We start from the raw sequence: 108,494 nt of genomic DNA on the forward strand, positions 1-108,494 counted from the left end.
AATTTTCTTCCAAATTAAATCTTATTATTGTACAATTACTAATTACTATACCGATTAGTAATTAGGAAAGTAACTGTAATCAGTTACTAAATATTACGAAATTAAAGCGATTATTCACAACAAATAATCAAGTAATATTCGTCGAATTATTCTAAATATACAATATTGGATGATAAAGTAATACAGGCATTCGAAAATGTGAATGCCTGTTGCCTATCATAAATTACATTTCTCATAGCTCAGATAGTTGTAAGAAAGAATATGATTGCTTAAAATTGGATCTCGCCTTCTATATATATATCTATATATATAAACGCCTGATCCTATCAGTTTCCCACATGGCTTTCTTATTCAGCAAAGATGAAACAATTTCAAGGCAATCATTAAAAGGTATGTTCCACCATTTATGATTATAACAATCGAAACTGCGTTGTAGATAGGTTAGAATTTTTAACATACAAATATAATTTCGTTGATGTGATTTAATGCAAACTGCAGTACTTAGTTATTTTACAAAGCATCGCTAAAAACTTACAGGGTAGTGATTGATTTATTCATAATGAGGAAATCTGTGAAATTAATAGTTTTTTCCGTATGGATTTAACGCCCTTCAAAACTTTTTAAAGAGTCATAAAAGGTGCTAAATTACAATTACATTGTGATTATAGATACCAATTTAATATTACCATGGAAAAGAGTCTGCATTCTAGACTAGAGAGAGAGAGATCGAAGGAAGCTAAGGACAAGAATGATATTACCCAGGAAACTGCAGTTCACTGGTCACGTGACAAAAGTGGTGGACAACAGAAATAACTGGTAAGTTAAGGAGGATAAAAATCCCTTATTGTTTTTCAGCCAGTAAGCGAAACTACGATCTGAACGTTTCATGCCGACGAACTGTCGGCGGAACCAAGCGTAAGTGACCACTTGGTAGTGCCACACCAAGGCAACTCGTTGCAAAGGTGGAGCAAGATCCCTCACTATTCTTGATATTTTCTCATAATGTAAAAACACACAGCTCCTAGGAGATGTAGTAATATAGTGACAGTGACACACCTTTCTGGCAATCGTATAGCAAAAGTATGTAAGTTCTTTTCACTTAAACTCTGATATTCTAGGTCTAGCTACTCACTGATGAGACCTCAAAAAAGGTTGAAACCGGTCTGGGTAGTGACCTCTCCTCATAATGTAAAACAGTACTACATCTCCTAAGAGCTGTGTGTTTTTACATTATGAGAAAGTATCAAGAATAGTGAGGGATCTTGCTCCACCTTTGCAACGAGTTGCCTTGGTGTGGCACTACCAAGTGGTCACTTACGCTTGGTTCCGCCGACAGTTCGTCGGCATGAAACGTTCAGATCGTAGTTTTCGATCGTAGTTTCGCTTACTGGCTGAAAAACAATAAGGGATTTTTATCCCCCTTAACTTATCAACCTCGCCAGAAAAAAATAACCGTTTGGCTTTTCATCTTAGAAATAACTGGTATTTTGGGGATCACGCTGAGGAGTAGGAAGAGAGAAGTCGTTATTCTTATTATTAAGGAATATGAACTGACAAAAATCTTAACAACCGTTCTCTCGATAAAGTTCTGATTTGAGGAATGTGCCACAATCTTTTTTCAATTCCATTCCACTGAAATGTGCCAAGATTTTTTATTGCAGTGTGAGGATCCCTCAAAATGTGACGTATTCGTGCAGTGGGACCAGCCAAGTTTTTTGCAGGTATTAGGGCTTAGGCGGTGGTTTAAGCTTATAAGGTTTAAGCAGTAGCGTCGACAGGGTGTAGCATAGAGGCAGCCTGCCTCGCGGCATGGCTTAATAATGGCGTTCGTTCAGCCATATTGCGGTAGGCGGCGTCGCTACGCTAACAATTCCTGTTAGCTTAGCAAGTGCGGAAAGAAGTTTTTCCAAGCTTAAACTGATTAAAAATTATTTGCGAACAGCAGTGACCCAAGAAAGATTGGTTGGTTGGTCTAGCAACTATGTCGATAGAAGCGGAGATAGCTAATAGTTTAAATTTAGAAGTGCTTATAAACAGTTTTATTGTGCGATATCCCCGTAGAGCAAACATTTAATTAATATTATTATGTAATCGTTTTGTATCAATGTTTCTCTTGTAATAAAGCACAAAATAGCAATTGGAGATTTTCTTATATTTTTGTCTTATAATCCATCAGGGGCAATATTTAATTGTTTGCCTCAGGGCGCGATCTAATCTGGCGACGGCCCTGGGTTTAAGGGAATGAATGCGGCAAAAAATTAATTAAAAACAGATTTAATCGTTCTGATAACCAACCTAATCTAAATAAATATGATTGTGTTAAACTTTCCAAGAATGGGGAAACACTAATAGACCTCCCACCCAACAGCCAAGACTGTGAAACAACATCATACTAGACAGTTTTTGTATTGTATTCTAGATGACTTTGTAACAGAGACGAAATATCGGAACTGTTTTGCATGCGGTCTTCATTCCATTAAACCTAATTATGTTTTTTGCTTTCAGTTATCGACACAGATCTCGATCCACCTATTAGAACTTTGCATTTGAAGTTTATTTTATACACCACATATTTTCCAGGCGTTTTATAATATTAAAATCATTTTATAGCAACAGGCTCTGTTTTTGTAAACATTTTCTATAACCGATTCTAAAATTGCTTCAAAATTTAATAATCGGTTCAGAACCTGTTGCAGCTCATCGCTGGTTTCATGGAGATGTGGAAACAGCGCAGAGACAGATAACTAAGACGATATTAGGACTACGAAATTTTCAATACGAAGATAGGTTAAGGAATTATGGATTACACTTTGGGGGAAAAAAAAAAAGGTAGAAAAGTGGGATAATGATAGAAACATGTAACTTAGTAAAAAGAATTTACCGAATAGACAGATTGATCGGTGATTTTTTTTTTTTTTTTTTTGTTAATCATGGCAAGAGAGGAAAGAACCAGCAATGATCCATAGCAGGTTGAATAGGAGCGTAGTATGAAGAGCATAAGAAGCAAATTTTTCTCACAGTAAGTGCAAGATATTGTCTGAGACAATGATATGCATTGCATGAAATAGAATGATCTTACTTCGATGAATCATAGAACTCTATGGAGATAAAGAATTATTATTTTTTTTTAATGAAACTTGTTTTACAAAACAAAACTCTTATAATCTCAGTCATATGAATATTACTCGAATCTAATCCGACTCCTTTAAATGTAGAATATACGATTATAATTATGTTATGCTTTATTTTATAAGGCATATAAACATTTCAGCTTATAATCATGCATAAGTGTTCTACCTTGCAATAAGGATAATTTTCGATTGCACTGGTACCTTCTATTATCGTCCTCTAAATATTCAGAGAGAGAGAATATCTTATTGCATTTTTCTCTGTGAGAGATTCGTGAATATCAGATTGGTGTACACTGGAATATTACAGAAATGGATTGTCATTTGATTCTTCACAAGCTCTTGGTTTCTATGACTCTGAAGTCTGAAGTGAGCTCCTTTTCGAAGTAATTTTTTTTTTTTTTAAATTATACACTATTTAGAAGGAAATTAAACAGAATATATCTCATTTAAATATTACATTGATTCCACTCGTTTTTTTTTTTTTTTTGCAAGTGATATCAATTTGTATATTCTCTCTAAACGTTTCAAACTATTAAAAAAAAAATGAGAATTTATGGACTAATGTCAATGTATTTTTTGTAAGTTGATATTTTTTTTTTTTTTTTTTTTTTCGCTCGTTGTCATTCAATTCATTTCGACATTTTACGAATAAAAGTGAAACACCATCACTCGGCATTTTTACAAATTTCACCAATACACCAAATCAAGAGTAATATATGCAAAGCTCACCAGATCAATTTTCCCTATAATAAAATAATAAAATAAATAATAATAATAATAATAACATGAGGAAAGATCATAATAAGTTCAGCCTTAATTCAATGTATTCCTACTTCCAATATTAGCCCAATTTAGAAACCATTTTTCTATAAAGTGCAACAAGCATGTCTGATAATCAAAATATTTGGGTGTGGCAAAATCCATATTGTTGGAAGGTCCTACAACCTATCACTTTTGCAAAGAATCAACGCTATCACATAGTAATATATAGTAGAGAGAGAGACGGTACAAATATCCTGACAAAATTCCACACTACCTACAAAAATCAATGCGTAACTTTATTCTTTGGGTGGGTGGGGGAAAAATGAGAGCTAAGAAATTGAATGTGTTTTTATTATTAGTTAGTTATTATTTTTTTTTAATCGCATCTCAAAAAAATTGACCGTAGAATTCACATACAGACAACAATACGATTGTTAGCGATGAGAGCAACGTTTGTCTGCAGTGCTCTCTCTCTCTCTCAAAATCCTTATTATGCTGATAGCTTGACCTTACTATCAGTGAACGACTGAGGGATGTATACTGGTTGCCTGTATTCAGTAAGATAGGCAATCAGTTTTTAGTCCTAACTTTAGTCTGCTTTAGTTAGGACTAAATCAGACGAAAGTCTACTAAATATGAAAATCCTCTAACTTTTTTTATTCTTCCCTTTTGGGAATAAAAGGAATTTCGTATTTAAACTTGGTGTATAATTACAATCACTTGGTGGTTTTAACCGAAGGATTTCAAACAGCATTGTGTTTACTGAGGCTTGAAGCAGTTAGAAAAAATTTCCATGTAGATTTGTTTGTACAGTGAGTTTTCAGGATTATCTAACTCTTAATCCACCAATGCAGTTGTAAAGCCTCTGTAACTCAATTAATAACAATGCGGTTTGGTTGTAAAACCTGGATTCGAATCCAGTCTGCAACGAGAAGAGCCTTTATAAGAACTTTCCAACAGAAGGTGAGTTAGCAGGTCTCGTAAGGATATTGCAGACAAACCTTCCCTCACGCACATTTACAGACACTAGAAATATAGCATTGGAATGGCTATTTCCGGCTACTAATATGCCTGTGAGGCTTATAATAACTAGTAGACTCAAATTCCATCCTTGGATATAAAAGATGAAAAGAACAAACCACTGTTACTATTAAAATAAAAATAAACTATAGGTTTTTAGCCATTCTTGGTTGGAAATGACATTAAAAAATTGTATAATAAGTGATACAAATATAAATTCAAAATTTATATTTGTATCACTATTATGAAATATTCCATCAAATTCTTTTATTAGTCTACAAACTCTGCAGAACATCAGCTATATTCTTGGTACTTTTCGAATACATGATTAATACTAAATATGTAGCTTGCGAATGGTAATTTTTTTTTTTCTAAATCCAACTTGAACAATTGATTGATTACAAGTTAATTATTTAAAAAAAATACAGCACCTATGCTTTTTATTCCTCAAAGGAGCCCTTTGTAGCATTGTTTATCCTTAACTTTTGGAAGATGACTGGCCAATGATCTCCATCCTCATCAGGAAATGAGTGCAATGGAGAAATTTAGGATACTGGAAAATGATGACTGCCACAGCGGAAACATATTATTCTGGCTGACAGAAAAGAAGAATTATTATAACTATCTACATACCATTTGACATTTCGCTACCTCCCTTTTGAAAACATAGACCAGGGGTGTCCAACTTGCAGGACGCTTGCGACCCTAGACTGTTAGTAATGGGCCTCATAAGTTCTAAAAACTTTTAACATTATTATGGGATGCGAAAAATATGCTGTCTTTCTTTCCGTTTTGATAGAATTTGAGAATAGGTTTCAAGACTTCAGAAAAAATTATTAATTTTTTTGTATATTTGCGACTCCATTTTCAGTTGACATAAATGCACTAAATGCAAAAAATCAGTGATTTTATTGATTCGAATGTTCAAATGGAATGTATAGAGTTGCAATCAGATCTGCCCTCTTTGCTAATTTTTTATAAGAGCTATCTTCCCAGAGAAAAATATCCTTCGATTCACAGTATCATGCTTTATTCATGTCAGTGCTTTTTGGTAGTGTAAAATCTGGTATAAAAGGATTTTCGTATAAAAATACCTTATATACCGATTTTACTGGAAAACGAAAATCCATACTAAATACCTGTGGTTAATTAGCAAATTTTTTAATGTTAGTAATATGGAAATAATTTTTAGTGAATTGTTAAATAATGTAACCCCCAAAATTTTTGCAGAGAACAAAAAAAGTTAAGTATGAATTAAATTGTGACAAAAGAAAGTTCCAGACAAAGAAATATTCCAGACGGATTAACTTATGCCCTAAGGCAATTACTATGGCGAAGGTCAAATATGTACGGGAGTTTCCCGCCTTGACGCAACGACTGAAAAAGGTGGTGGGTGCAGACCCAAGGGATTAAAAACATAGCAGAATCCAAAGTCAAATGAGCAAGATAAAAGGAGGAAGCATTGGCCAAAATAGGGGACAGATCATCCGAGAGGTGGTTAGTGTGTCCATCTTGATCTTGGAAGGGGACTAGGTGGAAGATCAGATCCGATTACATAGTGTGGAGATCTAGAAGGCCGCCCAGTGATTGAGTTTGTCGTAAAGTTTTTCCAGTGTAGTTTATTTTAAAATGAGTTAAAATTCGGAGTTTACTACTGTACCATAGGTTCGTGCTCGATAAGCAGAGCAGGTAAGACTTTTTAGTTTCTATTTCGTTTTCATAAGCCTAGCCATGGACAAGTCCTTCGACGATCTCAATTTTCAGGAACTTTTGACGCTATTCAGGGATTTAGGCAACTTGCTACATAAAAAATGGCCAGATAAAATCGGAGCACACCAGTAGTAGTATGGAGGTCACTTCTGACAAGATCAAGATAAGATAAGGAATCGTGACGTAATTGGTTGATGACGTCATTGTGTGCATGGCTTCATGGGTGTGGAATGTTTGGAATTTCCGTGTGGGCAAGTGTGTCACTGGCTTCAGCTCTTGTGTTTTGGTTAGCGTATGGGATTATGGGTGATGGTAGAGATAAGGATTCGTATTGTGATTGGTGGTGCAGTTCTGACAAGATGAAGATCAAGATAAGATAAGGAATGGTGACGTGGGTGTGTGTTGTTTTCAGATGTAGATAGTGACGTCATTTGTTATTTGTAAATAAATGTCGTCATTTGTTATTTGTAAATAAGTGACGTTGTTGTTTTGAATGGAAAGGATGATATTAGTGGATAAGAAATCGTGTCGTGATTGGTGCTCACTTCTGACAAGATCAAGATCAAGATAAGATAAGGAATCGTGTCGTGGGTGTGTGTTGTTTTCAGTTGTAGATAAGTGACGTCATTTGTTAGTTGTAAATAAGTGACATTATTGTTTTGAATGGAAAGGGAAATATATTAGTGTATAAGTAATCGTGTTGTCATTGGTGGACACTTCTGACAAGATCTAGATCAAGATAAGATAAGAATCGTGACGTTATCCCCCCCCCCCCACCCCCCCCCCCCCCCACCCCCCCCCCCCCCCACCCCCCCCCCCCCCCACCCCCCCCCCCCCCCACCCCCCCCCCCCCCCACCCCCCCCCCCCCCCACCCCCCCCCCCCCCCACCCCCCCCCCCCCCCACCCCCCCCCCCCCCCACCCCCCCCCCCCCCCACCCCCCCCCCCCCCCACCCCCCCCCCCCCCCACCCCCCCCCCCCCCCACCCCCCCCCCCCCCCACCCCCCCCCCCCCCCACCCCCCCCCCCCCCCACCCCCCCCCCCCCCCACCCCCCCCCCCCCCCACCCCCCCCCCCCCCCACCCCCCCCCCCCCCCACCCCCCCCCCCCCCCACCCCCCCCCCCCCCCACCCCCCCCCCCCCCCACCCCCCCCCCCCCCCACCCCCCCCCCCCCCCACCCCCCCCCCCCCCCACCCCCCCCCCCCCCCACCCCCCCCCCCCCCCACCCCCCCCCCCCCCCACCCCCCCCCCCCCCCACCCCCCAATTAAAAAAAAAAAAACCGTATGTTTGAGTGACACCAGTATATAATTAATTATTCAGAAAAATCTAATCACAACAGCCATCACGACATACTCTAAGAATTCCCACAGACGACAATGACGGATGTGTGTCACCCTGGGAAAATTCAAAGATATCTTATCTCAAAACATAGCCCACAATTCCATAGCCAAACCAAAATACCACATAAAGACATAACGTCACGATTCTTATCTTATCTTGATCTAGATCTTGTCAGAAGTGTCCACCAATGACAACACGATTACTTATACACTAATATATTTCCCTTTCCATTCAAAACAATAACGTCACTTATTTACAACTAACAAATGACGTCACTTATCTACAACTGAAAACAACACACACCCACGACACGATTCCTTATCTTATCTTGATCTTGATCTTGTCAGAAGTGAGCACCAATCACGACACGATTTCTTATCCACTAATATCATCCTTTCCATTCAAAACAACAACGTCACTTATTTACAAATAACAAATGACGACATTTATTTACAAATAACAAATGACGTCACTATCTACATCTGAAAACAACACACACCCACGTCACCATTCCTTATCTTATCTTGATCTTCATCTTGTCAGAACTGCACCACCAATCACAACACGAATCCTTATCTCTACCATCACCCATAATCCCATACGCTAACCAAAACACAAGAGCTGAAGCCAGTGACACACTTGCCCACACGGAAATTCCAAACATTCCACACCCATGAAGCCATGCACACAATGACGTCATCAACCAATTACGTCACAATTCCTTATCTTATCTTGATCTTGATCTTGTCAGAAGTGACCCCCATACTACTCACACCAGATCCTTGAAGTGGTGACAGAGGATACACATCCCTCTGAACTTCCTCACCCTTCACATGACAACGCCTGCGAGCCAGCAATAACAACTGAAGACATCTCTCTTTCAAACTCCAGTGGCTTTCAGGAAGTTAAACAGAAGAAGAGAAAGAAAAAATCCCGTGCAACAGATCCTGAAATAATACCTCAGACGTCGGAAACTACAGCTCCAATGGATACATCAGCGCTAGCTGATGAAAGAACAGGAACATTGACACAGCCCAAAGAGAGGATTCGCCAGTAATCTTGAGAGCTAAAGAAAACTGGTCGTCACTTGCAGAGACGATGAAGAACAATAACATCAAGTTCTCATCAGCTAAAAACACCGATGATGGAGTCCGCATACAGCCCGAAGGAGCAACGGACTACCGCCAGCTCACCAGACTTATGGATGAACAGAAAGTCCCATATCACACATACCAACTGAAAAGTGAAAAAACCTTAAGGTAGTCATCAGAGGTCTGGCAGAAACCATAACAACTGATGAAATAGCTACTGACCTCAGATCACAAGGTCTTGAACCAATTAAGATCTCGCGCATGTACCGCGCAGACAAGCGCCCCATGCCTCTGGTCTTAGTGGAGATCAGTAAAGACCACAGAGCAATATATGACCTTACTATAGTCTGCAACTTAGTCATCAAGACCGAACCACTCAGAAGAAAGGCATCCGCCGTTCAATGCCACCGCTGCCAAAAATTTGGGCATGCACAAAAGTTATGTAAAGCAGATTACAAGTGTGTAAAGTGTGGTGACAACCATCCCTCGCACACTTGCACAAAATCATCGTCTACACCTGCTAAATGTGCGAATTGTGGCGGCCCCCATCCAGCAAATTTTAAAGGCTGCTCAATTCACCCATCTAACCTACGGAAGACAAGAGCGGCGTTGGCTCCGCCCACTCAGATTCAAGCCACGAAACCTTCGCCGGAAGTCACAGTGCGGAGTGTTCCCGCCGAGAAAACAAACGCTTCTGGTTTCTCTCTGCGGATTTTACCCGTAACCTCGACAGCTTACAGCGAAAATTCTGCACAGATTCTTGCTGCCTCACTAGGGGAGATGCTAATAGCCTTTAGCAACATGAACCCCAGCCAAGCCGACGCTAAGAAATTCCTCAGGAATACTCAAGTCATCTTCTCCATGATCACCCATTGACATGCTCTCCTGCATCTTGATGCTGATATCCCATATATTTCCACATTGCTTCGTAACACTACCGCTACTTTTTCACCTAAGCAGCTTTTCATTCCAAGCAACTCATTCAGGAGTTTTCTAAGCGCCCGAAAGCTGCACTACCTTTTGGCTCAGGCGCTTCCGCATTGCCCTAATCAGGGTGAGCCGAGTGCTCGCTAACCTTTAATATAAGTCTTTTTCATACCGATGAAGGGATCAGAATCCACGGGATTGATATCCATCAAGCCAAAGAAGTTATCAGTTATCAGAAATAGGGGACGGCGATACGACGATGTACGTTAGGCAGTTACGGCAACGGGTTAGAGTTTTGCTAATCGTCGTCGGAGATGGTTTGTAATCGTCAACGGGAATTTTTGTAGGCCTTAGCAGACGTGAATCGTTTGCAGGCAGAAAGCCATGCAGAAGGAGAGGTAGTATCGATGTTTGTGGCAGAATAAGTTGGTCTTCGTTCTGTTCTGGATCCAGGTTCGGGAAAGTTGCGCAGATTCAAGGTCGGAGTCCTTCGTTCCTACCATTAGATGTCAGACGTGCGAAATAACTCATTTGAGTTGTTTTTGAAGAAAGTTATTATCAGATTTTCATGCCACCAAGTTTTCTGATGTTTGCAAAGAAAGGAAGTAACCTCATCAATCCCAGAAATAGTTACCCATGTGCATTGCCAAGGTCGGAAAGTAACAGAGGAAGGGTGATTTCAAGAATCTACTAGAGTGGACTAGACGACTATTACAAAGTAAGGTTTATTATATTGTTTTGCTAGAGAAAGAAATTGTGACGGTGATTTGTCTAAAGTTTCTTTTGATTATAGTATACTTGAGGACTAGGAATTAAGCTAATCATTGAACTATCTTGTTCAGTTGTGTGTGAGAAAAATTAGCATCAGTTGAAGGTGAAATATCATGTGCTTAATATTGTGTTTTTAGCTAAGCCTGTCTTTTGTTAGCATGTATAAAATTGCTCTGCATGCAACTAAGTGTTAGCTAAAGTAATACCATAGACACGTTGTTTTTAAGAGAATTGTTTACTTAAGAGGATTAATTGTATTTCCAAACAAGAGTTGTTGTTGAGGTACAGAACCTGAATTAACTTGTGATTTTAGTATTAATCCTTTTGTACATGCATTAAGTATCGATAAATTGATTTCTTTGTCAAATAATTTTCCTGATTCTTGCATACCAATGCACTGCTCATAAAAATCGAATCTGTGTGTCCTAGACACACAGATTCACTGTAGAATAGAAATTGTGCGTTCCTAGAGTCAGTAATAAGTAAGAGAAGAAAGTTCCGTGTCTTGCTGAGTGTTTTTCTTTGGAAGGATACTCAACTCCTATCTACGAATTTTGATGGCGCAGTCGGAAATGAAATAAATTTTCAGAATTCAATTTAGAAAAACACCAGTTCAAAGAGATTGGCTCAGCTAGAGGCAATTTCTTAGTTATGAAGGTTTTGTACACGTGAGAAATTTTATTGAGACTAAATCAGGCAACGTATTTAGATATCGGAGTTATGACTGTATATTAAGTAGAGCGTTTAAGTTTAAGTAAAGAAAAATATTAGTATAGAACTTTTGAACAAGTGCAATAAGAGTAATATAATTTTTACAACGGCGCAGACGACAACAAAGATTTAATGTAATCACTAAAATTTACAGTAGTATGTACATTTGTGAACAATTGTTTTCAAGAATGAAGCATACGAAGAGTAAAGTTGGATCAAAAATTTCTGATAGAACCTTGAGAGCTCACTAAGAATTGCAACCACTTCCATCGAATCAGACATTGATTTCACGTAAACAATGCCAAATATCTCACTAGTTTTGTGTTTATGCTGCCCTCTTTTTTTAATCCTATAATAAAAAAAATTAAAAAATAAAGGAAGCTTTGTTATTTAAATAGATTAACTATATTATACATTTTATATGCGGCCCAAGACAATTCTTCTTCACTTAATGTGGCCCAGGCAAGCCAAAAGGTTGGATACCCATGGCATCATGGATGAAAGTGACAACAAATTTGACAAGATATCATTTCATGTTTTAATTAGTATTATTGTTTGAATTAATCGGCAGTTTTACAATCGCACAGCTAAAACACCGAGTTTTGTTTTTCATGGAAAGAAAAAACATTCTCTGTAACTCGTTAAAGATCTAGAAAAAAAATCTGTAATTAGTGACTAGAACTGAAGATATAATGGCTTCCTTATGTAGGCTGACCATATTTCCTAGAGAGAAAAACGGGATGGGGGTTATGTAACATTCTGTATTTATTCATGAAAAAGTAAGACGATAAAAAGTTTTTATTACATAAACATATTGAGCTTACCATTATTCTTCAGAGACAGAACTCATACAAGAATTTAGGTAGATATAGAGCGGAGCTGTATTTCAGGTAAGGAAATAAAGTCCATAATTTTGTCTTGGACATCACAATTTGGCAAAAAGTGTTGGAAAAAGTTTGCTGTCTTTTTTGTTTGTTTGTTTGTTTGATGCATTTAAACTGACTGTAAGGTTTTTTGTTTTATTCAAATCCTCTATGACTGCTCAATATGTATGGTGATAAAACGTTGCTAACTATTGTTTCTGATTTCGTAAGTGCTGAAGAAAATTTTCGTTCATAAATTTTATTCATCAATGTCGACAAACATTCATTTGCGCGAATACTTTGGCCGTGACGCACAATATGATAAGCAACAAGAGTTTCACTTGCTGCAATTTTATTGCTTTCACTCTCACCATCACGTCTCACCATAAACTGATGATTTTAACTGAAGTCTTTTCAGCATCCTTATGTTTCTGGCTACATAGATGTCGGCTGATGTCGCTTCTGCCTCCATGAGGAAGGAAAAAATAGACATTACAATGCTGGCATACCACTTTTGTTCCATCACCACAGCTTGTCCATTTTAATAAATTTGAATTCTTTCTGGAGATCGTCATTAAAACTGTAGTTTTCGCTTCTTTGACATTGCAAGGATAACCTTAAAGCTTTAAAAAATATGAAATTTAAACAACCGGCATTGTATAACAAAGCGACCGGTTAGCATACAGGCAAAACAAAAAAAAAAAAACTAAAGCTATAGCAAAACAGACGCCGCATTTGAGACGCGCAAGTTTTGCCAATATGCACCCCCCTCCCCTCTGGATAAGTCACTGCAGATATCGATAATTAGTAACGAACAATGCGACTCCATGGTTACAAATTACTGGCATCCATGATATTGATATACGATTATAGGTTATGAATAATAATTTATGATTGACCAATATTAAAGTATATTTATAATTTTTATTAAAAACGGGACAAAATTGATATTTTTATGAAAACGACGGGAAGGCAGGGAAATACCAAAAAAAAAAAAAAAAAACGGTACTGTCCCGTTCAAAACGGTACGTATGGTCAGCCTATCCTTATGCTACGCACGAAGGATATGGAAATTATCACGAGGTTACGCATGCTTCCGGTAAATTTAAAACGTTACCTAGATCTTATTACGCAATACATATAATTAATTTAACTCCCCCTACAGTATTTTCATTCCTGAAAGAGCGATGATAGCTCTATTTTGTCACTGCCACAGTTCGGTGCATTTCTCTTGCATGCTAAGTGCAGGAACGTATTTGTATTTAGCATTAAATAAATTACAGAACTCATACAGCAAGTATTTATTGCTTGTGTTTTGTGAAGGATTTTATGAAACGCATTAAAAAACCGAGTATCTTCAGAGAAAGGAACTAACTTTATTGACGGAAAATGTAAGTAATGGCTAACTCTAGAATTTAAGTTAGTCAAAATCCGAAAAGAGAACCTAGAGAAAGTTCATCTAATTTGAATAGAGGATATATAAATAAATCCGCCAACGCCTTTTATTCCCCTATAGGGAGTATGCGAGGCGATTTTAGATCTATCTAACTTTTGGATCCTGAGAAAGCAGTTCAATCTTCCCTCATAGTCAATCAGAGATATCTGGGCCAAGATTATCCCTAATTTATTTATTCGTATAAAGTTTCCTCCCTTTTTCTCCCTCGTCCCTATTGGGGAGAGTTGAGCCCCTGATGGGGGATTAAGTATTTATGGCTGTAGATCCATGTGTGTTCACGGGGCCAGTTTGCTTGCTTGCGGGATGAAAAACGCCAGATAAACTGACGAAAAAAACCCTACTGCCCGTGCTCAAGACCGGCTAACTTGGCTATGGCTGAGGAAGATCCTCAAATTCCTCACGTCTTCGACGGGAATCGAACCAACCTGGGACACTCCTTCCCCAGTCATATGGTTGCGAAGCGCACAGCCATTAGGCTAACCGCATGGACATCCTAATTATATAGATGGCATCCAGTGAAGAGACGGCTGACAAGTGCTACTACATCGTGGTCCCAAATAGAAAAACTAGGCTCGATTTTCTTGAGTTTTACAGGACGAAAAATCAGTTTCCAGTAGAAAAAAAAACCATTTGCAAGAGATCGACTAACCAGAGAGCTGGTCGAAGAAGAGAAAAATTCCTGTAGTCGAAGATCGAACCTAGGCCCTTCTTCAGGACCTAGTGCTATGGAGTACAAACCCCACTTCCACTTAGCTACACAGGCTCTGAATGTATAAATATAAAATTAAAAATTCAGTACCGTTCCCTAAAGTAGTGTTTTCAAGCAAAAGGTGACAATCTATTAGTAGGTCATAAGCAGCATTTTTAATGAAAACAAAAAATGTTCGCTCTCTCTAACGCAACTGCAAACAATATTTAAATAGCAATAAAATCAGCGCCTGTGTAGCTGAAGTGGCGCGTGCTGTCTACGGCACTTGACCGCCTGAAGGAAGAACGCCGTACTTTTAGTTCTAGTCCCGACTACTGTAACTTTTACTAAGCTTGTTTTCGATCGGTTCCCGAGTTCGTCGATCTCTGGCACAGGAAGAGGGTTTTCTCCGGAAGCTCAGGTTTTTCATCATGTAAACTCCAGAAAATCGAATCTAGATTTCACACTATTTTCAGATAGTAAAATATAGTGTTAGCATTAGGACCATGATATGGCAACCTTTGTCAGCCAGATCTCTTGACTGGTGCTGAGTATAATTTGTGATGGTCTTGGGCTATCTCTAATTGGCCAGCAGCGGAGATTGAACTGTCCCCTCATTCTCCAAAAGTTAGAGATAAAACGTCCTCGCCCTACTCCCTATAAGGAAATAAAAGGGATTAGCTGATTTTCTATAGTAATGAAATCATATATATTTATTTGTTGCATTTTTGTTTTTACTTTATTATACGTAGTTTCGTGAAACGTTTGTTTCAGGATAGTATATGCATGTGTGTGCGTGTAAAGACAGTGTCTTTCGACCATTACTACCAAAGATTTTCATCGACATCTGGGGAGAATACAACAAACAACTGCCACCATCTCGACAACACTATATATTGGGGTCTGAAGTAAAGAGCTGTATGGTTGATTTTCTTGTTTTTTTCCTTACGGAAACTCCCGAAGGGGGGAAAAAATGCCAACTTTATGAAAGAAGTAGTTAAAGTCCTGGAAATATCCATGTAGAAGAGCAACCAAACTGCAATTTATTCCTTATGCTATTCAGATCGGTAAAGTGGTATTTTAACTGGAAATTGATGTGACAGAAATGAATTTATGATTTAACACTTAATTTTTTTTCAGTATGTTATTGCATTTGTTCACAGATATATAAAACAAGTTTTAGCTTAATTGGAATTAATTCATTTCTGAAAATAGACAACTTTGATACTTTTATCTTTAAACGACAACTTATTCTGTTCAAGTAATTTGATTTTAGCCGGAAATTCAGCAGAACTTCTCTTCATGAATATGAATGGCGTGATTCAATTCTGAATCGCAACTGGAATCGGTGACCCATCTCTAACCTATCCGTTCGTTAAGTATTTTGTTCTTCTTGATAAGAAGTAACGTTCTGCTCTATGATGATACGACTAGGTTCAACACCATCCTTTTTGGTTCTGTGAAATTGAAGAAAACTCAGATGCCTCATATTCCCCCTCTCCTCACCTCATTTCTTCTATTACACCTTTCTGTATAATGAATTCTCACTCTCACCACCTCATTGTATCTGATACTTTAAAGCAGTCAATGATTTAGACCTTGCCCTCTCCCGTGGTGTATGATTATCGATGTAAAATTTAAAGGCATATTTAAAAACATCTACACCCCAGTCATTTTAATATATAGATATTAAATTCAACTCCAACGGTGCGTTTACGTTATTTCTAAACTTATGATGTAGAAGTGAATTTAGATCTTAATGCATTGCTATTCAGTTATTTAAAATAACTAATTTGAAGACCATAATTGACTGTAATATCAAAAATAACCATTGAGTGATGAATTACGAGTGACATTTCAAAGTTCTCCACATTGCACAAGTGAGATGATGTAATAGTTTCCACCTTCGAGTCAGTTGTAATGTCACACTGTGAATAAGAATTTCGTGATGGTTTTCTGTTTATGGTGTTCTTGTTTCATCCTGCAAGACTTCAAAATAGAGGAAGAATCTGATTCAGTTTGGATATCGCACATTTTGCATGACATCGAGAGGCCACGTTTCAGGTGATGTATCCAATCTTATGGGGGAAGGAATGAATGGCAAGTGCTTCACTTGTTCTCTATACATTGAAAGAACCATTTCACTGTCATTCACGAGATTTCTGCTTTGATAAACAGATTTGCTGACAGGACAATGTTAACCCAACTTTGGACAGCAGGGAAAAGATGGACGAGATTACACTGAATGCTATAAATATAAACATATATATTGAAACCTTGAAATTATTCACCTATCCCTCGTAAACACTTAAAATTATCGTATTAAAGAAAGTGTCAGCACAGAAATATTTTCCAAAGTTCGTTTAAAAGAAAGTTTTATAATAATCTATCTACATCTACAGAAAGGTAGAAATGCTTGAGGCACAACCGGTATTATATTTCTGCTCAATGAATAGAAACTAATCCAGAACTACAGTAAATGATCACACTGGCAATTTAACCACACTGTACGCATTGCAAAGAGACCTCTTGTTGCCATGCAGATAAAATTAATTCGGGTTTTGTCTTACATTGAGGACTGTGTAGCTCAGTGGAAGTGGCACTTAGTCGCTCGAAGTCAGAATTAAGTTCAAGTCTGGTCGCCGACTGGAGGAACTTTTTCTAATGGGCAAGTTGGTTTTTCCTCCCGTAAACTCAAGGAAATCGACCGTAGTACCTACATTATTTCAGACAGTAGCATATCTTGTTAAGGTTAGGTACTAAGAGATGGCAGCACTTGTTTGCCAGCCTCTTCATCTGTGGCTGCTATAATTAGTTACAGAAATTGGCCAGCTATCTCTGATTAGCTACCGGTGGAGATTGAACTGCCCACTCAGTCTCCAAAAGCTAGATAGGGTATAAAGGCCTCGCCTACTCCCTATAAGGGAATAAAAGGCGTTAGCTGATTTAAAAAAATTATGGAAGTTTCATGCATCAGACTGCTGTCTTTCACAACAGCGATACAATTTCAGCGAAACAATATGAAAAAATTAATTGCCCTTGCACACTGTTCCGATCTCACTGAATAAAAGCCATTTGGAACGAAATAAAAATTGTATGCCCATCCAATGCATTTGAGAAAAGTGTTTATTGGAAATAGCGTTGGAAGAAAAATACAAAATATCCACCTCATCATCTAACTGTTCAACAATACTTGTATAGGATTGAAACATGTGATTAGCATTAAATTATTTCTGATATATTTCATTCTAGTAATATAGCCTAGATACCAATTTGCAAAGTAATAATAATAATAGGTAAAAGAATTTCAGAATGAAAATAAAAATATGTACGAAAGTTTTAAAAAGAAACAAGAAAAGAAAATGAATCGAAATTTCCTGCACAAAAAGTTAGCATGTGATCTGAGAGAATATGGTTAAAGTGTAAGAAATCAAAGTAATGTGGAAAAGTAGCTAAACAAAAAAGGCCAGGTATTCTTTAATAAGAAACTAAATGCTAAATATTATAAATGATAATATTTGATTATTAATGAGAAAAAAAAAATTACCGGCCTGGTTGGCCGAGTGGTTAGCGTATCTGCTGTCCAGCCAAAACGCTGAGGGCTCGAATCCCGCCGTGGGATATATTTGTGATTGTCTGTGAAAATACTAGTGCTGGTAGTGGGTAGTAGATGCCGTTGGTGTAGATGATGTGTTTCGCTGTAGTTGGTGGATTTGAGTGGTGGAGATGGAGTTATAGAGTAGGTGTCCTCCCTCAATGAGCCTTTGGACTCCCTGAAGGTGTCACATAATAATAAATATCACGACTTTGAGAAAATAGCATGGAAGCTATTGAAAATCTTAAAAATGGAGGAAATAGTACTGTAAAAGGAATTAGAGATTATAAAATCTATCTATATAAAACCTGAATATAACGAGATTCTGAATATGTGGCATATTAGTTTGAGAGGTTGTTAATTGAAACAAGAAGTGATAAAGTGCTAAAAATATTCAACAGAAATTCAATCAGGAGTACATATCAACATTTAAGGAAAAAAGCCATCAAAACTTGAAATGTAGAAAGGCAATTGTAATTTATGATTTTCGATCAGAAATGCTAAAATATGTAGCTAGAAAAGTCGTACAGTATGGCATAATTCAGAAAGCCTGCTCAGAATGTCTGATTCCAGATTGGAGCAGAACTTTCATGACCACCATATATATTAAAAAAAAAAACGAAATAAAATTCATTATGAGCATTGCATTCATTTCCAAGCAAGATTTATAAAACCCATATTCGAGAAGAGAATAAGAAAAATTATATTAAAAAAAAAAACCTCGGTGAACTACATAAGACTAAGGATTTTCGCTTCAAGACAAACAGAGAAATCGTGAAAATATGACAAGGATCTCTATTTCAGTTTTGCACACCGAAAAAACATAAGGCTAAATATTTATTCAGAGAAAACAACACTTGCATGACGTCTGTTCTGTTGTAGCGTTAGTTTTTGTTTTTCCTGTATGATAACCGGTAATTTTGTTATTCAATGCCGGTTATTTAAATTTCATATTTTTTAGTTTTAAGTCTTATTTTTTAAAGGTTTAAGTCTATTCTTGCAATGTCAAAGAGGTGAAACTGCAGTTTTAATGACGATCTCCATAAAGTATTCAAATTTATTAAACTGGACAAGATGTGTAGTGATGGAACAAAAGTGATATGCCAAAATTGGATTGTCCATTTTTTCGTTGCTCATGGAGGCAGAAGCGACATCAACCAACATCTACGTAGCTAGAAACATAAAGACGCCGAAAAGACTCTGGATTCTGTTTAAAACATCAGCTCATTTATGGTGAGACGTGACGGTGACAGCGAAAGCAATAAAATTACAGCAAGTGAAGTTCCTGTTGCTTATCATACTGTGCGTCACAGCCAAAGTTTTTGAGCAAATAACTGCTTGTCAACATTGATAAATAAAATTTATGAACCAAAATTTCATCATGTAACAAATCAGGAGCAATAACCACAAAATGATGGCACTATATCATTAAGCTATGTAAATTCCAGGGATTGGGATAGGAGCAATGCTTTGATTTGTTAGCACACAGTGTGCATCATCCAGATGAGGACTGATCCAAAATATGTGAAGGACAGAATTTTTTGTGAGGAAATTAATAACAGTATTGAAGTGGCAGCTACATTTTCTGAATGCCTGTTATGACATTTTGTATTTTCTAGTGGTCTACTACTAAGTTAGTAGCACAGAACTTGATATATATATATATATATATATATATATATATATATATATATATATATATATTCATTCATTCCTTTGGTACATCTGCTATGTGACATTGTTTGCACTTTAGCTGAGCTCATGAATGACTGACTCAAGCTGCCATGTTTTTTGATGGGAACATCTTTTCAGACCACCTATCAGAAAACACAAGGCAGGAGTCAGTCGTGCATGAGCTCAGCTAAAACACAAACAATGTAAAAAGCCAAAGGAATGTGCATACATCAAGTTCTGCTACTAACTTGGTAGATGACCACTAGAAAGCACAAAATGTTACAATAAGAATTCAGAAAATGAGTTGAACTAAGACATTCAATTGTTCAGGAAAAGTAATACAAGGCAGATCAAATATCAAGCCAATACTGATTGCTTTTTGATGTGGGATATCTGGTAGGTTTAGGAATTTCTTCCAAGGACACACCATGAATCTAAACTGTCTATAGAATCAAACTTCACCTTCAAGATACAATTCATTAGAAACAGTTTGCCAAATAACTTTTTAGTCTTGTTTCTGCACCAAGATGTGATGCCATGCAGCCTGAAACAGCCAGGAATTACAAGTCTATGTACCTCTCACCATATTTAGCCTCCTGCAAAACTGATTACAACTAAATACCATATATCATTCACAACATAAGTATGAACAGTAAGATTGTTGCATACAAATGAATCATATTTCGAAGAAAATAAAAGAAACTTTTAGTTACTTTAATTGCCCTACAAAAAATATATTGTCAATATTTCTGAGTTAACACTCAAAGCAATAGAGCACCAGCATTACAGATCAGATTATTACAAATGCTGAGTGACTGTTGAAGGATCATTATAAGATTATGGGAAATGTTTTGCACATAAGTCAAAAAAAAGTTTTGCGTAAAGGGAGGGGAGAAGATATTCTTCTTGAGATAGCATGAGTGCAGTGTCTACAGGCTAAAACTCATCCAAAATACTAATGGAAAAAATGTTCTGGATACATGATGTAGAGTATACCAAATTTCAATGAAATTTGGTTTGGCCTATAGTAACCAAACCTTCTGCTTACACCTTCCACGTTAGAAACCTGGACATATATCTACCAGATAACAGGCATTAAACATGGAAGGAAGCTATCTAGGAAATGAAATAACACAGACACGGGGATCAAATTAAAATGTATACATCTCTGATATGAAAGAACAAGACTGTAGTACTATGCATCTCTTGGTGGCAGATGAGTTTCATTTACTGGTACAATATCAGCACTTTACTTAATGGCAGGGGCGAATTCTCCATGTTTGTTGCGCAAGCTCATTAATTGAGAAAGAAGTAATATTTATTTGTTAATAAATGCATGCATTTATAAGCATTCCATTTAGGCTTTTATTTTTGTAGACAGAAGACGTCTTAAGCTTATGTGGCAATAATTGAGCTTTGTGTTGTGTATCAAAGGACGATGCTTGCTCATCTAGTCAAAGCTACCTTGGCTTGCTTGATTGTAGGAGCTTCCAGGTCCTCGCTGCAGCACTGTGATTTCATGGTCGTGCATAGCCATTTCCGCTCCCTTCATGTCATCTTAAACACAGGCCATTCACAGTCAAAGTAGCTCTAGCCAGTGATTTCAGCCAGCCTTTACAAGTGTGCATATTGCTTGGGAAAATTAAGTTACAACCAACTTTTTATGACGATGTTATTGACCAGTTTATAAAAAAGAACCGTAGGGTAGAATTTGTATTCAAGTAGCTAAATTGAAAAAGATAGAATATCATTTGTAAAATAAATGTTGTATTTGTAAGATTAAATGTGCATAAATTTCTAAATGTATAGTTTTAAATGGTCAGTAATTCATTATTCCGCTAGACTTCAATCAGACCTCTCACTCCCTGAATGATAACAAGAGCAAGATGAATTTCAAGACCAGCATTCGCACCTGCTTAATGGAAGCTGTCATCACTGTTTGGAAGTAAGATATCTAAGTTATAAACAACAAACTAAGACAATTAAGCAACCGAGACAACAAAGTATTATGTCTGTTAAATACATGCGTCTTTCTGACCAGTTTACCTGTTATGTTTCAGAGGATAGAAACCAGTTTCTAAGACAATCCTTCTACCTCTAATATGAATACTACTACTACTTACTAGTAAGGCAGCTGACACAATGAAAAAGGAAAAGCTGGTCCTTGTTGTAGATCTAAACAGCAGAGTAAGAAATGATTACCAGACACAGAGAAATGTTTTGGGAAAATTTGGAGAAAAGAGGAAAGCTAATAATAATGGTAAATACTTGCTAGATTTCTGCTCTTAGGATATGGACTAGTTATTACTAACACCAGGCTCCAACATAAAAATGTTTTCCCACTGATTCAAGACACAAGGTATACAAAGGATTTGGAATTGATCAAGCATTTAGTGTTGAGCAGGATAAAATTCAATATCATATTGTAAAGACGGGTGTGTAAGAAAGTTCTGAAACAAATCAAAGTTGAACAGCTATCAGAGGTGAACTGTAGACTCAAATACACAAACATTATTTTTAAAAAAATGAAATTTTGAAAACAAGAACTGAACCTTGGAGATTTAGTAGCAAACTCTGAAGAATGCATTGAGTGATTCAGTCAGAGAGGCATGTGATGAGATAATCTGCAAGGATAAAAATATCAAAACTCCATGATGAAGGAAGTTACAAATGATATCAAGGAAAACAAGAACACATATTGAAAATTCCTGGCAAGTAAGTCAAAATTCTTAGAGAATACAGAGAAAAATGTAAGAAAGCTAAGAATTATGTAAAGCAAAGCTAGCTAAACAAAAGTCATGGAGGCTATTGAAATTGAGGAAAGATTACTTTATTTCAGACATCTAGAATATCTGAAAATAAAGATATTCTAGATGTCTGAAGTAATTACGTTGAAAGATTGCTAAATGAAACAAGAAGTGACAGCATTGTGAAACACTCAACAGGAATGCTACCAAGAATATATACCAGTACTTGAAATAGAAAAAGTTATCAAAAACCTAAAGTATGAAACAGCAGCTGGAGTAGATGATATACAACCAGAATTGCTAAAATATGGATGTATAAAAGTTTTACTGTATTGCATAATTTGGAAGGCCTGGTCAGAGGGTTGAATTCCAGATAATTGGTTTCCCATCTATAAGAAGGGAAATAAAACTGAATGTGAGAATTAGATTAGAGGAATTTCACAATGGAGTGTTCTTGGTAAGATTTATATGCAAGTATACTTGAAAAATGGCTAACACAAATTGTGGATGGAAAGAGCGTGGAGAAGAACAAGCAGTCAGATTTTCACTTTAAGAGACAAGTAGTTGAGAAATCATGGGAATATAAGCAGGATATGTATTCAAGTTTTGTAAATTTGGAAAAGACATATCACAAGGTGACAACAGAAAGCTCTTCAAAATGTTTCAGTTATATGGTGTAAATGGAATACTATATCAAGCAATACTATGTTTATATTTCAGCTGTAAATTAACAGTTAGAATTAAAGGAGGTACAGGAAGATGATTTGATATTCAATCAGGCACAGACAAAGGTATACATTATCTCCACTCTTATTCATCATCTATATGATAACTAATATTTAAGGAATTGACAGCGTATACTAGAAATATAAATTAAATAAACTTTAATATATACTTTCCGATATTTTGGCAAATGTCACGTTGCCATCTTCTTGGGAACTTACTACAAAGAAACGTGCACACAAGTACTAATAACAGCAAATGAGACTGAAGCTAGGAAGCTAACGTTTTTCTAAAGTCCTGATGGTGCCCCCCTGGCGGGCTATATTGGTAGTTCTTTGGGCTGAATTTCTGATAAAAGTTTCCCAAATTTGGGGCAGTCTCATGCATCCAAATTTGTTGAGGTTTGGCATGTTCCATGGCCGAGGCTGATTCCATGAATAGTCTTTCATACTTGAACTTGCTGCGGTGTATTACTGTGGCTTTCTTCCATCTTATTCTGTGGCGAGTATCCAGAGCGTGATCTGCAAGCCCAGAGTGGCTGTACTGATGAAATCAGATGTAATCCTTGTGTTCTGAGATTCTGATATTTGCTGTCCTGCCTGTTTGGCCAAAGTAGGACAATTTACAGCTGCAAGGGACCTGGTATACACCAGGTAGGTCTAGGGGAAGTGGTTGGTCTTTAGTGGAGCAGATAAGGGATGCCAGTTTTCTATGTGGTCTGTAACAAGTGGTCAAGTCATGTTTTTTTTAAGATTTTATTGATTTTTTTCGAGGTGCCTCGGATGTACGGAATGGTGATGGATTTAGAGTAATCTTTTTTGTGAAGGGGAGGGGGTGGTGGGTTGTGGATAACTGGGTTAAGTATTTTTTGGAGGGGATAGCCACTGAGAAAGTGTCATGGATGTGATTTAGTTCACAGTGGTTAGGGCTTGATCATTTGAACAGATTATTTTTGCCCTGTTGAATAATGTCTTAATAACTCCATATTGTTGTGAGGGGGGGGGGGGTGATGGGATTGTTGGAGAATGTATCTGCCTGTATGGGTGGGTTTTCTATAAACTGAGAAAACCAAGGTTCCATCAGGTTGGTGGGTGACTAGTGTGTCTAGGAAGGGGAGGTTATTGTTTTCCTCTTTTTCCAGGGTGAACTTGATTCTAGGGTGTTGGTTGTTTAAGTGTGTTAGGAAGGAGAGGAGTGAATCCGGGCCATGTGGCCAAATAGCGAAAACATCATCAACGTAGCGAAGCCATATAGTAGATTTTTGTGGGGCTGAGTTTAAGGCATTCTCTTCAAAAGTCTCCATAAAGAAATTGGCCAAGGGTGGGGAAAGTGGTGAACACATGGCTGTCCCCTCTATCTGTTTGTAGAATTTTTCCTGCCAAACGAAATAGCCTGAGTTCATTGTAAACTGAAATACGGCTGAGATATCGGGAGGAAATTTAGCTTGGATTAGCTCTAAGGTTTCTTTGAGGGGGACATTCGTGAATAGGGACGAGACATCAAAACTGACCATTATGTCATTATGTTGGAGTGTAAGGTTTTCTATACTGGCTTTGAAGTGGGCTGAGTTTTTTATGTGTGATGGTGTATTGCCAATATAGTGTGAGAGCGCTTTGGCTAAATGCTTGGCTAGTTTGTAAGTGGGGGAATCAATGCCATCCACTATGGGACGTAATGGCACATTTTTTTTGTGTATTTTTGGGAGCCCATATACGGGGGGGGGGGGGTCTAGAGTTATAGGGTTTTAGTCTGTTGATAATCTCCAAAGGCCAAGAAGTGACCTTCTTAAGGAGCCTATGGAGTTTTCTAATTTACGAGTTGGTGGGATTGTAATCAATGGGGAGGTAAGTGGAACGATCTAATATCTAATCATCTATATGGATCACATTATGAAGGAAAGTGGTATTAAACTTGATATTTAAATTGGAGATGTTAATCTCAGCTCTTTACTTTATGCAGATGGTGTTATACGTCTAAGTAAATCCAGCACAAGTCTTCAGGATTCCCTAACTAAATTGAACAACTGCTGTAATAAATCAGAATCAAAAAGACAAAGACAATGAAAACATCAACTTCATCCTGAATGGAATAAACAACTAAAATATTTCAGTTGTTTAGGCACAATTTTTAGTGAAGATGGTAAATTAAATTTAGAAACAGACACCAGAATTAGCAATGCTGGTTTGATAGGAAGTGGCATGAATAAATTTATATCAGAGAAATTAGTCAAAACACTAAACTAGCTGTATACAAGACAGTGTTCAAACCAATTTAATGTTATGGATCTGAAAGATAAGTTATAAATAAAACTCTTGATCAAAACTGAAGATCACAGATAAGAGTCCTGAGAAAAATTAAGAGACTGAATAGATGGCACCACTGGTGCCATCTATTCAGTCTCACTTCCTATCAACAATTTTCCTCCAGATTAGCATGTTATCTGTCAGCATTCCAATATTATCTGATCTTATATTTCTGTCTTCTAAGGCACTTTTTACTGTATCAATCTATCTACATATTGGTCTTCCTCTGAGTCTTTTTCCTGTTAAAGAATACTTGTTTTGCTAACCTCTCCTCTTCTCTCCAATTCCTTAAGTGGCCTTACCATCTGAGATTATCTCTGCCAACGCATTCCTGAATGCTAAGATAATCTCAGATGGTAAGGCCACTTAAGGAATTGGAGAGAAGAGGAGAGGTTAGCAAAACAAGTATTCTTTAACAGGAAAAAGACCCAGAGGAAGACCAATATGTAGATAGATTGATACAGTAAAAAGTGCCTTAGAAGACAGAAATATAAGATCAGATAATATTGGAATGCTGACAGATAACATGCTAATCTGGAGGAAAATTGTTGATAGGAAGTTAGTAATGATGTAGCTTTTTCATGTAATACTACCATAATATCCTTTACACTCAGCTGAGAGTATATGTCAGGAATTTTATGAACTACAGCTATTCTATATAAGATGTCCCAAAACAACCACTTTTCACTACTCTACTACTTATAAGACATCAGTCTATTGCAGATGTTTTAGAACGAGTAGTAAAAAAAAAAAAAGATGTGGGAAGAAATTAGTTTAAAAAGGAAATTCTGTCCCAGCCTAGGAATACCACAAACCAATGTTTCTCAAACAGTGTGCCATGAGATACACTGCCAAATTTTGATAGTAAAAAAAATTGTTGTCCAAATTAGAATGCACTTTAGCCAATAAGCCAATTTTATACAATTGTTTGTATAAAAACTTTCACCAGCCTAATATTTATGTAACATTGATTTATTTTGCTGCAAATGCTAAACTAAAGCACCTGCAATCAAATAATAATACAATGATTACATCTGCAGTAGTTATTAGTATAGCTGCACTGTTAAGTTTAGCTACTCCAACTTCAACAGTTTGATTTGAAGCAAAGAAATGTTTTTATCCCCCAATACAAACATAAAGGAACCCTATGCAAGAAGGCTAAGACAGTGAGCAGACAGTATAGCAACAATTATTTGCAATTTTGATTTTCTTGGATGGGTGATTTTTCATACTAATTTCATATTTAAAACAAAGCACATGTATAATAAAATTTAATATCTCTCTCAAATTTTCATTTTTGTCATGTCTTACTATAAAAATATATATTGTACTTGAATTTGAATATAGTCAATGTACTATAAAATGAAAAATACTATAAATTTACTGTTAATTACACAAGAGACCGGTGTTAAGAACAGGTGTGCCATGAAAGAAATTTGCATTGCCAAGTGTGCCACAATCTGAAAACATTTGAGAAGCACTGCCTTAGACACTGATAATGTGAGCAGCCTCACTACTTTGCAAACACTCTTTGTATATCAAGTTAACAGGAGAATACATTCCTTCTTGGCTAAGTCAAGTAAATCAGCATTCGATTTAAAAATGTAATTTGTGTATATTTGGTGAAATGTCTGATATTTGTCATTCCGCATGTGTCCATAAACATTTTTTTCTTTATTTTAAATGGACCAATCTATTTGTGTGAATACAATAAAATGAAACAAAGTGACTAAAAATTCAATATCACTTATTTTCTTTTTGAAATGTGATAGACATCAAAGCAAGCCTTTGATGTCTATCACATTCTTCTTAAGACAATTTAAAAAGAACATTTACTTTATAAACAGCAGCAGAAACATGGATTGATTACTAGGCAAAGTAAAAAATAACTGCTGTTGAAAAAATATTCCACAGAAAATGTCAACATGCTTGTTCCAGTTGATAAAACTACACAAGGATTTTTTTTATTCACAAATAACTAATAATCCGATCACTAAATTCATGTCTGTTGTTATAATCCGAGAACACTACAAGAAATTAGACTGACATTCAACTTTTACACTTCTCTAATTAAAATTCATACTTTTCTAGTCTATCAATCCAGTTTTTAAAGGAATATAACCATAAAAATGCACCATAAACTTTTCAGTTCCCCAAATTTTAAAATCATGATTTTTTTTTTTTTTGAAACTCAGATGAAAGCAACATTCTGAGCAGCTGCACTTTTGCTATTTCTATAACAAAATCATACACAAAAAGCATTCACTGACAAGGATATAGTAAAAAAAAAAATAATTATATAAGAGAAACAAGTGAATATCAGACTACTTTTTTGCCTATCACAAGAAATGCAACAATGACTTGAAAATTAAACAATTCAGCTAGTATGAGAAATAAAATGGAAGCAGAAGAATGCCCTGGAAGTTGATTTCACATCTTTATACAAAACTAATGGAAATAACTTTAAGTACCATTATTTATTTATTCCCATTCACGAAAGGGATCATGTGATGGTTTACAAAAAAAAAAAAAAAAAAAAAAAAAGCTAGGAATCTCTGTCTAGAGGCCATCTCTTTCTCTAGGTGGATTAGAATTCCTCTTCTTATTATACCTAAAATAATATGATAGAATTAAAATTAATGCAGGTATGATAGGTAAAAAGACAAAATCAAAATATTAAACATTAACATCTTATTTTAATATTTATCATGTATTTTGATAACAAAGGTCAGAAAAATTATAATTAGTAAAAGCCATTGTGAAAAAAATTATATTTTATGAGGGGATAAAAAATTAAAAGGAGGCATTACTTATGTACCACTCCTCATAGAACAGTCTTACTGTACTACCAAGAGTGGAACTGTATCTTCAAGTTCATTGGCTTTGACAGATCTGAACTTCAATATAAGGCTAATTTTGTTTGTTTGTTGCAGTTATACATACAGTTTGTTAAGGAGATGCCTCTTTTGAGAGAATATAAGCTTTGAATTACCCCCCCCCCCCATGCACATACAAAAAGTGGATGCATAGCATTCTCAATTTTAATTTTTGCTTCGATGCACAAATTTCATTTACAAAGTTTCATTTCTGCAACAAACCAAATACACATTTACCTTGAACAAACAAAATAAAGTTAATACAGTTAACCTTATGATGAAATTAAGATCTGTTAAAGCCAACGAACTTAGGCACTCATTATTATAGTATAAATAAGGAGCAGTATACGAGTAATTCCACCTATCTTTTTTTTTCCTCAGAAAATATTTATTTTCCAATGTTTTTAAAATGAAATAATCCCATTTAAAAATTTTGCGAGCATTGTCATATTTAAAGTTTATCATTCACTATGCACTTTTGCCATCGCTAAGTCAGATGATGTATGCCAACCCTGCAAAAGTCTTTACTTTGACGTCAGAGCTCTTCATGATTAGCTTGTTTTCAGGTCCTCGTCGAATGGTGAGGAATGCATTCAACAGAGTGCATTCCTCAGAAGACCAAACAGATGTCCAAAGTGCTTGACAAATCGCTGCAAGTTGGTAAATACATTAATATTCCTTCCAGGTGGTTGATAAGAATATGCCATCTCAGAAGCTTCAAATAGCATAGTGAATTCCTGTGTGTGAGAAGAACTCAAGACAAATTTGTGGAATATATTAAAAGCTAATAAAATAATTATTAACAATTTAAGTTTATAAACCAAATATAGAAAGAAACTTAATATGCATTTTATTAGTGCTTAAATTAGGTTTCACTGGTCTGACAGCTGTTTTGAACTATTAGTTCTCATCAGAGACTAGTTGGAAAGTTATATTCCACATAAGTGATCTCTTGGTATGAGCATAATCAAATATTAATGTGTAGAACCAGAAGCTTTCAATTTGGAATAAAAAAGATACTATGCATCCATTCATATCTTGTAGCCGAAAATAGAAAGAAAAAATCTCAAATAATAAGTAACTCCTATGCTGAAGATTATACTGATTCTCATAAGCTCTCTGGCAAATTTAGACTTTTGTTCAATATTTGGCTATAAAATATGGACAGACATAATATCCCCCATTTTAAATTTATGCCAAATTGAAGCCTTCCAGCTCTATACTTTAACACAACATTACATTTGAGATATTATATAGCATTAAGTCATTTCAAAATACCAATTTCAGAAATAATGGTCTAGAAAAAAAAATTGGAACTAGCATGACATCAAGTGAGTTCCTGCTTGACACACAACTAATGCGAGACACAGCCAGGCATAAAAAATGAAAGTAATTTAAAATTCTAAAAATAATTAAAAAGTTTTATATAAGAAATATCTACAATAGCCATAATGCAAAATGAAAATTTCATTAATAACTAAGCTTATTTGAATACCAGGTAAATATTAAACAACAAAAAATATGCTGAATATCAAATTTCTCAACATACTGTATACCATACTCAAAAAAAGGCACTGCTTTTATATTTTTATATATATATATATATATATATATTTTTATATATATATATATATATATATATATATATATATATATATATATATATATATAAGTAGTGCCTTTTTAATATATATAAGAAAGTTTTAAAATGAATAAAAGTTGAACAGCTCTCAGATGTGAACTGTAGACTAAAATACACAAACATTATTCAAGAAAAAATGAAAGAGTTCGAGAACAGAAACCAAACCTTGGAGATTCAGTGGCAGGCCCTGAATAAAGCATTGATTGATTCAGTCAGAGAGGTATGTGGTGAGGTTGTCTGCAAGGATCAAAAATCGGAACTCCATGGTGGACACAAGAAGTTAAAGAGGCAGTGAAGGAAAAGAAGAAAGCATATCAAAAGTTCCTGACAAATAAGTCAGCTTGTGCTCTTAGAGAATACAGAGACAAATGTAAGAAAGCTAAACACTGTGTAAAACTACCTAAACACAAGTCATGGGAAGACTTGGGTAATAACATAGGAATATTACTAATATTCCTTGAAGTATGGAGTAATTATTTCGAAAAATTGCTAAATGAAACAAGCAGTGATGACAGCACAGTGGTAAAAAACACTTAACAGGCATGCAGTCAGGAATACATATCCATACTTGAAGTAGAAAAAGCCAACAAAAGCCTGAAATGTGGAAAGACAGTTGGAGTAGATGATATTTGACAGAAATACTCAAGCATGGACATATAAAAGTCTTACAGTGGCTTGCATTGCATAGTTCAGAAGGCCTGAGCAGAGGGACAAATTCCACTTGATTGGAGTAGAGTTCTCATAGTACCCATATATATATATATATATATATATATATATATATATAAAGGGAAATAAAACTGAATGTGAGAATTATAGAGGTGTTTCCCTACTGAGTGTTCCTGGTAAGATTTATGGAAGTATACTTGAGAAACGGTTGAGAAGGACTGTGGAAGGGAAACTTGGTGAAGAACACGCTGGATTTAGGCCAAATAGAGGCTATCAGGATCAGATTTTCACTTCATGAAAATTAGTTGAGAAATCATGGGAATATAACAAAGATATGTATTTAAGTTTGTTAGATCTGGAAAAACCATATGACAAGGTACCAAGAGAAAAGCTATTCAAAACGTTACGGTTGTATGTTGTCAATGAGGCAATATATCAAGCAATACTCAGTTCTTATTTGAGTTGTAAGTCAATAGTTAGAATTGAAGGAAGTACAGGAAGATGGTTTAATGTTAAATCTGGTGTCAGACAAGGATGTACATTATCCCCTTGGATCACATTATGAAAGAAAGTGGTATTAAACCTGATATCAAAATTGGAGATGTTAATCTCAGCTCTTTACTTTATATGCAGATGATGTTATACTTCTAAATAAATCCAGTACAAGTTTGCAAGATTCCTAAACCGAATAGCTGTTGTAATAAATTTGGTATGAAAATCAGCAATAACAAGACTAAGACAATGAAAATCAGTAGAAACATTGAAAATATCAACTGCATTATGAATGGAGAACCAATACAACAAAATAAAACATTTCAACTACTTAGGCATGATTTTTAGTGAAGATGGTAAATTAAATATGTAAATAGACAACAGAATCAACAAAACTGGTATGGCTAAATGTCAACTGAATAAATTTATATGGAATAAGAGAGAAATTAATCAAAACAGTAAATTAGCTATATACAGGACAATGTTCAAGCTAATTTTAACTTATGGATCCAGGAGCTGGGTTAGAAATAAAACGCTTGATGAAAGACTAGAAACCACAGATATGAGAGGTCTGAGAAAGATGGGGGGGGGGTGAACAGATGGCATCAATGCAATATCATATTAAAAATGAGGATATTAGGAAAGAACTCGACATTGTTAGCATCCAGGAATGTGTTAGCAAAGCTAATCTCAGGTGGTATGGTCACCTAAACAGAATGGGAGAGGAAAGATTAGCAAAACAAGTGTTCTCTGCCCGGTTGGCAGGAAAAAGACCCAGAGGAAGACAAAGATATAGGTGGTTTTATACAGTGAAAAAGTGCTTTAGAAGAAAGAAATATAATATCTGATAATGTTGGAGACTTGATAGGTAACAGATTGATCTAGAGGAAAACTGTAGATAGGAAGTTAGTGATGATATAAGTTTTTCATGTCGTACTATCATATCCTGTACACTCCTTGAGGGTACATGTCGGGAATTTGATGATGATCTATATATTTTTTATGTTCCTCCCCAAATTCCAACATTCTAAGAGAGAGAGATGATAGCTGTGCATAGGCTAAGTGGCAGATAACCCAGAAATTCTATTCTAGACACTAAACATTAAAACACCATCTTGCTTATTGCAGGCCTGAAGTAACTTCAGTCCTCGATAAGCAGGATGGTATTTTAATAGTGGTCTCACGTCTACTATCAGAAGACATTTTGGTGATGCATGAATATCTGTGCATGTAGTGGGATTTGTATCTCAATAAAGTGCATAGATAAACAGCTGGCTTTTGGCAGCAAAATAAAAAAAAGCAGTTGTCTTGTCACTATTATGCTTTTTATTTGAAATCTACCACAGTATAGATGTTCCAGATGAATTGATAGCTTTGGAAATCTATTGATGTCTTCTAAAAAAAAATAATGACAAAACAATCTACAATGCAATGAGCTAGTACATATACACTGCTTGGAAAGAAGTCATTGGACATCACAATGTGAGAAGCAAACAGCCATTGCACCCACCTTAACTTCCCTACAGACTGAGGATGTGTTGCCTGATCATATCCTTCATTATTCTGAAAATGTAATTACTTCATGATGCAACAGAATTGTTTTTCAGTCATAACATCATGAAACATTGACGTATTCAGAATCCATTCTGTAGGCCAATACACTGAGAGTGGGCTTTTTCATGTTACCTTGCACAATCAAAAGTGCTATAAATGTATGTATGTAGCATGTTGATATCTATTGGGCTCCAAAGTGTGCTGCGATGTGGACTGTACTCAACTTGCTAATGTTGCTGAGTACAATCCAACATTCTCGCAGTGTACACTTTGGTTCTGTTCTGCTATGAAGGAAAGAATACCATCATCTAGAAATAGATGGATGAAGCTTAAAATGTTACTGTGTCAAAGTGTTTGGTAATCCCTGGCCTACCTAGGAAAATGCAGACAATCTAGTGTGCATTAGTGATGATCGCATCACTAAATGCACACTAGATGCATCTTCTGCACAAAGACATGTCTAAACTATAGGCAGAATTGCTATCTTCAGAGCTAGAAAAATTTCCTTCCTCATTTTTAGTAGAGTAAGAGCTACTTGAAAGAAGGCTGCAACTTTTCTGCATTTACTAAGTTTCCTTTTTTACCCTGAATGTTACTACTATTGTTACTGCTGCTACTTGCCACCTCAGAAATGAATTGTGTCTTAGATATACTTACTAATATTCCTTTCTGCTCAAGTAACAGGCTGTAAGCAAACAAAGATTACTGAGAAAGAGAGGAAATAACACCTCCCAGTAGACGCATTAAAAAATTCCCAAGAAATAGCCAACTTAGAAATTTGTTTGGTTTTCAACTTTCTGACTGATTAGCAGATATTCAAAACATCTTATTCTGATATTACTTTTGTAAAATGACACTGTTTTTTAAACATTAATTTCCCCAATATCATATAATTTCCTGATATATAATAATCAGGATAATAAACACCGAATTGAAATTAGAAGAAATTTTAAATTTCTATACAGAATTGTGGACAGATAAATATTTTAAAAAAGATAACTGGCAAACATATAATGAAAATGAAAAGAAAATAACCAATTAGAAATCAGCCTGAAAGAAATGGAAAATCACCTGGAGAAGATAAGTTAGGTTCAGAATTACATAAACAGGAATAAGGTTTAAAAAAAAACTCTTATTATTTTAAAATAAAATCTATTCAACAAGTAACCCAACAATAGAATGGAAAAAAAGCAATAGTGATCCCTATTTTTAAAAAAGGTAGTAGAGATGATGACCCTAAAAATTATAGAAGTATTCTAAATTCCTGTTATAAAATATACAGCAGGATTTTAAGTAACAAACTAATAAAATATTCTGAAGGCTTTATTTTAGAAGAACAAAATGGATTTAGTGAAGGGCAATCGTGTATAGACCTGGCCTTTTGCTTAAAATTAACAATAGAGAAAAGAAGAAAATACGATTTCGAAACACATATTACATTTATTGACTTTGAAAAAGCATTTGATAAAATTAAGAGAAGTATTTTATTTGACATATTAAAAGAAAGACAAATACTAAATAATATTCTAAAAGTTATAAGTATATATGAAATTAATAAATTGCAAAATATTTAAAAATAATAGGTATAATTAACTTTATATTTAAACATAACCTATTTCAAAACAAATTAGATTAAAAGTACACAATATATTAGCCCTACCAGTCCTATTGTATGGAAGTGAAATCTGAACAATAAAACAAAAATTATAACAGCTGAAATGAAGTTTATGAGAAAAACTGCAAAGTATATTCTATATGATCAAAAAAAAATAAAAATATATAAACATAAATCAGGGATGCTACTGATATTCAGCAATTACAAAATGATTTGAATAGACTGGAAATCTGGAAAAACGAAAATGGCTGTCAGTTTAATGTTAGTAAGTGTAAAGTTATGCACTTTGGCGTGATTAGAGTTCCAGTGGCATATTATATTAGCAGGGTTATGCTACAAGAAACTGAAGAGGCAAGAGATCTTGGTGTGTTGGTGGATAAGAATTTAAAGTTCAAAGGTGACATAGCAAAAGTTGCAAATACAACTCAGAGGATAATTGCTATGTTGAAGCAAACCTTGACATGTAAGGATAAGGAAGTAATTTTGTCTCTTTATAAGGCTTTGATAAGACTACACTTGGATTACTGTGCGCAGATTTGGTCTTCCGGGTTCCAAGGGGATAAGTTGGAAAGGGTGCAAAGAAGAGTTACAAAGATTATATCCGGATTATGGGATTTAGATTATGAGGACAGATTGCGAGTATGTAGATTACAGACTCTGAGAAAGAGGGGTGATATGATAGAGGTCTATAAACTTTTGAATGGGTGTTATAGCATTTCAACTGATGAAATTTTTCGTTATATGGAAGGTGGGGAGAGAACGCAGGGGCATCCATGGAAGTTAAATTTATTTGCAGTCAAGAAAGGGGGTAAGAGCTAGGTTTTTCTCCCAGAGAGCAGTGAGAGTGAGTGGAATAATTTGCCCTTACGGGTAGTGAGTGCATCTAGTGTGAATGAATTCAAGGGTAAGTATATGATAGCTGGGGGTTGGGTAATTTACAGCCCCCCCCCCCAATTTTGTTCCTATGGCTTCATATGTTGCTTGTTTTATTATTTGTTTAATGTTTTGCCATTCATTTTCTATATCTGTATCTTCATTTATTTTCTTTGTATGATTTGTAAGTCTTCTTTGATATAGTTCTCTGATACTATCTTGCTGTAACAGTTCTATCTTAAATTGCTCCTGCTTTTGTTTTTGTGTTCTTGTATTGTTTCTATTTCTCTGGTTTGAGATCTTAATAGTACTAATTAATAAACAATGGTCCGCGTCAATATTGCATCATCTGTATATTCTGCAATTTCTTACCAACTTCTTTAGTTTTTCACCCACTATTATATAGTCAATGATACTACTATATCCTCTGGCTTCCCATGTATATTTATGTATATCTTTATGTTTCAAGAAGCTGTTGGTGATTTTCAAACTATTATAGGCCACAAATTCCCTGAGTTCTCTTCCATTGTTATTTAATGGGTAATCCTTGATTACCCATTAAATCTTTAAATGTATTTGATCCAATTCTAGCAGTGAAATCATCTACAATAATTAAGTAATCTTGTTTATTTGTGTTCTGAATTACTTTTGTTTCAGATTTTTTTCCTTCTTCGGGTGCATATATTCCCATGATTGTAACAAATTTCTTCTTTAATTTAAGTTTAGCTGTTATTATTCTTTCAGAGATGTTATACGATTCAATTTCGTCTTTCATTTATTGCTGATCATGATGGCTATACCTGCAGCTGCTCGTTTTTCATTGGGTACTCCACTGTATATGAAACTGTAGTCCTGAAGTTCTGTAGAGCTTTTTGATTTTTTCTTTGTTTCTGAAATTACTGCTATTTCTATTTTCATTTCTGTTAGATTTTTTTTATTTCTTTGATCTTGTGATTGATGCTTCTTATGTTTCCTGTTTCAATCTGTATCCAGTTCATAGTCCTTTTTTCCACTTCAGTTTCATTTGGGCTGTCCGGTTTTTATTCCCTTGAAATTTCCAAGTATGAGAATTTGTTAGCCAGGCTAGTTACCAACCATCCGTAGCCATTCCCCTATCCACCATTTGGGGGACCCGCTTGATCACAGTAGCTCTGCTCCAAGGGCAACTAAGATAATTAGCAAAAAAATATATAATGATATTGGTCTTCCAAGGTGATAGAATATTTAAGTGAAGAAAGTATGAAAGGATCTGTTATTTTGCATTGGCATTAAAAACTATAATTATAAGATAAAAGAAGTAGAAAAAATAAATATAACTTGTAGGTATTCAGCCTAATATATAAGATTCCAGTCGCCGCGTTTCTTGCTATAGATCACTAAATGTAGCTATGTGCGTGAGGTAATCTGGTTAAGTGTTCTCTTCAACATGAAGGATTATCACGCCTTCTAATGGACATGACAGCTAAATTGCACTTCTTATCCACGTTCTTTCAACAGGTAGTATGAATCATATCCAGGTTTTGCTGAACGTATATATACGTTCCAGCCAGCAGGGAGGTTAATAAGATGTAGGACCTCCTTTCACTATAATGACTATAGCAATCCTATGGGACACACTTTCCACAGCATATGATAGTGATCAATGGAAATTTTGGACCATTCTTCTTGTAGGCATGTTATGGGGATGGACACCCCTTGACCTTACTTGACACTCCACATCATCCCACAGATGTTCAATAGAGTTGACATCAGGGCTCTGTGGAGGCCAGTCAAGTGTAATGACATTCATATCCCCAAACCATGCAGTTACAGCAGCAGTCTTACACGGCATATAGTCTTGCTGAAAAAAACAATGGTCAGTTCTGTAAAAACACAACAAAGTAGGAAGTATTGCATTGTCCAGATACCTCTTGGAGTTCAATATTCATGGAACAACAAAAACAGAAGTCTGAGGCCAAACCAGGAACATACCATTACACTGTTACCTCCAAATATCATAGTTGGGGTTATAAACTCTGGTAAGAGACGTTCACCAGGCATTCATCACACCTATCAATCTGCTCAGTAGAGGGTGTAGCATGATTCGTCGCTCCATAACACAGTGTTAAGCTTCCATCCCAATGCACATGTTCTTCGCGCCACTGAAGACGATGCATCATGTTAGTTTAGGTAATGTGGGACTACCATATTGCAGCCCTACCACAGAAACCCATGTTGTGAGCCTCAGATCTGAATGTTTTTGTTCAGATTCATGTTCCAGTTGATGCCTGGAACTCCACATCTTTCGTAGTACCCCGCCCACAGTCACGTCAGTGAATGTGGTGGGTAATCCACTGTAGCACTTGCAGTTGACTACCGGTGCTTCAATATCAGTATGGTATAAATCAGTGGTTCTTAACCTGGGGTGTGTGCACCCCTTGGGGTGCGAGAAAGCATTTCCGGGGGTGGCAGAGAAGTTTCTAAATTTTCCATGGAAACTACTGCCTGACCGCCTGTGAGAAACTAGCGAACGCTATGTCAACTTTTGGGACTCCCACTCCTACCCTCTCTACCTTTGCCTCATCACATGCAGTACAATAAGAAACTGGTTGATACACGCACGTGTTTGCATACTCTGAGTACGAACGTTAACGAGGTGGTTTGAAGCAGAAACGAATACTAATTTTCTTTAATTTACCAACATTAATCAGTGACTAAAGCCCATACCAGATAAGATCAATTGATTACATAAAGGTTTTTCTGCAATTTTGAAAAATTATAATTATTTTATTGATTGTAGTAACCCTTGTTATATCGAAAAAACGCCAATGGAAAGACGATTATGTTGCTTATGGATTCGCTTGTACAACAGAAAAAGATGGTATGCAACGACCACAATGCATTTTATGTTGCAAAATATTTTCAAACTCCAATCTTAAACCGTTATAGTTGTTAGAGCATTTCAACAATCAGCATGATGGTGAATCTGCAGACACACTCTTAACATCTCGAAGTCAAAGAAGGCACGATTTGATACCAGCGGTACTATCACAAAATCTGACGTTGAGGCAGTTCAAAAGCCCTTGTTAGAAGCTTCTTATCAAGTGGCATATCTGTGTGCTAAGAAAAGAAAAGGCCATACAATAGCTGAGGAATTGGTAAAACCATGTGCACTTGAAATTGCAAAAATTTTATTGGGTTCTGAAGCACAAAGGAAAATTCAGCAGATTCCGTTATCGAACGATGTGATTCGATCGCGCATTCAAGATCTCAGTGTTGATATTTTACTGCAAGTAGTAGAAGATATCAAAGTCAGTCCACTAAAAGTGAGTATTCAACTGGACGAGTCAACTGATGTTGATAATTGCAGTCAGTTGTTGGTATTTGTGCGATACATTAAGGAAAAAGAAATGTTGGAAGAATTTTTATTTTGTGAGTCACTGGAGTTGACTACAAAAGGAATTGATGTTTTCAATCATATTAAAAACTTTTTTTTTTAAACATCAAATACCGATGAATGTGATAGGATCAATTTGCACTGATGGTGCCCCTGCACTGTTGGGCAAAAATTTTCTGGATTTTTTTCATACATCAAGACAGAAAATACCTCAAGTTACAATAATGCATCACATGTTGCACCGTCATGCACTTGCATCGAAAGCTTTGCCAGAAAATTTAAAACAACACTTAACCCCTGCAGTAAATGTAGTAAAGTATATCTGAGGTTGAGCGCTTAATCATCGTATCTTTCGTGCTTTGTGCAAAGAAATCGGTGCTGTTCATACTGTGCTTCTTTATCACACTGAAGTACGGTGGCTCTGCAAGGGCCACATGCTAAGCAGGGTATTTGAATAGCATGAGGAAATTATACAGTTTCTTACTAACCAAAATTGTGATTTAGTTAAAGCTTTTGAAAAAAGAGAAGCAATACTTTGACTAGCCTACTTAGCAGATATATTTAGCCACCTGAATGAATTAAACACATCGATGCAAGGATTTGGTAAGAACATAATAACAGCTAATGAAAAATTATCTTCATTTATTGAAAAACTAAAAATTTGGAAACATCGAGTTGAAAATGGGAATTTTGCAAACTTTCCTTTGCTTGATTCAATCATTCTGAAAAATGAAAAAAATAATATAATTATACCTGAAATTGCACACCTCCAACAATTAAGTGAATCATTTCATGGATACTTTACCATGGGAAATATTAGCAAAGTTCAGAGATGAATACTGAATCCATTTCTATTTGACCAAGATTCGACGGATGACAGCTATTTAATAAAAGATGATCTTATTGAAATACGAGCCAATGCATATACTCAAATGAAATTTGAAAAACTGGACTAAGAACAATTCTGGTGTACACAGTTAGAACCTTATCCACAGCTGGCAAAAGCAGCATTGCAGACACTTTTACCAGTTGCCACCACATACCTGTGTGAAATGGGATTTTCATCACTTTTGTACATAAAAACAAAAGCCAGAAATCGCTTAAATGCAAGTGATGACTTACGCGTGGCTCTTTCAAAAAAGGAGCCTCTCTTCAAAAGTATTATTATGAATAAACAACAACAACATAGCCATTAAAAACTGAGATAGTGTTTTGTATGTATATGTAAATGTATGTGTTTATTTTTCAATAAATAAATTATCTTGCAATAGATGTAATTTCCTAAATAAAGAAATAGAAACACATTTTTCAAGGGGGTGCGAGAACTTATTTTTAGATTCAAGGGGATGCCGATCACTAAAAAGGTTAAGACCTACTAGTATAAATGAATGACCTGGCATGGCACAAATAGTCAACAATTTGTTAAACAGATAGGCCTCAAACATGGCATTCTCTCACAATGTCTCTTTCAAACTCCACTAGTTCCCTTCTTGCAGCCATTTCACACAGACATGGTTGCAGTGACTTAGGAGCACATATATTCCTCCAATTTTTGAGTTAAAAACACGACTCATTACATGGCACGATGTAACTTGCCCACAAGGGTGTCCTTTGACTTCTAAGCAGCGTATAATTTTACCTGATGCAGAATAGAAAATTAAAGTATCCGTTGTTGACATAAATTTAATTCTTTTTTTTTTGTGTCACACCTACAAAATTTTAATATTTTAGCAAGCATCTCTTATTACTACAATTCAAACTGTGTGTGAGACAAAAAAAAACAATTTCCTTCTATCAACCTTCACAATAACAATTTAAAAATATAAAGATTAGCTGGTCAGAGGGGTGCTTAAGGGTCAAAGCTGTATAACTGAGAGGAGACCTCTGCATAGCCTTTAAAGGAATGGGGAGAACAGACCAGGGTTTCTGACCTAATGTCCAATCCTCACCTTCTCGTGGTGCACCCTGTTGGATATCTACCTGGATACTGAACGAACGAGGATGGGCTGGCAATTTGGAATTTAGCCGACCAAATTGTAATTCTTATTGGCTTAAACCAAATTATAAAATGATGGTACAACATGACAAAATTTCATGCCGGCTGGGGCATCGCCTGATTAAACAAGGCTCCCGTTGTTTTCACCAGGGAACCAGGGTGAACAGCGAAAAGAAAAAAAACCCAACTCAACATCACCAGAGTTAAAGATCTGTACTATCAACATAAGAAGCAAAGAAATGGAGCTAGCTGAGGAATTAGATAAGTACCAGATAAACATAATAGGGGTGACTGAAACAAAAAAGACAAAAACTGGTGAGCTCTTTCTGAGCAATAAATACAAAATGTTATATTCAGGCAATGACAATCAAGGAAAAGAAGGAGTAGCTGTTGTATTCAACACAAAATACGAGGCTCATCTTCTTGAATGGCATGCAGTCTCAAGTAGAGCGATGTGGGCAAATATCAGAATGGGGAAATGGACAATGAGACTTATTTGTGCCTATGGTCCCACAGAAGGTTCTACTAAGGTAGAAGTGGAGGAATTTTTTAATGCTTTAGAGAAAGCATCTGACACAATGAAAAAGGAAAAGTTGGTCCTCATTGGGGATCTAAATAGCAGAGTAGGAAATGATTGCCAGACATACAAAAATATATTGGGAAAATTTGGAGAAAAGAGCAAAGCTAATAATAATGGCAAATATCTGTTGGATTTCTGCTCAGGACATGGATCGATTATTACTAATACCATGTTCCAACATAAAAATATGCACAAATTCACATTTGAGAGAAGAGGCAAGGAATAAGAAAAGTCTCATTGACTATGTTATTGTTGATAGTGATGTTTTCTCCCTGGTGCAGGACACCAGAGTGTACAGAGGATTTGAAATTGGAAGTGATCACTATTTAGTCTTGAGCAGGATAAAATTGAATTTCATGTTGAAAAGAATGACATGTAAGAAAGTTTTAAAGCAAATAAAAGTTGAGCAGCTCTCAGATGTGAACTGTAGACTAAAATACACAAAGATTATTGAAGAAAAAATGAAAGAGTTTGAGAACAGGAACCAAACTTTAGAGTTTCAGTGGCAAGCCTTGAAGAAAACCTTGATTATTTCAGCCAGAGAGGCATGTGGTGAGGTTGTCTGCAAGGATAGAAAAATCAGAGCTCCATGGTGTATATATCAAAAGTTCCTGGCAAATAAGTCAGCTTGTGATCTTAGAGAATACAGAGACAAATGTAAGAAAGCTAAACACTATGTAAAACTAGCTAAACAAAAGTCATGAGAGGACTTTGGCAAGAACATAGAAAATAAATATCAAGAAGACAGCAAAATATTTTGGAGGTTGTTGAAGAAACTTAGAAATGGAGAAAACTTTAAAAGGAGTTAGAGATGATAAAGGTGACATGAAAAGAGGAGAAAAAGATATCCTTGAAGTATGGAGTAATTACTTCGAGAAATTGCTAAATGAAACAAAGCAGTGATAGCATAGTGGTAAAAAACACTCAACAGGTATACAGTGAGGAATACATATCCATACTTGAAGTAGAAAAAGCCATCAAAGGCTTAAAATGTGGAAAGGCAGAAGGAATAGATGATATTCGCCCAGAAATGCTGAAGTATGGTGGTATAAAAGTCTTGCGGTGACTGCACTGCATGGTTCAGAATGCCTAGACAGAGAGACGAATTCCTGATGATTGGAGTAGAGCTCTAATAGCATCCATATATAAAACGGGGAAATAAAACTGAATGTAGGAATTACAGAGTTATTTCCCTACTGAGTGTTCCTGGTAAGATATATGCAAGTATACTTGAAAAACAGTTGAGAAGAATTGTGGAAGAAAAGCTTGGTGAAGAACAAGCTGGATTCCGGACAAATAGAGGTTGTCAGGATCAGATCGTTACTTTACGACAAATAGTGGAGAAATCATGGGAATATAACAAAGATCTCTATTTGAGTATTGTAGATCTGGAAAAGGCATATGATAAGGTGCCAAGAGAGAGAAGCTATTCAATACGCTACAGTTATATGGTGTCAATGGAGCATTATATCAAGCAATACTTAGTCTTCATTTGAGTTGTAAGTCAGCAGTTAGAATTGAAGAAAGTACAGTAAGATGGTTTGATGTTAAATCTGGTGTGAGACAAGGATGTACATTATCCCCTCTGTTATTCATTATCTATATGGATCACATTATGAAGGAAAGTGGTATTAAACATGATATAAAAATTGGAGATGTTAATGTCAGCTCTTTGCTTTATGCGGACGTTATACTTATCAATAAATCCACTAGGAGTCTGCAAGATTCCTTGACTAAATTGAATAACTGTTGTAATAGATATGGTATGAAGGTCAGCAATAAAAAGACAAAGAAATGAAAAGAGGCAGAATCGTCGAAAATGTCAACTGCATCGCGAACGGATAACCTGTGGAACAAGTAAAACATTTCACCTACTTAGGCACGATTTTTAGTGAAGATGGTAAATTAAATACGGAAATGAAGAACAGGATCAATAAAGCTGGTATAGTAGGAAGTCAATTGAATAAATTCATATGGAATAAGAGAGAAATTAGTCAGAACACTAAATTAGCTGTATACAGTGTTCAAACCAGTTTTAACTTATGGATCTGAGAGCTAGGTTAGAAGTAAAACACTTGACCAAAGATATGAGAGTCCTGAGAAAGATTAGAGGCGTGAACAGATGGCATCAATGGCAATATCATATTAAAAACAAGGATATTAGGAAAGAACTTGACATTGTCAGCATCCAGGAATGCATTAGCAGAGCTAATCTCAGGTGGTATGGTCATTTAAACAGAATGGGCGAATGATGATGAAAGATTGGCAAAACAAGTGTTCTCTGCCAGGTTGGCAGGAAAACGACCCAGAGGAAGACCAAGATATAGGTGGTTTGATAGGATACAAAGTGCCTTACATGACAGAAATATAAGATCTGATAATATTGGAGTCTTGACAAGTAACAGACTGATCTGGAGGAAAATTGTAGATAGGAAGTTAGTAATGATGTAAATTTTTCATGTAGTACTATCATATCCTGTACACCCCTTGAGGGTACATGTCAGGAATTTGATGATGATGAATTAATTATATAAATTAATATATTGAAATAAACAATAGAATATTCTTTTTATTAAATTTCATAACTTTGAATGCACGGTTCAACATCTAGCAACTATATTAACATCTTGTGTCAAAATGTCTTGATTTTAATATCAAATTATTTACTTATTTTTTCATTACAGCCAAAAATCTCATCCATAAATAAGTGCACAATAAGCTTGTTTTATATAATTAAACTCTTCCATAATAAGAAAATTTAGCTACATATACAAGGTGAAGTATGAAAGTAATATTTCCTTCTTTTTTTTTCTCTTACAATTTATGTAAGCTTTCTGTTATGTTGCTAAGTGGATAGCAATAGTCTCTACTGCCCACTCAAAGTGGTAATGTGATCAGTCACATGAGAGTAGCACACAAGTAGTTCAAAATGGTGGCTGTTAGACATATAGAGGTTTGGCTTAGATTTTTCTGCAGCAAGGCACCATGATCAATTCAGAATAGTAAATGAAGATATTGCAAAAATGCATCTAGAGAGTTGAGTTTGACCCAGAAGAAACATGATAATGCCCAACCTAAAACCGGTTTGTGCACAATGGATACACTGCAACATTTGGTTGGAACGATCTTGCCTAATGCTTGGAGCTGGCACCCTGTGACTGCCTATTTGGTCCTCTGAGAATATCATTCTGTACACAAGTGACAAAACAAGTTGTTTGTGAAGAGCTCCAAAAGTTGGAGTAAATACTTTTACCAGCTTGGTATACAGCATCTCACTCTGTGATAGCAAAAGTCTATAATGAAAAATCCCATTGTTCAATAAATTATATTTTATGAGAAAATAAATGGGAGGCATTGCTTTAGAATCGCTTGTTGCGTTTTGTTAATTTAATGCCAATTTTGAATTAGCAAAATAATATGAAATATAATTAAATAAAAACTTAAATGAAAACTGCCACAGAAGTTATATTATTAAAAATACAGTTGAACTGTATTAGTAGCATGCATACCTAAGAAACCACCTATGCTTGGCAGTAAAAGTTAATTTTTGCAGCTCTTCCCTCATTAGTATCCCTTCAGTAGGATGAAAAATATTTTTTGAAACCAGCCTATGCTGCACCTTAAGCGGGGAATCTTCCTAAAATAAATGAAGAAATGGTTTTTATTTCACACGAAAAAGCAATTAACTAAAATTAAAACAGGATTAAAACTTTACAAATTTAGGTATCAGGTTAAGTTAAGTAACATTCTTTGGTGCCCTTTCGTGGAATCTCAGAATTCATTGTAGAAGATCATTCTATTCCAGCCAATCAATTGAAGGATGGTAAATTTAATGCTCCTGTTAAATTAGTGATTTTTATCTGTTTATTGTGTTATTTCTTTAGAATTAAATTAATTTTTATAGTAATAATACTGCAGATTTTTTGTATGTATAGTATTATATATTTCCTGATATTTTGCTGGAATATTGTTAATATTAAAGCATTACCATAAAATGGCTTGTCCCAGTGGATAGAATCATGCCATTTTGGCAAATCATCAGACAGATGATGAGGGAATTAGAAAAAGTTGGAAAACAAAGAGAAGCACTGGAAGGAAGAAAGATAGGCAACAAAAGGAGAAACAAAAAAACACTAAATCAGGTAAAGATTTCATGTAAAGACAATCATCAAGTACTTAAAATCCATTATAAAAATATTATATAGTACAGAGATTCAATCATAAAATAAGTGAATAATGATAGTGTGATTACTTTAAGTTTTCTAGGTGCTAAAATAAAATAAAAAAATAGTGATACATGTAATTGAAAAGCAAAGCAAAAGAGAAGATAGTTGTGGTAGGAACAAACTTTTTTTTTGCTGATAAATACAATACAATATAAAAGGCCTGTTGGAAGAAGTGAGAGAGTGAAAATAATACTACTGCTTCAAATTATGTACATAAGCTGTCATGTTTATAAAAAAAAATTAGAAAACTCGATTTACATGAAAGTAAATTTATTAGATGTGAAATGTTTGCAAAGTATCAAATGTATCTTCAGTATGTTATAACAATGGAAACACAAAATAAAATGCAATCAAAGAATTAATTTTAAAAGTGACTACATAATCAAGACAGCAGATGGTCAATAAATTCCCAATTAAAAAAAAAATTAAAATTAAATAAAAAATAAATTAACATACAGCTAATTTTCTTTTTATACGATTTCGAAATGTCATTAAACAGAAAACATTGCAGTTGTACAAACAGATTCAGGAAAAGGAGCCAACAACATCAAACAATTGTGATTTTTCTGCAAGCATAGGTGGCTTAAAATTTCTCAAAAGATGAGCACTTCATAATGTAAAAATAAAAGGAGAAACCGCATCTGCAGATGAGCTGGCAGATAGGGAATTTCATTCAAAACTGTCCAAAATTATTGAAAATGGTGGCTACACTCCTGATCAAGTTTGGAACACAGATGAGACCGGCCTTTTTTTTTGGAAATAAATGCCAAGAAGAACTTATATAGCAAAATCCTAAAAAAGTGTTGGTAGCTTTAAAGCAGCTAAGGATTGTGTGACTATTATTTCGCAGCAATGCTTCAGGAGATCATATTAAAACCATTACTCATTAATTGATCCCTAAGACTGTGAATAATGAAAGGTGTGGATTTTAACACATTACCAATGCAGTGGGAGGCAAACAAAAAAGGTTGGGTTACAAAAGAAAATTTTAATGAATGTTTCCATCAATGTTTTGTTCCAGACGTTAAACGCTATTTGAAGGGAAAAAATCTGAACTTTAAAATTTTATTGATTATAGACAATGCACTTGGCCATCCTGTTTTAGAACACCCAAATGTGGAATTTTATTTTCTGCCAACTAATACAACATCCTTAATACAACCACTAGACCACTAAAAACTTAAAACTTACTACATAAGAAGAATTCCAATACATTATGGATAAACTAGATAAGGATAATTTACCATGACAGTTATTCGTGTGTGGAAGAAATTTTCTACTGTCAGAAAGTGACAGCGAATAACATTTCACTAATAACCATATGCACAGGTGTATTTGAGCCTTTACAAATTTCTGTTTTATTAGTGACACGCTATTTTCTTTAAGAAAGATACATATGTATATACTTTAAATAAGTATTTAAAATAAAAAATATTCCATTAAAATGAAATAGAATTTTATTCAATGATTTTCATATGTTTTGTTTGAAAATAACTTATTGCTCGTATCAGGTTTTCACATCTAGAATCATTCTTCTATTTTTTCATATGCACTGTTTTCTTTTTTACATGGTTTCCATTTACACATTTTTTTCTGGAACCAAAATAATACTTATGCAATAATATTTTCCATAAAGGGAATTACTGACGGGCCATCAGATGAACTGAAGACATTCTACAGCTGGAATTGAATTACATCAAATCTGGTTTATGAAAAATAATTTTAACGAGTCTTTTATGAAGAAAGCTTTTAAACAGCTTTAGGCCATCAGTCTGTATATCTTCTTAAGATACTGCATGGATTAAACTTCTGTATATTAAAGGAATTTCTGAATGTATTGCTAAAGTTCTAAAACTTCTTAATGTTGTAGTATCCTTTCATCCTGTCAGGAAGATGTTTACCTTCCTTCCCTCAACTAAAGACAAGCTTTCTTCACTCATCTTTCCAAGTGTCTACCAGACTTCTTGCTCTTGTGGTGCTTTTTACTTTGGGTAATCTGGCAGATTTGCAGTCATCCGTCATGAAAAACATAAATTGTATACACAGTGATGTAAAAGTAATCATAATTTAAAATTCTGAATATTTTTACGTATTGTTTATGTTAAAATGTTTATTAGTTTTAGTTTTATAACATGCATTGTCGGCACTTGCAATGTGTCCGTTATTGAAATTATTCTGTCAAAAATGATATGTAAAGAAGTTAAAAAAAACTGATGTATTTACCAGATTTGATGTTTGTATTACTTACAAGAATTTTATTGTAATTTAAAATTATCGAAAGTTGTGTTTTATGAAGACATTCTCTTGTCGCTAACGGAGACAACGTGCCAGCCATTACACCTAGTTTCTTGCTTACCATTTTCAAGGAGTGTGCATGCTCGCTGAGACATTTGATGTGTGATTGACAGATGACAAGTTCGGTATCGAAGCAACGGGAGAGTAAACAAGGATAGTGTTCGGAAGGAATTTAGAACACATGCCGGCTGATATTTAGGTTCGAAGGAACTTAAGATTTTTATGCGACAGTCGGAAGAAAATTAATAGTATATTCCGAAAAAGGAATTGTGGAACTATTAAGTTTTAATGTGGAATAAGTATGTGGATAAATAAAAAAAAAAAAAAAAATATATATATATATATATATATATATATATATATATATATATATATATTGTATTTTGGTTTTGAGTCAGTGATTATTTGGATTCTGAAAGAGAGTTAAGATCATTGCACCAATCAGAGTGAACCCTTGTGCATATAATAACATATAGGTACACTAGGAAATAAATAAAAAATAATTGTTAGAAACAGAGATCATCTCTATGGTAGAATTAATATTAAGATAATATCTATAAATATAATATATATGAATATCCTAGAAATATAAAAATCCACCAATTATTAACAGTATCATGAACATGAGCAGTCTAGCCTAGCAGAACATGTCACCTTGACTAAAGACAGGGTTCTTTGAAAGAAAACTAAAGTTTTACAGAAAAGCAGATTCCTCATAGAGCAGTTATATAAGGAGAGCTTTGGGCATTTCTACACTGACTGAATTTAAACAGATCTAATGGCCTTCAATTATCTCCTTTACAGGAAATATTACTGTACCCATTTTAAGTAAATTCCCAATTATCTCATTACATTAATTTATTTTTATTTTAAATATTAAAAATTTCTATTTTAAATAATTTTCCACCTAATTATTGAAGACAGCTTCAATAATTAGATGGAAAAAAAATTACATCAAATAAATTTACTTTCATATCATCATCATCATGCGTATCAAGGATTTAGGCCTAGCAGCCTGTTCCAGCCTTAGAAGTTATCGTTCAATCGTTTAAGAGAATGTCCTGGTTTTCTTTTTCCTAATGGCTTGTTTTGGTAATCTTTCTGTTTTCATTCTTTGAACGTGTTCCATCCATTTATGTTTATATTTTTTAATTTTTTCTATTACTGGTTCTTGGTTTAATTCTTTCATAATATCTTCGTTTCTTTTGTGATCAAATAGGGTATACTTTGCAATTTTTCTCATAAACTTCATTTCTGCTGTTGTTAATCTTTGTTTGTCTTTTTGTTTTATTGTTCAGATTTCGCTTCCATATATTAAGACTGGTAGGGCTAATGTATTGTATATTTTTAGCCTAGTTTGTTTTTGAACTAGGTTTGGTTTAAATATAGAGTTAATTACACCTGTTATTTTTAAATATTTTGCAATTTTTACGTTTATATCTTTTTCATATGTGATCATACATCCTAGGTAGTTAAATGAATTCACCTGTTCTAAGATCTTGTTATCTATTACTATTTTAGTTCTTGATGGATCTTATCCTTTAAAGGCCATAGTTTTTGATTTTTCCGTTGATATTATCATACCATAATCTTTGGATATCTCATTTAGATCTAAAATAGCTTTCTGTAAGTTATCTTCAGAATTTGTAATTATTATCTGGTCGTCGGCAAAGAGGAGAGTGTTTAAGTTCACAGTAGGAGAAAGTTTAATTCCTTGATGTAAATTTTTATTCCATTTTATTATTATTTCATTTAAGTAGATATTAAAAAGAGCTGCTGAGAGGGGACATCCTTGTCGGACCCCTTGGTTTATCTCTCTCGTATATGATAGCTCGCGATTTAATCTTATTTGTATTTGATTATTTTCATATATACTTGTGATAGCTTTTAGGATATTATTCGGTATTTGTCTTTCTTTTAATATGTTAAATAATATGTTTCTTTTAACTTTGTCAAATGCTTTTTCAAAGTCAATAAATGCAATATGTGTCTCTAAATTATATTCTCTTCTTTTCTCTATTACTAATTTTAGGCAAAAGGCCGGGTCTATACATGATCGTCCTTTTCTAAATCCATTCTGTACTTCTAAAATAAAGTTTTCGGAATATTTCATTAGTTTGTTATTTAAGATTCTGCTATATATTTTGTAACAGGAATTTAGCATACTGATACCTCTATAGTTTTTAGGGTCATCTCTATTACCTTTCTTAAAGATAGGAATTACAATTGCTTTTTTCCATTCTATTGGGGGGGATACCAGTTGAGTAAATTTTATTTAAAAATAAAAATTTTCTTTCATGTAAGTTTGAGTTTCTGTCTTTAATTTTTTTTACAAATAGTATATTACCTAGATATGATAGAAATAAATTAAGAAAAAAGGGCTATGATAGCAAACAATTTGATGCACAGACAATGTAGAAAGTACTTAAACATAATGGGAGAAGAAAGATTAGCAAAACAAGTGTACTCTGCCTGGTTGGCAGGAAAAAGACCAAGAGGAAGACCAACATATAGGTAGTTTGATACAGTGAAAAAGTGCTTTAGAAGACAAAAGATCTGATAATATGGGAGTCTTGACAGATAACAGATTGATCTGGAGGAAATTGTAGATAGGAAGTTAGTAACAATGTAAGTTTCTCATGTAGTATTGATACTATCATACCCTGTACACCCGTTGAGGATACGTGTCAGGAATTTGATGATGACAATGTAGAAGGAAATGGGTGTGAATATTTGGATGTTAGAGCAAGTTTAAGGAAAGAATGGATTTGTATAAGAGGGATGATCTATGCTTGAATGCATTGGATTGATATCAGGAGTGTGGAAAAATGATTAACTGGTATGAGACCTAATAAAGAGAATCGGGGAAACTAGATTCTGATTTAAGGAATGGTGTGAACCTGTGTTAAAGAGCAACTATGTTAATGAGAGGCATGTGCATTATCATGGAAATGATTATGAGGAAAAAACGATTTTGCATTTGTCCAGTTCTGTCTTATTAAGTGCAAGGATGTAGCATATGCAAGGCATTAGATAAAAAAATAGAGATCATCAAGTTGACCACAACTGGGTCATGCAAACTACAGAAGTCAGTATACAAAAGACAGTAACTTATATCTGTACAGTGAATGCCAGGAGTATCAGAAACAAGAAGGCAGAGTTTGTTGCCTTGGTGAACACACTGGGGCCGTCAGATCGTAGAAATTAGTGAGACTTTGGCCATCAAAGGTAGACATACTAACTGGCATCAAATGTAAAGAGTACAATATTTTTAAGAAGGATAGACAGGATAGAAGAGAAGGGTATGCTGCTAACAACACTTGATGGTTTGATTCCAGTCGGGTTAAAAATCTATGACTGCAATCCTATAACAATTTTTCATGTGGCAGTGAGTCTGAAGCCATCTGGAGATGGAGTTTAACAAGATCAAATATGTGGACTGCTGTTTCACCTAGTGGATCGGTTGCTACTAACAACGAACTGCATTACCAAATAAACATGAGTGCAAAATGAGTGAGTAATTATCCAAACATTGATTGGGTAGTGGCAAAATTGCATGAGAAGAATGAAACCGAATTTACTCACCCATTGCAAGCCAAATTCCTCAAGAAACATGTAACAGAAAGAACATAAGATCTTGTTAAACTCACAGAGTGTTACATTTGATTAGAGTCACAAAGGGTTTTAAAGATATGATTGTTCTGCCTCCACTTGGTGACAGTGATCATGCTGTACTGACTTAGGAAATGACTAAGTTTACAGAATGTTCCATTCAGAAAAAATATTATATGCTGAACCACCAAGCAGGAAATAAGACCAGCCAAGAAACATACTAGGTTCTGCTCCATGGCATTATTTGCTGATAGGGAGGATATAAGTAGTGCATGGAAGACATTTAAAAATATTTAACATTTAGTTAGAGAATCCTGGAAACCACTGGATGCATTTAGGAGTACATAATATCTGCATAAAGCAAAGAGTTAAGTTTGCCTTTCTTTTAGGCTTACACAGTGATCCGAATACATTTTTGAAAATTATGGAGACAATTACCGTGCTCGAGTAAAACTTTAGTTTAATATGAACCAAAATCTAAACTAAAGTTTTACTCAAACACGGTAGTTGTCTCCATAATTTTCAAAAATGTATTTGATATCTTTGATTCTAATATCAGATTTAATGTCACTTTCTTTCATAATGCAATCCATGTACATGATTAATAACTGTTACAAATAATGTGCATCCTTGTCTTACTCCTGATTTTACATCAAATCATCTTCCTGTATTTCCATCAATTCTAACTGCTGACTGACAACTTAAACATAGACATGTACTGCTCTATATAACCCTTTATACCATTTATCACATATAATTGCAGTGTTTTGAAAAGCTTTTCTCTGGGCACCTTGCCATATGCCATTTCCAGATCTACAAAACTTACATCTTTATTATATTCCCATAATTTCTCAACTATTTGTTGTAAAGTGAAAATCTGATCTCGACAACCTCTATTTAGACTGAACACAGCCTGTTTCTCTCCAAGTTTCTCACAACTTCTTTTCAAGAATGCTTGTCTAAATCTTATCTGTAACACTTAGTGAGAAGATCCTCTGTAAAAAGTATTAATAGGGATATTAAAATATCATTTCAGAATTAAGTTATTTAGATCAAGTAGCACAAATAATGGGCTGTGTGGTATGGTCACAATGGAGTTGTTACTAGCACAAAATAGTTTTTTTTTTGTAAAACTTCATGTAGGCAATAACTATTAATACAGAATAATAATAAAAAAAAAAATATTGGAAACTTACCTCTTTTATTTCAGGTTCTATTTGTGGCAATGGCTAAAAAATGAATAAATAAAAAGTTATATATATATACAGGGTGTTCGGGATAAATTTGACATATTTATAATTAATTATATTTTTCCGTAAGTTACATGTATTAACACACACTTCTCTTCATTTAAAAGTTTGGACCCTTCTTCATTCATATACAAGATGTCAGAAAGGATGGATAGCTGGAACCCACCTGAATCATGGAAGAGAATAACTTGTATCATGATGATTCGTGCCCGCCATCAAAATAAGGATATTACGACTGCTGCCCAATGCTCCCTGAATACAGTAAAAACAATCAGGCATGAACTAGAGACTTGCAATGGTGACTACGAGGATGTAGCAAGAAGAAAGATCCCTAGCAGACGATCTGATTGCGTTCGTACAGCAGAATTCCTCGCAAATCTGCAGGAACAGGTGTTGAAGAACCCTGGCATTGGAATTCGGGCTTTGTTCGTGGAGTTACTAACTGTAGTCAAGCCCTGGATAACAAGGGTAGCCAATGGTAGGCCGTATGTATGGCAGCAGGATTCGGCCCTTTGCCACACCTCTGGGAAAAGTCAAAAATGGTTGTCTGAAAATTTCTACGACTTCACCAGTCCAAATGTTTGGCCTCCAAACTCCCCAGACCTTAACCCCATGGATTATTTTGTATGGGGCGCAGTTGAAAAAGACACCAATCGCACTTCCAGTAATACAAAAGCCCAGTTAATGGATAAAATTAAAACAGTTTTTGCGGCCCTTCCCAGGGAGACTGTAGCATCAGCTTGTTCGAGGTTCCGAAGCAGAATTGAAGCTGTGATCGATGCTAATGGTGGTTATTTTGAGTAAATCTTGTTGATAGTATTGTAATTAACTCTGCCTGTAATGTTTTTTTGTCAATTCATTAAATTTAATAGATACAAAGAAGATTTTCTTTTTCCTTACGAAACTATCAAATTTATCCCGAACACCCTGTGTATATATATATATTCTCACACACACACACACACACACACACACACACACACACACACACACACACACACACACACACACACACACACACACACACACACACAGATGCAAATATATTTTAATAAACTTTTTCAATTAAAAGTAATCTTAAAACAAAAAAGTTTATCTGTTAGATAAACTTTCTAGCCTGGATAGCTGAGTTAATAGCATACCCACTCTCCGGCCAACAGGCTGTATGTTCGAATCTCAGTTGGGGCATAAATGAATTTTATCACCTTGTGTATGAGACCACCTCTGCTTTGGGGAGCCTAAAGTAGTTTAAAGAAATACAATGTTTGGTCTCTAGGGTTTACAGATTATATAGCCATCAGCCTACCCGTTGGGTGGGTTGATGATTTCCACCTACTAAAATTATAGGTGAAATTCACATTAAAAAAAATGAAATAATATGATAAATCAGTTTCCAAATTATAATAAATTTAGTTTAATCCTTTATCCAAGTGTAAGCAAACAAAGTTTGCACCTGAAGTATCTTCAGGACTTAGGCAACTCGTGGTAAAGGTGGACCAAGCTCTCATCACTCTTTGTCTTAGTATCTCCCATAATGTAAAGCACATCTCCTTGCAGACATGTATAATGCTATGCATTAAGGGAAGGGCCACTACCCAGACTGGTTTCGTCCTTTATTGAATGTTCAAGTACAGGCCAAACTCCAAAAACTCAGAGTTGTTCCCCTCAGTAACAGGCTCACCCTGCCACCGAGAAGAACTCTCAGAACAGGTTGGCTCTACACCGTGGCAGACTGACCCCACCACCAAGCAGAGCCGCTCATTTGCTCATATCTCATCCGAGGGGTAACAGCAACAGCCATGCCTCAGTTAACTTCATGGGCTACAGCATTGCCATTCATTCCCCTCCCCACCCAGGACTTGGGTGACAGCAACAGCCAAGCATCAGTTAAAACTTCACGGGCTACAGCACTGCCATTCATCGCCCACGCTTCCAATCGGTTTCGACCTTTATTGAGGTCTTGTCAGTGGGAGCCATACCCAGAAGTGGTAATACCAAGGTGGAAGTAATGGAGAAGTCATCTTTACCTATACAAGTTGCCAAAAAGGGTCTCGCTTTATTATTAAATTACTCTGGATTTAGAGAAGATGTTGGAAGTTTTTTTCCCAATTGGTTACACTATAATAAATTTAGTTTAATCCTTTATCCAACTGTAAGCAAACAAAGTTCGTGCCTGAAGTATCTTCAGAACTGAGGCAACTCATGGTAAAGGTGGACCAAGCTCTAGTCACTCCTTGTGATGAGAGCTTGGTCTCGAGACCGGTTTTGACCTTTATTGAGGTCTCGTCAGGGGGAGCCAGACCCAGTGATGGCGATAATAAGGTGGAAGCAATGGAGAAGTCATCTTTATCTATACGAGTTGCCAAAAGGTGTCTCACCTTATTATCACCACTTCTGGGTCTGGCTCCTGCTGGCAAGACCGCATAAAGATCGAAACCGGTCTGAGTAGTGGCCCTTCCCTTAATGCATAGCATTATACATGTCTGCAAGGAGATGTGCTTTGCATTATGGGAGATACTAAGACAAGGAGCAATGAGAGCTTGGTCCACCTTTACCACAAGTTGCCTCAGTCCTGAAGATACTGCACGAGCAAACTTTGTTTGCTTACACTTGGATAAAGGATTAAACTAAATTTATTATAGTCTAACCAAGTGGGGAAAAAACTTCCAACAGCTTCCAAATTATTTTAATATATTTTGCAAGCCAAACAGTTTATAGTGCTAAAAATGTGAGCTAGAGGTATGCAGAAATATTAAGAGGAAATAGGTGACATTCATAATGAAAGGCATGACTTTAATGCCCACCCCCTTTTTTTTTTTATATGTGAATCTCATAGATACAAAAGCTGCAAACCAATCATGCCTTTAGTACAATGGGTAAAAAGGTTTGGATAATCCTGGATCTTAATTCTAGAGAACAGACACAGAACTCTTTCAAGCCATTTAAGGCCTCCAAATAAGGTAAATTCATATAACAGGGTAATTCATACAACAGGCAAGGAAAATCATCTACCAGTTAAAGACATTCACCATCCATACTACAGCAAAATTTGAATCAAAGCCTGTTAAATGAGGTCAGAGATGCTACCTACTTTGCCAAACAGGATAACAAACTTCATTTACTTGTAATTAATATATATATATATATATATTAATGCTATCAGTAATTCAGAAAACAGCAGAATAATCACTGTATGTGCAGAACCAAATACTGACCTGAAATATGGAAGAATGATGACACATTATATTAGTCAATAGCAAAAAAAACTTTTTTTCCCTATCAATCTGATTGCAAACCACTTTATTTATCAAAGAACTTCTCTTATAGCTTATCAGAGAGCCAGTTTATCCCTAGCTCTTTTTATTGCAGAGCATACATTTTTACTTAGAAGCACTTTTAAACATCATTTGTCAAACCAATCATGTACCTCACACTCTCTTTCTCAAGAAACTAACAGCAATCTCTCTCTCATATTACAGTTCCATTTCTTCTAGCAACATTGCTTCATTACCAGAACATCATGATGGAACTATATATCCTGTTCACTACATCAAGCTTTCCAGGAAAGAGGCCAGGAGGTGAGAATGAAGTGAATATTCAATGACATCCTGGTCATCCATCTTGTAGACTATATTATAAGTTGACCAATTACTTAATAGTTTTCAGCTTTACTGTTGGCTAAAAACCTTCTGATAATATATCTCCAAGTCTGATTTTAGAAATGTTTGGATCATGTAGTTAGGTACCGGAATGTAGATCATGACCATGTATCAGAATCACAACAGAAACCAAGAGATGAGACCTGTGCACAATAGTCCAAGTGAAATCTTATCAAGGCCTTGTAAAGAGGCAAAAATGACATCTAATTTTCTTAAATATAAAGAGCTAATAAGCTTCATTTCGGCAACAAAAACATTATTTAAATTAAGGGGATGTTAAATCCCACATTGCTTTAAAACCGAATAAGAAACTCAAAGATTGGAATCAGAGAGTTTCTTGCCGAATATAGTATAGTAAACTATAAAGTATCGGCGATCACTAAGCGTCCGCTAAATGCAAGTGGCCCAGCACGTAGTGCCATACCGGAAGTCTCGCAGCAAAGTCGGTAAAGTTCTGATCACTATTCTTAGGTATTTACCATAATGTAAAAACACATTTCCTAGGAAATGTATGCTGTTATTACATTATGGTGGTGAGGTCACTACCCAGACCGGTTTCAGCCTTTTTTGAGGCTTCATCAGTGAGTAGCTAGACCGAGTTAATACCAAAGTGTATAGCAAAAAGAACTTTATACTCTGCTATACGAGTTTCCAAACAGGTGCAACCATTAAGTTACTTAAATATAAAGAGCTAATAAGCTTCATTTCGGCAACAAAAACATTATTTAAATTAAGGGGATGTTAAATCCCACATTGCTTTAAAACCGAATAAGAAACTCAAAGATTGGAATCAGAGAGTTTCTTGCCGAATATAGTATAGTAAACTATAAAGTATCGGCGATCACTAAGCGTCCGCTAAATGCAAGTGGCCCAGCACGTAGTGCCATACCGGAAGTCTTTAGTAGATTGAAAGTTGAAGTTCAGGGGCCATGTAGCAAAGATTGCAAATACAATTCAAAAGATAATTGCAAAGCTGAAACAAACTTTCACATATAAAGATTAGATGTCATTATTTAAATTAAGGGGATGTTAAATCCCACATTGCTTTAAAACCGAATAAGAAACTCAAAGATTGGAATCAGAGAGTTTCTTGCCGAATATAGTATAGTAAACTATAAAGTATCGGCGATCACTAAGCGTCCGCTAAATGCAAGTGGCCCAGCACGTAGTGCCATACCGGAAGTATGGCACTACGTGCTGGGCCACTTGCATTTAGCGGACGCTTAGTGATCGCCGATACTTTATAGTTTACTATACTATATTCGGCAAGAAACTCTCTGATTCCAATCTTTGAGTTTCTTATTCGGTTTTAAAGCAATGTGGGATTTAACATCCCCTTAATTTAAATAATGTTTTTGTTGCCGAAATGAAGCTTATTAGCTCTTTATATTTAAGTAACTTAATGGTTGCACCTGTTTGGAAACTCGTATAGCAGAGTATAAAGTTCTTTTCGCTATACACTTTGGTATTAACTCGGTCTAGCTACTCACTGATGAAGCCTCAAAAAAGGCTGAAACCGGTCTGGGTAGTGACCTCACCACCATAATGTAATAACAGCATACATTTCCTAGGAAATGTGTTTTTACATTATGGTAAATACCTAAGAATAGTGATCAGAACTTTACCGACTTTGCTGCGAGACTTCCGGTATGGCACTACGTGCTGGGCCACTTGCATTTAGCGGACGCTTAGTGATCGCCGATACTTTATAGTTTACTATACTATATTCGGCAAGAAACTCTCTGATTCCAATCTTTGAGTTTCTTATTCGGTTTTAAAGCAATGTGGGATTTAACATCCCCTTAATTTAAATAATGACATCTAATCTTTATATGTGAAAGTTTGTTTCAGCTTTGCAATTATCTTTTGAATTGTATTTGCAATCTTTGCTACATGGCCCCTGAACTTCAACTTTCAATCTACTAACATTGCAAGATTATTAGCCTGATCAGTTTCTTTTAGCATAATCCCACCAATAAAACATGAAATTGAATATCCAAATATGCCACAGTGCATGACTTTACATTTACTGACATTGAACTAACATAAATTTTCCCATTCCCACATTTCCAGCCTATTTAAATTATTCTGCAAGTACTGCATATCAGCAGCATTCCTGACCATACCTATCCCTACATCATCAGCAAATAGTTGCATGTCGCCTCTCAAATCCTTCCCAATGTCATTAATGTACAGACTGAATAACAGTGGGCCAGTAATTGTGGTACACCACAGGTTATCTTAAATTTTGTAGACTCACATTCCATCATCATCAAATTCCTGACATGTGCCCTCAAGGGGTGTACAGGATATGATAGTACTACATGAAAAAGTTACATCATTACTAACTTCCTATCTACAATTTTCCTCCAAATCAGTCTGTTACTTGTCAAGACTCCAATATTATCATTATCAGATCTTATATTTCTATTGTCTAAGGCACATTGTACCATATCAATCCACCTATATCTTGGTCTTCCTCTGGGTTGATTTCCTGCCAACCTGGCAGAGAACACTCGTTTTGCTAATCTTTCCTCGCCCATTCTGTTTAAGTGACCATACCACCTGAGATAAGCTCTGCTAATGCATTCCTGGATGCCAACAATGTCAAGTTCTTTCCTAATATCCTCATTTTTAATATGATATTGCCATCGATGCCATCTATTCATGCCTCTAATCTTTCTCAGGACTCTCATATCTGCAGTCTTTAGTCTTTGGTCAAGTGTTTTACTTATGATCCAGCTCTCAAATCCATAAGTTAAAACTGGTTTGAACACTGTCTTGTATACAGCTAATTTAGTGTTGCAACTAATTTCTCTCTTATTCCATATGAATTTATTAAATTGACTTCCTACCATACCAGCTTTGTTGATTCTGTTGTCTATTTCCATATTTAATTTACCATCTTCACTAAAAATCGTGCCTAAGTAGCTGAAATGTTTTACTTGTTCCACAGGTTCTCCATTCACAACACAGTTGACATTTTCGACGATTCTGTCTATTTTCATTGTCTTTGTCTTTTTATTGCTGACTTTCATACCATATCTATTACAACAGTTATTCAATTTAGTCAAGGAATCTTGCAGACTCCTAGTGGATTTATTGATAAGTATAACGTCCGCATAAAGAGCTGACATTAACATCTCCAATTTTGATATCATGTTTGATTACACTTTCCTTCATAATGTGATCCATATAGATAATGAATAACAGAGGGGATAATGTACATTCTTGTCTCACACCAGATTTAACATTAAACCATCTTCCTGTACTTCCTTCAATTGTAACTGCTGACTTACAACTCAAGTATTGCTTGATATAATGCTCCATTGACACCATATAATTGTAGCGTATTGAATAGCTTCTCTCTTGGCACCTTGTCATATGCCTTTTTCAAATCGACAAAACTTAAATACAAATCTTTGTTATGTTCCCATGATTTCTCCACTATTTGTCATAAAGTGAAGATCTGATCCTGACAGCCTCTATTTGACCTGAATCCAGCTTGTTCTTCACCAAGCTTTTCTTCCACCTTTTTATATATGGGTACTATGAGAGATCTACTCCAATCATCAGGAATGCCTCTTCTCTCCATGTGAATTTGTGCACATTTTTATGTTGGAACATGGTGTTAGTAATAACCAGTCCACCAAGTCTTCACAAAGCTTTTCTTCCACCTTTTTATATATGGGTACTATGAGAGATCTGCTCCAATCATCAGGAATGCCTCTTCTCTCCATGTGAATTTGTGCACATTTTTATGTTGGAACATGGTGTTAGTAATAACCAGTCCATGTCCTGTGCAGAAATCCAACAAATAGTTGCCATTATTATTAGCTTTGCTCTTTTCTCCAAATTTTCCTAAAACATTTTTGTATGTCTGACAATCACTTCCTACTCTGCTGTTTAGATCCCCAACAAGCACCAACTTTTCCTTTTTCATTGTGTCAGTAGCTTTCCTCTAGAGCCTCAAAAAATTTCTCCACTTCTACCTTAGTAGAGCCTTCTGTGGGACCATAGGCACAAATAAGTCTCATTGTCCAGTTCCCCATTCTAATATTTGCCCAAATCACTCTACTTGAGACTGCCTGCCATTCAAGAAGATTAACCTCGTATTTTGTGTTGAATACTATGGCTACTCCTTTTCTATTATTGTCATTGCCTGAATATAACATTTTATATTTATTGCTCAGAAAGATTTCACCAGTTTTTGTTTTTTTTGTTTCAGTCACCCCTATTATGTCACTCTGGTACTTATCTAATTCCTCTGCTAGCTCCATTTCTTTGCCATTCAGGCTTCTTATGTTGATAGTACTGATCTTTAACTCTGGTGATGTTGAGTTGGGGTGTGTTTTAAGATTTGTTCCAGTAGCTGACTTTTCGCTGTTTGCCCTGGTTCCCTGGCGAAAACAACGGGGGCCTTGTTTAACCAGGTGACGCCCCAGCCGGCATGAAATTTTTTCGTGTTGTACCATCATTTTATATTTTGGTTTAACCAATAGGAATACAATTTGGTCAGCTATGTCCCAAATTGCCAGCCCATCCTCGTTCGTTCAGTATCCAGGTAGATACCCAACAGGGTGCACCACGAGAAGGTGAGGATTGGACACTAGGTCAGAAGCCCTGGTCGGTTCTCCCCATTCCTTTAAAGGCTATGCGAAGGTCTCCTCTCAGTTATACAGCTTTCAGCCCTTAAGCACCACTGACTCACATCCCCCATATACTAATTTTTTATATCTGGCAATCAGCCATCTTCTTGTCCACACTAAAATTTTATAATCCACACCCATATTCTCCAATTTATGCAACAGTCTTCCATATTGTATTCTGTCAAAAGCTTTAGCAAAATCCAAAAGTATCATGGTATATCCATTCCTTGTCTAGCTCAATAGTAACAGTATTATAAAATGTGAGGAAGATGCTAACACATGACCTTCCCTTAGTAAGCTCAGGCTATTCATTGCAAAGTAAAGATTCACTGTCAACTCATTTCAGAATGTGAGCCCTAACCAACTTTTCCAAAATCTTCCCCGTCACTCCAGAGATACTGATTAGTCAACAGTTAGATACATCAGTCTTTGCACTACCCTGGGCAATGGGATTATCATACATTCTTTCCATTCCCTCACAATCTTCCCTATTCTGAGAATCAAATTATATAGCCTGGTTAAAGGAATATCCATTTCAGCTTAACTCTCCATTTAGCACCTATAATGATATCCCATCCATCCCTATTGCTGAATTCTAATTCAGTTTGTGCAACAGCTCTTATACCTCCTCTTCATACACCTGAGTTTCTTCATTCAGTGAAGAGGTAGCAGTGAACTCAATGTTGCATACACCAGGTGACAGCTTTTAGCAAAATGGGCACTCATTAGTTGAACAACCTCTTCTGCATCTATCTTCTTCACACTATTTGCATTCAGAAGTTATTCTTCATATTCATTCATTCTTTTACTTGCAGCATATCAACAGAATTCTTATGCATTGTCTTTAGCTTGCAGCCAGTTGCAGAGGAAAGACTTAGCTTTCTGTGCAACAGTTGCGACTATTCTAGCCTACTGCTTATAATTTTCATAACAGACATCGTCCTTATGCACACAGTATTCCTTCCACATCATCCATTTCTTAAGAGTCTCTTGCTTAATAAGATTACACATCCATTTGACTCCTATCCTATTTATTCTCCAAACTCTTGGGAGACATTCTAATATTGATGATGGAAACATCAGTGGTGGAATTTTTTGGAAATCTAAGATGGATTACTGAATTTGAAAAATTCAGTAATCCATCTTACTACCTATATGTCTGGATAATGTGTTAACTAATTTATATAGCATTTAGATGTGAAATGAACAGATGTTAATATTTTATTAATTTGCAAACATTTCATTGATTATGAGTAAAAAAGCGCCAGGACAATTAGAATTGTTGGAAAGAACTAAAAAGAGAAAGCAAGAATGAGTAAATACCACATCATGAATGCAGATGAAAGTGTGATAATTATGATGAATGTGCATATAAACACATGACCTAATCATGTGTATGTGTGCGTGTGTAAAGATATGTATATATAACATCAAATTGTTCTTGTTAAAATTAACTTGATGACATGTTTAACGAGGTTCTTTGAAGAAAGATTTAGCTAGATTTGAAGGTTCCACGATGAAGCAAAGTAATGTCATTTCACCTAAACATGTTATCTGCACATCAGAATATGCTAAGCTTGACTTCTCATGCTGAAAAATATTATCTATTTGCTTACCTTATTTCAGATCAGCCGCATCCGATTCTAATAAATAAGTGATAACAGTCCTTATGAAAGCAAGGACTGCTATCTCAAAGAACAAAGATCCTTCATCTATCTTTGTTCTTTAAATTCATATAGGAGAGAAGGATGTAGAATAACTTCTTAAGAATGTGCAAGACAGAGAGAGATTTACAGATGCCTTCAAAGAAAGAATGGACTTTTATTATTATAATTATTATTATTATGTGACACCTCCAGAGAGTCCAAAGACTCATCAAGGGAGAACGTGCCAAAACCATCGAATGATTGGTCCCTTCTAACTACTAACCGCACTCAAACCTGTTAACTTTCTGCGAGCCACTGGTTAGCAGAGGCTCTACCAATTGACCAGCCTTTGCTGGCAAAAACATTACTTCCCCACTTGGATTAGTTACACAACAACAATCTTTTTTTTAATAGACCTTTCATCCAAAGGAAAGATATGCATCTTCAGTATATGATTTGAAGGTGGGAATAACAGATACAGGCATATATCACAGGATTACCACTACAAATGTTGGAATTGTGAGTTGTCTAAAGTTCTAGTGAGATTAAAATGGTATGTGTGTATGTGCAGTTTTTTTTTTTTTTGGGGGGGGGGGGGGACAGTATGGCATACTGGTACCTTTATTAACAGTGACATGTGGGTTTCAAATACTGTGTCATTTTAATTTTAAACTTTTCCTGCTAGCAAAGAATGCATATGGCACCTGTTGTTTGACAAAAAAAAGTGCTGTGTATGGTGCAGACACACACACATACACAGGGCCTGAAAAATTTAGTGCTGACTCATGAGCCATGCAAATATCTCACTAGTCCGATGAGTATATTCTACCACTCTCACTTACTATATCATAGTCACGTGTTTAATACTGTATCTGGTGAATTTATAAGCAAGATAATTTGTAATGTTGACTAAATTTTACCCTGTGATACTCTGAAATATGTTCATGAAGCTCCTATATTTGCTAGTCCATGTAATAGCAAGCTTATTTAAACACAATATGCTTGCTATTAGATTGTACTGACTCTGAATAACCCTACAAGTGGTGCAGCAAATACATTTATTGATATATTCATATATTTATTAAACTGTAAAGAAAAAAATGCATGTATTCTGTGTTCCTAATTTATGCTTAAACATAGACCCAGAGTTCACCATGCAGGTATTCGAAACCAAATCTGACGAAATAGGTTGGTTAATCCTTATTCCTGACATTTTATTATTTTTATTACCATTTTTGTATATTGCAGGTGTGTTGAGGGACAAAAAAAAAAAAAAAAAAAAAAAAGGTTTCTGGGAAAAAAATCCTCCACTTTGGTATGAGCCTAACCCAGTCATACAAGACAATTTATTAATTTATTCATAATACTGTTTTATGTATTAAAAAAATAATATCATTTATAAACTATTAAAGTATTATTACTATTTTTAGTTAGCTTAAAATACTCCACTTCCAACATCTGTCTTGAATCACAAATGTTGAAAATATTCAGTACCATATTTACTCGAATATAACTCACACATACAACAAATATCTTCTTAATAACTCATAATAATAAAAATAATAACTAATACAACAAAGATCTTCTTTGTTGTATTCGAGATCCCGATTTTTGTCTTCTTCCACATACAGATTGGTGTGCATCAAAGTGAATATCCGAAGCTCTCGAGATTGGCTTGCAATGCAAGAATTGAGCTGGTCTCACGAGTATCGAGACTCTCCAGTTCGATTTCTCATCGCTTAATTAAAAAATGTCAAATTATTTTTTTCCATTCTTGCTCATTATTTAACCCTGTTAATTCACAACATTAATTAGCTGGGTGGTCAGTAAAACCAGCTGGATGGTTTGTCCATTCAAAAGGTCCTGGGGAGAACATAGAAATGACTAGAATTAGATAGCAAAGGAAAAGATGTCAATGATATCAAGGGGAAAAACTTTTTTTTAAAAAAGCAATCAGGTGTCATTTAATGAGGTGATGTAAAAGCTCACTAGGATATCAGTATCATTAACAATTATATTTTCTGTGGAGCTTTTAAAATGGGAAGAATTTTTTATGTATGACATAGTATAACCAATAAGGGAGGGGGGGGAAGAGATTTCATTAACTGTTTGGATAATTTATAGCAGGGAGAATCAGTGGTATCTACTATGGGTCTTAGGGGGAGAATTGAGTTTATGAATCTTAGGCAAGCCATATAACTGAGGAGGGGGAGGAGGAACAACTGAAGGGTAATGGATACAACAAAACCACCATTCAAAAAATTATTGATAATTATCATCCTTCTACCAGACTACAATCCGATGTGAAAAAAATTTCAATACCCTACCTTAAAGGAACCTTAGAACAAATAGCAAGGATTCTTCATAAATTCAGTTGATGAATATCTACATGCTTCCTTCAAACCAGCTGGGAAACTGTCTTCCTATCATCAACAAAAAAAAAAAAGGCTACACTATCATCTCTTTCTTTACCAAGTGTCTATCACGTACCCGTTTACATCATATTTTCAATTTTGGAGAGACTGCCTGTTCTACCTTGATCAGAATTGAAGAACATCAAGACATCGCATTTTTGGAATCTAACAAATCTGGCTTCGCTTCTCATGCTACTGACACTAGACACAGAGTTCTTTGGAACCAGACAAAACTTCTTTGCTCCAGCAATTTAAAATTTGATCATCTTTTCTCTGAAACATGCGAAATGCTAAGAAATCGTCTGAACCTGAACTGATTAGAGTGTATGTCAATATCCAAATTTTGTGAAGTGATCATTAATTGTTCATAAGTTTTTTTTAATTAATAAATTATTTTAAATCTATGCAACTTACTACAATTGTTCTTTTGAACTCTAATATAGTGTAATATCATATACTTCAGCTGCAACCGAGATATGAGCTAATAGACGCATGATTCATGACTCATTATTTTGATTCATCTTTTGAATCTAGTTAATAGTATATCCCTGACAATGTCCACAACATTAGATGAAATATATTGGGGTTTTTGAATAAATTATATATCATTTTTGTTACATGTGTAAGTCATGACTACTTTCTTTTATAATAATAACTTACTTTTATAATAATAACTGTTATTATTTAATATGATCTATTAGAAGATAAAACTGAAATAAGAGAAACATTTAGTGCTTTCTTATATACTTAAAATACTCACTGCAAATTAATCAATAGTTTTCTATTCTGTTTAAAAAAAACTATGCAACTTTAATAAAAACAACGTTTACACATTCTTTTTGACACAGTTCTAAACAAACACTGAAAGGATCCAGAAGAAGAACAAAATAGTCAGCAATTACCTTTGTATGTTCATAAGGAAATTTCTGTTCTGGATGCCAACAGACTAGTGTAGAACCATCATCAGTCATAACAATCCAGCTACTCCTAAAGTAAATTAATAATAAACTTAGTTGCAATAAACTTAACAGAATGTTATAATAAAAAAAGGAGTTGGCATTTACACTTGCTATGTCACATACAAAATTAAACTTAGTTCTATATAGCATATTTATTTATTTTTATTAATTGACATTATGAATATAGACTGTGAAAGGGTGGCTCGAATTTTACCAGGAATAGTAAAATATCATAATCCAGTATGGCAATGCTATTGCTGGCAGCACAGGACTGAGCATTATTATGATCAATTTTGTTATATGTGCAATCCACTCACAAAAATTTGTAAACCTGACTGTGGGCCTTCCCACAGCTAACCTGAAAACACTACTCTACAGAACAAACAAACTTTTCAAATGCATATCACATTTCCAGTACAAAGTAAGGTAATTTTATACTGGACAAAAGAAATCATCTACCAAATAAATACGACACATACCAGCCACTAAAGTTTTCTAATCCTTTATGCAGATGTGCATAAACGTCACTTACACAGCATACATGCAAAATACTTGGTCATATTTGGCCACATGTTCTAGAACTGTTTAAGAATGCTGCTGGTCAGTACAATCAATAGTGTTGATCACAATGGAAAAATCAAAGGATCTTTCGGAGTTCGATAAAGGGCTTATTGTGGGGTGCTCATCTGGCTGGAGTCATGATTTTGAAAACACCAGAGCCGACTAGTTTCTCAAAAGGCGAAATATCCCGGGTGTTTAATCAGTGGAAAAAATAACCCGCATTGCTTGTTTAAGAGGTGTAACTGGTGCTAAGACAGTCTATCAGGAACGAGATCACTATTGTCTGAGAAGGCTTATATGGACAAACATTCCTATACAGAAACTACTGATTTTTGCAAAGAACCAGAAAGTTCATCTACAGTGGTGTTAGAAACACTGTGAATGGACACTGGAAAAAAGTCACGTGGTCTGACAAGTACATCCTGTTCTGTATCGACAGTACACAGAGAGTTTGGCAGTAGCTCCATGAAACAATCAACCCAGCTTGCTTTGTAAATACAACTCAAGGTTCTGGAGGTGGTGTCATGGTGGGGCATGTTCTGTTGGTACAGAATGGATCCCCTGATATGGCTGGAAATGTTCTCCAAGGAATATCTGAACAATGTTGCTGATCAAGTCCATCCAGCAATGTTGACTTTTTATCCAGCAGTGGTTCAGCAAGCATAACAGTCCTCTTCCATCAAATCTGAGCCAGTTAAAGAACTGTCTGGTGAACACCTGGTACATTGTAGATGTAATCCAATTGTAGAATCTATGCCAAACCACAGATGTACTGTAATTTGGGCTAAAGGAAGTCCAAAACAGTATTAAATAAAAGTTTCTAATTCAGTGGATAATCATTCTTTCATTTCCTAAATGTTGCTTTAACCTGAGTTTCAGGAGACTGGTAGAAATTTAATGCCATATACAGGGTGTTCGGGATAAATTTGACAGTTTCGTAAGGAAAAAGAAAATCTTCTTTGTATCTATTAAATTTAATGAATTGACAAAAAAACATTACAGGCAGAGTTAATTACAATACTATCAACAAGATTTACTCAAAATAACCACCATTAGCATCGATCACAGCTTCAATTCTGCTTCGAACCTCGAACAAGCTGATGCTACAGTCTCCCTGGGAAGGGCCGCAAAAACTGTTTTAATTTTATCCATTAACTGGGCTTTTGTATTACTGGAAGTGCGATTGGTGTCTTTTTCAACTGCGCCCCATACAAAATAATCCATGGGGTTAAGGTCTGGGGAGTTTGGAGGCCAAACATTTGGACTGGTGAAGTCGTAGAAATTTTCAGACAACCATTTTTGACTTTTCCCAGAGGTGTGGCAAGGGGCCGAATCCTGCTGCCATACATACGGCCTACCATTGGCTACCCTTGTTATCCAGGGCTTGACTACAGTTAGTAACTCCACGAACAAAGCCCGAATTCCAATGCCAGGGTTCTTCAACACCTGTTCCTGCAGATTTGCGAGGAATTCTGCTGTACGAACGCAATCAGATCGTCTGCTAGGGATCTTTCTTCTTGCTACATCCTCGTAGTCACCATTGCAAGTCTCTAGTTCATGCCTGATTGTTTTTACTGTATTCAGGGAGAATTGGGCAGCAGTCGTAATATCCTTATTTTGATGGCGGGCACGAATCATCATGATACAAGTTATTCTCTTCCATGATTCAGGTGGGTTCCAGCTATCCATCCTTTCTGACATCTTGTATATGAATGAAGAAGGGTCCAAACTTTTAAATGAAGAGAAGTGTGTGTTAATACACGTAACTTACGGAAAAATATAATTAATTATAAATATGTCAAATTTATCCCGAACACCCTGTATGTGTGTATATGTGTTAGGAGGGAAGGAGTTAACTTTGGGAGGCAAGCTCATTGACTAAGATGCCAGTGTACTGCACTTTTGGTGAGGGTCAGAAAAGAAAGTTTACTGACATTTTTCTTGAAGAGTTGAAGTTGTAGTTGTTGGAACACTTCATGAGGAAGGCTGTTCCAGAGTAGAGAGGTAGATGAAATAAAAGAGAAAGATAAGAAGTTGACTTAATGTGTTTGCAAGTGTACTGTAAATGGATGTTGGATAGCTTTTAACAGGCACAAAAGAAAGTGCTACACCTGTTAAAAGTGTGCAACCACTATTTCCTCAGAAAGTAAGAGAATAATAGTTGCTAGTTCAGCGGAGAAGGACCAAAGAGTCTGAAAGAAAAGACACAGAACTGAAATAATGTGTCCATGAGATAGAGGTTGAAGTGAAACAAGGGTGGGATCATCTATGAGCCAAGCTGCTCTCCTCTGCTCAGCATCAAAAAATTTTAGAAAAGCTTTAAGTACCATTCAAACATGTGAACAGTTTTTTAAGAATGGGTGGATTTGGGATTTGTATAGAGGTAGTAGCTGGATGGATGAAAAGTAGCATCTTGAATGGAAAATAATGCCTAGTGTTTAGAGATTCATATGTTTATGCCAGGAGAAGCTGGAAGCAAATGTCAGTTCAGGGGGGGGGGGGATAGAGAGAGAGAGAGAGAGAGATATGATCGAGTCTGGTGATTTTGCGATTTATGTATTAGAGAGAATGGGTAGGTGAGATGAGATCCCTTTTGCAGGAGAAAAGGGTGAATGCATTTTGGTGGGATTGAAGATGACTACAGGCAGTATAGAAGTTGGCTGTAATGATCCCAATTCTTAAGAAAAAAAAAAAAAAAAAAAATCAAATCCAAGAGAATATGAGAATGTACAGAATTATTTCTTTAATTTCACATGCAAGTAAAGTTATGTTGAAAGTAATCCAAAAAAATGCTGGAACTATATATGAATAGAAAATTGCCAAACGAAGAGGCATATTTTAGGAAAAATAAAGGAACAAGAGACTAGATAACAATAGCATGAGATAGATTATGGAAAGAACAAGAAAAAATTTCAAAAAGGATGTAATCATCTGTTTTCATTGATTATAAGAAAGCTTTTGATTATATTGTTCATAACAGACTGTGAAATGTGATGAGAGTAATGAGAATAACTGTGCATATAATCAGAAAACTGCATAAAACTTCAGTAAAAAAATCTTTAGAGAAACAGTGTTTGAGTGGAGAAAGAGGTGAAGCAAGGAATATTTACAGTACGTAATGAGAATAGCTAATTTAGCTAAAGACCAAGCAGGAATTAAGAATGGTGGTGGTGGTGGGGGGGAATAGTAAGATATGCATATGATATGATTCTCATGGCAGAAACTAAGGAAGAGCAGTTGATTCTTAATTTAAAAAAAAATGCTTATAAATATGAATAATTAAAACAAAAGTGCTAGTTTCTGTAATTTTAATTAAATTAAACGAAGGGTAGTGGTGGGGAAAAACAGCTTGTTAAACTTGATAAAAATTATGAAAGATACAGATGCTTGATAAGGGCAAAAAGTTTAGAACTTTTAAAGCAATGGACTTTCCAGAGGTCAAGTATGGATATGAGAGTTGTGTCATTAAAAAAATAAACAGAAAGTGAATTAGTTCATTTGAATTATGGATGTGGAGGAAACAATTAAGTTTCATGGACAGCAGGAATGACTTGGAAAAAAAGCTTTAAATTACATAAAAACATAATGCTCACTGGAGGCATTGATTGCTAAACAGAAGTTAATGTACTCTGGACATATTATACAAACATATGAATCATGGAAAAATTAGGAAAGTTGACGATATGAGGAGAGAAAGACAGCGAATGAGTTGGATGGGCAACATAAAGAAACTTACCAATAAGGTGGAGTAGATGATAATCGACCAGAAATATTCAAATATGGAGATATCAAAGTTTTACAGCAGCTGCATTGCATAATGCAACAGACCTGGTCAGAGTCGAATTCTGGATGACTGAAGCAGAGCTCTCATAGTACCCATCTATAAAAAGAGAAAAAGAACTGAATCTGAGAATTACAAAGGAATTTCCCTACTGAGTGTTCCTGGTAAGATCTATACAAGTATACTTGAGAAATCTTCTTCTTCTTTAGCTATTGAACCTCTAAAGGTTCTTAGCTGCATGCACCAGCTTTTTCGATTCCTTTCTATCTTGAGCTTTTTCATTCCAGTTCTGAATTCCCATCTCATCTAAGTCTTTTTGGATATTATTCTCCAATGCATCCATGGCCTACCTCTGAGTCACTTTCCATCAGCCTTCATCTTGAATTATTGTTTAGCCATTCTCTCCTCACCCATTCTTTCCACATGTCCAAGCCATCTCAATCTGCTTGCTCAAATCTCATCAACTAGAAGTGGGGATCAACAGAGTTCATACAGTTCTTGGTTATGTCTTCTTCTCCATTCTCCTGTTGTGTTATCTCTTACAGATCCATAGACTTTTCCGAGAATTTTATTTTCAAATACATGCAATGCTTTTGCATCTTGGTCTGTTAAGCTCCATACAAAACAATAGACCTAATGATTATCTTGTATATTTCTGTTTTAATTCTGCTTGATAGAATTTTGGAAGATAATAATGATGTAGTGAATGGTAAGATCTATTGGAGATATGTATTCCAGCTTTTATTTCTGAACTAATTTTATTATTTTGAGTAATCAATGTTCCAAGTTATATGAAGGAAGTGGTACTTGTAAATTTCTGGTTATCAATGGTAAAATGTTCATTTTCCCCTTGATTGTGATTTCTGCATACATTTAAATATTCAGTTTTATCCTGGTTGATTTGTAATTCTAGTTTTTTCAGCAGCAATTTTGAGTTTTCTAAATGTTGTTCTAATGTCTTCAGCATTTTCTCCAACAAGGCATATATCATCTGAATATCCTAATATTACTGTTCTGTTTATGTTATCTTTTACAATTTCTTGAATGCATTTTTCTAATGCTAGATTAAAAAGGATGGGCGAAAGGGCATCTCCTTGTTTCAATCCTGTCTTAATATCAAAAGTTTAAGATCTAATTCCATTAGCTAATAATATGCTTCGGCAGTCAGTGGTGCAAATTTTGATTAGACATATTATCTTATGAGATATTCCTAGTTCATCTAATATTCTCCAAGGTTCTCTATGAATGTTATCATATGCTTTTCTAAAGTCTACAAATAAAATATGGACCTGCAGATTGTATTGCCATTTTTTTCTAGTATTTGTCTAAGTATAAATATTTGGTAAAATGTTGATCTATTTCTTTGAAATCCCACTTGATATTCACCAATATTTTCTTTGGTACAAGATAAGATTCTTTTTAGTATAATATTAAATAATTTTGTAGCCTGATGTCAGTAGTGATATTCCCTTGTAATTTTCATATTTGTTTCCCTTTTTATAAGCAGGAATTATTAGTGATTCTTTCCATTCCACAGGTATCTCTTTTTTTTCTCCAAATTAAATTTTCCAGCTTATGTATATGAGTGGTTAATTAATTACCCCCATATTTAATGAGTTCAGCTATCATTCCTTCAGTACCAGGTGCCCTGTTGTTTTTGAGCAGCTTTATACTTTCCTCTACTTCAGCCAGGGAAGATTTAATTATTTCTGGTTGACAAGTATGATAAGTATTCTGTTTGAAAGACACAGTAGGTTCATCACAATTTAGGAGTTTGTTTAAGTACTCTCTCCACCTGTTTGCTATTTCATCTCTAGTGGTTAGTGTTTGTCTATTGCAAGTGTTGTTTACTGTTGTTTTCATATGCAAGCCTGTTTTTTGGTTTTAGTTTCATGGAAAATTTTTCTGGGATTATTTACTGTAAAGTATTTCTGTATGTCTTCAATCTGTTCATGAAAGAATTTTCTTTTCTGTTGTCTTATTATTTTATTGGCTTCCTTGTTGCTCTTTTTGTATCTCAGAGATGCATGAATATCAGCTGGGTTATTAAGCCAAGTGTTTTATTTTTTTTCTTACTGCTTATCACCATAGTTCATTGAAACATTTTTTATGCCGTATTTTACTTAGAATTCTGAATTTTCTGCTACTACTTTTATGCTATCCTTGATATGATTCCAGATGTTTTCAATATTTTCATTCTCCTCTGGTAGTATATTTTTCAATTTCTGTTTTAATTCACACTCATATTTTTCTCTCTCTTCTATCTAGTTTATTAATATTGTAGTTCAGTTGATTTGCATGTGCTGAAAATATTTACTGTTTATTTTAATCTTAAGTAAGATATCAATCAGAAAATAGTCACTATCACACTCAGCTCCTCTGAAGCTCTGGATACTTTGAATGCAATTTCAATGTCTTTTACTGATTATGATATGGTCTATTTGATTGAATGTAAGACCATGGAGATTTCTATGTTCGTTTGTGTATATTCTTCCTCAAAAACATAGTGTTGCTTATAAATATTATTTCTGGAAAATTTTCCATGCTACTCCTCTAAATTAGTATTAATTTTTATGGCTATTTTGCCTATTTTCCTTTAGGAGTACCCCTTATATAATGTCATTGGCTCTTTATTTTAAAGCATTATTGAATTTTAGAGACACAGATAAACAAAAAATATATGGAAGGAATAATTTTGGATATACCTTTGTAGGATGTTCGAGGATGTATTCTTTTGAAGAAGCACCAGGTGTATAACGATAAAAGTTTAAATAACACTGCAAAAGTATGACCAAAAGGAATGGGGGGGGGGGGGTAGAAATGTGGGAACTAGATTGTATACAAAACAAAGGCATGTGAATTAAAACCGAATTTCCAAGGATGGACTATAAATTCTTTGAGAAAAAAAGGAGAAAGATAAAATATTTTTAGGAAAAAGGAGAAGGATAGAATATGATGAATCAAGATTAGAGGTGGAAGTAATAGGGTGTGAGCCATTTCGAATGACAATTGTCTGTGGAGCTCGTGGGAAAAAAATGAGTAAAAAGCCAATGACATTATACAAGGGGTACTCCAAAAGAAAAATAGGTCAAATAGTCATAAAAATTAGTACTGTTGCTTATTATGAAATTTCTGGATGCAGCCAAATTAAATAATCTTTCTCCATTAATATTTGTCTCTTCATGAAGGCTTTGGTTTCCAATAATTTTTTTTATAAATTTCTTCTTTTCTAATTTTTGAGTTGAAATCACCTAATAAAATTATTATATCTTGCTGGAGAATTTTTCAAGGATTAATTCCAGTTTTTCATAGAATTCATCTTTTATCGACTCTTCTACAGGTGTGTGTATATTAATAAAGGTTATCTTGAACCATTTTGCTTGTACTTTTAGCTTGCTTATTCTTTCGTTAAAAGCTTCAAAATTCGATCAGAAATGACTGCAATATTTTCCTAATGATGAAAACGGTTCCTAATTCATGTTTATCAGAGTTGTTTCCATCATAAAGTAGCAAAAGGTTTTCTTTCTTCAAATTTCCTTCTCCTGTCCATCGTGTCTCTTGTTTTGCTACTATATCCATTTTATATCTATTTAATTCATATATGATTTCTTGAAATGCTCCAACTCTATGTAAGCTTCTGACATGAAAACCTATTCATAAATATTATTCCAAGGCCTGGGTCGATATCCATTTAAGTCTATTCAGCATTTCGTGTTTTGGTACATGTTTCGTGACCAGTTGATTTTTAATGAGATGGCGGTTGTCGGCCAGCCGTCTCATTAAAAAGCCGTCTTGAGAAATGGCTAAGAAAAATTGTGGAAGGAAAGTTTGGTGAAAAACAAGTACCATCAGGATCAGACTTTCGCTTCACAAGGATCTGTATTTACATTTTGTAGATCTGGAAAGCATTTCAAAATGCTACAGTTATATGATGTAAATCAGACATTATATTGAACAATACATAGTCTGTATTTAAGCTGTAAGTCAGCAATTTGACTTGAAGGAGGTAGAGGAAGATAATTTGAGGTAAAATCAGGTGTGTGACAAGGGTGTCCATTATCTCCACTGTTATTCATTATCTATATGGATCACATTATGAAGGAAAGTGGTATTAAATCTGATATCAAAAGTGGCAATATTAATACAGAATCTTTATGCAGATGATGTTATACTTCTGAATAAATCCAGTACAAGTCAGCAGGATTCCCTACCTAAATTGAATAACTGTCATAATAAATTTGACATGAAAATCAGCAATAAAACGACAATGAAAAAAAGCAGAAACAATGAAAAAATCAACTGTATCCTGAATGAACTTATAGAACAAGTAAAACGTTTCAGCTACTTAAGCATAATTTTTAGTGAAGGTGGTAAATTTAAATATGGAAATAGACAACATAATTAGGAAAGCCAGTATGATAGGAAGCCAAGTGAATAAATTTATATGGAATAAGAGAGAAATTAGTCAAAACACTAAATTAGCTGTATACAAGACAGTGTTCAAACCAATTTTGAATTTATAGATCTAAAAAAGATTAGTGGAGGGAACAGATGGAATCAATGGCAGTATTACATTAAAAATTAAGATATTAGGAAAGAACTTGCCATTGTTATCATTCAGGAATGTGTTAGTAGAGCTAATCTCAGGTGTTATGGTAACTTAAATAGAATGGGAGAGGAAAGATTAGCAAAACAAGTGTCCTTTTGCCAGGTTGGAAAGAAAAAGAGCCAGAGGAAGACCAAGATGTAGATGGATATATATGGTAAAAACTGTCTTAAAAGAAAGAAATATAAGATCTGAAAATGTTGGATTTTGACAGATAACATATTAATTTGGAGGAAAACTGTTGATAGAAAGTTAATGTAACTTTTTCATGTATCCTGTACACCCCTTGGATATTATGTGAGGAATATGATGATGATAATGACAAATATCAAATGGAGAACCTATGTTCACAAGATTATTAAAACTTGGAAATGACTAGAAGACATAACAACAAAACTGCTACTTACATACCAAATCTTCAACATATTTGTATCCACCATGGAAAAGTTATCTTTAAGAAAACATCTTGACTACTAAAATTATTTATTATTTAAAACAGCCAAACATTTAAATAACAGAATATAGAAGGGTACAAGTATTGTGTTCCTTTGTATGTAACATGAAGATTGAAATGAAATGTTGGGAAATTAAAGTAATTGTTCCTAACATGGTTGTAGTCTGTGTAATTTACTGAAATAAATGAAAAAAAAAATATATATATATATTTATTATGATAGAACTAATAGGCTATATGGACTTCCAAAAATTCACAAAGAAAATATTTCATTAGGACCTCATGATGATGCAAAGCCACCAGTGTGCCCTGCACACTGGTGGCTTGGCATCGTCATCATCAACAACAAATGACTTCTAGAATACCTTCTACCAGCGTGGGATAGATCTTGATGTATTTTAGCTTCAGCCTTTCTGGCCTATTGGGGCAAATTTGATTTACCAGAGCCTTTGCTCTGGTAAATCAGAGTATGTAGCACTGCATTTCAGTGCAAAGATTTTTAAAATAAAATAATAAAAGAAAATTTTAATTTGCATATGCATGAGCCTTTGCGAGAAAGATTTTGATAAAATACATAGTGAAAAATTATGGGATATAATATACATACATACATACCTAGTTTATTCACAATATGATACAATGTGAAAAGGGAAAAGCGATTTATATTCAAAATTAAATATTGCAAATTATGGTCTTCCAAGTCTCTCTATCCTGAGCTAACTGGTAGATGTCAGATGGAGTTTTGCAGTTCAGCCTACTGATGGTTTCACATATGTATTGTCAAAATTGTTTGCATGGTCTTCATCTACTGCGTTTGCCATCTGGTTTGTACAGGATGAAGGATTCCAAAAAGGGTGAGACTTCAGGATGTCTGAGTTGATTCCCAAGTCATCTGAGTTGTAGTTTTTTTACTATACTGACAAGTGGTTCTTGCTTAGCCAGATTTAGCACAGCAGAGTAAGTGACATAGTCCATCCAGGTGTATCCAAGGATAAGTCTGAGAATGTAGTTCCAAAGGAGTTAATTAGATCTGTAGTTTTTTTGGTGCTTATTGTCCAGGTTTGAAAACCATACAAGAAGATGGATCTTGGTTGCATGGTATAGTCTTAATTTTGTCTTTAATGATAATAATAATGATTTCCTGATGGGGCGGAGTTAGTTTGTTATGGAAGACTAGAGCCAGCTGTTTACGTTTTCTGATATCATTTTCTGTATTGCTGATGTACGATCCAAGGTATTGAAAGTTCTTTACTCTTTCAAAGGGTTTATTGTTAATTTGAAGTATAAAGTTTTCACAACCTATTGAGAATGTTTTGGACTATTGGATGCTGATCTGCAGACCAATAAGTTTAGCCTGTGCCTCTAATAGACTGAGATGTTTTTGTGCATTTGTTGGTTCTGTATCAATAAGTACAACATCATCAGCAAAGCTAAGATCAGTTATTTGCATGGTGTTGGGTGGATGTTTTAATGTTAAAACCAAGATCTTCTGTATGGGATATAATAAAAAAAATAAATTAAATAAATTAAAAAAAAGAATATCCATTGCAATTAGTACAAGCTATAAATATTATTGCTAAATAATAAATTAACAGAAGAAATTGAAATTAATCAAGGCATAAGAGATATAGTTTGTTTCCAACTCTATTTTAAGTATTTATTGATCGAATTACAAAGGAAACAACAATAAAACAGGTAGTCAGTGAATAAGAACTTCTGTTAATATAATGATGTATGCAGATGATTAGATTGCAAAATAATGAAGATGAGGCAAAAATCATATTAGATGAAAAATAGTTATAGAAGATAAAAATCGACAGTAAAACAAGGGTGTGCCTACTATAGCCACTGTTATTTATCAACATAGATCATATTATGAAGAAAAGAGCATTAAAACCAATATCAAAATTGGAGATTTTGATATCAGTTTTAATGCTACTCGGTCACAGCTACTTTAATCACTCATAACAATGTCTGTTTAAATCCCCCATTAAAAATATGGGGGATGTTAAGTGCAATATGATGTCATCAAGGTCATCTTGAGAAATATCTGTGACAGGAGGAAGGTAGATGCAGCTACTATTATTAGAATTCCAACTGAGAATCAGATAACTACTTCTATGCTGGTGTTAAATGGGACTTGCTAGAAGGGGATATGGTTGCACACAAGGATAGCGACTCCTTAGTGGGCAGGCGATGGCCCTGCCCTATCCTTGCAAATAATAGTAAAATCATGGAATGCCAGATCGCTTAGCTTCAGGTATCTTTCCTGCAGGCAGAAGCATATTGATTTATACTTCTGCAAGACAGCCTTGATGTTATTAATGTTTTGTCAGAACCCATGACAATTCCCCTATATGCATTCCAATTGGAATGCTTTCATTATTTCTTTTTGATGGTATCATTTGACTTCCTATGTTCAGAGGTTTTGTTTTCATTAGTCTTGGACTTTTTTTTTTTTAGAATTGTGAATGACTAGTATCCATAATTTCTTCTGTAAAAAAATATCTAAGACATCAAATTCCATTTCCTTTAGGGCACTAAGTATATTAATTCATTTATCTTCCCAAAGGGTAATGGAAGTATCCATGCTATCTGTTGATGGGCCATCTGTTAAAGGGTCTAGAGCACATATGGGCAACCCCCAGCCCAGATCTGGCCCTAATCTATTTCAGCGAAGTTTGTCTGATTCATGGTGGGAGAAAATATGCGTGTTCTACTAACTCACATTAAGCTGACGTCATATGACTTGTGCAAAACACATTATGTTTTCTGCAACCAAGGTTTCTCTCTCTCACTTCTCACGGTGAACATGTTCACACATGCCATGTGTGTGAACGTGTTCAATGTGTCAGTTCGGTACTTGCGTTGGTGTTGTGCTTTGTTCAGTGCCTGCATTGATGTTATGTTCTGTTTGGTGCCTGCAGTGTAGAAGACAGTTTTGTTTGACAGTTCTGAATATCGCTTATAAATTTGGGACAATGTCAGGGGTTATTGCAAAAAAAAAGAAAAGTAGATGCAGAGAATTGTCAATTTTAAGACAACTGGATGGAGGATTATTATTTTATTCTGAATAAAGGTTTGCCTGCATGTTTGCTGTGCAACGAATCCGTATCCGTCAACAAAGAACATAACTTGAAGAGACACTTTACTTCGAGACATGCTGAAAACCCAAAAATTGATGGACAACTACGAAAAGATGAAATACAGAAGTTGTAGAAGAACTTGGATACCCAGCAGTAAATGTTAAACAAGCAAAGAACGCAGCACCACAGCATTGTCAAAGCGAAAAAATCACTAAGCATTCTAAGTCATTTGGTGAAGGAGAATTTATCAAAGAATGTCTGCTGGATGTTGCAAGTATAATATGTCCTGAAAAGAAAAAAGACTTTGAGAATATTCGTTTGTCGAGACGTACTGTTGTCCAATGGATAGAAATTATGACTGATGATATCAAAAAAAGTTTAAGAGAGAAGATTGCTAGATTGGAAGCATTTTCAATTGCTTTGGATGACAGCACCGATGCCTCCGATACAGCACAACTAGCAATATTTATTCGAGGAGTTGATGCGGATTTCAACATCACAGAAGAATTATTGGCGCTTCGGCCGTTAAAAGGAACAACTACCGGTGAAGATATATTTGAAACAGTCAACACAGTCTTTGAGAGATTTGGGCTTAAATGGAGTTCACTATCTGGTATATGCACTGATGGAGCCCCTGCAATGGTTGGTGCACAGAAAGGATTTATTGGAATAGTTCATGAAAGAGCAATAGAACTACAAATCCATCTGGAAAATTTAACAAATTTTCACTGCATTATCCACCAAAAAAATCTGTGTGCAAAATCGATTAAATTCACAAATGTTATTGAAGTTGTGGTAGCCAGTATTAACTTTATTAAGTCATGTGTACTTAATCACCGCCAATTTAAGGAGTATTTGGCAGACCTATTTTCAGATTATGAAGATGTGTCTTATTATTGTGAAGTGAGGTGGTTGGGTAAAGGTAAAATGTTAAAACGATTTTATGATCTGAGACAAGACATTATATTATAAATAAATGAAATATGAAGTAGCAACTTGTTTTAATTCATTTAACATTAATTTATTTTATTTAATAATTTGGTCCGGTCCTTGACTCGGAGACAGAATGATAATTTGGCCCTCGAACTAGGAAAGGTTGCCCGTGCCTGGTCTAGAGGTATGTTTTTAATCTTCAGTGGTGCACATTCCATTATTTTTTTTAATAAGAGGATTTTCATGTAGTGGGATCATTTTTGGCATGTTCTTCAGGAGTGAGTCCATATTGGTTTCTCTTTAATTGCTCTAAAGAGACAGCAAATAAGTCATACCTTTCAGGGATGTTGTTGTGAGAAGGCAGGATTAACATATGTGTCAACACCCTGACTGGCACTGTCTTCTTTCTTGACAGTTGCCTTCTTAGCATAAGAGGGTTTGGCAGGAGTTGTTGCTACTGTTGTGGTATACTTCCTCTTCACCTCCTGACAGACGATGCATTGCTCTGTGTTTAATTTTTGTATCACCTTTTCGTCTTTCCACCTTTGGCATGCTCAAAGAGTATGCCAGGTGGTCTAACTCAGAGAATTTCAGTGTTTTCCTCTTACAGTCTTTATTCTCATGATCTTTACTGCCACACTGGGCACAGATGACAGAATCAAGACAGGTTCTTGATCTGTCATCTGTGTCATTCAGTTTGTGAATGACAATATCCCTGACATTTAAAGCAGTATAAAGGATATGGGATATAAAACCTTACTGGACAGTTGAGATAACCTACTCTGAAAGATGGTGGCAGTTTGAATTGGATTCTAGGGTGATGGCAGTTTGAGGTGGAGGAAAAAGAGCCTAATGCACCTGAGCCACAGGGCCAAATGAAGAACACATCATTTATCTTAACCAGACCAAAGGGTTAAGAACACAGTATTAAGAGCATATTTTTTGAAATGCTACATATAGAAATTGACTATGAGGAGGATGACAGAGGAGAGGACCAACCACTTCGTCCTTTATTTGTTTATAAATTATATCTTTCCAAGTGAAGTAGCTGGTATGGATGACAAAATTAAAGAGATCAGTAATGGCAGAAGGAGAAAACATTAAGTTGTTACAAAGGGATATACTGGTGAATAAAGAAGTGATGTAAAAATTACCATGATATCAGTACTGCTTAAAACTAAATTTTGGAATAAAGATTTGAAGTGGATGGAATTTTTTTTTATAAAAGGTGAAGTACGACAAGTAAGTTCTCTATCTTGTCTTTTCAAACATGTGCTTACCTTGCAAACCAAATATGATTATGAACTTTTGAAACCTGTAACAATGAGAAATAGCATCAAGATGATTCTATTTATGGTTTATTGTGAATATAGTGATTTCTCAATTATCTGAATTTCACATAATCAAACCAAAGTCTTGGCTCTCAAAAAAAAAAAAAAAAAGCCTCTGCAGTCCATGATAAAAATGCAGCTCATGTTTGATGCTTAAATTAAAATCTCCAGTTTCTCATTCAGCTTACACAATAGCCCAAAACAAGTGTAAAAAAAAAAAGTTATCAATGATTCCAAAGCAGACTTCATAAGAATGAAATGTAATAAACTTGCCTCCTGCTGAACTGACTGTCAAGCTTTCTGGTCCCTTGCTAAGGGTGTTGAGTGTAACTTCTGTTCTTTCCTGTTCCGAACTCTCTTGTATCCTGATAGCAACATGTAACTTCACCCAAGGAAAAGGCAGACCTCTTGGCATCAGTTTTTTTCTTCTAACTCTTGCCTGGACAACCAAAGCAAATCACCTCCCATACTACAACAAACTGCCCACTGCATGCCTCCTCTAAACATCTGCTAAAAGGATATCAGGAAAACCTTGATTAATCTTGATACTAATAAGGCTCCTGGTCCAGATGGTATTCCTCCAATTGTGCTCAAGACTTGTGCTCTAAAACTGACACCCATCCTGTATTGCATAAATAAACTATCATAATTCTACTGGCATCTATCCAACAGCATCAAAACAAGCCTACATCCAGCCTGACCCAAAAAAAGGGAGACAAACATCAGCCATCTATCAATCAATTGCTCTCACCTCAGAACTTTCAAAAGTAATGGAAAAGGTTATCAACAACCTATTTATTCATTACCTGGGATTCATTCACTATACCAGGATATTTACATTACAGTCTTAGAAAGAACAGACACAGTGAGTAAAAATCCATCTATTCTTGAATAAAAATGAATCCTATGTTTTATAAGAAGAAGACTAAGTCTGGTAATCTCCAACAAAGTACTGGAATGTACAAGGTATCTATGGTTGATAAGATAGAAGCATCACTGACAAAAAAAAAAAAAACACTCACATGATGAAGGTAAAATTCTCAGACAGGTGGATAATTCTGCAATGATAAATTATTTATGTATATATTACTATCAAATAAAATCAAACCAAAGTCTGACATCATAGGAAGAGTGAAACAGCTGAAGACAATGGGATGGTCATATTGTTCAAAGACAAGATCAACGATGGACAAAAGAAGTACTGGATTGGATTCCATGAGAGGAAAAACAACCACAAGGCTGACCTAAATCATGGTGGATTTATATCATCAGATTTATAGGAGTGATGTGGGAAAGGAGAACCATGGACAGACAATTTTGGAATAATCTTGGAAAGGCTTTCATCCAACAGTGGATCGATAATGACTGATGATGATATTACTATGTAAAAAAAAAGTGTATGTTGATTATTAGTGAATAAAAAAAATTCTTAGAAAACAAATAGAAATAGAAATAAAAAAAATAGAAATAAATATACATAACAAGCAAAACAAATTGTACAAGATGAAGCTGCTTGTTCCATCAACCCACACCTAGATGAATCACCTGATCAACATTATAGTTCATTGGATAAGCCCTTCCTATAGCTATTGACTAAGCTAACAATGTCTACAGCTGCTGTTTAGTTCATTACTGGTTAATTATATTTTGCAAACAAATCGCTTTCCCCCTCTCTCTCTTGTTTCTTTTTCAGAATTTCCATTATAAATGCAAACATGCATGTCTAGACTCTTGGGGGGGGGGGGGGAGACCACATTCCTACCAGGTGCATCCCCTGGGTGGCAGATGGGGGAAACCCAAATGGGTTGCTCTGAATAAAGAATAAAGAGCCATGGACCAAAGAATGGAGCAGAGGCATGGCAAGCTGGCTACATTATTATGCCAGTAACTTCCATAAACCAAAGAAAGTCTACAAATCGAGATAGTGCTACTGCGTATGGGACAGCCGATGTGCCTACTCGAAGACCACATAGAGTATGTGAGAAATCAGCAATGTGGTCAGCCAAGGAAGTGAAACATGTAGCCACCCTCAACATAAGATCATTATACTGACCTGGAAAATTGCAATTAGTCCAGGAAAATTTTAAAATACTGAAATGGAGTATTTTAGGTTTATCAGAGACACATTGGTGCGGAGATGGATTCATGGATTTACCAGAAGGAAGACTATACTTCCCAGGAAGAAAAGATAACATTATTAATTGAGAAGAAACTTACACACTCAGTAACTGAAATAAAACCAGTGTCTCCTAGAATAATCACAGCCAAACTACAAGCAAAAGAAAAAGGTCAAACAATTAAAAAAATCCAAATATATGTACCAGACAGTAACCATTCAGAGGAAGAAATAGAAAATTTCTATGAAGAACTACAACAGGAAATAGATAATTCCAAAAACAGAGAACTCATGATAGTGATGGGAGATTTTAACGCTAAAATAGAACAGTTCACAGCAGACAAAAAAGATGTGATGGGGAAATTTGGATACAGAGAACTTAACGACAGAGGAGAACAATTACTCCACTTCTGTAAAGCAAATGAGCTAATGATTGCAAGCACATTGTTCTATCAATGCCCTAATAACAAATATGCATGGACATCCCCAGATGGTAATATAAAGAACTGCATAAACCATATCACCATAAACAAACAATGGAAAAGAACAGTAAATAATGTACGAACATTAAGAAGCTTAGATTTCGATGCTGACCATGAAATATTACTGCCAAAATGAAGATAAAATTCAACAGGAAAATCAATATCAGAAAACAAGAAAACATCAACCTATTAAAACTAAAAGATAGCTCAAGCAGAAGTCGATTTTTAGAACAAATGTGCTTGAAATTAAAACCCTCCATTTTCCAGAACAGTGGAAAATACTGGGAAGAAGAAAAAAGTGTCAATTGCAAAAGACACTCTAGGTACCAAACCCAAAATAAACAAACAGTGGATAACCCAAGAAATTGAAGCTACAATAGAAGTGAAAAGAGAGGCCAAGATACTTGTAAACCAACAAAACAATGAAGAGAATAGAGAAAAATACAGAGCACTAAAAAATAAAGTTGATAACCTATGCAAAAAAGCCAAAGAAAAATGGTTAGCAGAAAAGAAATGCCAAGAAGCATACCAACAAAACAACCTAAAAGTCTTCCATGACACTATAAGAGAAATTACAAAGGAATTCTCAGCAAAAACAGTAACAATGATAAACAACAAGATGACTGAAACCAGGAATATTGAAGATATAAGAAAAATCTGGTCAAACGATTTTAAGACTATCTTTCACCAAGGAAACAAAACTACAAAGCCAACAATAGAAGAAAATAACAACCACCCAAAAATTTTACAAGAAGTAGTTAGATACGCAATAAAACAGATGAAAAACAAAGCACCAGGCATTGATACTATCCCTACTGAACTATGGTCATGTGGAGGCAGCACATCAATAGAATATTTAACAACCCTATTCAATAAAATACTACAAACAGGAGAGATCATTCCGATATACATAGGAGACAAAAGAGACTGTAGAAATTACAGACCAATCAATTTACTCTCCCACACCTATAAAATATTCGTAAGAATTATACAAAATAGATTAAAAAACACCTATGAAGAACTGATAGGCATAGAACAAGCTGGTTTCTGAGGAAACTATTCAACAATAGACCAGATTTTCACATTGCACCAACTAGCAGAGTTCAGCTGGAAAGACCATAGAGAACTATATTGTTGTTTTGTGGACTTTAAACAAGCTTTCAATAGCATCAATAGAGAAATTCTTCTTAAAGTTCTACTAGAAAAAGCAATAGATAAATATATAATACAGTTTCTGATAAAATATTACTCTAAGACAAATGCAATAATTAAAAACAACACACTCAATAGAACTCATAGAGATCCAAAAAGGAGTAATGCACGGATGCCCATTATCTCCATGTCTATTCAACATATATCTAGATGAAGTTGTAAAGAAGGCAAAAAACAATGAGCCTGGAATCAATGTCAATGGTTTAAACATAAATAATATCAAATATGTGGATGATCTGATTCTTATTACAAGAACCCCAAATGAACTACAAAGGTTGATAAACAAGCTAAACGAAACCTGTAAAACATATGACATGACAATAAATATACAAAAGACAAAAGTGATGAAAATAGGGAGGAACAGAACTACCATCTCAGCCACCCTAAATGGAGTACAAATTGAAGAAGTAGACAACTTCATATATCTTGGATCAAAATTAACAGAAACAATAAATAAACTCAAAACAATCAAACACAGAATAGCGATAGGATGGACCACCATGGGAAAATTACAGAAAATCTGGAAAACAAACAAGATATCTAAGCAAGCCAAAATCAAATTATATGAATCAATAATTATACCACATCACCTATGGAGCAGAAGCGTGGACAGTTAAGAAAAGAGAGGAGAAAAAACTGCTGGCATTTGAAATGAAATGCTTAAGAAAAATAAATAGAACAAGTTGGATAGAAAAGAAAACAAACAGCACAGTCAGACAAGAATTATTGTATAAAAAGACAATAGAAAAAATTAGTAAACAACAACCGAGATGGTTTGGCCACACTATACGCATGGACGCAGACAGACTTCCTAACGTCCTAATCAATATTTTTCCAACTGAAAAAAAGCAGACCCGGAAGACCAAAAATTATCTGACTGAAATGAATAAAGAGCATCTCGGGGATGTAGAACATATAAGGAACTTTTTCAGACATCAAGGAATAGAGAAGAATGGAAGATCCTGCTCAAGAGAAGACTCAACCCGTCTTAGACGGAAGAGAAAAAGAGATGTCTAGCCTTAACAGGATCACATGTAATTTGCTCCATCAAAGCAATTTATCGGATACATAAACTATCACAACTCTAAATTGACTCTAATGAAAATAATTCTATTCACAACTGCTCTTTTAGTCCCTTATATCTGCCTAGCATTTTCCCATGGCTCAAGTGCTCATTAATATTGGTTCACATATTTATATCTTTTAGTAATTTAAATACATCAATTCTGAATACAGGATTCTCCTTAATTATGTTTTTAATATACAGTAATCCCTCAATTAATGTGCCTCCAATTAGTGCGTCATTTTTTTCGATACCCAAATTCGATTAGTGCACCTATATACATCTTAAAAAGAAATGTTACAGATTTTAAAAATTTTCTATCTATATATTTTTATGGCTAACTATTTTAAGAAATCACTCCCCAGAATGAAATAATTTAGTTACCGATTTAAAACATTTTGTATGCTGTATACTATCTTCCAAATTTTTACCGCTGAAATTTATGTCGTCTGCTATAGTATGCCCACAGATTCGAGACCCTTCGACACTTTGGCGCATTTCACAAAAAGGAGAATCCATTCCGATAACAGGGTAATCAATCCGTCTTCTGGGATGAGTTGTTTACTATTACATGTTGGAAAATTAACTTCTCTTTTATGATCATTGTAGTTTTTAAAGTGGTAACTATTTTGCTTGTATAACAGTTGGAAAATTTTATCTAAAAAGCACGTGATTTTGCATGTTGGCGACCAATTCGTACGTCCTTTCTTTCTCCCCTTCAATGATAACGTCCAAGAGTTAATTAAATCTCATTCTGAAGAATTCAGTGATTCCGACCTGCTAAATTTAGATGCACAGCGGGAAGATCCTGAAGAATATGTAGAAAATTTAACCACTGATAGTCAGCCAAAAGAGATTTCACAGAAACAATTTGAAAATATTTTTTGCACAATCGAAGTTTTTAAGCAGCAATGCTTAGAGGCTGACCCTGATGAAGAGAGAAGCAGTAAAATTTGCAGAAGAGTAGAAGAGGCAATAGGGCCATACCGTCGGTTGTATAAAAAAAAAAAAAATGCCTGCCAAACTACGTTAGCTCAATTCTTTGTTAAGAAGTAGAATAATAAATTTATATTCGGATATGTCTTATTATATTATAATAAGACATATCCTAATTCTTTAATAAAAAAAATTAAGGGTCAAAAAAGAAATCTGAGGTTATTATATTCGATTAGTGCTTTTTCGATTAATGAGCCTGTTTTAAAGAACGCATTAGGGCACTAATCGAGGAATTGCTATATTCTGAAACAAACACATTCCTTCACCCCTGCACAGATTTGACTATAATTGAAGAATCCATTATGATATGTGGTGCATCAGCCTACATGCAAATAGGAAATTCGAGAGGTTTCTTCTCACCCTGATGTGAACATATGAAAACAGGACAGCTTCCTTATCCATTATCTACCCTATATATATAAAATGATAAGCCTCATGTTATGTTTGTATGGCATGTTTTCTGAAATGTTTTGAAACTCAGGGGAGACCCTGAGTGTCGAGTCTTCAAAATTCAAGTCATCAGAATTCAAGGAGAACCACCCTAACAGTCCGGAACTCGGGGGGGGGGGGGGGGGGTATCCCCCCCTAGTGTGTGTGTGTATTTTTTTTTTAATGGCGAATTTGATATTAAAATGCTTTTGAACCATATTTTCTGGGGGTAAGGGGGGGGAGAGTCAAATTCAGGCTAAATAGAAGTTGTCAGGATCAGACTGTTACTTTAAAACAAACAGTTTAAAAACAGTTTATAGATCTAGAAAAGACACATGACAACCATAGAAAAATGTTTAAAGCACTATATAGTTCAACCACAAATGAGAGAATCCTCGACACTTCTGCACATGGCAGAAGAAGGACAATCTTTCCAATAATAGAGTAATCAATTTGTTTCATTGGATGAGTGTTTATTATTACATCAGAAAATTAGTTATTCTTTTATGAACATTGCAGTTTTTAAACTGATAACTATTTTGCTTGTATAACAGTTGGAAAATTTTACATATAAAGCATGTCATTTTGCATGTTGGTAACAAATTCGTATAATATCCCTTATTCTTTTCTCCCCTTCAACATAAATTGATTCTTCTTGGCATTGTGCCAGCTATGGTTCTCTGAACTGTGGGCAGACTATAATGATAAAGAATAAACAAGACATTACACAGATCAATATACTGTCTATATGTCATGAAAAAAATACTGGAAGATGGTTTGATGTAAAATCAAATTTAAGAGAAGGATGTATGCATATTATTTCCACTATTATTCATTACCTAAATGGATCACATTATGAGGGAAAGTTGTATTAAAACTAAAAATCAAAATTTAAAACACACACCTCAGCCGTTTTTATGCAAATGATGTTATATTCCTAAATAAATCCAGACAAGTCATCAGGGTTTTTAAAATTAAGCTGAATTCCTGTTGTAAGCGATTTGGCATAAATATTGGCAAAAAAAAAAAAAAAAAACCAACTACATTATTGTTTTATAGGAAGCACCTATAAAAAATAAATAAAATATTCAGGTATTTAGAAATAAATATAGAAACAAATTATGCAAAGCTGGTCCTGCAAGCAGCCAACTGATTTAAATGAATCATCAATTTAAATTACATTATGAGAGAGATTAGCCAAAACACTACACATGGCAGTGTTCAAACCAATTTTAACTTGTGGATCTGAGAACAGAGTTAAAAATAAAATGGTTCATCAAAGACTTAGACACAAATACGAGTTAAAAAATTAGATGAATAGGGATGCTAATAATATAAAGTTACTTCTTAAAATGAAGTTATTTTATATTATTAGCATCTCTGTGTCTGTGAACAGAGATAATTAAAGGGGATAGGATCATGTAAACAGAATGGGAGAGGAAGAATTAGAAAAACAGGAGTTTGATGTCATGATAGCAAAAACAGACACCTAGAAGAAGTTCAAGATCTAGGTGGATTGATGCATTTAGAAACGTGCCTTAAAAGACAAAGTATGTGATATGAAACTGGAATCCTAACCATTAACAGACCATCTATTGTCTCTAGACCATTAGAAATAATATAAACTTACCATGTAGTACTATTAGAGTATATGTGTATATGTGCATATCAGGAATTTGAGATAAGAATTTAAGCTTGACTGGGCAAAAGTGAAGGGGGGGGGGGGATTTCTGAATGATCAGATATCTATGCATCACATCATTTAATCATATTTGGAATTTATTTGTTAAAGTCCCTGAAGGGGAACAGTGAAGAGAGTCACTTCTTCAGATGCAGATATATATATATATATATATATATATATATATATATATATATATATATATATATATATATAGAACCGGCCTACCAGTCCGGAACTGGGGGAGTGCCAGACCTCCCCCGCTTTGAAGACTCGACACTCAGGGACTATCCTGAGTGTCGAGTCTTAGAAATTCAAGTCATCAGAATAATTCAAGGGGAAACCGGGGGATTGGGCACCGTAGGCAGAGACCCCTAATATCCCATTAGAAATTCAATTTAACTGGACTAAAGTGAAAGATATAAAGTGAAAGAAGTCTACTGTTTCCGCAATAGACCTCTACAAGCTGTACAGCCTAATCTGAAACATGGTTATCTAACAATGTATAATGTCCCTAAAAATTTGGTCCAAGTGAACTAAAATTAAGGAGTCTTGATTCCTCTATTGATACCTGTATAAGTTGCATCTTTCAACACATTTTCACCTACATCAGTCTTTTCTCATATTGCTCAAACAGGAGGAAGAAAGTAAAATTTGCAAACACCTATAAAGGTGCTTGCAAATTTTACTTTCTTGCATCATTCAACTGATTTCAACCAATTAGTCCTCTACTTTTTACCTGATTTATCTAAAATAAATAAATAAAATTTTAAAAAAATGAGATAAATAAAAATAAAAAATGAACTATCAAATAATGTAATAAAAAAAAACAGTGAGGCAAGTACTGCTTTCACAAGAGGTGGCAGGATTTTGGGAAAAAAACGGCTGTTTGAATTACACTGGTGAGAATGTAAATTTCCCACTGAAATTCAATCAATACTACAATAGCAGAAATTTGCTGATCTGGTCGGCTGAATGGTTAACTTATCTGCTCCCCAAACAACAGGCCACAGGTTGGAATCCTGACATGGACATGAATGTTTGTGACTGTCTTTTACATGGCAGATGAATTTCATTGTCCAGTATGAAATGGCCACTCCACGAATAGAAAAAATATAAAATAGTCATTAGTCAAGTATAAGTAATAAACCTAGCATACTAATGTACTCTAGAATTATTACTTTTAATGGGTGGGAGTTATATAAAAAATAAACAAACAGTATCATGAATGAAAATACTAAGAAAATAACATCAGCAAAACAGCTAGTAATAAATTGCACTCAACTTCTTTTGTCATTTTCTTAACAATACATGGCTAACATTTTTAAATATGAATTATTTATGAAATCAGAAACTGTGCTATCATAAAGTATCAATATCATGTATGGTTATTTACCTGTCCATAACACTTTTTGTTGAATATGATGAGCAAACTTCATTTTTTGGGAACAATGAAGACTCTAAGAGTAAAAATCAATAACATTAATCTCTTAATGAGTGTTACAAATACAAAGTTATATGACTATATCCAGGGCTTAGCAAATTATGCAAAATCCTACCTGCCACAAAAATGTAACTGCTAAAGCCCCACCCTTCCCATTTTTAAATATGTTCTAATAAGTTGATAGGACTTATAATTTAAAAAATTCCATAGTGATCAGTGGTGCTGCATTATGTTCGGAGAACATTTTCCTTTATGTGAGAGCCATTCGAAGAAGAAATTAAATAATAAGAATTGGAAAATATTTGACTTTGTTACATTAATTTTTGTTACAAGAATGACCCTTTATAATTATGCATATTCTTCTATGTTTTCTTAAAGTTAAAAAAAATTGTTTAGAAAGCTATGTTTATTAATATTCTATTTTGTCCGGTCTGCAGCTACTCAAGTGGCCAAATCTACTTGCCATAGGTGAATGGGCAAACATATTTGTTGAGTCCTGATTATACCCATTTCAAATTATGACAGTGTAATGAACATTCTATAAATGTTCTAAATTACTTCAAGATGTTCTCCCACAGAATATTTATGTTAAGAAACAAGCATGCAGATTAAATTGGTTATATTTAACAGTTAAATTAGTATATTATCAGTCATTCCAGCAAGTGACTGGTTTGTTTTCTGTTTTGCAGAAGGAATAGCTCAATTTACTGGAGACAAATCTTGTCATCCTCAGCTGAAACCAGTTTACTCAGGTTCATTGAAGTTATTAGCCTCCATATACAAGTAGCCCAGTTGTGAAGTAACTTTACTTGCAAACTTTGCTTACATTTGGATAATGAAGTAAACAAGAATATAATTTCTTGGCATTTCTAATTTAATTTATAACGAAATGAAAAAAACTTTCTACAAAAAGATTAACAGTAAATAAAAGAGACTATACTGAAGAGGTCAGTGACTTTTGACATAGCACCATCATACAAGATGCCACCTTTGCAACAACTGCATTTGGAAATTTTTTGCACTGCTAAAGTAAATGATGTTAATTTGAAGTGGAAATACTTAGAAGAAACAACAACACAATCGTGACCTGGTAGGCTACATAAAATCAGAGCACAACTGCTGAGTGCTAAAGTCAATGGTGAAAAAAAAAAATAACATATCCTCAGTTGAAATACCAGCTGCTAAGTTCAGAAATGCCTCTGCCAGCAACACAACTGCTTGTCGGGAACTGAAAAGCATGGATCATGCCTGTGCAACTGCACAAAAGCCTAAAATCAGCAAGGGAAATGCCTAGCATCAGGTGAAAGTGGTGTTAAAATTGTTGACATTGGACTCTGTCAACAGTGGAACAATGGAAATGCATTCTCTGAAGCAATGAATTAACCTTCCCCATCCAGCAGTCAAGTCTAGGTTTGGTACGTGCTAGGAGAATGTTACCTGCCCATACGTGTTGTACCAACTTTGAAGTTTTGCGAAGGATGCATCATGGTCTGTGGGGCTGCTTTTCATAATTCAGGCTGGTTCCCCTAGTTCCACTGGCAGGGAAACTTAATGTTGCAGCCAATAATGACATGCTAGGCAATTCTATGGTTCCAACTTTATGGCAAAACACTTCGGTGAAGGCCCTTTCCTGTATCAACATGACAACGTCCCTGTCCATAAATCAGGTTTCCAGGAATGGTTTGATTAGATGGGTGTTAAACTTCACTGGCCTGCACAGATCCCTTATCTCAACCCCATCAATATCTGTGGGATGAATTGGAATGTTGATTCAAAGCCAGGCCAAATCACCCAACATCAACAACTGGCCTCATGAATGCTCTTCTGGAACATTCGTGAAGTCAAATGATGTTTCCAAAACTCAGTGAAAAGCCTTATAAAAGAATGAAGGCTGCTATAGCAACAACTCCATATTAATGCCTTTCATATTAGTGATAGTTGGGATGAGAAGGCATCCAGATATTTCTCATCAGATAGTGTAAATGTTCAAATTTTCAGAGGATTCAACAATGGCACACTCTTACAAGAGACTGGTGAAAAGATAATTCTGCTACCTAAAAAGTTGGAGGTTTACAATGAACATGCAGAACATCTGTTGGAAGTTGAGGAAAGAACTCCAAATGAAGACTACAGAGTTAGAATCAAGAAAACTACAGAAGAAGCGAACAAACAGCAAAACCAAGAAGGGGAAGCCAAGCCCAAAAAAAATTGGCAGAAGCATTGGCCTCTGTTAAAAAGGCAGTTCAGTTATTTGAGGAAATATAGAGCTATGGCATGCTACAGAGAATTTTATGCAAAAAAAAAAAAAAAAGAACAGACCAAGTTGAATTTGATTGTAATATGGGATAAATACTGAATTAATCAAATATACAGGCCCAAACCTCAAAATTTGTTTCCTTAAAACTAATAAATAAAATATGGAATGGTGAACCACCACCACCAAAAGACTGGCAAAAGGCAATAGTTATTCCTATACACAAGAAGGGTGATATTAATAATTCTGAAAATTACAGAGGAATTAGTCTCCTAAACTATGGATATAAAATCTATACAAAATTCTGAAAAATAGACTGTCCCAATTCTATAAAGATAAGATAGGAGAAAAGCAGAATGAATTCAGGAGAGGCTGCTCTTGTATAGATGGATATTTTATTTTAAAATTTTTACTGGAAAAGCATAAAGAATACAATGTGGAAACCCATATTGCTTTTATTGATTATTCTAAAGGTATCTGACAGAGTTAACTGCAATAAACTTTTTGAGATATTAATAAATGATAGTTCACCTAATTAAAGCGATCCAAGATACATATACAGACAACATGATTGCAGTAAAAGTTAATAGAAGAATCTCTGACTGGGAACCTATAAATATGGGAGAAAGGCAAGGCTGTGGCCTATAACACATTCTCTTCACAATCTATATGAATTCTATAGTAAGACATTGAAGACTCATTGTACATGATTATATCCCAATTAACAAAAACACTAATATAGATACAATACTGTTTGCAGATGATCAGGCTATACTTGCAACCTCTGAAACTGATCTCAATACTCTATCCATCATCTCAATTTAATAGTAAAAAAAATTAATATGGAAATTTCAAAACAGAAGACAAAGGTACTTGCTTTCAAAGGAGGAGAACCAATAAGAAGTAAAATCTGTTTAGACAATAATTATTGAACAAGTCAACTCTTTCAAATATTTCTTGGATATTACCTAACCTACAGAGAAGAAAAAGACACAGAAATGAAAATTACAAATTTCAATAGAGCTTTAAATATTCTAAATGAAGTTTTTAAATCCTGGAAGGTACAAAAACATACTCAGATCAGGGCTAATAAAACACTGGAAAGACCAGTGCTGACTTATGGAAGTGAGGCATGGATGATTAGAAAAGGAGATGAGAGAAGAATAACTGCAGCAGAAATGAGATTTATCAGGAGAACCACAGGATACACCTTGTTAGATCATAAAAGAAATAAAGAAATCATGGAAGAAATGAATGAACAAAAAATGATAGAATATTTTTTGTCAATCTGTCTTCATACTCAATGTTCCTCATCATCAAATTCCTGTCATGTACCCTCAAAGGGTGTACAGGATATGATAGTACTACATGAAAAATTTACATCATTACTAACTTCCTATCTACAATTTTCCTCCAAATCAGTCTGTTACTTGTCAAGACTCCAACATTACCAGATCTTATATTTCTATCGTCTAAGAAACTTTGTACAGTATCAATTAACTTATATCTTGGTCTTCCTGTCGGTCGTTTTAGTGCCAACCTGGCAGAGAACACTTGATTTGCTAATCTTTCCTCGCCCATTCTATTTAACTGACAATACCACCTAAGATTAGCTCTGCTAACGCATTCCTGGATGCTGACAATGTCAAGTACTTTCCTAATATTCTCGTTTTTAATATGATATTGCCATCGATGCCATCTGTTCATGCCTCTAATCTTTCTCAAGACTATCATATCTGCAGTCTCTAGTCTTTGGTCAAGTGTTTTACTTCTGACCCAGCTCTCAAATCCATAAGTTAAAACTGGTTTGAACACTATTCTAGTAGCAAGGCTTACACGTTGATCAGACATAACTGGTGATTAGTTTACGGAATTAACAACACATATAAAGTATATTAATTAAAGGTAACTTTAATGAATAACTTCTATATTTCGGCAACGTCACATTGCCATCTTCAGGAACATAAAGATATGGTATGTGCACGCAGGCACTAACACAAAGGAAACGAGGAAGAAAGCAAGAAACTAATATTGTTCGTAAAGTCCTAATGGTGCCCTCTGGCGGGCTAATTTGATAGTCTTGGCAGGTGGGCTGAAGTTCTCATAATGTAAGTCTCCCAAATTTGGGGTAGTTTCATGCACCCAAATTTGTTGAGGTTAGGAACGTTTTTTAGAGCTGCTGAAGATTCTTTGAACAATCTTTCGTATTTAAACTTGCTGCGATTAATTATTTTTGTTTTCTTCCAACGAATTTTATGGTGGGTATCCAAGGCATGGTCTGCAAGCCCAGAGTGGCTGTACTGGTGAAACCGGATGTAGTCTTTGTATTCTGAAATCCTGATATTTGTTGTTCTGCCTGTTTGGCCAAAGTAGGACAATTTGCAGCTGCAAGGGACCTGGTATACACCAGGTAGGTCTAGGGGAAGTAGTTGGTCTTTGGTAGAACGGATAAGGGATGCCAACTTTTTATATGGTCTGTAACAGGAAGTAAGGTCATATTTTTTGAGGATATTGGTTATTTTCTCAGAGGTGCCCTGGATGTAGGGGATGGTGATAGACTTGGTGTAATCTTTATTGTGGAGGTGGGGAAGGGGGTTGTTGTTTACTGGTTTTAGTATTTTTTGGATTTTTTTGGGGTTATAGCCATTGGCTAAGAAAGTGTTGAGGATGTGGTTTAGTTCCATAGACAGGGCCTTGTCATCTGAGCAGATTCATTTTGCCCTGTTATATAGTGTTTTTATAACCCCATATTGTTGTGAGATGGGGGGGACTGCTGGTGAATGTACCAGTATGGGTGGGTTTTCTGTGAACAGAGAAAACCAAAGATCCATCAAGCTGGCAGGTGATTAAAGTGTCTAGGAAGGGGAGGGTGTTGTTTTACCCTTTTTCTAAGGTGAACTGGACTCTGGGGTGTTGGTTGTTTAAGTGTGTTAGGAAGGAGTGGAGTGTGTCTGAGCCATGTGGCCAAATAGCAAACACATCATCCACATAACGAAACCAAATAGTGGGTTTTTGTGGGGCGGAGTTTAAGGCTTTCTCTTCAAATGTCTCCATAAAGAAATTGGCCAAGGGTGGGGAAAGCGGTGAACCCATGGCTGTCCCCTCTATCTGTTTGTAGAACTTTCCTTGCCAAACGAAATAGCCTGAGTTCATTGTGAACTGAAATAGGGCTGAGATATCAGGAGGAAACTTGGCTTGGATGAGCTCTAGGGTTTCTTTGGGTGGGACATTAGTGAATAGGGAGGAGACATCAAAACTGACCATTATGTCAGTGTGTTGGAGTGTGAGGTTTTCTATACTGGCTTTAAAGTGGGCTGAGTTTTTTTATGTGTGATGGTGTGTTGCCAGTGTAGCGTGCGAGCGTTTTGGCTAAATGTTTGGCTAATTTATATGTGGGGGAATCAATGCCATCTACTATGGGATGCAATGGAACATTTTGTTTATGTATTTTTGGGAGTCCATATAATCGGGGGGGTCTAGAGTTATAAGGTTTAAGTTTGTTGGTGACTTCCACAGGCCAAGAAGTGACTTTCTTAAGGAGTCTGTGGAGAGTTCTAATCTGAGAGCTGGTCGGATTATATTCAATGGGAGGCAAGTCGTACGGTCTAGTACTAAAGCAGTTAGCTTACCTTTGTAGTCTTTTTGATTGAGCACCACAGTGGCATTTCCCTTATCTGCCGTGGTGATTACAATTTTTTTGTTGTTTTTCAATTCTTGCAGGGCAGCATATTCGTTTTTGGATAAGTTGGTTTTTGGAGGTTTGGCTTTAGTGAGAACACCGACTACATCCAGTCTAACGTTGTTGGTGATATGGTTAGGCAGGTTGCGAATCCCACGTTCTATCTGGATCATGATTTCTTCGGCAGGTATTCTTTTAGGAGCCAGGGCGAAATTGTGACCACATGAAAGTGCGGTGAGTGCTTCAGGCTTTAAAACTGCCGACGAGAGGTTGACTACAGTGTTGAGTGGTGGCTGTGGTAAGGAGGTAGAATTCTTTGTCAGGTTTTCGTATTTTTTCAAGTGCTGACTTTGTATTTTTTCGAATTGTTTTTTTGCCGATGCGCACGAGACGTCACAAAGTATCGACCAAATATATTAATTAAAGGTAACTTTAATGAATAACTACTATATTTTGGCAACGTCACATTGCCATCTTCAGGAACATAAAGATATGGTATGTGCATACTAAAACCTTATAACTCTAGACCCCCCCCCGATTATATGGACTCCCAAAAATACATAAACAAAATGTTCCATTGCATCCCATAGTAGATGGCATTGATTCCCCCACATATAAATTAGCCAAACATTTAGCCAAAACGCTCACACACTATACTGGCAACACACCATCACACACAAAAAACTCAGCCTACTTTAAAGCCAGTATAGAAAACCTCACACTCCAACACACTAACATAATGGTCAGTTTTGACGTCTCCTCCCTATTCACTAATGTCCCACTCAAAGAAACCCTAGAGCTCATCCAAGCCAAGTTTCCTCCCGATATCTCAGCCCTATTTCAGTTCACAATGAACTCAGGCTATTTCGTTTGGCAAGGAAAGTTCTACAAACAGATAGAGGGGACAGCCATGGGTTCACCGCTTTCCCCACCCTTGGCCAATTTCTTTATGGAGACATTTGAAGAGAAAGCCTTAAACTCCGCCCCACAAAAACCCACTATTTGGCTTCATTATGTGGATGATGTGTTTGCTATTTGGCCACATGGCTCAGACACACTCCACTCCTTCCTAACACACTTAAACAACCAACACCCTAGAGTCCAGTTCACCTTAGAAAAAGAGGAAAACAACACCCTCCCCTTCCTAGACACTTTAATCACCCGCCAGCTTGATGGATCTTTGGTTTTCTCTGTTCACAGAAAACCCACCCATACTGGTACATTCACCAGCAGTCCCCCCCATCTCACAACAATATGGGGTTATAAAAACACTATATAACAGGGCAAAATGAATCTGCTTAGATGACAAGGCCCTAACTACTGAACTAAACCACATCCCCAACACTTTCTTAGCCAATGGCTATAACCCCAAAAAAATCCAAAAAATACTAAAACCAGTAAACCACAACCCCCCTCCCCCACCTCCACAATAAAGATTACACCAAGTCTATCACCATCCCCTATATCCAGGGCACCTCTGAGAAAATAACCAATATCCTCAAAAAATATGACCTTACTTCCTGTTACAGACCATATAAAAAGTTGGCATCCCTTATCCGTTCTACCAAAGACCAACTACTTCCCCTAGACCTACCTGGTGTATACCAGGTCCCTTGCAGCTCCAAATTGTCCTACTTTGGCCAAACAGGCAGAACAACAAATATCAGGATTTCAGAACACAAAGACTACATCCGGTTTCACCAGTACAGCCACTCTGGGCTGGCAGACCATGCCTTAGATACCCACCATAAAATTCGTTGGAAGAAAACAAAAATAATTCATCGCAGCAAGTTTAAATACGAAAGATTGTTCAAAGAATCTTCAGCAGCTCTAAAAAACGTTCCTAACCTCAACAAATTTGGGTGCATGAAACTACCCCAAATTTGGGAGACTTACATTATGAGAACTTCAGCCCAACTGCCAAGACTACCAAATTAGCCCGCCAGAGGGCACCATTAGGACTTTAGGAACAATATTAGTTTCTTGCTTTCTTCCTCATTTCCTTTGTGCTAGTGCCTGCGTGCACATACCATATCTTTATGTTCCTGAAGATGGCAATGTGACGTTGCCGAAATATAGAAGTTATTCATTAAAGTTACCTTTAATTAATATACTTTATATGTGTTGTTAATTCCGTAAACTAATCACCAGTTATGGTTTGAACACTGTCTTGTATACAGCTAATTTAGTGTTCTGACTAATTTCTCTCTTATTCCATATCAATTTATTCAATTGACTTCCTACCATACCAGCTTTGTTGATTCTGTTGTCTATTTCCATATTTAATTCACCATCTTCACTAAAAATCGTGCCTAAGTAGCTGAAATGTTTTACGTGTTCCACAGGTTCCCCGTTCACAATCAAGTTGACATTTTCAACGATTCTGACTATTTTCATTGTCTTTTTATTGCTGACCTTCATACTATATCTATAACAACAGTTATTCAATCTAGTCAGAGAATCTTGCAGACTTGTAGCAGATTTATTTAGAAGTATAACATCGTCCGCATAAAGCAAAGAGCTGACATTAACATCTCCAATTTTGATATCATGTACTTCCTTCAATTCTAACAGCAGACTTACAACTCAAATAAAGACTAAGTATTGCTTGATATAATGCTCCATTGACACCATATAACTATAGCGTATTGAATAGCTTCTCTCTTGGCAACTTGTCATATGCCTTTTCCAGATTGACAAAACTTATATATAGATCTTTGTTATATTCCCATGCTTTCTCAACTATTTGTTGTAAAGTGAAGATCTGATCTTCAGAGCCTCTATTTGGCCTGAATCCAGCTTGTTCTTCAAACTTCCCTTTCACAATCCTTATCAACTGTTTCTCAAGTATAATTGCATATATCTTACCAGGAACACTCAGTAGGGAAATACCTCTGTAATTCTCACATTCAGTTCTATTTCCCCTTTTATATATGGGTACTATGAAAGCTCTACTCCAATCATCGGGAATTTGTCCCTCTGTCAAGGCTTTCTGAACTATGCAGTGCAGCCACTGTAAGACTTTTATAACACCATACTTTAGCATTTCTGGTCGAATATCATCTACTCCTGCTGGCTTTCCACATTTCAAGCCTTTGATGGCTTTTTCTACTTCAAGTATGGATATGCTAGCCTGGTTGGCTGAGTGTTTAGCGTATCTGCACTCCACCCAAAAGGCTGCGGGTTCGAATCCTGCCGTGGGCATAGGTGTATGTGATTGTCTGTGAAAGCACTACTAGTCGTAGTCAGCGGTACATGGTGTTGGAGTTAGATGATGAAGGTTTGTGGAGTAGTGAGCCAAAGAGTTGTAGAGTTGATGCACTCCCTTGAAGAGTCTTTGAACTCCATGGAGGTGTGATATAATAATAATGTATTGCTGACTGTATGCCAGTTGAGTGTTTTTTTTTTTAACACTGTGCTATCAGTGCTTGTTTCATTTAGCAATTTTTCGAAGTAATTACTCCATACTTATTTCTTGCCAAAGTCCTCCCATGACTTTTGTATAGCTAGTTTTATACAGTGTTTAGCTTTCTTACATTTGTCTCTGTATTCTCTAAGAGCACAAGCTGACTTATTTGCCAGGAAATTTTGATATGCTTTCTTCTTTTCCTTCACTGCCTCTTTAACATACCGGTCCACTACAGAGTTCTGATTTTTCTATCCTTGCAGACAATCAGTGTTTTCTTCAAGGCTTGCCACTGAATCTCCAAGGTTTGATTGCTGTTCTCAAACTCTTTCATTTTTTCTTCAATAATCTTTGTGTATTTTAGTCTACAGTTCACATCTGAGAGCTGCTCAACTTTTACTTGCTTTAAAACTTTCTTACATGTTATTCTTTTCAATATGAAATTCAATTTTATCCTGCTCAAGACTAAATAGTGATCACTTCCAATTTCAAATCCTCTGTACACTCTGGTGTCCTGCATCAGAGAGAAAACATCACTATCGACAATAACATAGTCAATGAGACTTTTCTTATTCCTTGCCTCTTCTCTCCATGTGAATTTGTGCACATTTTTATGTTGGAACATTGTGTTAGTAATAACCAGTCCATGTCCTGAGCAGAATCCAACAGATAAATGCTATTATATTAGCTTTGCTCTTTTCTCCAAATTTTCCCAAAATATTTTTGTATGTCTCACAATCATTTCCTACTCTACTATTTAGATCCCCAACAAGGACCAACTTTTCCTTTTTCATTGTGTCAGTTGCTTTTTCTAAAGCCTCAAAAAATTCCTCCACTTCTACCTTAAGTAGAACCTTCTATGGGACCACAGGCACAAATAAGTCTCATTGTCCAGTTCTCCATTCTGATATTTGCCCACATCACTCTGATCACCTGCCATTCAAGAAGATTAGCCTCGTATTTAGTGTTGAATACAATGGCTACTCCTTTTCCTTGACTGTTATTGCCTGAACATAACATTTTGTATTTATTGCTCAGAAAGATCTCACCAGTTTTTGTCTTTTTTGTTTTAGTCACCTCTATTATGTTTATCTGGTACTTATCTAATCCCTCAGCTAGCTCCATTTCTTTGCATTCAGGCTTCTTATGTTGATAGTACCGATCTTGAACTCTGGTAATGTTGAGTTGGGGTGTGTTTTCAGATTTGTTCCAGTAACTGACTTTTCACTGTTCACCCTGGTTCCCTGGCAAAACAATGGGGCCCTTGTTTAACCGGGCGATGCCCCAGCCGGCATGACATTTTGTCATATTGTACCATCATTTTGTATTTTGGTTTAACCAATAGGAATACAATTTGGTGAGCTAAATCCCAAATTGCCAGCCCATCCTCGTTCGTTCAGTATCCAGGTAGATACCCAACAGGGTGCACCACGAAAAAGTGAGGATTGGACATTAGGTCAGAAGCCCTGGTCGGTTCTCCGCATTCCTTGAAAAGCTATGTGGAGGTCTCCTCTCAGTTATATAGCTTTGACCCTTACATTCCAGAGATCACCTTAGTCAATCATCTCTGAACCTTTTCTAATACATCTTCATCTTTCTGAAAACCAGGTGACCAAATCTGTGCACAATAATCCATATGTGGCCTGATTAAAGCCTTATAATAAGGAACCATAACATCCTTACTTCTATAAGTCAGTGCCCTCTGCATTATTCCCATTATCCACTGTGTTGTCCTCACAATTTTAGAAACATGTACCCTCAATTTTTGATCCTTGGCTCCAGATCTCTCATCTCCTCTACCACTTCCAAGTTATTTCCACCAATTGTGTACTCTACATCGCATCTCTGCTTCCAAATTTCAAAACCTTACACTTTGCAACACTGAATTGACATCCCCACTCATTTATCCATTCAGTCAGTGTATTCAAGTCCTCTTGTAAAGTTACAGCATCTGCTCTACTCCTGACAGCTCTCTCCAACTTTGCATAAATCTGCAAACAACTGCATATCACTATTCAGGCCTCTCCAAATATCATTTTCATACAAATTAAACAGCAATGAACCCAAAACAGATCCTTAGGAGCTCTTCTGGGATATCGCTCCTCCATAGACAACTCGCTGATACCTATCAGACAGCCGATCTCCAATCCAGCGAACTAATCTACTGTTTGGTCCCATCTGTTCCAATTTAATTACCAGCTTGTCATGTGGCAATTTATCAAATGGCTTTGCAAAATCTAAATATACCACTGTGTATGTAACACTCATATTCAACACATTTGTCATTTTATTATGAAAATAAGCAGATTGCTAAAGCACGATCTTCCTTTGGTAAATCCATGCTGGCCGGCAAAGAATATTTCTCTGTTGTCAACCCAATTCTGAATCTTGGTCTTAACTAACTTCTCTAATACCTTAACCACAACTCCAGACACACAGACTGATCTATAATTCAAAGCCTTACTCTTATCACTTCCCTTATGAATTGGAGCAATTTTACCCTATTTCTGCTCCTTTGGAACTTGACCCAGTGAAGGACTCATGTTGAAAAGATACATAAAAGCTGTTGTTAACTCTCTGGAACATTCCCTGAAAACACATGGTGAAATAGCATCAAGTCCTATCCTACAGCCTTATTTACATCAAGTCTATTCAATTCCTCATATGCCTCCTGTTCAAATTAAACATATTTGATCGTTTGAAAGTTAAGCATAAAAAAATTATTGTTTAATACTGACCATATACAAATATTTTAACATTCTTTGCTTACCAGTTTCGCTAGCAAACTGTCTAGCTTTTTCAAGGTATTGACAGAAAAGTATAAAAAATACTAGAAAATGCAAATTGAAAGGAACATTAAAAAAGTTGTAAACACTCTAGTAGCTAAGGTTGCACGTTGCTGACAGAGAAGACACGTGAACAGATTTTTATGTTTATACTTCCTGTTCACTTACTAACAGTTCCTCCTCCTGCTTTCAAATTCTGCATGATGTCACATTCATAAGAATAAAATACCTTTATAAATTGCTCATTAAATATCTCAACTATATCCTCTGAAGCATTCCCTCAAAACACATGGTGAAATAGCATCAAGTCCCATAGCCTTATTTACATCAAGTCTATTCAATTCCTCATATACCTCCTGTTCACTTAATAACAGTTCCTCCTCCTGCTTTCAAGTTCTGCATGATGTCACATTCATAAGAATGAAATACCTTTATAAATTGCTCATTAAATATCTCAACTATATCCTCCACAGCCGTTATCATTCCTCCATTTTCACCAATCAATCCCATCCTATCATAATCATTCTTTCTTCTACTGGCCACATATCAAAAAAATTCCTTAGGATTTTTTTTTTTTTTTTGGCCGCTTTAGCTAACTGCTGTTCACACTACACTTTTGCTACCCTTATCAAATGAGTCACCTTCCTCGCCTGTTTTTTGTACTTATAACTGGTTGTTATAACTACTCATCTATTACCAGAGGTATTACAGATTAATGTCAGGGAGGTTTTGAACAGAATGGATGAAGATAGGAAGAGAACAAGAGGTCACCCCTGGAAGCTGTATAATGAGAATGTGAGCAAGGGAGTGGGGAGCAGTTTTTTTGTATGGAGAGTAGTGACTAATTGGAATGCATTCCCTGATAAACTGGCGCAGTATGATAAACTGTGTATATATAACAGTAGACCTTCCACAATGAGTCTTTGACTCCATGGAGGTTTTTTTATAATAATAATAGACTATATCCACAACTATAGATGGAAATGGAAACAGCACATTGAAAGAATGGACAGTAGTAGAATTATTATTATAACAGTATCTCCATGGAGTCAAAAGACTCATCACAATCACCAAACAAATCCTTGAATACAAACCTGTGGGGAAGAGATCAGTTGGAAGACAATATAAAAGATGGAATGAGATTGTAACAAGCCCCGAAGCCTAATACAAGATAAGATGATGATGCAGATTTTTAAAGAACACTCCTGCTGTCACCTCATTCCTTGATGATGAACATCTTCTACAAGTTATGTATCTCGTTAAAGATCCTCAAAAAGCTTTATTATCTAGCCGCCCCTACATCTGATATATTGTTCAATTAATAAAGCATCGGCTTTGAAGAATTATTCTTGCTTCCTGTGTTTCCATGTGAACATTTTAATGGTAGGTAACGTTTCATTATTTTTTACACTACAAATGTTAAAATTAATTTAAATATAACGAAAACAGCACTACAAATGTCAGAATTCAGGCTTGTTAATAGTTAACATATCTCATGATTCATATTATAGTGACTTACGATTTAATCGTTGCTACGGAACTCCGTCATAGGTCATGAACTCACTGTACATATATCTCGCAAAATAATACAAAAAACAGTTGCGGATAGTGTTTCTTACTTACCTACCATATTTACACTTAAAACTGTGGACAACTGTGGTAATCGAGTACTACAACGAGAACCAATCTTCGCAACATGCATTACTAAAGCCGCCATCATAATACATGTACTACACGTGTATTGTGTTATATAGCAAATAATCAAAAACATCTCGGCACAACATATAATTATAATAATAATAACAATAATAATAATAATCATAATATGAAAATAAACGAGAGAAAGAGACAAGCCACTATATTGACGTTAACAAAAAAGAGTTTATATTTATTGATTATAAATCCTGTTATTCTCATACACTATCCTAACAGAAGTCAAAGAAATCTAAATGTTGTGGCTTATAATGCTGAGATCACAGGTTCTCTCGAAAGTCTTTTCGATTTCGTATGCCGAATTCAGTGATATTATTATTATTATTATTATTATTATTATTATTATTATTATTATTATTATTATTACGGGTGACTCCAAGGAATCCTTAGACTCATCGAAGGAGGCCCTAAACATCACGCCCATCACAACTATTCGACATTCACACAGTATCTATCATACTTTGCCTTGAACTCATTCACCATCATAGCACCCACTCATTCACCACTCTAAAAGTAAAAAATTTAGCTCTAACACCCTTACTAACCACACTCTTGCCCAGCTTCCATGGATGTCCCCCTAGTCCTCCCACCACCACCAGTCCTGTTCTCAAAAATATCCTCTGAATTAATCCTATAGAAACCCCCCCCTTCAGCAATTTGAATGTTTCAATCATATCTCCCATTACTGCCTATCAACCAATTTCTGTAACCAACAAATCTTCAACCTGTTTTCATAAGGTTCATTCCATAGACCTGTTATCATCTTAGTCACTTGCCTCTAGATCCCCTCAACCTCCTCTCCATTAAGAAGAAACCAAGAAACCTAGGTAACCAAATCTGGGCACAGTAGTCGAGATGGGGTCTTATCAAGACTCTATACAGAGGAACAATAAATTGCTTATCTCTGCTCGTCAAAGTATTCTTCAAAAACCAAGTGAGTTGATGAGCTGATTTAGCTACTTTTGCAATGTGCCCCCTAAACTTCATCTCCCTATCCACCAAACACTCCCAAGTCCCTGGCCTCATCAATCTCATGGAGTACAGTTCCACCAATGTGGTATACCGTTGCTAATCTTTTCACCCCAAAATGCATAACCTTACATTTTATCACATTAAATTGACATCCGTTCCCCTTAGCCCAGAACGCCAATCTATCCAAGTCATCCTGCAAGATTTTGACACCTTCTGCATTCACTATCGCTATCGCCCTACCCAACTTTGTATCATCAGCGAACAAATGAACTGTTCCACTTAGATCCTTCCCTATATCGTTAATGAATAGATTAAACAGCAGTGGTCCAAGAACAGAACCCTGCAGCACACCACTAGTCAAAGGCCGTCTTTTGGACTCTACTACTAATTAAACTACTCTCTAGTATCTCTCCATCAACCACCCTCCTATCCATCTCACCAACCCTATATCCATTCCCATATTTTGCAGTTTACGGATTAGAATTGCATGTGGTATCCTGTCAAAGGCCTTAGCCAACTCCAGGAGTATCACTGTAAACCCATTACCCATATCCAGTTCAGCTGTCGCTGTGTTATAAAACCTGAGCAAAGTTAATGAGGAATGATCTACCCTTCACAAAACGTGCTATTCCCCATACAGTATCTCATTTCAGCTAACGCCTTTTTTATTCCCGTATACAGGGAGTAGGCGAGGCCATTTAGCCCTATCTAACTTTTGGAGACTGAGTGGGCAGTTCAATCTCCACTGGTACCATTCAGAGACAGATGGCCCAAGGCTATCACTAATTAAGCGGTACTCAGTGAAGAGAGACGGCTCAAATGTGCCGCCATCTCGTGTTCCCTAACCCAAACACAATATATTTAATGTCTGAAATAATGTGGGTTCTACGGTCGATTTTCTTGAGTTTACAGGACGAAAAACCCGAGTTTCCGGGAGGAAAAACCTGCTTGCCCGTGCCAGAGATCGACTAACTCGGGAACCTGTCGAAAAAAGGCTTAGAAAAATTTCCTCTAGTCGCCGACTAGACTCGAAACCAAGTCTTCCTTCGTGCGGCCAAGCGCCGTTGTTGGCAAACGCCACATCCACTGAGCTACACAGGCTCCAAGTATCTCATTTTACAGTATCAAATCAGTAATAAAAAGAAAGAACTATGAAGGTAAGCAGGGACCATGGAAAAATCAATGTTCTCAGTAAAGAACCTTTGGATAAGTAAAATATTACAGTTTTTTAGCACAATTTTTAATGAAGTAAATTTTTAAATCTATAATAGAATAAACAAATCAGGTAGGAACTAGAGCTAGTAGAGTAAATGTGTATGGAATAAAAGATATTATTCAAAACCATAAACTTGCTGTATACAAAACAGTAATCAAACTAGTTTAACTTATTATTATTATAATGATACAGCCATCCATGGAGTCAGAGCCCTCATTGCAGGAGATCCATTGTTCACATGATAGCTATTTTTCCCACAGTACTTATCATACCCCTCCTTAACACATTGGGAAGTGTTTCGCACATTTATTGTACCCATGGGACTTCTCATTACCATTTGTGTGTTGCTTCTATACTGGGCAGTCAGGCTCACTGACACAAAGATTATACAGCATGTTAGTTGCAACTCTTTTGGTAGAATTTTACTTCAAGTAAGCATTTGTGATCTGTCTTAATGACATCAAAAATTTCAGATCAAATGAACAGACACTTATTTCATCTAATTGAAAATTTGTGAAATGTTAGGGCAATTGTTCTTAGTTAGATAACTGTGTTTGGTAGTACAACAAGTGGTTTTGCTTGAGTCTATGCAGCATAGTTTCTGTGGGAGGGGACGTGTTTCATTAGGTAGTGCCATTTTTATTCCAGTTGTCTCTAATTGCACTATTTGTTGACAAATATATTACACAGACTGCAAATGTGCCTTATTCAGTGATACAATAAAACTACTTATTTTTCTTGCATCTGTTGTATAGTGGCTGTTGGGAGGACATGTTGTTCAACTATATAGGAATAGCTTTTTCCAGTATTCGGACAGTATACACATAGCGAGTAAAAATGTATTTATTCCTAACTGCAAATGAATCCTTCTATATTCTATAAGAAAAATGCATCTGTTGAAACTAACAATCTAGAAACATATGTGAGAAATCCACATGTCCCCGTGATGAGTTTCCTGAACTGCCGTTATTAAGGAAAAAAAATGCATCTGATGAAGTTTGAATTTTCAAAGATGTAGTGAATAATTCAGATGATGATTTCAATCAGGTATTATATTAACAGAGCAGTTCCTCATCTGATGAGGAAGTTATTTCACAAAGTAAGGTTTCTGAATTTTTATTTTCAAACAAATGGTATCCTGTGAGTAACGAGACAGTACTGATTCAGGAGTACAGTAGAAACGATGAGCGACTTTTACCACTTGATGTGGAGAATCCATGTGCAGTGTACTCTGCATTTCTAAATGATGATCTAATGGAATATATGGTAATAGAAACTAACAGATATGCAGATCTGTGTTTATCTACAACTCAGGGTTGTAAAACTCAGGTAGAAAAGTAAATTCCAAGAATTAAACTTATTAAGAACAAAATTATTTATGTATAAATATATATATATATTATACTACTATATAAAAAAAGACTGATCATTAGCAAATAAAATAATTATCAGAAAATAAAGTGAAATACATTAAACAAGAAAGAAATACACATAACAGCACAATGCATTGTAAATGATGATTTGCTCCTCCATCAACCCAAAAGTATTCCTGCTACCATTTATTCATAAGTGTTTTTTTTTTAATTATGCCCATCATAAATGCAGATATGAAAGTCTAGAGCAGGGGTGTCCAAACGTTTAACTTCCCTGGGCCACATTGGAAGAAGACGTGTTGTTTTGTGCCACAACAAAAATACACTAACACTAACGATAGCTGATGAGCAAAAAAACGTAGAATATATAGTTAACATATTTAAGTAATTTAAACTTCATTAATTCAAGAATTTTTTTATTATAAAAGTAAAAGACAAGACAGCAACATGAAATTAGTGAGATGTTTGACATTGTTTTTGAGACACTAATGCTTCGATATTTTGTTCGTTGAAAGTAGTTGAAATTCTCAGTGAATTCTCAAGGTGTTAATCGGATATTTTGGTTCTAGTTTTATTCTTCGTGTGTTTCATCCTGGAAAATAGCTGCTCACAAATGTAGGTGCTTCCAAATAGCGATGGCATGAATAAGGCATGATTGTGAAGCGAGGGATATTTTTTTCTGGGAAGATATATCTTATAAAAGTCCAGTAAAGAGACATGATCAAACTTTTCTTTAAGTTGAATGTGAGAGTGTAACTCTATGTATTCCATTTGAAATTTCGCAGGTAAAATATGTTTATGTCGACTGAAAATGGAGTCGCAAATATACCAAAACATTGATGATTTTTCCGGAAATCTTGAAACCTGTTCTCAAATTCCTGTGTCAAATCGAAAAGCAAGGCTGCATATTTTTCGTTGTTCACAGAACCGTGTTTAGCCAACGTGTCGAAATGCATAAAATTGTTTACCTTAATTTGAAATTACCATAGTCTCAGTTTCATTTCGAACGCTGTTATAGTTTGAA

The 108,494-nt window shown here is 35.4% G+C and overlaps 1 protein-coding gene across 3 annotated transcripts; it reads right to left on the reverse strand.

Moving 5' to 3' along the window:
• Positions 1 to 27,168: 27,168 nt before the first annotated feature.
• Positions 27,169 to 103,947, reverse strand: mRpL42 (mitochondrial ribosomal protein L42). Of its 3 annotated transcripts, none has more exons than XM_090406066.1 (6): positions 103,820 to 103,947; positions 90,024 to 90,087; positions 65,840 to 65,924; positions 52,516 to 52,548; positions 44,696 to 44,823; positions 27,169 to 28,124 (listed from the first exon to the last, which is right to left on the reverse strand). In XM_090406066.1, exons 1-6 carry the CDS (start codon positions 103,914 to 103,916, stop codon positions 28,073 to 28,075), a joined length of 459 nt encoding a protein of 152 aa, XP_090262192.1. In that variant the 5' UTR covers positions 103,917 to 103,947; the 3' UTR covers positions 27,169 to 28,072. The 3 variants fall into 3 exon arrangements, with proteins under 3 accessions (XP_090262192.1, XP_090262201.1, XP_090262210.1); XM_090406075.1 differs by having other exon boundaries at positions 103,716 to 103,846; XM_090406084.1 differs by lacking the exon at positions 44,696 to 44,823.
• Between the last annotated feature and the right edge of the window lie 4,547 nt (positions 103,948 to 108,494).

The sequence above is a fragment of the Typopeltis vanoorti genome, chromosome 2 (assembly GCF_054136105.1).
Source record: "Typopeltis vanoorti isolate ZY-2024b chromosome 2, IOZ_Tvanoo_1.0, whole genome shotgun sequence".
Taxonomy (NCBI): domain Eukaryota; kingdom Metazoa; phylum Arthropoda; class Arachnida; order Uropygi; family Thelyphonidae; genus Typopeltis; species Typopeltis vanoorti.

Excerpts from the sequence above, each read along its gene's own strand:
- mRpL42 (XM_090406066.1), bottom strand. The coding sequence starts at position 103,916 with ATGATGGCGGCTTTAGTAATGCATGTTGCGAAGATTGGTTCTCGTTGT. Across the intron at positions 65,925-90,023 it reads ACAAAAAGTGTTATGGACAG|GAGTAGCTGGATTGTTATGA; the intron begins GTAAATAACCAT and ends AATTTACTTTAG. Across the intron at positions 28,125-44,695 it reads AAGCATAGGTGGTTTCTTAG|GTATAATAAGAAGAGGAATT; the intron begins GTATGCATGCTA and ends ATATTATTTTAG.